At 39.5% G+C, this 131,903-nt stretch overlaps 11 protein-coding genes and 1 long non-coding RNA gene across 18 annotated transcripts; 3 read left to right on the top strand and 9 right to left on the bottom strand.

Moving 5' to 3' along the window:
* Nucleotides 1–15,572: 15,572 nt before the first annotated feature.
* Nucleotides 15,573–60,791, bottom strand: hcn4 (hyperpolarization activated cyclic nucleotide-gated potassium channel 4). Its single transcript, XM_079555477.1, has 8 exons — nucleotides 59,564–60,791; nucleotides 50,638–51,061; nucleotides 41,492–41,653; nucleotides 37,836–38,054; nucleotides 25,999–26,145; nucleotides 25,666–25,906; nucleotides 18,725–18,889; nucleotides 15,573–18,014 (listed from the first exon to the last, which is right to left on the bottom strand). Exons 1-8 carry the CDS (start codon nucleotides 60,241–60,243, stop codon nucleotides 15,793–15,795), a joined length of 4,260 nt encoding a protein of 1,419 aa, XP_079411603.1. The 5' UTR covers nucleotides 60,244–60,791; the 3' UTR covers nucleotides 15,573–15,792.
* Nucleotides 60,792–64,731: 3,940 nt separating this feature from the next.
* Nucleotides 64,732–85,775, bottom strand: nptnb (neuroplastin b). 2 transcript variants are annotated; one of them, XM_079555352.1, is made up of 10 exons: nucleotides 85,178–85,775; nucleotides 75,601–75,948; nucleotides 72,183–72,357; nucleotides 71,495–71,589; nucleotides 71,025–71,072; nucleotides 69,131–69,270; nucleotides 68,789–69,062; nucleotides 66,194–66,215; nucleotides 65,829–65,902; nucleotides 64,732–65,753 (listed from the first exon to the last, which is right to left on the bottom strand). In XM_079555352.1, exons 1-9 carry the CDS (start codon nucleotides 85,251–85,253, stop codon nucleotides 65,842–65,844), a joined length of 1,239 nt encoding a protein of 412 aa, XP_079411478.1. In that variant the 5' UTR covers nucleotides 85,254–85,775; the 3' UTR covers nucleotides 64,732–65,753; nucleotides 65,829–65,841. The 2 variants fall into 2 exon arrangements, with proteins under 2 accessions (XP_079411478.1, XP_079411479.1); XM_079555353.1 differs by lacking the exon at nucleotides 71,025–71,072 and having other exon boundaries at nucleotides 85,178–85,771.
* Nucleotides 85,776–87,190: 1,415 nt separating this feature from the next.
* On the top strand, nucleotides 87,191–88,426 carry LOC306962286 (calcium homeostasis modulator protein 6). The gene is made up of 2 exons (XM_079555395.1): nucleotides 87,191–87,973; nucleotides 88,076–88,426. Exons 1-2 carry the CDS (start codon nucleotides 87,509–87,511, stop codon nucleotides 88,229–88,231), a joined length of 621 nt encoding a protein of 206 aa, XP_079411521.1. The 5' UTR covers nucleotides 87,191–87,508; the 3' UTR covers nucleotides 88,232–88,426.
* Nucleotides 88,427–89,845: 1,419 nt separating this feature from the next.
* LOC306962357 (UDP-glucuronosyltransferase 2A1-like) lies at nucleotides 89,846–91,443 on the bottom strand (the record flags this gene model as incomplete). The annotated part of the gene is made up of 1 exon (XM_079555476.1): nucleotides 89,846–91,443. Exon 1 carries the CDS (start codon nucleotides 91,427–91,429, stop codon nucleotides 89,846–89,848), a length of 1,584 nt encoding a protein of 527 aa, XP_079411602.1. The 5' UTR covers nucleotides 91,430–91,443.
* Nucleotides 91,444–94,803: 3,360 nt separating this feature from the next.
* LOC306962248 (UDP-glucuronosyltransferase 2C1-like) lies at nucleotides 94,804–100,204 on the bottom strand. Of its 2 annotated transcripts, XM_079555341.1 has the most exons (3): nucleotides 100,191–100,204; nucleotides 96,806–96,915; nucleotides 94,804–96,432 (listed from the first exon to the last, which is right to left on the bottom strand). In XM_079555341.1, exon 3 carries the CDS (start codon nucleotides 96,430–96,432, stop codon nucleotides 94,846–94,848), a length of 1,587 nt encoding a protein of 528 aa, XP_079411467.1. In that variant the 5' UTR covers nucleotides 96,806–96,915; nucleotides 100,191–100,204; the 3' UTR covers nucleotides 94,804–94,845. The 2 variants fall into 2 exon arrangements, with proteins under 2 accessions (XP_079411467.1, XP_079411466.1); XM_079555340.1 differs by lacking the exon at nucleotides 100,191–100,204 and having other exon boundaries at nucleotides 96,806–97,042.
* On the bottom strand, nucleotides 98,070–100,212 carry LOC306962250 (UDP-glucuronosyltransferase 2C1-like). Its single transcript, XM_079555343.1, has 2 exons — nucleotides 100,070–100,212; nucleotides 98,070–99,733 (listed from the first exon to the last, which is right to left on the bottom strand). Exon 2 carries the CDS (start codon nucleotides 99,731–99,733, stop codon nucleotides 98,147–98,149), a length of 1,587 nt encoding a protein of 528 aa, XP_079411469.1. The 5' UTR covers nucleotides 100,070–100,212; the 3' UTR covers nucleotides 98,070–98,146.
* A 570-nt stretch (nucleotides 100,213–100,782) lies between these two features.
* On the top strand, nucleotides 100,783–106,796 carry chrna5 (cholinergic receptor, nicotinic, alpha 5; the record flags this gene model as incomplete). 3 transcript variants are annotated; one of them, XM_079555061.1, is made up of 8 exons in its annotated part: nucleotides 100,783–101,049; nucleotides 101,371–101,512; nucleotides 102,565–102,716; nucleotides 102,798–102,842; nucleotides 103,504–103,613; nucleotides 104,625–104,802; nucleotides 104,872–105,564; nucleotides 106,638–106,796. In XM_079555061.1, the coding sequence occupies exons 2-8, from the start codon at nucleotides 101,422–101,424 to the stop codon at nucleotides 106,794–106,796; spliced, it is 1,428 nt and encodes a 475-aa protein (XP_079411187.1). In that variant the 5' UTR covers nucleotides 100,783–101,049; nucleotides 101,371–101,421. The 3 variants fall into 3 exon arrangements, with proteins under 3 accessions (XP_079411187.1, XP_079411188.1, XP_079411189.1); XM_079555062.1 differs by lacking the exon at nucleotides 100,783–101,049 and adding an exon at nucleotides 102,466–102,518 and having other exon boundaries at nucleotides 101,385–101,512; nucleotides 102,598–102,716; XM_079555063.1 differs by lacking the exons at nucleotides 100,783–101,049; nucleotides 101,371–101,512 and having other exon boundaries at nucleotides 102,599–102,716; nucleotides 103,505–103,613.
* Nucleotides 106,797–107,292: 496 nt separating this feature from the next.
* Nucleotides 107,293–109,266, top strand: LOC306962040 (UDP-glucuronosyltransferase 2B31-like; the record flags this gene model as incomplete). Its single annotated transcript, XM_079555060.1, has 1 exon — nucleotides 107,293–109,266. One exon carries the CDS (start codon nucleotides 107,293–107,295, stop codon nucleotides 108,886–108,888), a length of 1,596 nt encoding a protein of 531 aa, XP_079411186.1. The 3' UTR covers nucleotides 108,889–109,266.
* A 27-nt stretch (nucleotides 109,267–109,293) lies between these two features.
* On the bottom strand, nucleotides 109,294–112,492 carry LOC306962039 (uncharacterized protein). 3 transcript variants are annotated; one of them, XM_079555059.1, is made up of 11 exons: nucleotides 112,454–112,492; nucleotides 112,347–112,382; nucleotides 111,954–112,180; nucleotides 111,280–111,600; nucleotides 110,643–110,726; nucleotides 110,550–110,565; nucleotides 110,384–110,466; nucleotides 110,075–110,095; nucleotides 109,945–109,975; nucleotides 109,796–109,872; nucleotides 109,294–109,595 (listed from the first exon to the last, which is right to left on the bottom strand). In XM_079555059.1, exons 3-11 carry the CDS (start codon nucleotides 112,114–112,116, stop codon nucleotides 109,528–109,530), a joined length of 864 nt encoding a protein of 287 aa, XP_079411185.1. In that variant the 5' UTR covers nucleotides 112,117–112,180; nucleotides 112,347–112,382; nucleotides 112,454–112,492; the 3' UTR covers nucleotides 109,294–109,527. The 3 variants fall into 3 exon arrangements, with proteins under 3 accessions (XP_079411185.1, XP_079411183.1, XP_079411184.1); XM_079555057.1 differs by having other exon boundaries at nucleotides 111,954–112,253; nucleotides 112,454–112,486; XM_079555058.1 differs by lacking the exons at nucleotides 109,294–109,595; nucleotides 109,796–109,872 and having other exon boundaries at nucleotides 109,956–109,975; nucleotides 110,350–110,466; nucleotides 111,954–112,253; nucleotides 112,454–112,486.
* A 2,181-nt stretch (nucleotides 112,493–114,673) lies between these two features.
* On the bottom strand, nucleotides 114,674–116,328 carry LOC306962483. The gene is made up of 4 exons (XR_013792821.1): nucleotides 116,293–116,328; nucleotides 115,906–116,205; nucleotides 115,048–115,368; nucleotides 114,674–114,744 (listed from the first exon to the last, which is right to left on the bottom strand). It is a non-coding gene; the product is annotated as an uncharacterized lncRNA (long non-coding RNA).
* Nucleotides 116,329–117,296: 968 nt separating this feature from the next.
* chrna3 (cholinergic receptor, nicotinic, alpha 3) lies at nucleotides 117,297–122,488 on the bottom strand. Its single transcript, XM_079555336.1, has 6 exons — nucleotides 122,351–122,488; nucleotides 122,024–122,163; nucleotides 120,818–120,862; nucleotides 120,052–120,161; nucleotides 118,703–119,909; nucleotides 117,297–117,500 (listed from the first exon to the last, which is right to left on the bottom strand). The coding sequence occupies exons 1-6, from the start codon at nucleotides 122,406–122,408 to the stop codon at nucleotides 117,372–117,374; spliced, it is 1,689 nt and encodes a 562-aa protein (XP_079411462.1). The 5' UTR covers nucleotides 122,409–122,488; the 3' UTR covers nucleotides 117,297–117,371.
* A 1,263-nt stretch (nucleotides 122,489–123,751) lies between these two features.
* On the bottom strand, nucleotides 123,752–127,891 carry chrnb4 (cholinergic receptor, nicotinic, beta 4 (neuronal)). Its single transcript, XM_079555344.1, has 6 exons — nucleotides 127,592–127,891; nucleotides 126,671–126,816; nucleotides 125,478–125,522; nucleotides 125,193–125,302; nucleotides 124,070–125,108; nucleotides 123,752–123,960 (listed from the first exon to the last, which is right to left on the bottom strand). Exons 1-6 carry the CDS (start codon nucleotides 127,638–127,640, stop codon nucleotides 123,796–123,798), a joined length of 1,554 nt encoding a protein of 517 aa, XP_079411470.1. The 5' UTR covers nucleotides 127,641–127,891; the 3' UTR covers nucleotides 123,752–123,795.
* Nucleotides 127,892–131,903: the final 4,012 nt, after the last annotated feature.

The following is a 131,903-nucleotide window of genomic DNA, read 5'->3' as shown; positions in this document are numbered from 1 at the left end:
AGCTTGACACTACACAGTGAGGATAAATATTAAACAGGGGTTGTCAGGGTACTATGTGTACTATGTATGCCAATGTAACTACGAGGAGCTGAGCTAGGATGACAGTGGCAAAACCAACACACTTGCCCTTGAGATACTGTAATACTTGTTTTTAAAGAGGATGGATGTGCAAGAGCGAAAGCTTCCTGCCCCGTGTGGCCAGTAGAGGACACTGTGCTGTCAGAAGACATTTTAGCCCTGAGCTCAAAGAGGATTTGACAAGGATGGGTGTAGGAAAAAGCTGGTAATACAGTGTGCAAGTGTACTTTGGTGGATACCCCTCTGAGGTCTGAAAGAAATTGAAATGTATTAATGATTTAAGATGCTGTTAAATTATCCGTAAAATTAAGAGTACTAATTATTACGTACAACGATGTTTAGACCAATACTGTTTTTAAATACTGAACATTGGTGTTGGAACTGGATGTGAAATAGAAATGTGACTTGCATCAGTTTGTTTGGCAGCCTCAGCTTGTACTTTATTTGTAGATATGAAGAACAAAAAAAATGTGATTATGTTGTTATTCTTTTCAGTAAATCATTTTAGAACTGATGTCTGCTTTATGTTATGCTACATATTGTGTCCTTATGTGTTCTCCAATGTAGTTTAGGGTATACCATACACTACAGCCAAAGCAGGACAGGCTCTTTATTCATCAATGTGACTGTGAACGAGAGCAGAAAATATGGATTATCTTTAAGCACTGCTTTCAGCAATACAAAGGAAGAGAGTGGAGCTGTAGGCAAAGTATGTAAGAGCAAAGAAATTCAGTGTCACTTCACTGACAGCTATCCTTTTGTATTTCACTTCCAAATGAATTCTGGGAGCTGTGGGCCGTTGTCATAACAACAAGGTATCAGCTGGGCAATTTGTATGCAAATGGCATTGGGCTTGGCCTGATAGCCCCGCCTATATATTGCTGAACCTGGCTGTCACGGGAATGCCAAACTCAAATAATTTATTAATTTATCAATTTAATGTTTTGAATGTTAGTTGAATGGTTTATTTGGTTCATTCTTTGTAAGAATTCATGTCATTCCTGTGGTAGTCCTGGTACAGTAGACGCAGGTGATAATGAAATAGTGGCACGTACGTGAGAAGGTGATACCTGATGGGCCAAGTGCTGCTCCATTTTGGATTGGTGTGAAGCAGAGAGGTTTGGGCTGGCTCACAGTGCTGCCAGCGAGCGGGCATGGCTCAGGTGGCAGGAGGAAAACATGACAGCTGTGTCTAAAGCAGGATGGAGACAACAAATGCTCACTTTTTGAAAAACTCCGCTTCAAGAGCTCAAGGTCATTGAGATAATACTGCTGCCCAACTGAAAGCCCACCATACACATTGATTCAACTTGTTTCATTACATACTGATTTATGGGCGTGTGCGTAGACGGTGAGGTAAAAGTTTGAGTGTGTGTAACATTTGTATACCCGGAGGGATGGGAGGGTATGCCAGGCGTATTGTTTTAAATGTTGTAATCTATAAAGCACTTTGTGATACCTTTCGGTATGAAAAGCGCTTTATAAATAAAGTTTAATTGATTAATTGATGTCTTTTTGACAAACTTGTTTTTAATCACTGCATCCGTAATCATTTTTAATACAGATATGCCGGGTACTATGTACATGTAATGTTTAGATTATTCACCTGTAGCTTCAAACAAAATGCTGAGTCATTTACAAGCGAGCCGTTCTAAAAGTTGACCATGAGTTATTAAGCTTTGCATGAGCTCATTCATTTCGGCATAGATAATTGCCTTCCATTCTTATCACGCCATAGTTTCTAGTTTCATTCTAATCTGATTAAGAGTCCATGCAACAGTTCTTATCACTGTCCATTTTCCAGCAGAACATAGCCCAGTCGACGACTGGCAAGTCATGGGACCAAAGGCAGCAACTTCAATGAAGGTGTTTGATAGGGCTGGGCAATTCATCGAAATTTAATCTAAATCGCTTTGGCAGTTTTGGAGTTTGGATGAGACAATGGAAGGTTTGTGTGTGTTACATGAAACTGGAGGATAGCATCTGTTATTATTTGAGCTGAGGTTTGTACAAAAGAATAAAAAAATAAATAAAAAATAAATAAATAAATGTTTGCCACATCATCCAGCCCTAGTGTTTGATTATTCTAAGACAATTCAGTTTTGCAGACCTAACGGCCACATTGTTGATTCAGATAAAAACGTGAGTAACATTATTTTTTGAGAATTCGAGAGTTTTGTATTTGCTCACAGGTCACTGCTGCTCATCATCACGGCCAAGGTCTGACCAATTAGTGATTTCAGAAGCCAGAATCTATTCACATCTGTTGGTCACGGTCTATATACATGCAATTTATATGTTTAATTTGTGCACCTTTATATTTTTCTCTTCATATTGTGATCTCTTTCAAGACTATATGTTAAATGCACAAACATAGCTTTGTTATTCAATACTATTATTACAGTCAAATATTCCAAAAAATTCACAAAGAGGAATAATTTCTAAGTTAAGTTAGGGGAGGTCACTCCCACACTCTACTTTTGAACTTAGGCTGTCTGCATCTCCCCTATTACATCAGCAACTTTAATGGGGAATAAAGAGGACCAGAGAGGGGCATACTAATCCCATTTTGATTGATGTGGATATGCACAAGGCTCCCACCCCTTCTTCCCTGCTCGGCTGTCGGTACAAGCCGACTCACTGTTGCTTCTTCTCTGCATTTTGTCTCCTTTGAGCTGGGCCGGGGGCGTTGCATCGGCAGTAGTTTCATAGGTGCCCCATCATTCCTTCATCTATGTCTCAAGGTCATATTGTTGAGGAAGGGTGACGGGCTCGACAAGTGCCAGGAGGTGCCAGCCATTTTGAAGGGAAGCTTGATGAATTCAAGGGAGGGTGACGAAAAGGGGAAGTGTGCGGCAAGGAGTAATAAGTCATTTTGTCAGTGTTCTGATGTATGACTTTTTTTTCAACCTTTTTCATTATAAAAAGTGACATGGAAGGAACAGGTTAGCTTGAGAGTGGCCTGGCATTGTGCTAAATGGTTTAAGAGTATTTTATTTGACTGCAGTAGGAAGAAGAAAAAGAAACCGGGGCTAAGCTTAACCAAACCTAAGATAATCTCGATTTGCGAGAGAGACGTCGGGATATGCTCTGTATAGATTCATTGCAGGCGCTTACAATCTGTCATTTCTTGCCATTTTCCCTATTGCCTCCAAAGCTTCTATGTCTGCCAAAAGGAAGATTTCACTTTTTATGTATTCCTTTGATAAAGCACTCACTGCAGAATGTTCATTATAAGATTAATAGCCCTGGTCCATGCCCCTTTAAACACGGTTTTGTAGGTCTAGACAACGCTCCTTTTAATGTCAAGAATATATCAGGATAGACTCGTACACACTGTCTGCGCACTGTCCTAGATGAAAACTGAATAGTCCAAACTAAACTCAATTACTGTCCGTGTGATTTATTGTTGTGGACTAGAAGAGTGGATTCAGCCAGAAATCAGAAATAGTCTTGTTACTGAAAGAAATATTGTTCAAATAGACAAATTATTCAACCGAACAGAAAGTGAAAACATTTTGCATATCTATTTTCAAAACAAATATGGTGCGTTTAATTTCTGACGACACCAAGAGATCCTTTCAACATGGTGAATCTACATATAACTAAAAATGTGCATACATCTTTCTTATTGGCTCATTTAAACACCTTCAGTAATAATCATATACAATCATGGGTATGATGCCCTCAGAATACAGCCCATTCTTTCCATGCATTATATTTCTTCTTGCCCCATTAAAACAGACATACTGTACGTGAGGCAGCGAGCTCCACAGTAGTGCCATGGCATATCAGCGTGAGGAGATTGTGTGAGACAATACACAGCCCGTCTCAGAGCCCCTGGTGAGGAGGTGAGAGAGCAGACATGACAGGAGCCCATGACAAGGCACACTCTATCACTAACATGATAAAGGCTATCAGGGCTGAAGAATGTACATTACAGACGAGCGAGCTTCCTGGAGATAAAGAAGTAGAAGGAGTAACCTCAGTTAGATTATATTTGAAGCTATTAGAAGTACAAAAATAGCTCTGCTGTGGAGAAAGAGCCTGGTATTTCTCATTGCATTCATTACAGTGATTGGCTCCAGAAAATTGTTACTAAAATATAGTTAGCATGCACTACTGCTACTACTACTACTACTACTACTACTACTATGACTACTTCTACTACTACTATACTACAACTACTACAACTACTACTACTACTACTGCTACAACTACTACTACTACGACTACTACGACTACTACAACCACTACTATTACTATGACTACTACTGCTGCTGCTGCTACTACTACAACTACTACTACTACTACTACTACGACTAATACTTATACTAATACTATTGCTGCTACTACAACTGCTACAACTACTACTACTGCTGCTACTACGACTACTACAATTGCTATGACTACTACTACTACTACTACTACAACTACCACTACTACTAAAAGTAGCTACAATGCTTAAATGAAACCAAAGTCATATGATTTCAAGGTCTACATTCTCTCAGAAAAGTTGACTTAATTACTCAAATTAACGTTTTAACATAAAAAGGAATCAGAACCGCTGGAAGTATGCTTGTACAGCATTAAAGGCATTTATAAATATTTCTACAGTGAACCTGTTTCTCGTGTGTATGTTCCGGCTGTGGGGTCACCTTCTCAGCCATGTATTCCAGAGGAACATCTCAGAATGATTTCACCCTTCACTGCTGGCCTTGTGTCCATGTGCCTGGGGGTCAGAACCATTAAGCAGCCATTGCACCCCCCTGGCAGAGCCCCCTTTAATTGCCTGATAGGGCTTGTGATATTTTTATCTGGGCGTCTCATGGCGGATGGCTGCCAAAAGGGGAGCCATGTGGATGTGTGTGCATTTGTGTGTGCGTACATGTTATGCCTCGGTACACCCCTGACAAGAGCGCTGCCTTCAGGAGGAAACCCGCTGCTGCTCTGTGCACCTGCATATCAAACTGTGACCCAGGTGCCCACTGTACCTCACAGAGCTTAAGCCTTGACGCCTCATCATCATTGCACTGTCGATAATAAATCTTGTCTTCAGCACTTCGGGAGCTTTGTGAAAGATTATCATGAAAAACATTTCACTGTTCCCTAACGGTGCTGATACAGAGGTCTTGTATTTGCTTTAAGGCAGCAACACACTGGGAGATAATACACTTGTAACAAGACTTGTAACAAAATGCCTGTCATGCCACTGAGGGTTTGTCAGCATATAGCAAAGCTGGATATATTACAATATTAGCTGCTATTGTAAAGGTGGACTGACATTTACTGTTGGAAATCAATTCAGAACTGACTTACAGCATTTATCAGATCAAGTAACTTCTTTAGCCAAAAAAAAAAACCTACCCACAAGTTACTCTCTTTCTTATTCTTACACTCCAGTAACACCACACTTTCCTGCTGCTGTTTCTAACTACTTTTCCACAGGCACGCTAAGAGCTCCAGCTTTAGAGTGGAGCAGCACCAAGGAGAGAAATGTCAGCAGTAGAGAAAAGACTATTATGGAACATTCTACAATCCAAGCAATGTGCCGTAATTCCATGGAAAAATATGGATTATGGCTTCTTAGGATTCCTTTGAGAACAAGTCCGTAAATGGAATCCTTATTATAAATGGCCAGATCTACTGGCCAATATTTTACTATGTACAGTATCTGAGCTATGTTGCATTCTGGGATGCACCAGGGTGTGTGTGACATCAAATAAGACTCACAAGGGCAATGTTTATTGCTAAGTGCAATATGGCCATGTTACAATTATGTGTGTAATTCACAGCTGTCAGTGTATTAGTATTGTTAACTTACAGTAAAATTATTGTAAGTAATTGTAATAATTAAGAGTCTTCCTGGATTTTCTCAGCAGACACGGTTGTGAGCAAAAGCTAATGTTACCGAGTGCTCATATATTTCAGCAAATTGATAATATCCTTTTAGTGAGCAGTAAACAACAGACATGGCTGACTTGATTTGTTATTACAGAGTGTAGTGAGAATTTACTCTCAATTTCATTGCCGTTGACACATACTAATCATGAAAAATTCAGAGTGCCTTCCATAATCCCAGTGGCAATTCCAGGATTAGAAAGGGAAGCCGAGGTGGATGTTCGCAAGCGTCACCTCACACGCCTCCTCTTTTACTTTCCAAGTTGCTTCTTCTGTCTTTACGTTATCTCGTCACTGGGCTCTTTCACCCTTGAAGCGCTCTCAGTCCACATACTACATTTTGTCAGCTCCTCCCCGTGTTGTTTTCTTGCTCGGTAAGAGTTGGCACTGTATCGACAGCCTCCAGCTTTACGGGTACATCACAATTATACATGCAATTATTAATGGTAGTACAGGAAGAAGCGTATTTCCTACGTATCACCTTAGGAAGGAACATCAAAGGAGCGCAGCTCTGAAGGATCCACTCCAGCTAATGAAAATGAGTCACCCTTTACATACAGCTCTCTATTGTGTTATATAAGGCTCTAACTACTCCATACATGGCACACTAATACGAGGATAGTCCTGTGCTTGTAGACTTCCATTATCATAAACAAATGTACTTGCCCTAACATGTTTGAATGCAATTTTTTTTATTAGATATTGTGTTAGTTGTAGATAGCAAGTTGAGGCTAGTAAAGTTGTACATCATTGTGAACTGTACATTGAACCATTTTATGATTTCATATGTGCATGTGTGCTTCAACCAAATGTACAAAGCGCACCCTCTCATTCAGATATATATTGTATTGGTCACATGTGAGGCTGCACCCCACCTCTCGTGTCAGCCCGGTGAGAGGCAGAACGACCGCATCACTCAGTGGCTGAATTGAGGTCACATTGACAAACGTGAACAAATAATTCCACTGTGCCATTTGCAGTGACATCTAAAGCAGGTCCAGACCCGATCAATAAAGAATGTCAGTCAATACGCAGGTGTATTATCATTTACAGCATGTGTCTATTTGCTCAAGGGCTGCCCTCATCACCAACACTCAAAAACGCGTTACAGAGAAGGGTATTTCAGAGGCATTTAACAGTATGAGCTATAAAAAATAAAAAGAGTAAGATGGCATCCTGATTGTATTGCCAGTTTTCCTCCCCGGGACAATCACCTGCGTTTAATTTCCCACAGCTAGAATATGCAACAACTCACTTTTACATACATTTATGGGCCATTTGACATGTGTGTGATTGCTCCGCCTCATCACCATGTGCATTCCATCTGCTACCAGTTTGATGAGGAACCTGCGCTTTGAAAATGGGGCACAGATGCAAACAGGAAGCGGCTTCAGAGATGTTAGTTGTTTGTTTTGAAACGGTGAAAAAAGTGTGGTAACTGACAAGCCTTAAGAGACCCAGGATGAGAGTGAGTGCTACCTACCAAAGTAGCTGGGACACTCATTTGCAGGTGAGGCGATGCGTGGAGGTCAGCGGGGCCAGCGTGACATTTAGTGTGTTGGATGGCTAACTCCAGAATTGCTACTCATTTCACTGCCTCTTCCAAAAGTCGTTCTAGCCGACTCTTCTGCAAAAAATATAATTAAGAGTGAGCAACAACACGAACCAGCATTTTGTCACTACTGGAAGTGGCAACAGACTTAGAAATTGGATTGCGAATTCTGCAGCACACTAAGAGTATAAATTGGGTTTGTAAATCTCGTGCATATTTGACTCAAAATCGTACGCCGAATAGACCTGTTTGATATCAAGACTTTATGAGTTTGATGAACTTTGCATTAACAAAAAAAGACACATCTAGGCCTTTACATCTATTTTTAGACACACTCAGGCCTAGGGCTGTTAAACAATACCAGTATGGTGCCAGAAAAAAATAAGTAAATTGGTACACCTGGTATCGAAAAAATAAAAATATCAAAAGCAGGTAGCGAAAAAAAAGAGTATATTTTTAGGGATCAAGTTTTGATCCCTGTTGGGTCCAGGGACATTAAAGGAAACAAGTTGCTTTTTTAGCCTAATTTTAACTGTTTTTTGTTTTGTTTTGTTTTTTTAATTATGTGTAGCCTTTGCTCTTTTAACTCTGAGGAAACCCTCTGCCTCGGGAGTGCTGATTTGCTGTGGCCGTGTGGGTGCTCTCCTGTGGGTGCCTGGATGGAGGTTGAGTGTCTCTGCTGCACTTCCTCCGGGCGCCCTGTGCCGGTGCCCTGCGCTTTATAAATAAACTTTGATTTGATTTGGTTGTTTCACCTCAAATAAATGATACAAATTTGAAAGTCTTTTATGGAATAAATTAACATTGTTGTTCTGTTTTAGAACAGTAGGTATCGAAAAAAAATATTGTTCAGGTATCGGTATTGAAAAAGTTAAGTATCATTATAGTACCAGTATAGAAACAACAACAAAAAAATATACCCATCCCTACGCAGGCTTTTGACGTTTGCTGCCTAATTTAGGAAGTATAAGCATTAAATGCTGGTCAAAGGGCTAACATTGAGAAACATATATTGAATCCAAGACTCAATCACTCAAAAATATATTTAGGAGTATCCCAGAAGAGGTACAGCCATGCATCCTAAACAGTAGCCGATTTCGATAGAAGAGCTAATCACTCACGCTGTAGCCTCCTAGTTTATGTGCGTCGTATCAATCTTTCCTTAAAGGGTTAATGTAGTTTCCATTTGATTTATCGGTATCGTATGACCTACTGTATATCTCCAGTGTGCCGCTAAGAGACAAGCGATGGGGACTGCCCATAGCCGAGTTGTACTACATGGCCCTTCAGTGTCACGTACTAAACCCTTATGATTTATGGTTAATGGCCGCACTGGACTGCTTTCTCCTTGTAGTTCAAAGGGAGAGTCTGGCTCCGAAATGCTCAAGGGCACAGGCTAATATGATAAACAGGGAGCAGAGGCTGCAGGCTGCTGGGGCGGTGCAGGGATGGTGTGGAGTGCAACATCTCCAGGGCCAGCCGACTAGCAAGACAGGAGGACGTTTCCCTTCTTTCACTTGGGTTTAATGCGGGGGGTGGGGGGGGCAGATGGTATTGCAGGGATCACCAGTCATGGAGGATTGCATTTGCTATAAATAAGAAATGGTATTTTCCTCTCTTTTTAAATGAGTTCCTCTGGGTTTCTCTAAATACTGTTATTTTTAGCAAGGCAGTGCAGCTTTATGAAATATGGAAGAGCAAATCGCTGAACTATGATGTGCTAATACATTGAGATATTTGTTGTGGAGAGAATAAAAGGCAAGCTTCTTTTTTTTCAGCAATACCAAATAACCACAAATATGGTTTATGCAAGCAGTTATTAAGGAGAGTAGGTCATGTTCAGTGCAGCTCTCATATTTGAAATGAGTCTTTGCAATCCAATTTTAAAGCCACACTGCGTAACATTTCACCCAATACATAAAATTAAATGCAAGCATTCATTTATTGTGCGAGTCTTCCTGGTGGAAATATCCTAAAAAAAGAACATTTATCTTTACAGTGAGCGGGCTGGACGCCTTTCAGGATGGAGAGTTAATTTTGCTGGGCGCAGGACATAACCGGCAATGGTTCTCCATGGAATGTTGCTGCAGGAAGCCAAAGATTAGTTTTAGATGCATTAAGTCCTCTTCCAAAATTTGATAACTCATTGCATAAACAGCTTTGTCGGTGGTTAAGTGATCCTAGGAGCATGTTCGGTATCTGTGGTATGTTTGCATTTCATTGGTTTTTAAAACAGTGTACAGTAGCTTTAAGGACAGTCATTTGATATATTGTTTTTAAACTAGAAAGGACAGATTAGCTAAAGCTAGTATTATCAATGTGTGGCCTCTTTCGACAGAGGGGAGTGTTAGAACCGTTAGAACAGACTGATGGCAGATGGCAGGGTGACAAGTTGAGCCACTGCTTTTGGTGTTGACATGTCGCAGCGGGGAATGGAGCTGAGGGCGCTGCACCACAGCATCAAAGTCTGTTTCGCCCACAATTTACATTCACCCAATGGACCTGGAGCTAACTGTGTGTGGCGTTGCCCCATCTCCAATACTGTAATAGGGCATCTGAGCTGTCTTAACCTTACGAATCAAGACTTCCATTGTTCTTCCTCAGATAACAGGGGTGATAGATCACATTCTCACAAAAGTCTTGGTTTTTCACAGTAGCCTAAACATACAGTAGATCCATCATTTTGTCAGTATTTTGCACTAAATCTAACTAGGTCACATATGGCCCATTTCTGCCATCATCTTTTTTCAGCAGGGAATGAATGGATGTGCAAGGTCCTGGGCTTTTTGGACAGGAGCTGGCAGTGCAGGAGGCGGAGAGGGGACATCAGGTTGCCAACCTGTGGCCATCTTTCTGATGTATCCATGCATATGCTTCAATGAACATGATCTCTAGGGCAGAGGCACACACTCATGTGTGGACACACACATGCACAGTGACACAGAAAGAAAACTTTCAGCCACATGAAATGCTGGGTGAATTTGGCATTTGAACAATATTTGCGCACATACTGGCAGATGTCAAAAGGCTTTGATGGCTGGGTTTTAGAGGGGAAAGAGCACTAATACGGATCTGCTGTAGTTACTGTGTGTCTTTCTGAGTGCACTATCTGCAGCGTTGCCAAAAACCATCCATGTTGTGCTTCTTCATATGGCCATGAAAAAATATGTAGTATTCTCCAAACGCAGAATAGAGGTTTTAAAGACATAACCTGAATAACGAAAATGTATTATTTTATTTATAGATTTGATTATATAATGGACGGGTGTGTCATTAACTTTTGGTATGCTAAAATGTCATCCCTGCCGCCAACTGAAATCCACCCAAATCCCCATGTTACTATTGCAACATATTAATTTATGCAAAAGTTTTGACATGCGCACATCCTCTATACTGAGCTAAACAAACCTAATCAGGAAATAAATGCATATGCACAGTAGTTTCTCCTCTGCACCCTGTGTTATGGGTAAGACTAATTAATGTTGTGTTTGATCCAAGGAGAACTGCAAGAGATTATGCCATTAGACGATGACAACCACCTCCACCATGATGATGTCATTGTGACCTCTCTCTCTGGGCCATCCAAACACACCAGAAAAGGAGAGAGGGGGCTCACGTGGCAAGTGCAGGATGTGCACCATTTATTAGCATAGATGCTTTGGGTATTCAGAAGTGGAGCGGCAGGGCGTTAAGCCTGTGCCTCTCCACCTCACAGCAGGCAGGGATCAGAGCAGAATAATGTATAATTACAATAGACAATCTAAAACAAAGCCCTTCACTTCCAATGAGTTCGTCTCCCAGAGAAGGTTAGTTCAAGGGGGAATTCTAATGAAGCAGATGGCTGGAACTCCTGTCCTCCTTTTTTTGTACACACCCAGCGTCTGAGGCGTTTTGAGGGGCCTCACCTGTCTCTTGGTCACTGTGTTCTGTGGGTATGTGTCCATTAATGGCAGATGCAGACAGACACACATGCAATGTAGAGAGATATAGCACATCTTTGGTGACCATGCAGAAAGAACCAACAAAGGAAGAACGTGAAGGCTCTACTCTGCATCCTTTAACCCTATGACGTCCACAGGGTCCATCTACAACATCGCCAACTTTTGGACATAACTTTGGAACAGAATATTATGTGTCAAGACTTTGATTGATGGGACGGTTGCCCAAGCATCGTGGCACTGTTTGATTAGTTTCACTTTGGGGATTCCATGCCCAGTTATTAATTATGGACAGCTGTTGAGGAGGAAATCCGAAGCGCTGGTTAATGCTGAGGGATAAGGACATCCCCGGGAAGGTCACATACAAAGTTTAAATGGGAAAACATCATCTATCATTAATGCTGTAATAGGGCTGGGATGCTCCGGAGCAGAACTGGGACCCTCACAATTATGGCTATCAGTGTAGTGCCTAACGTCAGGGTGATGCACATAAATTTGACAAGACCTGGTTATAAATACGAAAAGCACCACACTAGTTCAGTTAAATATTAATAAAGCAAAATATACAGTGTAAATCTGAATCACAGGTAAGACATTGATTTTGTGTCACCTAATGTTGCAATAATGTTTTTTTTGCCACTTTGTAAGCTTTGAAAACACACAGTCGACTGTTTGATTTGATACTGTTTTATTGTAACCTTATGTGCTTATTGTCAAACCCGCCTCACTTCTGTCACTGCCACATCACATCTGAGCCACACCATCAGGCTTCTCAGTGTTATTGTGCAGGTCAGCGCAGTGTCCTGTGGGGTTACACATCCAATCACAGCGCACCTGTACAGTTTCCTTATTGCTTTTTGCCCATAGTTCCCTTGATAAATTGCAGGAAAAAAAATAGATTGATATCCAAAAAAGTCAGAATACAGTTGTCCTTTGAAAATTGCGTGTGTCCATATGAGAAGGGTCAAACCAGATGCTGCCTTCCTATTGGTCTGTACCGCATGAGGAAAATGGTCCAATCCTTCGCTGCAGCGCCAGAGCACAAAAAGTATACATCGGCAAAACAAGTCACTGAAAAACATGGACAAATTATCTATACACACATGATTTGGTGGACATATTGAACAAATACAGAAATATTATAAATAGGTCCTATGGAAACACAGTATATATAAATCCATATAAGTACTGTATTATGATTCCAACATCAGATTACGTTGAAATATTGTATCTATGTCAACAAATCAAAGACAGATTACCGAAAGGGTATGTTTTTCTGACAGCTTTTGAACAGCCCTTTGGCTTCTGAACAGCCTTGAAGTTTCACATTTACAATACAAATGTGCGCAGCGCTCTTAAAAAAAAAAACACATCATAAAATAATAATAGCCAAATACAGAAAGACATTTATCTCGTATCTCCTGTTAACCCGAAAAGTCTTTCTCCCAGTGTTGTGTTTAATGCGGACTCCTATGCACCTTCATCTGCTCTTTTAAAATGGGTCACCCCCCGGCTACATGGCCATCTTATAGTTATAGTTAAAATCTTATTTGTCTTTTTTGTTAAAGGCAGCAGCTAAAGAGGTCGTTTGCATTAGATGCAACAATGCACAACCCCTTTGCCTCACACATAGCCACCATAACATCAGAAGTACATTGCCATAAGGAACACCTGATTCTGGTGGACAAAAATAACTATACTCTTTAACAGGACAGATTTGCCGCTACGAATGAGCAACTATTGAAAAATATGTGCAATAATCTCCCTGGAGAAATTTCGGATTCAATTTGGCGGCTGCTACATCTCAATCACAGCAAATGATTTCATTAGCCTGCATCAGTGATTCAGCCAGTCATAATCATAGGTTACTCGGACGGTGCTAATCTAGATGAAGGGTAGATTAGGGCCAATTGCAAAGTGAGAATAGATAATAAATAAAGCTTTATGCTGGCTTCTTTTGGCTTGAACGGTCAAGTTTAGCTTCCAAGTCATAGCAACACACTTTATAAGCAAGAAAAAAATGTGCTTTATAAGACTTAAAAAGCACTTTCAGCTACATAAACCTGACATGGATTGGATCAGCCACAAAGTGAAACAAGCAGACCAGTAGTGGGTTCATATCAAACCAGGTAAAAGAACAGATGTCCAACATATGACACTTTAAACTAAACACTGACCCAACTATATCGATGTATGAAAGTAAATGTCTCCAGTCCATGATCTGGTAACAATGTGTATTTGCTCTGCTATGTTTAAAATGTGTTAAATAATAAATATAATTATTTATTTATACTGTATATATAAATCTTCTTGCTCTGAGGCACGAGCACTAACTGCGCACCACCTTAAATACAATATTAATTTTCATTTCACGAGAGCTGCTGGTCCCTAAATTGTCCGTTGAGAAATTTCTGGCAAATGTAATTGTGACCACTGCTATACAGCGTTGCTTTTAATCCTTTAAATCGCCTTTCAGAATTAAAACACGCACTATTCTTATGACCCATTTGAGTAATAACTTAGTCCACACGAGTCAATAGAGACATGGCTAAAAGTTAGAATCTGAATGCAGTTTGGTGGAGTATGTAGCTAACATCATGAATCATGTTGAGTTAACTTGCTCGTATGGCACCCATTCCCTTTGATTTACACTGCTACACCTGCACTTTATGTTGCCTATCGCTACACTTTTTTGCAGAACCTTGGGAGAAGTATGATGAGGAGGGCGCATGCCGCACGGTCAGTGTCCACTTCTGTGTGCAAGCTCATGATAGCCTGGCGGGGTCAAGGGATTACAGACATGTCTTGTTAAATTAGGCAGCAGTAGCTGAGTGCTGTGACTGAGCTGGGGACTCAGCTGTCTGAGCAGAACCTGGGTCTGTTTCACTGATGAGCTGCAGAAAAACATGGAGAATCGTCTCACGATTCCTGCTCCTTAGGGGGTACTGTGAATCTGTTCTCTGGCATCTCTGGACACGCGAAATGCTATGCGAGTGCCAACACTACACCGTGCATAGGAATTTCCTTAATATGCATGTACTTAAAACATTAAATTCATATGGATTATATGCACAAAGGTAAGAGCAGCAAGAGTAAGGCAGTTTTAATGGATTATTTGTTACCCAGTCAGCGTTATAAAAGGTTGGTGGGTGGTAGTCCTGTGCCTTGCTAAAGGACACTTTGGCACAAAAGTATTCACTTATGACAGTATACCATGAATAACAATGAGATGACCTCTTTTGATACGGAATAATTTCATAATCTATTATGGCACAAAACTTTAAACACTTAGAATAACATACATTCTCCAGCTCAAATAAAACAGTTTTTTTTTACTGAAGAGATAGCAGCTACAATTGGATGAGATGCCAGCACTTTTTGGATATTTCAGCTTGCAGGGATAAGGGTTTGGCATATTTTGGCCATTTGATTCAATTTACATAATCCGAGGGCAATATAATGCACAGGCTATTCTTGTATGAAAAAGGCAAAGTCCCTTGAGTACTGTTCAGAACAACAACAATGCTCTTTTGTTTGACTGCTCTTTCGATTCCATACTATTCTCACATATGCACACATTAACAGCTGCACTCAGTCAGGAAGAAGTATGCTTTCACCACAACTTAGCAGAATGAGCTTGGAAGACAAAGCGAGCTTGCTGGGGCATGGTTGAGTCTCTCACTCTTATGGTCATGTCCCGATTACAAAATGGAGGATAGCTTTCTTAATAAACCCTTTTCCTCTGCATCAGAATCAGTATTAATATAATGTGGTATACAAATAACTCATACAGAAGGGCAAGACAGAGAATTATGGCCCTGCCATAAGTTATAGTATTTTTTTGGTTTGCTATAATGTCTGTTTCCTTCTCCCATTTAAGATCATACAGATAATAAATTACTACAATCTAATAAATATATTTAAGGATCATCAATGTGTGACCCTTTATTAGATGACATGAAACCTGTGGTAAAGTGTAAATAATTCTTAAATACATAAAAGACTTTACACAAGCAGGTAATATATATATACTATATATATAATGCATAGTTTCCTGCAGTAAAACAGATTTATGATATAATCCAGGATGAGGGACCAAAAACAACTAAATTTGGCATTGTTGATATAAAACAGAAATGTACAGTATAATTCACACCCTCCATATTATTGTAAATAATATAAAAGAAATATCTGCATTTAATAAATATGTTCACATCACATAATAAAGCATTTCCTAAATCACAGTTGTTAAAATAAGAAGTGACAGGTGAAAGACAGAAAAGTTCAGTTTGAAGAAGCACAGGAGGAGGGCGTGATCAACTCTCACAAATTAGAAGGGAGTTTGGAGCGCACAGTCTGAGGTTCTAGATCTGGCATAAGAGCTGCAGAGCCTCTTCGAGGAGGCACAGCTGGAGAGGCCCCAGGGGACTGAGTCTGGTGAGAGGGCCCGGGGGATGTTTGAGAAGGGGGGGTTACCCGGCCGCATGGGACCGACACAAACGCTTTGGGTACGAGGGTGGGAGATGAGAACGGAGAGGGAAAATATCCAGTGTCAATAGACGAGCGAGTGGGTGGGTGGTCACAAACTTGTGCCACCTCCTGGGGCAACGATGGGTGGGAGCTGAATAAAAACTTAAGGTCCTCTGAAAAACGGCCCAATGGAGAATCTCTTTCAGGCGTTTGCGGGTGGTTAGAAAGCTGGGAAGGGTAAGAAGACTGAGGCATGAGCAAAGAGCTGTGGGATCCCATGGCGCTGGGGGGGTCACTGTAGAGGAAAGTCCTGCCACTAACAGGGCTCTGAATGGTGGGGCTGGGTGCCACCGGGGTAAGGCAGGGAGAAGCATTTGCAGATCCATACTGTGCCAAGGAGGCCAAGGCAGACTTCTCCAGGAACGTCTGTTGAGGCAGGAGGCCAGATTGAAGGCCTGCCAGGTTGAAATGGCTGAGGGACGAAGGAGAACCATCGAGAGGTGGTTGGCTGTGCTGTCCTCTGGTATAAGATGGGGAGCCATTAGGGGGGGAGTTAAAAAGGTTCAAACCACTGGTAGTTCTGCCTAAACTTGGCAGCTGATGGAGGGGAGCCACCTGAAGGGGCTTAGGAAGAGGATGGCCGTGGGGAAGCTGCCCACTCACAGGGTTAGAGCCAGTGGAAACTGGACTCTGACAACGAGAGGGAACATGTGCAGGTATACTTCCACTGGACGTCACAGTTACCAAACAGGCTGGGGAACCTCCACTGGTTCCAGCAGTGACTTTACTTGTTTGCCCTGCTGATCCTACTCCAACTAAGTTCCCTCCTATATGGGCAGATATTGATGCTGATGGCCTTCCCAGCGATGCTACCATTGATTCTCCTGAAATAAATCCAAGTTGTCCCCCAGTAGGCCCTCCAAAAGCAGCCCCAGCCCCCCTTATAGGGAATCCTCCTGATGCCAATCTCATTGTTTCAACAGAAGCCCTTCCTAATGATCCTCCGCTATTTGAGACAAGAGGTGTTTTAGATGACACACTCAGTGGTGCCTTGGTAAATTCTCCTAATGAGCCACATAGTAAACCTCCCTGTGACCCTGATGACCCCTCAGGTCGATTGGCTGCAGACAGTGCTGACCCTTCAGGAATTCCCAATGATTCCCCTGAGGTTCCAGTTAGCCCAGTCAAAGTTCCTGCTGCCACAAAATGTCCTCCTGGAGGTGTTTCCTTTGCTATTAAATCCTCTGCAGTCCAAACAGCATCTCCAACCGTGGTCCCTTCCACTGACCCTCCCACTGCTCCCCTCGGAGACCACCCTGTTATTCCCCCACAGGCGCCAGCCGCCCCTCCACTTATTCCTGACCCTGTGCTTCCACTCATAGATCCTTGGTGAAAGAGATTGGACAGAGGCGGCGTGTTTGAGCGAAATGATTGTTGCCGCTGTGGTTGTGGGTGCAACTGGGCGGTACTTGAAGAAAGCGAACCAAAAGTAGAACACGGTCCAAAAGCAAAGGCAGACGCCCCACCTCCACTGGAGCCTGACCTACTTGGCCCTCGATGACCTCCACTACCTGAGGCTTGCTGGTTTGAGCTTGTTCCCCCTAAACTAGACAGCATATGCTGGGCTCGAAAAGCAGCCAGCAATGGCATGTCCACATCATTGCGCACTTTCGAGGGTGTATTAGGAGGAGAGTCTCCCTCTGATCCTGGTACAGTTGCAGAGGGAACAAATGTGTTGAGCCTGTTTTGCCTGTTAGTGGGGTCTTTGAGGGAGCCCAAGACAGAAATTGGGGGTCTGAATAGTGTTGGGGGGAGGTGGGGATGGCGTGTTAGGGCTATTGCTACAGAGGTGGTTGCAGCCGCGGCCTGGAGAGGGGCTTGGATGAGGGGAGCCCATATTACTGAAGTAGGTGATGGAGGAGACTGCGCCGTGGCGTTCTGGAATAGGTGGGCACAGTGAGCCATGTCCCTGTCATGCTGAACAATCTGTTGGATTATCTCATTCTCCTGGTAGTTGAGAACACCAGAGCTGAGGTCATGCTGTACTTTGTGCTGCAGGATTGAATTTTTCTTGCCTAACAGCACAGATGCAGAAAAATAAGAGAAGAAAAGGGAAAGTTTAGAGTAGAAGACAGTATATGATCTCACAAACAAAGGTAATTCACATATCTGGTGCATAAAGATAGTAAAGGAAAAACAAAGAGAATAGTGCTCCTAGAATAGTTCATTTTTGGGAAAAATTGAAAGCCTAAGGTCCAGTGATATAAAAATAAAAGTTTTAAATTACTTTAGCTAATTTAGACTGTTATGGATGGTGCAACAATTTGTTTTGGGCTTGATCAATGCACACAAATTATAATAAACAAATTAAGTACTGAAACCAATACTGCCAGCGAGTACTGAGATTCATCATAAGATAAATCAAAACAGATATTGTCAACATGGAGCCAACAGTAAGATCAAGCCCAGTGTGACAAAATAGTGACGATAGAGTAGTAGCCAATGCTTTTATCTTTGTGCAGGGGGAAATAATTATTGGATGAAGAATCAGCAAAATATATTTAACTTTCTGACCATATTCATCAAGCAGAGCTGAGTGACCATGCTCACTGAAATGTGAAACGTACACCTTGGTGGATTCTACAGAGTAAAGACTTTTTTAGAGTGAGTATAGCATGTCAGCAATGAAGGTGCTCATTTTTGTGTCGCAATCTCTTCTTTTAATTAATTTCCTGTTATTCCTGAATTCCCTGTTGTTTTTTTATGCGTTTGTTTTTACACGTACCAATGCGGTCCAGTCTGTCCAAGGCCACAGTCTCAAAAGCTCTTCTCATCATGGGGTACTCCTCCAGTACCTCATTAAAGTTGTCCACAGACAGGGAGTACAGGCGACAATACGTGTCTGCTCGTACACTGGCTGTGCGCCTGCCTCGTGTCAGCAGACAGATCTCTGCAACAAAGGAACAGGACACACTGTAATGTAGACAGAGCAGAAAAATAACATTGTAACCAAAATCTGAAGGAATAAATAAAAGCTAGTACTAATACATTGTGCAATTCAAAGCATTGTAAATGTGGGGGGAAACATCAATATATGTTTTAAGCACTGAAGTTTAAAGAATCTAACAATAAACAAATTGACACAAACCAAACACATACATGAACGTTGTTTTTAGCACATGGATTTTCACATATGCACTGTACATGAAAGGCCCTGGAGGAAAATTGTACTGAACTGTAGATGAACAGTGACAGGTGAGATTCTTGAAGTATGTGAAATAGGTGTAAATATTGTTTCACACTTGTTTGATACTGGTGTGTGAATTGTGGAATTCTCTTGTTCTCTCTACTTTTTATACAAAAAGTGATCGCTGCATAAGTGTAAGAGGGTATATACCAAGTCATCGAATTATGATATAAAGGTCATTTTGGCTTATTCTGAATTAATATTTTTTCTTGACTTGCACCGTCTTGTTTTTTGGTCATATCCCACACTCGCTCTCCCAAACACACTCTCATTCATCCTGGCCAATTGTATCTGTTTTAGTGGTAGGGGAATCTGGCTGGAGGAAACCTACGCAGACACAGGGAGAACATGCAAACTCCACACAGAAAAGCCTGGTCCTAGGTGGGAATCAAACCCGCAGTGATATTTTTGACGACTAAAATTGGACTAAAACTAAATTAAAAGTTTTTCATGAGACTAAAACTATGACTAAAATTGGAAACAGTCTTGGAAAGTGACTGGATTTCTTTCTTAAGCAGAAACATTTAGAGAAAATCTTTTCAAAATTTCAAGCGTATAGCACCAACTGATCCATTTTGTTTGTAAACCAAAACGACAGACTTATGAACCTACAGAGGATCTAATATTCCACGTTTGACAATCCAACGAGGGACATAATGCACAGTATAGTCATATCTGACAGCTCTATAGGAGTTAGCCAACTGAGGGAGGCACTGTGTGCTTGCGCTTGTCCACCATGACAGATGCTTGTAAGTGCAAGTATTTAATCTTCTCCCTGCCTTTCTACTGTCACTAAGGCTTGTGTAGTTTAATGTGTCAAGACTGGAGCTTAAAAGACAAAGTGAGAATAAAAGTTACCCGTGAATTTGACAGGATCAAGTCAATATATACATTATTTAATACATTATTTATAATTGTAATTTCTCTAATACAGTGGTAGACTACTGTCGACAAGCCAGTGATTTTCTCGATAGTTTTCAGTGTAATGCCCGAATATTTATCATATCCTTCATTTAGCTATTATTCATGTATACCACGTACAAGACTGAGTATTTTACTGGTCTCTAAGAAAGTAATGTAAATGTGTGGGTGACTACACAGAACACAAGTGCACAGTGATTTGCCACAACATCAAGAGAGAAATCTTTAGTGCAAATGAAGCAGAAAATCGTGCTGTGTGAATGTGCCATGTTGTAATAGAAAAGACTGTTCATAGATGGCAGGAGTTTGAAAGAGAGCAGCTTGAAAGTGCGAGATAACATGTTGTGTGTACAGTGGGTGTGCTCAGAGCAGGTTGCCCTGGTTATAGCTGTGTGGCTGAGGTCCATTTCCCACTACACTGTCCCGATAATCCTCTCTGAAGAGGAGCATCACCACTCTGTATTAAATCCTCTTGTCTCCTGCTTCTCTGGACCAGGCCAAGACAGCTGTTGAGATGAGGTTGGTGAGCTGAGATGAGCTCTCTGTTCTTGATGTTGTGTTTTGCTAATTGCAGATGTTGCAGTCTTTTCTTTGCAACAAGAAGAGCATATGTTTGTGGTCAATTTTGGTTGGGAAATTGTATGACAATTGTTAGAAATACTAAGAAAACACTTTGCCTTCAGACTTGACAATGATATGATTGTCTTTACTTAAAAATATTTATTTGATTAAAATTCAATTTCTTCGGCTCCAATCATTACATCATTGTGCTGCCCCTTCCTTTTCACTGCTGTGCTCTGGGACCTAGTAACCAAAGCTGTCTCAACTGTTGTTGTTTTGGGGGGTATTTTCTCTTAAAGCAGAACAAAGTAACTCGTGCCCCTAGAGGCCATAAGCGCCACTGCAGGTGTCGTAGCATGTTGCGGTTTTTTACTCATTAATTGTCCGTGAGAGTAAAAATACTACACTGACAGAAAAAATTACACAATAAGATCTTTTTTTTCACTCAAACTTGGCTGTAAATACTGTTTAAGTGACGCTAGCCCGCAGTTAGCTTTACCCGTTAGCCTGTTAGCTTCTTCTTCGTGATTCCATTAGTGAGTATTGGGGCCTCCTGCAGGTGTGGTTTTCTGGCCAGAGACACCATCCCATCGACGCTTGTATTACCCCCAGAGGGACTACGAAAGGGATTTATTAAAGTAAACAAGGTAAATTTGATTCCCTTAACAAAAAGAACTAAGATAAAGGGCCTTCAATATACACATTTACTTTGGTAAGGTTTGACATGTGTCATTCCGCTTCATTTATGGACTGGACTGAGACAACAATGCATCCATCAAAAATAAAGCGGTTATGATGAGCTGGTGCAGAACACGTGCAGTATCTGAGTCCTTAAGGCAGAAGACGCTCTCAGACGCTCTCAAACATTGATATCACTTTATAATAATAGTGTAATACTGTTGCACTAGCCCCAAACAAAAATGGTTGAGATAGTTTTTGCCGCTATCTTCATTCTGATTTCACTCTCCATGTAGGCTACAACAAAGTCCTCGGTTCTTATTTGTGTCTATTATCAGTCATTTGATTTATGTGATGGAAATGATCGTAACACACTGATCTGACAAGGCTCACCTGGACGCTCTGACCTAATGCCATCTCCCATCCCCCCTCGCCCCCCACCCTCGGCCAAGTGGACACTGTAACCTTTGAAGCATCTGCAGTGGGTGCCTGATTCCCCCCGACAAGCACAGCGCTCTCCCTCCCAGCATTAACATAACACCTTGCATTAGCCAAATGCGAGGTGGGCAGGGGGCCCACAATATTTAGTCAAGAGTAAACTTTGAAATCCTTTTACTCAAGTAGAGGTTAAAATGTAGAGACCAAAAGTAAGGGATAATGTATAGAACACTGGTCATTATCGGGAAAATAAGTACAGACAGGGCGAACCCTAACCCTAACCCTAACCCAGTAAAAACGTGCTTAGTGAAAATAATGTACTATTAACTATTAAAGCAAAAAAAAAAGTTATTCCTAAGATAAGATGCAAGATCAAATTAAAATGAATTGAACTTTTGATCATTTTCATACAACAACACGCAGCTTTTGTCACTTTACAGATTTACTCCAAACCAAATGTTAATTTTTAAATTAACGCAATTAAAAGTATTATTTCTTCAGTACTATCTCAAAGATTTCTCAAGTAGAAGTAAACAGTACTGATTTATAAAACGAATCCAAGAAGAATGGTTACTTCAAAAAGTTACTCAAGTATGATTTATACACGAGCAAATGTAAGCGAGTACAAGCAAAAGGTTAGTGATGGCTTGATAATACTACTAATACATATGCACCTGTTTAATTCAAAGCTTTTCTGGATTCTCTAAGTAAAACATAAAACTAAGCAAAATAACATCCATCTCAACTTAACAATGTGGAAAGGGCACTTCACTCAGAGTCACAATGTGAAGTAAGACTAGGGTTAAGGGCTGCAATAGGATAGGATTACCTGGTATTTGTGTAAAAGTGCCATTTTGGCAGTTCTGTAGATTAGAGCATTCTTCTGAGTTCATGGATGAAAAAGGTGATGGGAAGCCAGGATGAAAAGGGCCAAAAGAGAGTGGTATTACACCCTAACATAAGATTCAAGAGTCACTGGATTAGAAGAGGTGCATTTACTGAGAACCAAGACAGGGTAAAACCAAAATGATGACCCTGAAGATAACCCACTGTGTCGCCAACTCACTTTTAACTCCTTCCCTGTCTCTGCCGCTCTCCCACTCTTTCCCCTGTTCTCACAAAGCTGTTATGAGCCACTCAGTTCAAGGCACAGGGAGCCATCTTAGAGGTGCAATCAAAGGCTGCTTTTGATAAGCACCTCTGACTGGCATGAATGCCACAGCAAGGTCAGGGAGCTCTACTCGAACCAAGAAAAACTATACTCTTGCAACACAGCGAACGAGTGAACTGAAATAATACAATTGAGTATTAGTAGAACAGATTAGTGTAAGTAGAGTTCTACTTAATATGCACATGCATTTTGTTTTTTCATACTAAACAGAATCCTCAACATAATGAGTGTCAAAATCACACAATAACAGCTTACTTGTTTCAGACTGATGCAAAATTAAACGTCCAAATTCAAACACTAGCAAACTGATTTTTCCACTCACTGCAGAATGTTATGACCTCACGTGCATACTCACTATAGCCAAAAACAGGTCTCTGAGAATCTTATAAGATAAGCCTCAAAATAAGCAGCTATAAGGAGATCTTCAGCAATATGATGTTGAGGGTACACTTTGAGTTTCTGCCAGCACCAGGGCAGTAGGCAGAGAGTCGGCCTGGCGTAGCTCTATGTCCGTTGGCATTAAATCTGCAGTCACATTACATTTCTCCTCTCCACTAAATGCAGCATGCCCAGCTGATGTTTCCATCCAGTGTCCACTTGTCTCTGGGCTCCTTGCCTCCAGGTGACCCTTCTCAGAGGCAGACTGTGTGTTAATTTGCGTAAATTATTCAGACTGTGTATGAATGAACAATTTATACTACACAGGTGCTAGGACAACATACATATCGCCCACTCATGCTGAACGTGTGAGACTAATATGACAGGGCAGCTTTTGCTCTCACAGCATAAACAAGTCCATCTGTTAAAAACTCATTGCTTCTGACTTCCTGTTTGCTATAGCCTAACTGACAGCCTCCCTGAGATACATACTCCCAGTGATGATCCAGCACCAATTAATTTCATGAATGACTACTTCATGTTTGGTAACAAACTCCCAGTGGCTCCCGGCTTACCTCACTCATCTCTCTCCTCACACCCTCAGAGGAGTGCCACTGCCAGGAATAGTCACAGCCTAATGGAGAAGCTTTGCTTAAAAGTGGGGGAAATCCATATACTGCTTAAAAAAATATCAATTCACTATGATTTCTCAAACATGTTTCAAAACATGAATTTATGTACAACAACAAAAAAATAATGACAACTTGGTCATCATAATATTAAATAAGGCACTGTCTTTGGCCTCCCCAGCTTTGATTAAAGAAAAAAAGGTGCCTCAGGTAAAATAAAAAAAGTAGAGTATAAAGACATTAGACACTATTAGATCACTTTTAGATCAGTTTGAATAGGAATGATGTATTTTTTAAAGCAAATGTAACATCTTGGCCAACATTTGAGACAACATTGCCCTGGAGGAAGCCAAGGATGTGCTGTCTAAAGCACTGATTAGCCCTGGCATGCGTGGAGACAGATTGCCTGTCATCTTTTCATTATTTCTGTGGAACCCCATGAGAGAGGGCATGAAGATGGACTTGAGACAGCAAGCCGTAATTAAACTTCCATAGACAGGTCATGTGATGTTAAATGTTACGCCACAATTTCTCATTACCGAAGTGGTCTTAACGATACTTGTCACGGGATACATTAATCTGCATTTGGTGCGGGCAGAATGGTGGCAGTGTGTGCCACATGTGTCAAAGGTCGTGAAGCAGTGAGGAGGGCAAGTGTTATCTGACCCTGATTAACAACATAGTACATTGCGGATTAAAAATGTGTACACTCTATAACATTACTGTCTTCTGATCTGCAAAACTAGACTATATATAGACTTGACTAAATGCAAACTGCAGCATGCATTCAAGCGTTGGCATGAATTAGAGATGAGGTTCCGCAAAATTTTAAGAGACAAGAACAGCAAAACAAAAAAGAGCTCATTTGTAGCCTCTCATGGTCTGATCACATAGATATATTTAACTTTTAAACAGAGGTCGGCAGAAACAAAGTAAATGTATTAAGTACTGTACTTAAAGGCACACTGCGTAACATTTTGGAATATACTGTTGCCAGCAATACAAAACATGCTGCTAATGACCAGCTAGCCAGGAAAAGCCATTTTTGCAGTGGATAATCAAATGGATTTGGATGAGGCCCTAACCTGTACTCCCTAAATTCTTATATTTGGCCGTTTTTAGTCAATATCTCCATGGAGACAAGCTGCAGTAAAGCTACAGTCAGGTCTGAGGAGGGATGAGTTGCTCACAGCAAGCACACATTTGTTTGGTAGGAATTTTTCAGTGATAAACATAATGTAATAAAACAAATGCTTATATTTTAATCTATTTATTATTATTTTCTACTCCACTGCATTTCTTCAAAAGGTCCAAAGTCAAAAGTAAAAGTTGGCACATAGCCTCATAACAATTGCACTTTGACCGCTTTTAGTTTATGTGGTCTCTTATACTATTTGTATACATCTTCACAGGCCCAGAGTCCACGGGACCAAGAAAAAGTTAAAACTTGAAAATTTAAAACTTCAAATAAATTCAGAAATGAATTACCAGAAATAAATAGATTCAGGTATGTTTTGCTTTAGCTAATCTAAAATATTAGTAACTTATGAAATAGAATTTACCCATCCTGCTTCATCGTTGCCATGGTGTTGAGTGTGCTCAATATTATTCATATAAGATGTGTATGGCATCTTGCATGGAAATAAATATCTGTGTGATTGACCAAATCACAAGAAAATAATACATTTATCACTTTTCCTTACCTCCAAAGTAGGATCCATCTGAAAGCTTTGTCTCCTTATTTCCCTTGGTGAGCACACTGACAACACCGTGCTGTATAAAGTACATCTTCTTGCCAATGGTACCCTCCCGTATGATGTAATCTCCAGGCTGAAACACCTCAAACTTGAGTTTGGTCAGCATGGAAGTGACAAAGTTCGGATCTGCGTTGGCGAACAGAGGCATGGTTGCTACAAGTTTTCGACAGTTAAAGTTGATTATTTCCTGTATAAGAGAGAAAAAAGAAGAACAAATGATTAAGAAGCCAAATGTGTCAATACTAAAAGGAATAGCAAAAGATAGTGGGCACATCTTACCTCACGGAGTGGCTCGTTCAGCTCTCCCAGGATGCTTTCCTCATCAAACATCTTGCCCTGATAACGGTGCTCATAGTAGTCATGAATTCTCTGTCTCATATCAGCCGGCAGCTTGTGAAAGGACATGTACTGCTCCACTTGTTTATACTACAGGGACACAAACAAACAAAAAACACCTAAGGACTGGGCATATTTGAAGGCAGTGTAACATGTTGGATTATACTGTTGCAAGCAATACAAAACCTGCTCCGACTAGATCTACAAATGTTTTAGTTTTGTTTCACTTTTGCAGTGGGTAATCAAAGAATGGATTTGGATGAGGCCCTAACCTGACCAGTGCAGGACACCATGCTCTAAAACAGAGACAAACCCAGGAGTTTCAGAGGATCAGAGGAGCACTGAAGACAGTGCTCCGGTGTTCCCAACCAAGATGGTCAGGTAAGCCCACAGCTCAGGACTGACACCTGAATTTTGTTTATTAAGCACTTACTTATTTACTTAACCTATTTTAATCTCATATTTGTCTGCTTTAGTCAATATCTCCATGGACACGAGCTGGAGACGTCCTGCTCCCAGTAAAGTTACAGTCAGGCCTGAGGGGAGGTGAACCGCTCACAGCTAAGACACATTTTTGTTTGTTAATTTTTAAGGTATTATTCAACAATAAAAATCTGTATAATAACATAAATGCTTGCATTCTATTCCAAAAACATTATAGTAAAACAGTGGCAAAGGTCAAGCAAACAAATCACATCATATTATACCAATATCAATCACAAAATATTATTGAATTTTATAGATATTGCTGTTTTTCCAAAATCTTATTTGACATTGTCAAAGTATTTCTCTGCAATGACTGGAAGCTGAACAGGCTTAAAAGCTCTTCCTGTAGCGATGAATCCATGGGATCCCAGTTTTTCTTGTCAAGAAGCATATTTATTTGTTTTAGGATATTTATTCCCAAGCAAACCCTGCTTGGGGATAAATATCCACTTGCTACTTAACTGTCGGGTGTTGTATATTTGGACACTGATTTTGCTTGTCCATTTCAGGTTGATGTGTGCACTGCTGACTTTGGAAATGTTCCTCGATCAAATCAGTAATATTTGTAAAGCCATGTAAGGGGATTTCTGTTGTGGCTTTGACTATGAAAATCTTACAAAATATTATAAACAATGTATTCATTGCTGTTACCTATGATACAAACAGTAAATCATGTAAAAATATATATTTTCAATAAAAGAAAGCAGTACGTGCACAAGTAGTTCTAATTTGGAGTCTGCAGAATGAGATCAAAGCAGCACACAAGTGCCCAGAGAATAATAAAAGGCACAATCCTTGACCCTCAATAAACATAAAGAGAGAAGGAGGTGTACTTTGATCACCGTTCCAACGCTGCCAACACTCACGGCATGCACTGATATGGCTGACCTTAGATGTCTCCTTCTTTGTTCTACTACTCCACTACCACAGTCACTGCTAATCCCAGGGATGATCATCAAAAGACCGGTCTAGTGGAAATCTAGCATGATAAATAAGGACAGCTGTCTTGTGCAAGTCACTTTGTTTTTGTAAGAGCGAAAATGCTGTCAGGGCTCTTCAGAATCAGCCAGTGAAACTGGTGTTAATATCATACACATGCTCGAAGTACACTGGGGACCGTACATCACACTGGGAAAGGCAGCAACAATCAAATGCAGAGGTAGAACAAAGGGCATAGGAGGGTTTCCCCGGAACAACTATTATCTATCTTTCTTTCCTCTTATGGCTGCAAGCTTTATTGGATAGGAAAGAATATGAAAGGAGGTGAAGATTGAACAAGTGCAGCTGCCTTATCCACTAGGCTACAGCAACAAGTACGAGGCCAAAGTTTTTCAAATCAGCTTTACATCAGGGAGATCATAAAGATCAGATCACGCAAAGACAATAAATTAGGATGACACAGCATACCTTATCACACACCTGGCATGCTGGTCTGTGGAAGGCGACTGACATTAGGGGGCGCAAGCATTCTTGCTCTCACAGTCATATTGTCCTGACACTTTTGACTTTTGAAGCAGGTAAGCAAATTACAAATCTCTCACTTAAAAATATTTCAGTATTGTTTTTAATGAATGTTTTGACATCAAGGTTTCTCATCGGATGCCAGAATGAGTGTGTATGTCACAATCCACATTTCAAGTTTTTTTTTTCTATTGTCCAAATAATGAATAAAATAGCACAGTAGGACATTTGTTTCTCATCAAGGAGAAATACATGGATGGGTGGCAGCATAAAAAACAACTTTCCCATGTGTTAATTACAGGTTTGTTGGAAGGGCGTCTCCTAGTGCCAAGATTGGAAGATAGAATCACATTTGTGCTATAAAATGAATTTTTCCCTGCCCAGTCATTGTCAATGGACCAGCACCCTCACACAGCCGCTCTACTTCACTAATTTAGATCACAGTCATTATCAAAGCTGTAATTATTCCACCATGAAACCATCATGCATCTCAAATGGTTGCTCATGATCTGAAACAGAAAAGCCAACTCAAAGTGATGATTGGTGACAATTTATGTTATTGCGTTATTATTATTATTATATCAAAGTTATTACCCAAACTCCTATAGAGATTGATTTTATACTTTTAAACTTCCCTATGGACCAGTCAGGTCAGATAATGAGCTCTCTTGTTCATTGTGTTGTGGAAGGTCAGCACACTGTGTTCCTGGGTACAGTAAATTACAACAGGCAGTCTTTTATGTGGGTGACTTATCTTATTACCTCAGCAATAACATGGCACACGCAGGTGTTGTGGCTCTCTCTTGTATCTCATCCATTTTGTATTTTTTGATCATTTAGCAGATCTTTTGTCTTTGTCTTTTCACATGCTCGTCTATTTTGCACCAAAGTCATGTGTATATATTCATATAAATTTTTCATATTCTCGGGGTCACAAAGCAGCATAACATGAATAATTTATTAAAAGTGATGAAAGTCACTTGAATACATTTTCTACAGTAAATGTTTATTTTTCTCATAGGTGTGTTGTTGACTTACTGACCTTCCCAGACAAGTCACATATAACTGTATAACATTTTAGACAAATGCACATCTCCCCACACAAACACGTTCAAACATTTAACTCAAGCATTTAACCTTGCAAAATATGATTGCCACAACAAGAACATTGATTTATCATGCAAGAATAATGGTTATGTTCTCACTAAAAAAACATTTGCGTCTGAAATAAACTTGCCATTTTACGATATATTGTATAATGAAACACTGTTATACTGTACTGCATGTATAAAGCTCTGTTTTGTGGCATTATGTCATGGCTAAAAGTCTTCAATTCACAAGTTATGGCTGCAGAATGAAAATAATAAGAGTGTTTGGATCAGTGCCATCGGTCAATCCCTGACTGAAGAGAACGGATCTCACTGTAAGGCACAATCAGAATTAAGCTCCTTGACTTGTTGACAGCTGTGTCCTTGGCTCCGTCAATGAGGCAGGCAATCATTCAGGGAAACACAGGCACTTTTCACCTTCATTAACTGTCTATTTTCAGAGAGGCTGATTACATGATTTATAAACTAAAGCACCTCACTTTACCTCACCTAACTCAGAAAAACAAAACTTCTTCAAAGATGAAAAGGCGTCTCTCAATACATGAATCAAAAAGTTGAGATAAAAGAATTTAGGTGTTTTCAGTCACAAACTATCAGCTTTGTGCTGTTCTCATTAACTATCCCCACAACAGTCGGGCTTAATTATAAAGTGTTAATTAGCGATATAGGCAAGGCAAGGCAAGGCAAGTTTATTTGTAGAGCACAATTCATACACAAGGCAATTCAAAGTGCTTCACAGTTGAAAACAAATAGAATCAATAAAAACATCAACATAAAATTAATCAATTACAGTAAAAGGCGAGAGTGCAGATAAATACTTTCAGTCATATGCATTGGTAAAAAGAACTGTTTTCAGCCTGGATTTGAACATTGTCAGAGTTGAGGCCTGTCTCACATCCTCGTGAAGACTGTTCCAGATTTTAGCTGCATGAAACTGAAACGCAGCCTCACCGTGTTTATTATTGACTCTGGGAACCACCAGGAGGCCCCTCCCTGAAGTTCTCAGGGCCCGAGATGGTTCATACGGCTCTAACATGTCAGAGATGTACTTTGGTGCTAAACCATGAAAAGACTTGTACACGAGCAGAGCTGTTTTAAAGTCTATTCTCTGAGTGACAGGAAGCCAGTGCAGAGACCGGAGCACTGGACTAATATGGTCATATTTCCTGGTTCTTGTCAGGACTCGAGCAGCAGCGTTCTGGATGTACTGTAGCTGTCTGATAGCTCGTTTAGAGAGGCCAGTGAGTAGGCCGTTACAGTAGTCTAACCTGCTGGAGACAAATGCATGGATAAGTCTCTCTAAGTCTGGTTTTGACACTATTCCTCTGATCTTAGCAATGTTTTTCAGATGGTAAAAAGCTGCTGATGTTATTGCTTTGATGTGGCTGTTTAAGTTCAGGTCTGAGTCCATGATCACTCCTAGATTTCTAACCTGATTTTTTGGTTTTAGAGAGAGAGACTCAAGGTGACTGACAACACTTTGTCTTTGTGCCTGTGGGCCAAAAACAATTATCTCAGTTTTGTCTGAGTTTAGTTGGAGAAAGTTGTTTTGCATCCACAAACTGATCTGTTGGATGCAGTGACAGAGTGTATCTACAGGCCCATGTTCACCAGCCGTCAGTGACACGTAGATTTGAGTGTCATCTGCATAGTTGTGGTACATGGGAGGAGTTACAGAGTGCAATGTCATTTTCTTCTGAAGTCTACTGAGACCGACATGTCATAACTCGCGGCAGTGTCCCACGGGTGAACCTAATTTCCAACCTAAAACAAACATCAGTGTTGAATATCAAAATTAGAAGTAGTAAAATCAGTAAAACAGCTCTGCCTGTGTACAAGTCTCTTCAAGGTCTAGAGCCATATGAACCATCTCGGGCCCGGACCCTCAGGGAGGGGTCTCCTGATATTCCTGTAGTTAATAATAGACACGGTGAGGCTGTGTTTCAGTTTTACGTAGCTAAAATCTGGAACAGTCTTCATGGGGATGTGAGACAGGCCTCAACTCTGACAATGTTCTAATCCAGGCTGTAAATTGTTATTTTTGACAACTGAAAGTAGGGTTGAACGATAAATCGCATTGGCAATTTTATCGCAATATTACACAACGGAATTTCAAAATCGCAGAGGCACGCAATTTTCGCCCATAGAAATGAATGGAGCGGCGAGATACGGCGCGACATCCGCCACATGCTTTTTTTTACTTCTCAGTCTAGTTAAGGTGCACTATAGAACTTGGATGTACAGTGAAAATATCAGCGTTTATAATGCAGCCACCGCAAAGGACTATTGCTTTCTTCTCCGTTAGCATTGCATTAGCTGCAGGGCTAATCACTCCATTCCCCCGCTGCTACACGCTCTACTGCACTGATCACAGAAACTCCCTCACCTCCGGATTCACACATCTCTGCCTCCACAGAGATGAAGGTGAGCCTGTGCTGCTTGTAAAGAGTAAAGAGTCGTTTGCGGCTTAGTATAGGAGGTTTATGTTTGGGACTGTTTTGGATAAAGATAAGAACTTATCTCACAGTCACTGACAAAAACACAGGGGCAAATAGCAAGAAATAAAGATATTTAGGCTATTTACAAAATAATTATTCAGTATAAGCCATTGACAGTATAAATATACTGTCATGTCACTGTCATATGTTAATGGCCATGTGGACTATTTGGAATTATATTTCATATGTTTCTAAAGGATTTCATATAAGTAAGTCAGTTTCAAATAAGTCAGTTTCAATATCTCATTGTTTCAGTCTAGGCTATAGTTTAGGTACATGCAACAACAAGTTATTAACGGTAAATGTTTGGCAAAATTGTTCAGTCCAAACTGAAAGTATCTTATCTATACTCTTTGCTCTTACTGTAATAAATTGATTTTCATGTTGTTTCATGGATTGATTCTCTCTGTCTTATTGTAATTAGACATAACTGTGAAGCTCTTTGAATTGCCTTGTGGATGAATTCTGCTCTACAAATAAACGTACCTTGCCTAAAAATATTGGTTGGCACAAATCTTTGATTTAGCTCAAAATCCTGCCCATGACTTTATGGACCCATCTGACATTACAAAACAAAAAATAGTTTTATTATGAATCAATGTCCTGTCCCTGTAACTATGATTTACGGACAAACCCTAAAACAATGATAAACATCAATAGATGATTGCTGGGCTTTTTACTTTGCATAGCAGTTAACACACTGTGTGACTCATATTAGGCCCTATTTAAGCCTGCCTGGTAGATTCTAACAGCCAAGGCATTTAACACATGCGCCACATTCTAATAGAAATCTATTCAAATAAAGATTATACTCAGGCTTTCTGATGATAATTCCCACCATCTTTGAGACCCAAGCTTTATTTTTCCTTCCTCCTCTCTCCTCACAACAGTTCACAGATCCTTGCACAGATTGTGTTTCATCAGTGGAGCCTCCCAGAGGGGTTCCTCCAATCAAAATCTAACAAGTACCTGGAAGTCACGTTTGCATGCTGCGATATTGCCGACTGGACATATGGGCTCTAATCCTATATCCTCATGGTATGTGTATAAGCGGAACAGCATGCCTGCTTTGTGCAGCTCATTTACAGTACAGTCAAGGCTATCCTGCAATCATGAGGCAGTTAAATACAGCATCCTTATTACGCAATCTGCTTTGAAATTCTTTAAACGCAGATTACTCATCTTTATCCAGACTACATGACAATACGGCTGTATAAGGCATTACAACTTACACAATATTCCCTCTGCAGTAGGCAAACACAACGTTGTAGTAACTCCAGAGGAGAAAAGCTACATGAAACAAGTTAAATGTAATATGAGGTAATACAATAAATCTATTTAAAAACTCTGCAATGTGTTAGTTTTGAGTGCACTGTGAATGCTTGGATCATTTGATCAAGCATTTCTTAAGATGATAGCTTTTGATATAGGCCTGCGGGATTTCTAATTAGTAATTAGTGTTACAAATTATTCTTTAAGATTAACACATTGAATGCCCAAAACATAAAAACTCGCTTTGGCATTGTTTTTTAAATTACGAAACTAGACACTCAAATACACCTTATGTGCGATTTTGGTAGCTCTGTGATGAACAGAAGTGAAATAAATGATGATCAAAAACTTGTGAAGTCACGATCTGGACAGTTCATATATTTTAATGCGGACACTTCTCTCTCGCTCACTGGAGCACATTTGACAAAGCAGAGCGGCTTCCCATGAAGATCAAAACAGTTGAGATTTCAACATTTCTCTGAGTTTTTAAATAGTTACAATCAGTCCAATTACGACTGAGAAACATCCAGTTAAAATCTTCAATCTTTAAATGCACACGCGATCGATCTGCGGCAAAATGTGTCAACAATGTTGTTATTGAAAATTGACTTGAACCTGAGATATTTCGGCATTTGCCTCTTCCCATAACATTAGTGCCTGTCCAGAGAGGAGGAGAGGAGAGATTAGGAGAGAGGAGTTAATCAGTGTTTCATAAAACACGCAATATATCCATTTCTAGAAAAACTAGCCTCTGTTTAGCTAGGATTTCACAGGAACAGAGGCACGTGGAATTAAACTGTTTTCACTCACGGAGAGCTTAAGAGTCTCAAAATTCAAACGAGCCACAGCATGTGTCCATAGCTACAGTATAACATAGAACGCAGTGGTGCTACAAATATCATGAAAATGGTCTGGATTGTTGGCACTCAATGTGTTACGATTCAATTGACACATTATATTTATTTGTTTATTTGGTCCGTACAATCCATGTTAATGAACACACATGGAACTCATGTAAAACGTTTCAAACTTGTCCAGGAAAGAGCGTTACAATTTGAGAGATGACTGAAATAAGAACTAATACAAGAATCCCATGCATTGCAAAACGTGTTTGTAGGGGTCTAAACTGCAGGATTTTTGGTGTACCCCGTGAACCCACCACCCCAGTCTCTTCGTCCCCTTCTATGCCGCACCCTCTGATTAGCAGAGTGAAAGAGTGTGCACGCCGTAGCATCTGTGTCATAGACAGATTTCATGTGACGTATGCATACTAAATAAGGCGCATGCGCGTGCTGGCCCGGTGCAAAACAACTGGAGAACTGTATTGCAGTATAATATATTGCGATTAACACACTTTTGTTTTCGTATAAAAACAACACAGTGCCATCATATCGCATTGTTAATCCACAAATAGAATTACCAATAATCCAAGACATTCATTTTATAACATACCTACAGATGCGCACGAGGCTTATGGTCGGACAGATAGTCCGAAGTTGAGATCAAGAATGCACCTGTGACACGATTGGGATCTGCTGAATCCAGACGCGGCGGGGATAACATATGTTTTTTGCACTTCTGCAGTGAAACAGTCAGGTCTGACGCACAAAGAGACCGCAGTAAACTTTGTTGGGAGGGTCAAGAGGAGCAGCTGATAAAGAGAAATTATCATCAGGATCCTGATTCAGCTTGAGCAGGGAAACTCTGTCTGTCACCAACACACTATGAACATGCAAAAAAGGAGACGCATTTTCCCCAGACCTGCGTGTCTTATTTTATTTATGATAAATGGATAAATCACATGTTTTAAGCGCTGCACGGTTTGAGAAAAACATTTGAAGTGCCGTGATGCTCCAGTGTGTGTTGACATGGCACATGGATGCTTTGGCCTTTAGATTTATCTTGTAACTGTTGCAGGTCCTACATGACTCTGCACACCTCCAAAGTAACGTTAATTGCACTATTTAAGAAGTACATCTGCATAGCTAACGTTGGCCATGATTGTAGACCTAAATGTTCACCTTAAAGTGAGCTTCCTTAAATAAGCACCGCATCCTCAAGTGACAAGCTTTCTACGTACTTTGAACTATTTTCAAGCCTTAGCAGCGGTTCATTCATTGAGCCAGTTGTGTGTAGACTAAAGGTAAATACATCTGTAAATCATTTTACAGTCAAGGATAATTCATCTTTTGTAGTCTAATCTGTGTTTTGTTTCACTCGTTGCTCCTGTCAATTAAGCTCTCAATGTTGCTAAGCTTTGAAGTTGGGTTGGACTCTCAAATGAATCTGATTATTTGTAGCTATAGTGGGTTGTTGGCTAAAATGGGTAATGCCTGGAATTTCTAGATGTTTTTTTAGATTTTTTTTTCCCTCCACCTGCCTCACCGGGACCAACCATTGGATTAGGCATCGTATTAGTTTAATAAGAAAAATAGCAAAAGCTAATTGTGTCTTTGTAACAGCCATAATAAGTTTAGCACTCTGTGTAATACATCACAAATATATTATGAAAATGCCAACAAATCCAAATCCAGTAATTACAATGTGACAGACTGTTGACAGCTCAAATACTTTGTACGACTTCTTTGGTAGAGTGCAAAGGAGACCGCTGTACAATTAATTTGGTCAAACTCAATTATTGCTATGGGGCTTTTTAATCGTCAGATCTGTCAGCCAATTTGATGGCAGCCACAGCTCCTGGTTTGGAGTTCGGAGGAGTACAAGGGAAGATTTTTGTGTGTTAAATTACACTGGAGTGGAAAACATTAATCTTTTGCTTAAGCTGAGACTTATTTGAAAGGGCTACAGTAACTATGTTCATGAATCATAATACTTAAAGCTATATGTGTTTTTTTAAGATGAGAACATTAAAATGATATAAATCAATATCACAAATACTTTTCCCCAAAAAAAATTCCCAGCTCGAGTATTGTACATAGTCTGCAAATGAAATTCAAGATAAAGGAGAAAACTTTGGCTCATAAAAATGAATTGCAGTGTACAATAGTTTCCAACAGGTGAGCATCAAGGGCGCTCTGAGCAAAGAGGTGATTCTCAGGCTCCTCGGGGACGGGTCCCGGAATCAGCAGCAAATGACTTTGGGACATCCTGATGGGAGCTGAAACAGACCAGCTGTTCAAACAAGTTAGCAGCAGAGTATATCGAAAGAAGAGCAACCAGCAAGTTGTGGGTTGATTCTGCTTTTCATTAAATATTCACTCTGATTAACAGTATTAATCATGGGCTAAATTTGATATTTGCGCACACTGATTCAGCTGCTAGAATTTTGGTGGACAATCTGCCTCGCTGCAACACATCTTTGGTTTGTAAAGTGCAAACAGCTTTTTGATAATGAGCTAATCTCTGCTCAAATGTAGTTGTTTCGCACCTCAATCTGCTGTGTGTTATTCATTTTGTTAGTAACTATGAGTTTGTGGCTCCATTACCTGGGTGTCAAACTCTCCCCATCCTTTCATCCCTGCAGACGTGGCCAATATGGCAGCCTCGCAGCTCATTATCGCCCATGCTGGGGCTGGAGAGGGCATGACACCCAGGAACACTGCTCAGCCATTACAACCAGCTGTCAGAGTATTAGGCTCGTAGAACAGAGGAGCCTGAGGCTCTTTTCTCTACAATTCATTGGATACATGGAATATACTGTATATCACAAATATTTCCTGATGACAGTATGTTCTTATAGACAGATCTGAAAGCCACTCCTAGTTTGTAGGGGTGTTACAATTCACGTGGAGCAAAAATCTGACAATGCACCGTACCAAAGTGACGCTGCAAGTTTTAGTATATATTTCTTAATATTTAGGCTCCATGGTGCGTATCATACATGTATGTGCGCATCCAAACAGAGCGCATGTATGTCATCATCACTTACTGCTAAATTGAAGGCTGTAGACAATCCACACCTGCACATTTACATCCTCCAAAAACACATGAAAGCGGCGTCTTCGATTATTTGTGCCGCTGGACAATGGCTCGTCTATGTTAGTCTCTTAGTCTGGTAAAATCGTCTAAAGCTCATTGTTGAAGAAAAGTCTACAATAAACCACAAATGCATCAAGGCCGACTCAGTGTGTGATACTCTTAAATGCTGCTTTATGTAGTTACCGGCTTTATTGACGTTTTTAGTGCATAATACTTGTCATCACAGGATCGATGCGAGTTAGCTGCTACCTGCTTAGCAGCTACATAGCTCCGAGTGCTAAACAATCGGCTACGGCCAGTTGTACATGAAATGTGAGCAATAAACAACAAAATCAACAATTTCTCGTTTTCACATGATCGATCGGAACTTTAGCTTGTAGCATTAGCTTTTGGAATGCTTGTGCATCATTAAGGCCTAAACACATTCCCAGTGCAGATCCAGCCACTTTTAATCTTGGGTGTTTAGGTAAAAGAAACACTGATGTGTGTCTTTGTAAAAGTCCCAGAGCTGCTGTAGCGCCGGTTCACAACACGTTGAAGCTAATATTAATATTTAAATAAAGTGGAACCTACCACTTACCAAGCACATGGCCTACGGCGCTGCTTCTTTTTTCTTTTCAATTTAGAGCACTACAATTTTACAAATTTTACTACTGAGACTATAAATATTGTTAACGTTTAGGCTATTTTATTTCAAAACCAGTCAAAACCAATTATTTTTTATATTGTACTTGCACTGTGATGCACTGAACCGAGGGTCCTGCACCCCCCTTCTCTCCTGATTGGTCCCGACAGGGCAGGAAAGCTCACCTCATTGGTCAAAGTGACAGCCCATGGATTGTAAAAAAAATATAAAACCCAGGCGGTCCATTATACAATTACACAATCTAATACATATGTAAAACATTTTAAGCTTACAGACTATAACTTTAAGAATGTCCAGGATACAAAAACACAATTACATTTTTATTATAATAAACAAACAGAAGACAAAACACTTGGTAGCAGCACTCACCTTCTCCTGGTATTGCCGTCGAGACGAGTCCAGCGACTGGATTAGTGCAGTAGCGTGGCCCACAAACATGGCGTAGCATGTAGCACCGACGATCATGCTAAGGATGGTGAGCCACACGTCTGTCATGCCCACCGGGGGATACATGCCATACCCAATACACAACATGTGGCTCATTGCTTTGAAAAGTGCGTAGGAATACTGCTGTCCCCAAGTGTCGTTCTGTAACAGACAGGAGACAGGAACAAAATGGTGACTTGTGTGCTGGCACATTGTTTTCTTTTATTACTGAAAGTGGCCATTACAACAAGGGTGTATTTATGAAAAAAACAACACATGTACAGCACTTCCCAATGCTGAGAAAGCCAGCATTTGGGCAGTAGCCTGAAACAGAGTGTAGATAAGACATGAGACACTAGAGGCCCGCATGACACAAACTAGGTCAGCTATTTAGAAAAATGTGATTTCTCTCAGAGTTTTCGCATTTGTAGCAGATAAATTGGTCTTTTCCTTTTAGATCCCAGTGGTAGTTCATGGCAAATCAATATCAACTGTATCCTGGGGTGACATGTCCAAATTGCTTTGAAACTCATTTCCACAGTGGGAAAAAGCCTGCGAGATAGTGATTTTATTAGTCCTCTCCTGAAAAGGTAAGGAGCAATGACCCAGCAAGATAATAGGACAGCTACTTTAAAAGAAGACAGAAATCCCTGCTAATGATTCCAATCAGGGCCAAACCAAGCATGAGTGAGTCTATCAATGACAGCCGCTTCTCAGGTAATGTTAAACGAATATGAGATTATATTGATTTGAACAGAGGCTGCCCCAGAGCCCTCACAACGTGTTATTCTGTCATATTTAGGTTTATTCTTCTGAGCAGTGGAATTAATTAGGTGATGTTTCCTCTGATGAACAAAAGAACACTCTTTTGATATTAATGAGAGGCTCCATCCTTTACACGGGAGGAATCTTTCTACTCAATACATCTTCAAACAGAACAATGGAATCAATTCCACTTTGAAATCAACATTATTTGTATAATAAACTCACAAATTTAGCCAGCATTTTGGAGATTAATACAGTTAACACAAATCTTGCACAGAACACACTTTGTCACTAGAACAACAGAAATAACACAACATGGTTTTACATACAGTATGTTACTCTATGGATACATGTAGAGCTAAGGCTAGAAACCCAAATGAATAACTATATTATTGGTTAGGCTGCCATCACCCACAAAACTAAACTTGAGCTTATTTGTCATCCCCAGAAATTAGCTTTGAGAATAATAAGCTGTGTTGGTCTAAGCAACTTCCAGCCAGCTGAACACACTTCAAATTGTTCAATTTGCTTCAATTTCCATTAGTATCCATTTTTTTCTTTTACAGAAATGAACTGAAAAATTTCCAAATCCTGTTAAGATCCGCGACAAGATGACATAACTGGAATGAGAATGGGCCACACAAAAACGGACAAGGCAAATGCATTATATTTATGTGAACTAGTAGACTTAAACATGTGGAGCACATAAAGTGTAGCCGGTACTTTTGTTCCCTGCATTTTGTCGGTCCGAAAGGTCCCACATCCGATAATGACGAGCCGATACTAGCAACGCTCTCAGATGTGGAGTTATCAAGAAAGCAACAACAATGTAAACGAAAGGCCCCAGCTGACCCGTCTTGACCAAACAGCAGCCCACCCAAAGAAAGAGAGAAAAAGGCTTTTAACAGATCTAAGCCAGGGTGGAGGCTCATCATTACAAGATCCAGCGGCTCCGCTAAGTGACAACAAAATCGCACATGCGGTTTGTTTGTCTAGCTTTCTGACGTCCATTGTAGAGGCTATTGAAGACCCTTAAAGGGACTATACAAAGCTTAAAAATGTTAAAATTATGTATTTTCCTCCCCCTACATGTTCCAACAATGTCCCAATGTGTAGAATGAGCCCAGACCTATTCACCACAACTGCCTCTAAAATCCTGCACTGTCACTCAAATTCGGGTCCGAAGTGCTGTCATGTACGAGCTTAATATAGAAGCTGCAGTTACACGTATGACCTGAGGTGGCAGTAGTGGGCTTAAAATGGCTAACTTGCATCTGGCCCCTTTAATGAATTGGTAGAAATCTTTTTTTTTTTTTAAAGCATGCGTAAAGCTCATCAGGAAAATTTACTCATCAATCTACAAAACAGATTAATCAAGAGAGAACGTAAATATGACATTTGTAGAAATTCAAGGAAAGATGGCTTTCAATTGTGCTGTAAAGACTGTTTCATAGATTTATGGAACCTTTCTTATGGAGTCTTTACAGCACAATTGAAACCTCAAAATCCTTGTTTTTGTTAAAAATGTAGGCAGAAGATTAGCAGGATATTTATTGTCCAAATAAAAAGTTACAGAGTGCTCCCGTTATGTTGTAGATACTTGTAAATGCATTGTACGTTTTTTACTTCCCTCTGCTCCTTTTGATTCATGACGATTCATGTTTTTTTTCTTTTAACCAAATGGTATAAAAACAGGGGGAAAACTATATTAAGAACATTTTAATATATTTTTACTTTAACAAAAAGTTTCACAACATCAAGTAGTTAATTTATGATGCCGTTTCGAGTTTTGTGTGGATAATCAACTAAATTCTATCAGAGAGCATTCCCAAGCTCTGCTTAAAGGCTTTGAAGCTCAGCACCTGAGTGAATTTAATTTTCCATTCATCTTTCTAAGCTTGGTATATTCTTCTTTGGACAGGAGTATGAAAATATGACATTAAATTACATTTTGACATGAAACATTATGAACTGTTTACGATTAATGCACAATGAATCATATCTGTTTTTTATCTCATCATCTGGGAATCACTCAATAACTGACAAAAACACAAACACCACATTACTCTGAGTGAATTGAAACTCATCTGTTTTGAGGCCACTTCTTTAAGGTGACAAACCTGCACTGATTTATTGGCATGTGATAGAGAAGAAAGACGCATTCACTCACAGTAAATCAATGCTCATTGCTCGCAGCGCTGCGCTTTAAGAGACCCACGACCTGACAATAAATCTGATTACGCTGGGAGCGGGCTCTCTGTAACACGGGGTTAACATAAAAGCTGCAGGTGGAGCTAAAACCTCAGGTGTGACATAGTTCTCTTCCTTAGACAAATGACAACTATAGCATCATGTAACACACTCTGACACGGACATGATGATCTTTGCAAAGCTTGAAAACCACAGATTAAGAGCTAAATCTCACTGAAGCAAAACTACATGCGTTTTAAAAAAGAGAACAGAAAACAAAAAAAGGCTTGCGATAATTAAAGATTTCTGCAAGTAGGTCAATGTCAGGCTGCATGTTATCGTTATTCGTCTTAAATTCTAATAAAGAGATCTCAACAACCTCCGAAATTCAGCACAAACAGTAATTATGATTCCTCAGGATCCATGGTGTTTGTAGATGCTTACAGTAAACAACAACAATCAGAAGACTATGATTTAATAATCATTTTGATTAAAGCTGGGGTACCTGACCTTTTGTTGTTGAAAGAGTAAATGTATTTTTGCCACCTCAGAGTATGTTGTAAACACGGCAAAAAACAGACCGTGGCAAATTGTTTGATCTTGTTGTGTCACATGAATCTACATGAATTGAGAAAACCACTTACCACCATCTTATTTTTGGCCACCCAACAGTCGGCGGGGAAGTCCTGCAGCATGGGCACTAAGAACTGCAGGCAGCCATCCCAGTGACACAGCAGCAGCATCATGCCAATCAAGTTGACTATCCTCACCATGGCGCTGGCCAGGTCATAGGTCATATGGAAGATCTGACGAACAGCAAAGGAGAGAAGAACAGAGCAGAAATAGGTCAGGATCTAGTGCTCAAATCTCTTTCAGATTGGATAGTACACACAGCCACTGGGGAGATTTGTTTTCTCACTCCGCCATCTGAGCGACTTGTGCATGTACAGGATCATGTAGGGGATCGACGCAATACAGGAATTCTATAAAGAGTTAAACAGAGCTAAAAGCTATCGCTTGTTCACAGTCTGGGCCTGGTGTGTAGCTGTTGATGTGGTAAGAAGAACAGTCCACTGAGAATTGATAGAAGACGGAGACAAGTGCTTTTTAGTTCCTTGTTGCTGATTCAGTTTTCGAAATCCTGTTGCATTACTTGTGTTGCAGTGCTGAGTGGCTTTGTGAAAAAACGACACTAAGTAGTAGTAGTAGCAGTAGTAGTAGTGATAACATTAATTGCAGTTCAAGTTAAAACTGCAATTACAATTAAACAAGAAGACAATTCAACAAACACAAAGAAAGACATTTCACACCCATGAGTGGCAAATCATTTGAAAGGAAATTCAGACCGACTCCACCACAACCTCTCCAGATCCTGCCTCCTCTCACAGAACATTGAACACCCAATAGAAGCATCATGAAGGTCCCCCTCCAGACCCACCATAATGAACATCCCGGTTTTAATCAACAGAGAGTGGACTAAAGGTAAAACTATCATTCACTCTGTTAACATCAATAACCTCAGACCTATCTCCATACCACAACCACCAAATACCTACTTTTATTGTAAATGATTTGATTTGAGACAAGAAGTTCGATTGTTTGTTCTTAACTGAGGCCTGGGCTGGATACAGATGCGGACGCTGTTCTCAAGGAGTGCATTTTCAATTAGACATGGTAAGAGGGAGGTGGCATTACATCAATAACTTCTAACACTCTCGCCACCAAACCTGTTTTATTTGAGCATTTTAACACTTTCAAATATCATGTAATTGTTTTTGTCGATATTTGTATTGTAGAAGAATACAGGTATAAAATTAGCCTGGCACCGTCTCACTCATCATTACATTACAAGTAATATAACAAAAAACACTGGGTACCAGAAGAGAATAAAGCCTCCTTTCATCTGATTGTGTCCAAAAAGGCATCTTGGGCAGTTAGTGTGTTTGCTGTCTTCAGTAAAGAATTTCATTGGTGGGGGTGGACTGAGATGCTCAGCAAAGAATACAGATATCTGGCTGATGAAGCAAGGTAAAATTATCCAATAAACTTTTGTTAATTCGTAATAGGTACACAACTCAACTCGTCTACCGTACTTATTCTCCCTTTCTTTGACACAAAGTATTTAGCCCTGGGCTAAATACTCATCCACACAACTGCACCTTTCTCTCTCCACCATTCAAACCCACGCATTAGCTACACTGCTGTTTAAGCTTATGACCTAGTTCTACGCAAGTCATGTTTTCTAACACACAATGTGTTGTTAAATTGATGCTAAAGTCAGAGGCGTCAAATTCCATTCGAAAAAATAAAGTGGAAGAAAATGGATGGAAAAAACAAAAAACAAAAAAAAATGTAAAATTAATTGTACAAAGAATAAATAATATATGAGCCCTGGCTCTCCATTTCCTTTACTGAAAATGATATATTTTTCATTTGTAAAACTACATTTTGAGGAAATGGAGACAGAAAAAATGGAAGCTTCTAAAGATATTAAAATAGCCGGCGCTTTCAATTACAGCATTTTAAGAGACATCAAGGACTGGGGGACGTCTAAAATGCTCAGTGTAGACTTTGTTAAATGCTCTTCAATTTATTGCCTTCAAATTTGCATAATTGCCACAGCAGTCATGCATTTATCTTGAGGCTATTTGCAAAAGTAAGACATGCGGAAAATGGCAATACATTGTGTACATTTTCAATCATTATAAAAAAAAATTTTTTTTTTTTGCACGTGAGCAAACGCTTGGTAAATGACCCTCTTGGTGTAGTACATTATTCCTGTGTTTTTTCGAAATAATGCCTTATTTATTTCTGCTTGTTTAGAACATGGGATGTCCCCCCCACATGAGATGACTCCTGTCCCCAGATGGGAGCCACTCTTCCACCATGCCACCCAATCACTAGTCTGGCCAGTTAAAGGGACTGGATGCAAGTTTATTCATTTTTATGCTCACTACTGCCACCTCAGGTCTTATGCGTAACTGCAGGTTCTATATTAAGCCCGTGCAGGATTTTAGACGCAATTGTGGTGAATAGGTCTGGGCTCATTCTACACATAAATGCTGTATAGTCCCCTTTAATTAATGTTTTGGCAGCTTTAAAAAAAACACAAAGTCCTGGGTAGCCGTGGCTCAAGAAACAGGGTAAGAAGTTGGCACAGGCTGAGTTCTTAGGCAGATGGGAGAGTGAAAAGAGCGCGGCTCAGAGAGACCAGACACATATGTCCCAAGATGCTGATGGAACTGTCCAGACACAGCCGAGCTGCACTGCACTCAGCTACTCTCACATCACTAATGAGGATGAATGCGAAGCAGCATGGTGGCATATATCCATGTGCTGTACCATATAAAAGATAACATTTTCTTTATTGTTATTGCTCATGCTAACAAAACTGTAACTGCAAGCTCAAAATATGAGCCCTTTTTGTTTGCTTTATAAGGTTGACAGGTTAACTGCATTTAATGTGACGCATTTAAGTTAGCTTTTCTAGTTTAGACTGTTTTGATTTGGACCCGTTTTAGACTTGGTTTAGTTCCTAGTCAAATATTTCATTGTACCTGGTGAGAACAATTCCAGTCTTAAAAGATTACGATTTCACAATAGTAAGCATGGGTGAGATTTCTCCAAAACAAGAGGATCAAACTGCCACTGTCATGATGGTTGGGGTCGAAACGGGAGAATCTGAAGCAGTACTGGGACTGGACCACAGGGACAGCCTTCCATCATCTGTCTAAACAGGCCTGCAGCACTGGAGTCACAAAAAGACTCTCTCTGCTCCCTGCCATTGGGTTTGTGCAGGATTACACATTTCACTCTAATCGTTTTTAAAGAAAATCCACCGCGGGTATTCATATCACACAGGCACCTCATTCAGAGTGTTGAGGACCTGTCACAGTCACTGGAAAGCCTCATTGTATGCCTCATAATAGCCCATTAAATCTATTATTCCCGCTTTTCTTATCTTTAAAAGAGCATCCATGGCCAAGTCAATGAGTAGAGAGCTGATTAGCTGATTTAGATGATTTAAATATTTTTTGTATAGATTTACTGAGTGGGAAAAAACAGATATTCTCGCTTTCTTAACCCAAGGGGCGCCACAATGGCTGACATCTATCAAAGAACGTATTTACCATTGTATTATGCTAAATGTAGCACACAGCCAAATGGGAACAAATGGCAGCAAATTAATAATCCAACCACAACTTGCACCCATGAGAAGTTTGCTCTGTAAACCGAAACACACCCCATTCTGTTTTTTTGGTGTTTTTTTGGTACATTTGAGACAGCCTAAATCACTTTCACAAATAAGCGAGGTTTGTTGGTGGGCAAGTCAATACAGCAGCGTGAGAAATCAGTGAAGATCAGAGGAGGCCCTGAGAGCATAGTCATTAGCACACTGCCTTGAATGAGGACTAATCACAACCTAGTCTCTGGTTTGTCAACAGCGATGAGCAGAATATCCGGTCACAGTGGTATTTTTATCCTGATGGGAGAGTGACAAGAGGGAGACGGGGGGCTCCGGAGCAGCAGTCTGCTCTGTGGGTGCTTGTGTGGATCTGTGCACTCCATGTTGAATGTCATTATGTCCAACAGTGTTATCACGGTCGTGTAGTCACTGCTGCCGAAACCTCTTTGTTTGTAAACAACACATTCTGTCCAAGATGGCTGGGGGGGGAATAAAAGGCAATCAACCAACTTGTTCATGGCAACTAGAATAAAAATAAAGACTTGAAATTTCTGTTTTGTTAAATGGACAAATGTTGTTGTTTTTTATCTTGACAATGATACTATGGTTAAATGTCAGCTCTGGCATATTATTATGTCAAAGCAATAACATAACAGCCAAAAGTGTTGGCTGCCTTAGCAAGGGAGTGACACGATTTAGCGCAATAGGATAATCGGATTACTTTTTAAAGTAATGAGTAACGTACTGCATTATTTTTTACAAACTGACTCTGGTGTGCGTCAAACATTTTGAGACAAACCAAGCTAGGGCTGGGCGATATTGATGAAAATCAATATCTCGATATTTCTTGATAACGATGATGCAGCAATATTTTTGGCAAACCTTCAGCAAAGACTGTGCTGCAAATATCTTCATTTGCATCGCTTTGTCACTCAAAAAGATAATCGTCCTGAACAGACTATAAAAGGACTATAAAAACACATTTGTTCCCTATCCCCCCCCGTACCTTGATACATTGTACCTAGCTCAATTTAGTACAATGTAATGTGCTCTGAAACAATCTGTAATAACTTGTACCTATGTTGTACATACACAATGGAACAACTTGTAGTAGTACTTTGTAAGTACATAATGTAATAGGACACAAGACCCTAGAGTTAGAGTTAGAATATTATTCCATTGTGTATCTAACCCAACAACTTATTACACACTGTTACAAAGCCCATTACATTGTACTAAAATTAGTTAGGTACAATGTACCTAACTAAGTAGTTAGTATAACATGGCTAACTTGCATCTAGCCCCTTTAACATTGGAGATATATATATATTTAAAAAAAAAAAAAAAAAAAAAATCATGTATAGTTGTTGAAATGTGAAAACATGTAACTAACATGACTGAAATAAATAAATAAATAAAATAAATAAATAAAAATATTGTACATTTGCAAATCTTCCAAACTGCTATATCGATATCATCTTGTAGATGATATATCTCCCACCCCTACCAAGAACCAACAGAGTTCAGTGACTCATGGACACGCATGGACAGTGGCTGGAGTGAACCACAGTTTGTGAATGCAGGAGGAGGAAACGGGGCAGGGAGGGGAGAGAGTGCAGCTTCATCACAGCCAGCTGATGTAGTGTTTGTACACTAGGATAGAAGATAGAGGAGCCTGCTGGATGAGAGCACTCCTTTGTCTTTTCCACATTTAGAGGGAGATTTTACATGTGTACAAACTGGCTAGGCTGCTCACCTCACTCTTGTAGTTTGTCTCATCTGTTGATATTGAGACCCACCACCATTTGATCAATAAGCAAACTGATATGGCTCCGATCAGGTGGAGGAAACAGACGAGATGTGGTGTATTATGCTCAAAGCACCTAGAATAGGAGTAAGTGCCACTGGGCTGTTGTTGTTGGAAGCTAGAAGGATGATCTCTTTGGTACCGGGATGATGGTGGTTGCTTTGAGGCCCGTTGGGATCATAACAGCCTGCTGCAGAGAGGTGTCAAAAATGTGGGTGAAGAAATAAGCAAGTTCCACAGCAGAGAATCTCAGTACATGACCTGGATCCAAGTGTCTCTGCTGCCACTACTAGTGTTGAGTTTTTTATCTTGGAGTACTGTCTCTTGGCCTTTTTGATGCCGCGGTACAGGCTGGCCCAGGCTGCCCTCCAGCCCTCCTTGAAGCCAGTAGTGAAGGCTGCCTCATGGACCCTCATGAGCCTGAATGAAGATCTCACCTGTATACCACAGCTGGCCCGGACAAGTATGGTCTTTGTGCTTGTGACATCATCAATTCCTCTGCATGTATGTAAGTCCACATACCTCCTATTATTCTAAGTCTTTTGTTCGGAGCCTGAAGCTGCCCATGCTGATAAAAAATAAGGCTGCCATTCTGACCTCCAACATCTCAGTGCCCAATAGACCATGTTTTATCCCACGATGACTTCTTAAATGAACAAGCATGGAAAATATGTTTTTCATAGGAACACTGAATGTGAGATGAAAACAATCTACTGTAATATTCATGTCTGTCATGATGAAATTCAAAAATATTTCTTCCCAACCGTGTCGGAGTATGCAAAATGATTCTTTATTTTAAAATGTCTTCCTCGCTGAATCGCTCTACAAGGCATTAAACCGCCAGACACAGTTCACTAAGCTGTATTCAGCATGTCCCTCAAGAAGTGTCCTCCGCATGACTTCTCACTTCCAACACAAGATCAAAAACAACAACAAACTGAATACACTTGTGCTGTTATATTTAACTGAGTGTTCTAACTTTTACGGCCGAATTTACCATAAAACCAAATCACTTTTTGCAGAAAAAAGACAATGCCACACAAAATGTAGCTGTCAATGTAATATAAAAAGTCAAGAGAGCAATCAGGTGGTGTGATCTGAGCAAAAGCTGTTCTCTGGTGACAGATGACATTTGGGAGACGCTGGCCTTTTTCGCTCCGTATACCTCACCCACAGTGGCATATATAAATAGCAGCTGGCTCCTTTTTTTCTTGGTGTTTTAGGAATGAGGGGTATTATGCAAAATCACTTTCTACAGCCTTTTCCCCTGTAACAATGCATTACAATGTATTTTATCTTTCTGCTTTTATTGTCAGCAGTAGAGATTAAGATTTAGATTAAGATATGATCAAGATATGTTGAAAATTCTTATCGAAAACCTTTACAAATTTATAAATGCACTGAGGAGCTTCATGCATCGCCACAGGCAGAAGAAGTACATGGGATATGAATGCAGGATCACTGAAACAACTAAATGATAATGATAAGGGAGAAAACACTGCAACATGGTTACAGGCTTGTTTATTTTGCGCTTTCAATGCTTTGTGATTCAATAATCTGTCATATTTTTTGGTCAAATACATTGCTACTAATTATCTCAGTATCTGACAGCCCACTGCCTCCCTCTGTGAGAACTTTATTCAAAAAAGGTTTTGCATGCATGTTGCTTTTGCGGCCCGAAAGTACACCTGCACCACAGTGGTTTGAGTGTGGCAAAAGATTCTCCCTTGTTAATTCATTTGAACTTTTTCTCTCTTTGAAATGGCATCACAGAGGCTCTGCATGATTAATGTTTCTGTGTTACTGTGCACTGTTCTCAGATTGCTGATTGAATATCTGAAAGGCATAGGGTTTTTTAAAAGTCAGTATTGGGGGGATATTGGGGGATATTGTGGTCTGAAAAGGTAAGCCGTACGCAACCTACTGGACTAATCCATTAGGGCTTCTGTGTTTGAAATTCACAACGGTGCGTATTTTAATAACGTGATAGTGTAAACCCAAACAATACAATATCGTTATTGCAGCTAGGCAGTAGGCATATTATTGAAAAGTTTAGCATACAACATGCTTTTATATATTATTCATCGTTGCAACTACTCTTCAGGTAATGCAAGAGCACACAACTGTAGCAAAAGAAACAAGCACATTATTGGAGGTTCTTTTCAGCACATGCTTTCAACAATGACTCATCGCTGCAATCTTAAAGAATTGCTAAACTGCTGTGAAGAAGGCCTATTATAAAGCTCTCAGTTGTTACAATGAAGCAATAGTCAACCCAAAAATGTCGACTTCATTGCTCTCTTATAAGGTATCTAAGGACATGATGAGGACGTATTTAGACACCAAACATCAGTAGATGTCTGCGTGCATTTGCATACATAAATTATTCTGTGCAGTTCTCCTTTTTCAGGCACCCAACTCTAACCTTGTCTGCTGTGACCTTGGAAAAAAATACACAAAGTATTTCTTCAGATCAGCAGCAAATACAAGCAAGCAGCACAATATTAGCTCAAATAAAGATCGATAACAAATGTGTTTTTAAAATTCTTGTAATTACCTTCAGAGCCATTTGCGGCTTTGCCTCCGCATATCCGCTGTGCTAAAAGAATACGACTCATCCAGAGCATTACGATTGTCTGACGCAAAATTGCTTGAAATCCCAAGAAATCGGGATGAGAAAATTTGTGATGCTTCTTTTAGGATTTATTATTTAACATAGTGAAACTCACTTTGAATGATCAGGGCAGTGAGCTCGTTTACCATTTTTTTGAAAACCAAATTAAAAACACATTTTATTATTTGGCTTTTTCAGCTTATTATACTTGTACTTTTTTCTCTGAGCTTTTATTGCTAAAACTGTGTTTTTTATTTTTTATTTTACTGCCTTTAGACAGCACTTTGAATGAATGAATGAAAATAAGCAAAATCAAAAGTCTACATTAAATCCCAGTCTACTGGCCTATCTTCTCTTCCATTGAGGCACTACGGCTAATGCTATTTTTTTTATTTATTGTTTTATTTGGTCGGGACAGTGCATGTTAATGAACATACATGGTTCTCATGCATGTAAACAAGCCACACCGGATTATAGCCTTGGGCTAATTTCCATCCATCGTCCCCCATGCGCACTCACAAACACACTCACATTCATCCTGGCCTATTGTACATGTTTTTAGTGGTAGGGGAAACAGGAGTACCCGGAGGAAACCTACGCAGACATGGGGAGAACATGCAAACTCCACACAGAAAGGCCATGTCACGAGCGCACGAGCGCACGAGCGCTAACCGCTGTACTACCGTGCCGCCCATGCATAATGCTATAGCATAGCAAGTGCACTGATGCACTTTTAAACTATGAAATACAGGACTCATTCTGTGAATGAAATGATAGATTTGAAATTATTTACCATTGCAATTGCAATCATACTTGTTCTGCACTACAGTCAGTCTGGTCATGGTGGTTCCACCACGAGCTGGATGGGCATGCAGAGAAGAATGATAATCAGCGGCAGGCTTCATTAACCTATTGGTGGCTGGGGTACAGGAAAGAGTCTCTTCACTTTGTCAAGGGGGGATGTAATCAGAAGGAAAAAGGAGGAAAATCTATTCTTGGATTCCTGACGGAGCCTAAAGGGGAAAAGCCCTGCAGACAATGCACAGGAAATCTTCACTGAAGCTCAATTAAGGTGTTGTTGATTTATATGTAAAGTCTAATATTAAATCTCTGTGTTTGTTACAGATGAAATAATACAATTCTTTGGCCGTTTGAATCATAAAGGATTGAAATTTTTTCTTACCTCTTCCCACTGGTGAATGTATCGTATTAGTCGAGAAAGGCGAAGCAGACGCAACAAGCTGAGAATCTTTGTGAAGCGGACAATCCGTAAGGCGCGAGCAGTCTTGTAAAAATCTGAGTCTATGCGTGTCTCCACAATAAGAAAAATATAGTCCACGGGAATGGAAGAGATGAAGTCCACCGCAAACCAGCTCTTCAAGTATTTGACCTTGATCAGTTGTGGGTCCAGGATTATCTCTGTATTGTCCTCCTTGACGATACCAGTTCTGAAGTTTAGAACCAGGTCCATGAGGAAAAAAGTGTCTGAGACAACATTGAAGACAATCCAAGGAGGCGTGTTCTCGTCCTTAAAGAACGTGATGCCCACTGGGATGATGATCAAGTTGCCCACCATCAGCAGCAGCATGGTTAAATCCCAGTAAAACCTTGTCAGACAAAAAAGAACACATTAGTCAACACAGAATTTAAATAAATTGGCATAACACTTTCCATGTAGACCCTACTTTAACATTGATTGTAATATCAGCTATGGGCTATGTGAATAAATATTGAGTTATTTCGAGAGCATTGCCTTGCATTCTATACATTGGACAAATGACTTACTTTGGACCAAATAACAAAAATAAAAGGTCAGTAACTTAATAATTAATAACCAAATGTTGTTGGAATTGGGCATCCTTCTCATTCTGAGAGATTAGACAGAAATTACAATCCCATAGCCCTAATTCAGATTGGCTCTTTTGTGGTTTGGCTGAGCCTGTGAGCTACATTTATAAAACTTTAATAAAACACAGCTACTTATTAAGTCAAAGGAATACATTCAATACAGGATTTGTTTATTGAAAATGTGTTTGCATCTTTTGATCAGCTGCGTCAGAAATATCAAATTGCTAATGCAAGTTTTGTTAAATCAATGATCCCATCTCTTCCTTTTCAGCCTCCCAGCTCAGACATGAATACTATACTTCGAAAAGATCTGTTGAAAAAATGTCTAAAATCTGGAATGAACTGTGAGATATGGAATATGTGCCTTCACTTGATCACCTAAAGGAAGTTTGGCAACAGGACATTGGAATAAACATCACTGCGTCTCAATGAACTAAAGCTCAAGACAACGTTCACTCATCTTCAATCTGTGCTCGTCATGATTTGCTCCAATTCAAAGTTCCGCACAGGCTACACCTTTCCAAAGTACGGCTTTCCAAAATGTTCCACGGGGTGAACACAGCTTGTGATGTGTGATGTGTGGTGTGGTCAGGAACAGGCTTCACCATCTCACCCTTTTTGGAGCTGTCCTGACATTAAAGCTTACTGGACTAAAATGTTTAAATTGATGTCTGATGTTTGTGGAACACAGTTACACCTGACCCTGTGCTTGCACTTTTTTGGAGTACCTCCAGTAGCTGCAAATCTTATTAACAAGCAGAAAACTGTTATCAAATTTGCTTAGTCTTCAGTTGTCTTGAGCTTCCTTTTAATCTCTGTAGGCTACTCTATTTACCCGAATGTCTTCAAATTGTGTTCAAAATATTCATAAGAAAAGGAAAATGCATCTAAAATGTGCCTCATCAAGCATGTAGGCAAATGAATAAGTCTCTGGTGAGCTGGAAAGGACAAGAGAGCTACTGGTTGGAGATATCTTACTAGATACTCCATTGCGCAATGAGCGAGCTATATGTGGGAGGAGGGAGAGTGCGTGGCCATAAAAAAGAAAAAAATCTTTGTCTGTGTAAATACATCTACAGAACATGGCGTGAGAAAAAACAATGTTGCAAAAAGCCTAGGGGAGTGGGATAACTTAATTGCACTAATCTAAAGCAAATCATGCCCGCGTTCCTGTTTATTGATTCTATAGCTGATTTCTGAGGTGTTGAATGACTCCAGGGACAAACCACTGCACGACAGGGCCAATCTGAACCCCTGCTCAAACAGTGCATCTTCTGTGATACCTATTGCAAATGCTGCATTCTGAGATGGTTATTTTTGGCTTGTGATCACAAATCCAACCCGAGAAACAGACCGTGATGCAGCATATGCAGAACAAGGGTAGTGAACTGCAGTGTGTTTGCGGTTTCTCTTTGTCATTGTTGCCCCTGGTGATGACAAGTCAAATCCTCTTCTATATATACATCTAGTCACGGCTGTGTTGCTTTACATAAAACTGTTTTTGCAACAGTGCGCAGCAGCCTGACAGCCAACATCGTAGTGGTTTGTTCATAAATATACAGCAGCCACACATCTGAGCTTCACAACTGCTGCACAGGAGGAACCGTGACAGTAATTGGAATTCTTCAAAGTAAAAGGGTATCTCCTGTTTCGGCTTGTTGTCAAGTGGAGTTATATTTAGACAGAGCTCACCACCACTGGATTTTCTAATGTGAGAACAAAACTAGACTAGAAAACCTCTCAAGCAGAAAAAAAATATGATATTTAGCACACACAAGAAAAAAAAGGCTGCTTTTGATGGGCGGAATCTACTGCACATGGACGGAAATTATCCTCTGGGAGATATGGCCTAAAAAAAATTCCAATTCAATTCTTTACAGACTGATCTTCTCTTATCCACCCAAACTTTGATTTACCTGACAAACACCACTTGGTTTGTAACAAAACAAACATGGCGGCTTACATGACTATGAAGAAACAACAAATAAAAATCACACAGAGGACCAGGAAACAGCACGCACATGTTCAGAATTAACAACCAAAGCAATGAAATTCAAGGTGAGAGAAGTTCATTCATTCTAAATAAATAAATAAAGATTTGAGAGTCTTCTGTATTTGAGTAGTGCATAGCAGACCAGGTCTGAATAAGTCAACACCAAGATTGTGTAATATTTTTTCCAGCAAGGTCTACATTCCTGCTTTTGAACAGAAATGCTGGAAGTATTGCTGACTCACCAAATCATAGCTAAAATATATAATTAAAAAAACTTCTATCTATTAAATCTATCTGCAAAATAGACAAGGAAAAATGTAGTTCAGAAAGGACTGAATGCATGTTCCTGCTCAGCTTTAGCATTTTTTGCACACAACATTTTAATGGTTCATTTTATTTTATGGAGATTTACTTCTGATCTTATTTAAATATGATTTAAATGTTTTATAGTCATGAAATATATTTATCATTTAGGATTTTAGGATTCTAGAACAACTGACTATACAATTTCTGTTTCCCTGTTGTTCACACAGAGCGGTTCAGTTCTGCATGTTTTATAGACTACGCTTTTGCATACTCTATATGTGTGGCATTGTACTTGCACGCGAGGAGTACATCTTCTGGGTTTCACTTTTGGGGTTGCCTCCTGATGGAGGTCACCATGTCTAAACATAGCTCAGATCCATTTACTGTGTTCAGTTATGCAGCAGTTCTCTGACAGAACATTGCTTTATAAATATACAGTGAGTGGAGTGAATGTGGCGTCTCAGATGAATACTTCAGAAATGTGTCTCTTTCTTCTATCTCTGAGTCATACTGTAACATGAAGTTAGGAAACAAAATACTATTATGTGTGACAAGAGGGATTTCAATATTTTTTGGACATATGATTTATGAAAGCCTACCACACAACAGTGACCTAGTGCTCCATTTATATAAGAACAATGTTGAGATGGCTGTTGGGATGTCTTTATGTTGAGATGGCGATAACATAAAGAAGATTGCTAATTAGTTCCAATTTTTTTTAGGCTAATAGGTGTGTAGTGCAGTCAGTAAGGGCTGTTCTCAGCAGTGGGCGGAGTCACAGTCCTCTTGGCTCAGTGGAGAGTGACCAGGGACAGCAAGAACATGTTGTCACCCTTAGAGTGCATCTGACAACACAATAAGCCACCCTCATTCTCTTTCGCCAGCCCCACAGTGTAAAAAGCATCATATTATATACAAACATTTCAAACCTAGACATGGACATGGTGTAGACTATAAATCAAGTCTTTCTATGTAGGGATAATCTGTGAATCAGTCAATATTTATGAGTGAAACTGGATGCTTGCTAAATATGAACACTACACTATGTATGAAGGTGCCAGCTATGCGCATTTCAGGTAAAGACACAATAGTGCCTGATGCCTGATGAGCAAATGAGAAATGTGAGGTATGAGAAGGCGTTTTCATTCACAAGTTTACACACTATGTGATGCAAAGACGGCAAGTAGAATCCACTCAGCAAGACAATGTATTTCTATTTTATTTATTTTCATCCATAGGTTTTTTATCAGGATAATACATTTACATTAGGCTTGAAAAGCAAAGATATTTGGACCAGACTGTAGCTTTTTCAAGCTAATTTCTGTCTGCAGTCCTTAAAAGCCTGGGTCTAGATCCGGATCTCCAGATCCTTTCATCCAGACCCAAAAGCATTCTCATCCTCTCAAATTCTCTAAATAAACAATATGAAAAACAAATTAAATTTAATCCCATTAAATTAAAATGATTGATTCATTGATCAGCTCATGCTTAAAAAAAAACATGTTTGACACGTCTAAATGCAATGACTACAAATGTACTTAACCCGCATGGAGGAAAAGGAAAACTATTGTACGCAGAAAGATACCTGGGGACCACTAAGAGGCTGACAAATGAATAGTGGGTAAATCTTTTCCTTTTTTTTTCTAAAACTACAGAACAATCAGGGCATAGTGAGCTTGTAATTAGTGATGAAGTCATTCACACACACAGCATTTGTAAACAGATCCCTCAGCCCCTACACCTTACATCAACGCAGGTATTCTACAACTTGGATGATGAAAAGAGAACATGCTGTCAACACATGCTGACAATAAATCAGGAGTCTCCCTCGTGGAGAAAGAGAAGGACCAATCTGCCACTCACCGTGCCGCGCCTTATAATCCTACCATTTGTCTGAGTCCTCTAGACACACAGCATGGTGTAGGACCAGGCCAAACACATTGATCCAGGGAAGTAATTCCTGTGAATCATGGCAGCCACACACAGAGTGCTTTATACAACACGCTGGACTTTGGTCCTCTCTGAGCGGAAACCCCACTGGGTTTTCCTATACATTCTGACAGGGAAACTGCAGAGAGGTTCAGTAGGAAAATACCATCCTCCGGCTTCATCTGTTCTGTACAGATGGCTGCTGAGAACGTTAATATTAAAACTGGCAGAGCAAAAAGTCATAAATTGTTCAAATTTCTGGAACAAAATACCACAAAAACACATGGTATTGTCATTTCAAAGTGGTGTGTGAAAAAGGTGTAACAGCTATTTTGACAAATAGGATGTCTTTTCATACCTGACTTGACAAAGCTTAGCACAGAAAATCCGGCTAAGCCATATCACAATAGTGAGACTTAACTTGTCAAACTCAGGCTTATGGCTTACCTAATTAGCTCGTTGAAGCTTGATGGCCGAGCACAACAAAGGTACATGGCATACAAAATGAGAGAATGTGTAAATTACTGTAACCATTTAGGATAAGGCAGAATGAAAAAGTGAAAAATTGGTGTGATTTCTCTTCCATCAACAACAACTGTCATCATCTTGATGGATAAAACAACGTGTTGAGAGCTGTTGTCCACTAGAGACCAAGCAGGTATAAAGGTCAGTCTCTGAAGAGTCAGAGTGTGGAGTAAAAGACAGTGAGAATAAAAGACAAGGTTACAAGACGCATGATCATGACATTTACAATTTGGAGTGTGTCACTGAAAAGTACAAAGCATAGCTAGTTTAGCTTTTGGAATTCATGAAATGCATTAATGAAAAATAATTAAATTGTAAGATCCAAGACTTAAACAAGACTTATCTTTAATATCTATGCAGGATATTGGGTGTTTTTTTTTTTTTTAGATCTAATGTTGTGTAAGTTACTGTCAGTACAGTGTTAACATAGGAAATAGATTGTAGTTAACAGTGCATCCAACTACTATCCACAGACTAGATTATGAAATGATGTAGAAGAGGGATCAGGAGGTGTCTGATTCCACACAACACCACATTGGATCAAATACATTAACCATAGCATCTGGGGGATAAAAAGGATTCAGCAAAAAACACATCCAGCAGCCTTTCCTATTTTCCAAATGCATGACATCCAATCAATCATAATAACCTCTCCTCAAGATTACCATCAAGGTTAAACTCTAGGCTACTGCCTATAAAGCTGAATGAAATGACAACAGTCTCCTCCCAGGTTCAGATCACGTGCCCTGATTTTACACCTTCACGCTCTATGCCCAGGCAGGCTTCACAACACTGCTCTATCATTTTTCCTCCATGACAGGCAACCACCCACGTACATCCTCTGTGGGATCCCTCCATTAAATAAATTGTGCCATTATCATCTCTTGACTTCTAATATTTGTGGATGAGCACGTCAACCTATTTTGATTGTCCCACTTTCAGGTCACACTGCAACGATAGATAATGTCATTGTAGTGCCACTGAATAAAATAAATAATTAGTAAAAACATACTACTTAATACATTGTAGGATGACTCGTAATATAAGGCTTATAGTCCACAGCAATCAGGCGCTTATATAAACAAAATATCAAAAAATCCCCAAACTCCATCAATAAAAAATCCCTGTTGCAACAAGCTCCTAAACAATGCACCTCAGTGGAGGCACAAGTCCATGCAACACAGTGACCCAAGATCTGCTCTTCTAAATGTGGTTCATGGCTGATGTCTGCAAAGGGGTTTAGCTGACTGACAAGTGCCAGGACATAACCGCACGCTCACACTCCCTATCCTTTTCATCACAAAACGTTTTTTAGTTGAAAAAACTTTTCTAATGCATCCATCCTCTTTCTAGCTCTCCAGGGGAATGAGGAAGACTTTTTAACAGATGCGTCCCCTGGCTCTGAATAACATAATAATTAAATAGCAGGAGATGATCAGAGCGCCTCCATTGTGTTGAGCACCGTCATTTGTCTGAGACATCTGCACAAAGCGATTGTAACACATACATTAAAAAGACGCTGTGAAAGGTGACTTCCTGATTTTCCTCATACAAAGCCCTCCCAATACAAGTCCGTATCTGTTGGCTGTTACACCTTTAAGTGCAACTGAAAATGTTGCCTTGATTTTGCTGTTTTTATTAACTCCTGCACTACACCCCCAAGCTTTCACTTGCACTCATCACATTTTGCATCTTTTATCCAACATTAATATGTGACCACCTCAGTCACTAAATTTGCATATGTTTTAATTATTTTCTTTTTTTAACACTGCCTGAAAATGGTTATAAATATGTTGATCATTCCTCCATCTGCTAACTCCATCTTCTCAGTAGTAGTTGCTTGTTAAGAAGTGAAGGAGGATGTTCAGCTTTGGATCTGGAAATGAGGCAGTAGATTGGATTATGATGCCATTTTTAATCCGCCTTTTGCCCAAGCAAAGATATTGCTCCTCCCCCACCCCCTTAGCCCTATACAATAATTGACGAGTGAAGATTTTGCTCAGTGACGATTGTCTGCTTTCTTCTGACATTCTAATTAAAGCTCAATGTGCCTTTGATACTGTGCATAACTTTACCTTTTGTGGGTCACGTAGAAAGACATTTTGTTACAGTGCTTCTTCTACAAAGGTCTAAATCATTGTTGTATTTGAACTGGAAGAAAGTTGTTTCTAAAACTTAGAAAATAAGTATTCAGTCCCTTGCAATTAAAACTGCAAATAAAGAAAATGGCAATACTCTAAGGAGAAACAAATACATAGATGAAGTAAAGACTAAAGCTCTTAATTCTAATAGCGACCTAAAAATTAAGAACTTACGGACAGAAACTTCCACAGGGTAGTAGAAAACATGGTGTTCAAAAGTATTTGCTGGTGCCAAATTTTTGACCTTTGAGTAACAGCACTGTGTCGGTCCCCAAGCCCCAAATCAGCCTTCTTCATGACATTTACCACAGTGAGAGAGAGCGAGAGCACGCAGGGTCATAGGAAATGCAACCATCTGGGAGGAGCACCACACAAATTACATCATTTCATTACCATGTTGTATATTACTGCACAGTCAATGCGCTAAATACAAAAATTGGATGATAATAATTGCTGATTACTTGTCTGACTTAATCAGAATGTGACATTCTCTACTGACATCAGAAGAAACTGAAAAAGAATAATGGTCAGGCATCTTGTTCCTGACAAAAGAAACACATATTTGGTAAGAATTGGATGTTTTTTGCGTCATACTATGTCAGCAAAACTGCGGCCAGATCCACAGTCTGACACCTGAGACAACTGTCGATGCCAGAAAGGGCCCGTGTTAGCCAGTGACAATTTGTTGCAAAAAAATAAAATCTAAATAAATTAAGGAGCTGCAATTTTCGGTGATACAAATGAAACAAATGTAAAAGAAATGCAATGGAAGGAAAAGGAATAAATTAACATTATTAATCTGTTTTGAAGTATTGTAGAGGCATTGGTATAGAATACCGATAACATAACAAAAATCATGGCTAAAAAAATTTAACATCATGTTTGAAAATGAAATATCCTGGCAGCATGTTAGTGCTTAATGCAATACACAAGTTACCAATGATTGCGTTTAAAGTTGTGATGTTCAGTCACAACAGAAATGCCACTAATACTTAACTGTTACTGTAATATAACCATACTGTAAATTCATTTGTTAAAATGAATCGAATGCAACAGCAAGATAGTAGATGCAACACACACACAAAAAATCACCTATATTTCTAAAATTGTTGCATAAACAAAAAAAAAAGAGAGACAAATTATTTAAACCTATTGAGTTGATGATAGTGTTTACGACCTATGTTTGCACAAAAGAAATACCAGCAAATCAAATTAACATTGCTTGAAGGATTATTTTAGTTGCACTTGGAGAAGTAAAACATGTGCATGCAGAACTGTGACACTGAATGAAGGCCGTCTGAGGCCTCTGAAGAGCATAATCTATTATGCATTTACTCCCATTTTATTTTCATTGTGTGTGAATTTACCTGAAATCACTGTATGGATGTATAATCCAATATCCAGCTGATTTAACCCTTTCCTGTTCTCTTTCAACTGCTTTCTCACTTCCAAACATCCTCAGGGAAAACTTATTCACTCCGGGTTGAAGCAGTGCTCCAAACTGTCTGTGCATAAAGCCAGCCTGATATAATCTATCGTCATCTGGCAAAATTTGATCCATGGCATCTAACTTTACAAAGCCTGGTTGCTGCTCAGGAGAGTCGTTCGGGGGACCGCTATTCCCACCACCACTGGCCCCTTGCGCTCTTTGATCCGGTGGCCCATCGCCAATGGCACCAGGAGGGCTCTCCTCGCTTGGGGTCACATCTCCCTCGGTGATAAGTCGCCTCTCCTCCGCTGACTCTGGATCATGGACATGCCGACTGGTGATGGAGGAGAGGCTGCCTCGAAACCTCCGACAGTCCCCGTTTGAGCTTGTTTTCAGCGGTCTTCCAATGTCCGTCTCCATAATCACAGACTCTCCACTTTTGGTCTCAGCGATGCCTCTGCTGCTTCCCCCAGAAGTCGGCGACGGCAGAGGCTTCATCCTTATACTCTTCCTCCGCGTGTCCTTGTCTGCGTCTTCTCCTTCACCCATTGCTTTGTGTCCAATGTGGTGAGGCAAACTGTAGAGCCTTTTACGCATGGACGAATGTAACCTGTCCATTATGACATTGAGATCTCACACAACCAAGCACATGCAATAAATCCAGATTGTTTAGATCCGCAGTGACTGTTGCCACCAAGCAGTGCTCCCTCTCTGTTTGTGAGAGCCACCAGTTTGGAGCTAATCTGAATCCCTGGAAGCCTGCTGCACATGACAGGGACCGCCGTGGCTTCGCTCAAACATGACAGACATCCTCTTTTGTTCTAATTGAACTATCTGACGGTCTGCATACGTCCTTACGCGCAGCCTGGCCAGTTCCGTTGTCCAAGGTGTCCACGATACCTGCGCCGTTTGGCCATCGTGCGCAAAAGTGGAATAAACTGCTTGAAAGTCACCTTAGCGTGACATGTGAAAGACGTGCCGACGGACGCTGAAACGGAGACGAGGGAAAGGTCATTCACGAGACTGCTGTTTCGCTGGATGTCTTGCCAGCTGTCATCAGCACATCGCAACAAAATAAAATCGCACAATAGAACATCTCAATGACCGCTGACATCACTGATCTAGTCAAGCGTGCGTTTTGTTGAATTGTGAATATTCATGATGATGATCTGTTGGGTTGCCATAGGAGCGAGAAGTGAAAATAAGCTCAGCCCACCTTGTTTAAAGGGGTAGCATGTCCTCCCATTCTTAAAATGCCCCCCTGTGCTCATAAGTTGTGGCTAAGTACTGCCCTGACCTTTTGAAAACAAAGGTAAACAAGCCAATTTGGCACCCGGGCAGCCCCGTGGCCACTGCGTATTTACGCACAAAGCAGCATTGAAAATCTAGTCATTTTTCATTGAAAAAAGGAATACATTAGTCAATATGTCATCTTTAGTCGGTTGTGCATTATCGTTCACATATATGTAATAATGCCACTGATTAATTCAAAGTAATTTGATCTAGTTGTAAACTTAAGGTAACTGAAACAAGAAGGAAGTTACTTACTTGATTTGATTGATGTTCCACTTCAATGATGTCGGACACGCAAATGTTCGTAGTCGCTGTTTATCATTTTTGCATAAGGAATATTCATTAGCTTATGTGGCCAATTTTTCTTTAACAATTGTCATAGACTGCTATACACACTTAAAGCCAAGGTTTGAACATGTTTACAGCTAGCCAGTGATCTGTTAGTTCAATACATTTTAGATTTTTCTTTGCCGCAAACTAATGCAAAATGTATAACTGTGTCAACCCAACCACAGTGGGTAAGGTGTTCATTCTATGTGCTGATGGTTAAGGTTGCAATCTTTTGTGCTGTGTGTGTGTGTGTGCAGTAGTTCCCACAATGCACAACAGCACTGCGCGCCAAATCGCCAATAAAACAAAGCTCGTTAGCTAGCAGCAGCAGCAGCACATTTAAAGCGCCTTTGTAATAAAAGCACTTTTTTCTTTCACAAAGTTTAGTTTAAACTCGCACATAAACATGGCAGCTAATCGGAAATGGAAATTGAGGCGATTTGCTCGTTATACACCACAGGCTAAAGACAAAACAACGATCCCTTGGAAGGTCAGCTAAACATGAAAAGTTAAACCTTGCAATTAGCATCTTAAAAGTGAGCCGTATTGTTATTTTTGTTTAGGTCTAGTATGAGCACGTTTTTCCTACGTACTTTGATTTTATTCTCTGTTGTTTATGTGTTCCAAATGTGCTTATAGCTAGCTAACCAATCATTTTCTCAAGTCCTATGAGCAGAGCATCCCTAATCTGAATATGTTGATTTGGGCATCTTGATCTTCCATTGTCTTCTCTGCTGAAAATGACACTTTTGTCCAGGTTTATGATGGCAGTGAGAAGTCACCAGTTTATCTGACTATTTTGGACTCTGGATACATGCTTGTAATGCAGGGTCAGGAGAGTCTGGTAGGTTTTTGTTTCTTGACTATTGTATATACTGAATTGTACTCGTAATGTATACTTTTTGTGTGATAGAAGAATGAGTGTAAATTGGGATGCCTCCCAATTAAAGATAGCCTAAATAAGTGTGAAGTCAATTGCACTTAACAAAAAAGCGGGGTTTGGAAAGAGTGTAAGCTGGATATAATACCTACTCCTCTCTTGTATACATTGCCTTTTGAATTTTACATTAATTCTGTAACACTTTGTCACTAGTCAAACTCTATAGCCGGCCAGTTGGAAATTAGCTTAGATTCTCTGATGATTTTGACGAGCATTAAACGCACATCAGAGAGATCAAATGTGATCAAAATCAAATGAGTTCTTAAAAGGCTGAAAGCATAGTCAATTTCTATTGTAATTTCCAAAGGAAGACATAGAGATAATCAGCTTCATACCCGTGTTCTTCTAGAGCTTTCACATTGCAAGTTTGATGAACTTTCAGTTTGAGAGGAGCACTCTGAGTGCTTTAAATTCTTGGCACTTTAGCAGCCTTTATTTGTTTACAATTTATTTTTGCGTATTGCCCAGTATCACAACATTGCACATTGTATCATATTGGTGTCTTGAAATAAGGGGGGAATGGAATAGTAATGGATATATTGTGAAATATAAACAATACAATCTTTTTTTTATTTTTTATCTTCAACACCTGAAATAGTCCTGTTTGCAGGAATAGCTCAGGCACTCCCTGATCATCCCTACTCCCGGCTTCACTTATAGAGGTTTCTGGGTAAATAGAGACATCTGCAGGGAGTTGTGGGTATCTCATCTTGTGGAGCATTTCTCTGTTACTTTTGGACTTTGTGTGTTATGAACAAAACACACTGAGTAATGAGCCAATGGAATATTTTGCCAGTACACTTACAATTCAGTGCAATGTTAAATGTACATACTGTATTTGTGTTTATTTCTCAGGATACTGTGCATCTTCTGAGGAGCGGAGACAATATTAAAGTTAACCAGAAATCGGACAATCTCCTGTTTCGTTTTACTTTAAAGGTAAGATATTTTCTGTGGTTACAGTTCCCAGTGTCTTAAACTGTTTTTGCAGCGTGTTTAGTGAAAGTTAAAATGGCTTTTTTGAAGGGTGAAAGCCGCATGACCAGGCTGCAGTTCCACGCCAAAAACAATGAAGAGGCCTCAAAGGAGTGTGCAAGTGCTTTGAGGAAAGTGATGGAGTACTTGCCTTGCGCCTGTCTGGAGGACACCTCACAGCCACCGAGTCAAACCCATAGTGAGACACATGCTATCCAGGTGATATACCCTCAACAAAATTACAACTCAATCTACAGTATTTCCCTAAATGTATTCAGAATGGAGCTTGATGTGTTCAAGGCTTATACAGTAGACCTCAGTCATTCAATTCAATATTAAAATTTTATAACGCAAAGGCAGCTATTTTTATCTTACTTTTCATTTTTTCTCACTAGGTGGTGCTATTTACAATACGGTTTATCTCGAAGCTTTCCCTCCATAGCACAGCCCAAGTGAGAGGCATAAAACATACATGCACTGTATAGAATGCCCCACCCGAAATAGACACACACAGGCAGCAATAGGGAGCAATTATATAATTGATTTATACAACCAAAAGTGCTATGCCCCTCAGATAACAAAGATATGCCTAGTATTGCTTTTAATAGTTAAAAACAAGTGCCCTACCCCAAGGCAAACATGATCACATAATTAAAACAAAGACAGCAGTTGAGACAGTAGCACAAATTGATTCTGTATTGCTTTCTGATCGTAGCGCAGAGTTGGGCAGTTAAAAATGCTAGAATGATATCACAAACCTAAGTCGCTATACTGCCTTTTGAAATACAATCCAACTTTACACCATGGTTGCACACATTGATAAGACTTGTATTTGGGTGAGGTTGCTTACTGAATAAATTCAATAATTAGACGTAAAGGCAGTGACCTTTAGTAAACAGCCACACTCAAGGAATCTTCAGTAGAGATGAAAGGACGTTGAGGGAAAGCTACCTGTCAATTAGTGACAAAGCGTTGGATTGGTCCCATAACCCTGATTCTTTTTTTGTCCTTAACTCTGAAGCGTGGTAACAATGTGAGGCATGAGCGCCAGCCTGTGCAGGGTGTTCTACCCATGAAGAAGCTTGCACAGGTAACGTACAGTACTTAAGCACAACAGAAAATATTGCTTTTTCAATGTGACTTATTGAGCTAATAACTTCAGTTATGTGCCTATTCTGAAATCCAAACTATGGGTAACCCTAACACTTTTTTTTTTAGTATTTCTTGGGAGAAGCCGCAATAACCCTGCCTGAAGTGTACCACCATAGTGACTTGGCACACACTGAATTTGAGCCCATTCTACGTGTTTTCCTGTTGGATCCTAGCTTCCATGCTTTTGTGGAGAAGATGGAGGGAGAGCTGAAGGCATTGGTGCAACAGTGAAGAATTTAACAACTTAAAAAGTAAGGTCAAGTCAGCATGACCATTTCACATATTTGTGTAGGCAGTGCCTGTTGGTTCCAGTGAAATGCTTCTTGCTTTGTTGTTCACTGACTGCAATATATTGTGAAAGAAGAACATAATAGCTACTAATTCTTGGCTGAAAGACTGGGGGAAAACATCTATAATTTTTATGTTTTTATTCAGAAAAAAATAGTTGTTTCACTCATATAGTTAATCTTGGCTATATAATCTGGTCCCTCAATTCTCAACTGTACGCAGGTCCATTTCCACCGCAACAAACATACTTATAATGTATTTAAAAAGGAGTCATGCAGCTACAGCAGTGAATTTTGCTATGCCAGCTTCCAAGTGATCTCACAATATTAAAGCTTCACTGAGTGAAACAAACTGCTCTCCATATATCTATTCAAGAATACATATTGCATAGAATCGTAGCCATGCTATACAGTTAAAGAGAGGCAAATAAAAATCTGTTGATGAAATTGGGAAATAGAAAAACATTATTTTTTTTACAGAATCTCTATCATTTTAACACTCATACCTCAACACATACAAGACACCTAATTCACTCTGGAAAGAAAATAGAAATAATACACATCATTTCGATTAGCTGATAGTTAAAGATACAGTCGTTTTTTGTAATCACTCAATAAATACTGCTTGTCATTGAAGCCCTTGCTTCAAAGTAAAAATATCCTGGACTTCACAAATCCAAACAGAAGTGAATGTTCATGATATGCTGTACAAATTTCTAGAATATAACTAATTGCTATATATAAAAAACATAGGTCATTTCCAACAAAAAGCGACACGAGGGATAACAACAGAAAATGTCAATTCTGAGTATCCTATTGCGTAATTACCTTGCATGCATTGTACATGATATGTAATACAAAAGGGATCACCTCATTTGAGGACATGAAGAAATCAATAAAGGAGACATCAACAGCACATTTAAAAAATGTGTACACCTTTGTGGTGGATATAGTCATTATTATTCATCCTGAAATCTCCATGTAAGACTGAATAAGGCATGCTTTAGACAGCCATTTATGTTCTCTTTGATGCCAGTGTTATGCTGATATTGTTTCTCATACAGTCAAACAGATATGCTTTTTTCCATTCCTGCCAGCACTCCACCTTTGATGCCTTCATTTAGTCAAAATATGCAGCTTAGCCATCTGATCTGTGAAAATCAAGAGAGAGCATTATGGATAATCCTTAAAATAAGGTTCTCATTTAGCCGTTGGCACTTTCTTACTTGATGATATTGCTCATTTCATATTCCTCTGGCGAATGTTTTTGTCCTTGTGGTTGTTTGTGGAATTAGTTTTCCTGAGAAAGAAAAATGTTTTGCAAATTGTTACTTCTACAAAGCCCTTGCCCTTAGTGTTTAAATTATTCAGCTAGGGCTTTCACTTCATTTTAATAATTTATTTTATTCTTAAGTGACATACAAATGCTGTTATGATGACACATAATAATAAACAAAACAGTTAAATTGTGTTTTATTCTTGAATGAGAAGGAGCAGAGAGAAGGGCATTCTCTTGCATATCTACCCCTTTTACTAGTTCATTTTCAATCACATCACTTTACATCACTTTTACTATTTGCAGCTTACTTACATTGGTCCTACAGGTTCATCATCTGAAGCAGAAGAGAGAAAAGACACAAAAGAATTAGTATACATCACAACAATGAATTATACACAACATGAAATCATGTGCAATCAGCACATCATCTGATGTAATGGGTGTTCAGATCAATGTGCGGGTCGATTAAAGATCATTCTATTCTTCTATTATTATCTATTCTATTAAAGCATATTAAAGCATGTAAGTGGAACCAAACTAATCTGATTGTTACATTGTTATGCAGCCTGGCAGTGAACAGTGTTGGTAACAAGTTAGTTAAAAAAAACACAGCCTTAAGCGTGACAAAGCAGTTGGTTTAACATACAGATAGTGTAATCAGCCAGTGACTTATTATTCATGCAATTTGAAAAAGCAGCATTCCTTAACATGAATTCAGGTTTTACCATATGACATTTCATATTAAAAAAACTGCAGTTTATTTTTATTTTTTTTATGGGGCATGGAGAGAGACTATTCTGTTTCAGTACTACACTTATTAACCATTTAATTTTTTTCATTTTCAACCTCTAGCTTTTCATACATGAGTATTTTTGTTTGAGAATGCATGCTTGAGTAATCCTGCATATTCAGGCTATTTCATTGTCAAGAACTGAAAACGCCTCAGAGTGAAATCCAGACACCTTCACCTGAGTTGTCCGGATCTTTTGAGTGCTCAATTTGCTTCCGCTACAAATAATGCTTTGCTAATGGATATCAGTCTTGTAGACTTTTTAAAGTACTTGCCTCCCTCTTCTCTGTGTTAGAAAAGGGTGAGTTCATGTCTGTCACCTGTTTTACATGGATTATGTAAGGTCTTAAAGGAATAGACCACTGTTTTTCCATACAGAGATGTTCTTACCTGAGCTTAGACGAGTTGATGCGTACCTGTCTGGGATTTGTGCGTGCGCTCAGTCACGCAAAAACAAACAAAGATGTTGTTAGCATTTAGCCTCTTCCAGCATATTATATGGACCCAAACGGGGGTGAAGTTAGAAGCGACCAAGGTCTTCCACGTTTTCCCTATTTAAATGTGAGTAGTTACACGATCTAAGTGTAGTTACACAAAATTAAACATGTCAATTTTCTATGCGGATAACAGTGGTACTATATTGTACGGGGTAATAACACCTTAGGAGCACTTCGATGTCCGTGCAGTACAGTCAAAGTGCTTTTAAGGTATTACACCGTAGTACCTTTTTAGCCTAGAAAATCGTCTATGTTCAATTTTGTGTAATTACACTTGGATCTATACTTGTAACTAATCACGTAACCATATTCAAATAGGAAAAAACTGGAAGAACTTGGTAGCTTCTAACTTCACCCCCGTTTGGGTCCATAAAAATATGCTGGGAGAGGCTAAATGCTAAAAACATCTTTGGTCTCTTTGCATGATTGAGCGCACATACAAAGACCAGACAGGTACACATCAGCTTGTCTAAGCTCAGGTAAGAACATATCTCTCAAAAATGGTGCCCTGTTACTTTTAGACCTGCTAATACCTATGGTGTCCAAAAATATATAATTTATAGAGCCTGTATAATGTATAATTAATATGTAGTATCAACAAGATTGTATGTTAACCATGAAGACTTTGATTTCAGCGTCAGTCTTTTAATATCAAAGGAGAAATACTATCCTCTACCTCAACTGTGTATCTACAGATAGATACTAATACTGCAGATAAGTGGGGCTAAGACATTTTAAAACGCTTAATCTGCATGGTCCATTGTGATCTTCAGTTTTAGAGAACAGATTGAAAGCTTTTGTTTAGATTACATTAATGACATGGGATTTGTTTGTGCAGATCAAGATGCTTGCATAGTATTGTGTAAATGACAGGTTCTGCAGATTAGTAACATGTTTAATGAGCAGTGTGCTCAGTTAGCCACTTGAATTGAAGTTGAGGGTAAGTGTATAAGTAGTGATGGGGAAAGAAAAGAGGGAACACAAATTAGTAACGTTTTAGAGGAAGAGTAGAGCATTCATCCTAGAGGAGGCGCTAAGATCAAAACCTAGCCTATAGCCAGTAGTAAACTCAACATTCTTTCAGTCTGAATGCTGAAGGAAAGAAAAATAGCGCTTTGACACAAGATGTGAATAAATATGACTGTGACGTGCTGCAGATCATGGGGGTTTCTCAACCATGCACATACAGTATTTGGACATCCGAGTCAGAAATGTATAAGCCCTGCACCTATAGTCCACCCACAGGAGAAGGCTCGTTTCATCCCTAATCCAATTGCAAGATAAAATGCAATCAAAGCAATAAATGCATTATTTTGGTCATACGTATATAATGATTATCAAAGGAAGGTTAGTAGTATAGGGAGAATGTTGCTTAAGACCCATAAGGAGAGAGAGTAGGATGGACTGTAGGTTAAAAAAAAAACGACTGACATTTAAATAATTAACTGTCATGCATTGGCTTGCACTTACCAACCATTTAGATAGTGGTGCCATTTGGAAAGAATGAGCAAAGTACACAATACAATCAATACTAAGGTTGAAATATTGGTATTTTAACCCCAGTATTATTAAGTCTTAAAAAGAACAAAAATGAGAAACTAAAAGATCACATTGTCTTACCGTCCATAATGTCATCTGGTCTCTTGCGTTTTTCGTACACAACAATAATTACTACTAGAATTAGGATTTCTGCGAGTACGCCGAGGAAAGGCCAGAGCGGTGCCAGATGACTGCGCACGCGGAGAATCGTTGTCTCGGCCGTCGTCCCAATCACGTTTGTGGCGTTGCATTCGTACACTCCTGGGTCTGTTTCTATGTCCAAGTTGAGAATGTAGAGCTCTGTGTAGTTGTCTCTGTTTGTGATGAAGAAGCGCCCCGTTGAGTTGTCAATATCCTGCAAAAGAAATGTGCAATTTGAGTGTTTTTTTTAGTCATACCGACATTACGAGTGCATTTGCGTACCATGTTTGTATTTGAAGTTCCATCCACTTTGTGCCACGTCCAGACAGGATGTGGGTAGCCAACAGACTTGCAATATAGCGTTGCGTTTTCCCCCTCCTTCTTATTTTCACTTCGCTTATGGCCAATAATATCAGGTTTAGCTGATGAAGTAGAGCAATATTTAATCAGTCAACATGACTTTTTAATTGAATAGCAATCTGAGGCATGTCAGTTGTTTGTTGAACAGATGGTTCATTGATGACTTGATTCCCAGATTTACTGTCGGTTCACTTCACTATGGAATTGTGAAAGGTGAAAGTCTGCGTCATTCCACCCAACCATTGCACTATATACAAAAACAGCAACCTGTGCAAAAAGGAAGTCAAAAAAAAGCAGCTACTCAAGAAGGACTTCAGGCAAAAATAATAAATGGATTTTTAATCATCAGAACAACGGATGGCATGCACAGTTGAATCAGCTAATAAAACTGATTTGGGCTCTGTCAATACAAAAACACTGTTAATTTAAGAAGCCTTGGTACCTTTGCCACTCAGTCTTTGCTACTGGGAATATCATTCTTGAAAAGATAAAGCATTTTATTAAAATTCATAATGAGGTCATGGAAGAAAGGAATGGAAATGAAATTAAAGCCCCAGATGGTTTTATTCAAAATAATCCCACGATGACTTCCACAAAAGAGCCTTTGAACCAAAGAAAAAATCTGTAAATTAGTTCTGTTTCATGGGTAAACCTGCAAAGGACATGGATGTATTATTTGTCAAAAGGCACTGATTCAGAATCTAAGTAAATAAAACTATAATGTTATACAGTTATAACTTATCACTGACACTGCTCCACTGTTTTCACAATAATAATAATAACTCAACCAATGCAATTAAGCAGGTTATTGAAGATGCCCAGAGTGAGACTTTTCAACTGCTGCAAAAGGGGTTTGGGCACCTTGGTGACATCACTTGCTCTAATTATGCAGCAGGCACATGCTCCCGGGATAGGGGCGTGGGCCAGCTCATTTGTCTATTATCTTTGCTGCCTAATGTGACTGACAGCAGTGCTCCATGAGCATGAAGTCTCTTCTCTCAATACACTGTTGTTGTTTGCCTGTATGTGTCAGAGGCATGACACTGTCTGACTAAGATTAAGGTCCCTTTGTAAAAATAAATAAACGGAATTTTACAATGAGAGAAACCCAAGAATGAAAATTATGAATGTGTAGGAATGTAGTTTTGGTCACTATTCTGTCAATTTCAAATACTGGGGGGAAAAAAATCCAAATATGTATCCCAGCTTAGTATTGCAATGCAGACAATAAACTCCTGCCATAGAAACGGCTGGGCCTGGTTTCAGAGCCTTAATCCTACAACATCACAGAAGCCTCCATCTGTTGCCTCTGAGCTGAGTCCTGCAAAGATGAGTGTGCCAAGGACACTGTAGGCGAGGGATCTCAGTGAACTGCTGCCAGAAGCCCAATGCAAGTCGCCTAGCAGTGGGCTTGCTACCTGAGTCACAAGCAATGTCAAGCACCTGAAGATCATGTTTATACACAAACATGAAAACATGCCTTTGTCAATTGAAAAAAAGAAAAAAGATTTACTAGAAACATTGTGTCAATATTTCTAGACAACAAACAAAAGAAAAGAAAAAACAGAATGGAGGTAAAATAACCAGCACTGTAGGCTGGCTGTCCTGCGGTACACAAGTAAGAGTTCTGTCATTGCACAATTCAGTGAAAACAAAACACACACTCATGTCACCCGTATTATGCAATCAGGCACCACTTAATACAAGCCAAGGAGGAAGAGGCAGGACATGCTCAGTATGCACCAAAGCCATGCCATAGCAAATTGGCTTAAGCACTGCACACAGGCAAGCTTCTCTTGAACAGGGTTTCACTTGCCCTTTCTCAGAGAAGATTCCTTATTCAAGTTGATGGCTTCACTGTCAGCTTGAATAAAACCAACACAGTTGTTTTTGGTTAGGTTTTCTGTGTGTGGACTGCCTTACTTAAACATGAATTGCATTCTCATAGTGGTGTTTATATTGCTGATCAGAGCGCAGTCATGGACATGTGCAGCGCCTGTCCATTTTGTTTGACTGAAAGCCGGGAGTGACAACAGCCTCAGGACAGCTTCCTGTCATCACTGCTTCACGGGATCAAATCAAACCGTTTTGTCTAAAGGACTTCTTTCACGGTTCATATCTACATTTCTGTGTATCCTGCACCTCTTTTATTCTTATGGTTATCTCAGTAGATGACAGTGAAAGCCAAAGCTATATTGTAATTTGGATGCATTAGTCACAGACAGAGGTATTTTTCTCAAACATGAATTGAAAATGATGATGAAATGAAATTGAAAAAACTCTTACCTTTCACTTCAATTGTTGCATTAGCATTTGGTGCCATGTCAAATGTGTAAACGCACATATATTCACCAGAATCATCTGCCCGTGGTTTAGCAATTCTGCAAGAGAAGAAAAATAATATAATGAGGTTAAATCATAATGATTAATTATACCACAGATAATTGACCTTAATGTGATACAACTAAACTGGGCACTTTTACCTGGTAACTATTGTAATTTGTCAGTGCCTCAAGGACTCATGAGAGATAAAAGCGTGTTACCAAACAGTAGCTCTTAATTTTGTTCACCACAGGCATTTTCGCTAAAATCATCCAAATATTGTTGATGTGCTGTGACAAGAAAAAGGCCAATTGGTCTGATCTTGTACTAGTGAGAGTGTGATATGTCCACAGGGGTGACTTCTGAGCCCTTGTGCTTACACTATATGGCAGCAGAAAACAGAAGGCGAAAAGCACCTTGAAAGCAAAATCTATTGTCATAAAAGTATATACTAAAAATATTCTACTTCGATATCTAAACCTCATGTGTTTGATAGATATACTGGATTTGCCTTCTGTGAACGACAGGTAAAATCTGCAGACCACACATTTCTGCTTTATGCTTGGTCATCATTCAGCTATACTTTATTTTTTTTATTTTTTTTTATGTACAGTGTTACATCTTTCCTGTAGTGTGTCTCTGAGTGTTGTACCTGTATGTTGTTTGTCTGTTCTCTGTTCTTGTATTGGTGATCTCATTCCCATTTTTCATCCAGAAGCTTTCCTCGTGAGGGGCATGGGCAGATGTGAGGTTACACTGCAGAATGACTGGCTTGATCGAGCCATCCAGAGGCAAAATGATCTGATCAGAGGCACTGATCTTTGGTTCTGCAAAACAGAAACAGTCAATGCATATTACAGAAGCAGCATCAGAGCTCTCTAATTCTTTCTTAGCCACTAGCAGCTGTAGGCTGTGAGCTGTTTTTATATAAACTGTGTGGGAGGAAGGCTATGAAGTCAAGACAAAAGCACACACAACAAGCAATACAAACATGATGCAGAAAACCTTGTTGGATAAATAATAAATCACAGTTTAAATTAGTAAAATAAAAACACTGTGTTAGAACATGTTAAACCTAATTCATTTAGCTTCATATGTGCCGTATTTGTTCAATGTGGTCTTTTTGCATACTGTAGTTCAGGCACACTCGCGTCTTTGATCTGTTTTGGTCAGTACTGTTGTTGTGCCCAACTTGTTCTGATGTTGAATTGTGTTGTGATTTAAAAAAAACCTACTCCTCTGCCCAAAGTCCTCCTCCAAACATATTTGCGAATTTTAGTAACCTTTTAAAATTCCGAACTCTGTTTTGATGCTAAAAGAACCCTTGATAGTCTGTACCAATTTCAATACCACAGTGTAAAGATTGAGGGGTACATGAGCTAGTAATCCTCTACAGTAGTTGGTTCACAACATTTTTTGTCTGGCTGACTCCTTGGACCGTTCAGTGGTACACCTTGTACCCCCTACCTCAAGGGTGTTGCAAGTTGTTTTGACCAAATCAATTAAAACCACTCTTTATCAGTTAAAAGGTAATGCTGTGTGTTCCAAATAAAGCAACATTTTATTTTATTTAACTTTAAGTGTCATTTAAATTGCCTTCCTTTTAAAAAATAATGCTCTAGTATTCTGTTTCACCTTCACCTACTTCGAGGATCTTGCCAATATTATTACAACTTTCCTTTTAAATTGATATTGAAATTCTTTTCAGTTTCTCTTTTTTGTTTAATCTGAAGTAATAATTCCAAGTACCTCCTGCTAAGTGCTCAAGCACCCCCAGGGTTGTTTCTTATTTAGTCATACAGTCTTCTGCTAAAGACCATTCTAAAACTATTCATAAAGGTGGTCTCTAAAAGTCCTTTATTTTAAACGGACATGATGATAATTACTGAAATAGCTCAGTAACTTTAGTTTTATTAAGAAAGTACTCAAAATGAATGAACGCTCCATATTTTCAGGGCCATCTTAATTTCAGCTGTTTTTCACTTGCCTTTGTAGGAACATGGCCTGAGGTGACCTTTAATATTTTACTTTAATAAATGACTTTGAAATATTATGAATGACTAATATAGTTTGCCAATTTGCTACCCTTAGGAAATAAGCCTTATTTACTGATTAACACAGTGGCTTTTAAATATTTGCGAAGGAGCATGTCTCAAGGACGTTCAACAGAAGCAGACGATGTCATTGGAGAGAAGTGCCCTTTGCTCTGTTGTGAGTAGAGAACAGAACACTTCCTCCTTCATGCTCCTCCTCCTCCTTTTAGGCAGGCCAACCATGGCAACATCTGAGCCCCCGAGGGGAGGAGCTGAAAGCAGCATCATAATCCTACTACAGCCTGCTCCTGCAAGGCCACGATCAGGACAAACAGTAGCTGACAAAAAGGAGCAAGTCAGACGAGAGAACCGACTTCTATTAGCACCAGGACACCTTCTCCTGCCATTAAAAAGTGCTCGAGGGAGTGCTACCCCCCACCCGCCACAGTCCTCTCTCCTCCTCCAAACAGGACTGCATGTACTATTAATAGTATCATTGAGACATGCGTAGACACACAACATGAGGTACATAAATTAGCATTTAGCTAACACCGGATTGTGGTTCCCTGAGAATTTAAATTGAAGGTTATTTGTAGGACACTGTACAACTGGTTTAAATTTTAACAACACTAAATTTGAGACCAAAACAGAAATGTAGAGATTCAACACTCAGTGGAACACAATCTGCTGCTTGATCTTGCTTTGCACCAAAACAATGTGACCTTGACAATTATAATGAATCTGTTTTTTGCTTTATCTGGAAACAAAGCAGAGTATCTTTGTTATAAGTGACAAGACACGATAAATGAGATCACATCAAACCATAGGCTTAGGCTTAATTGCACTTGTAATATATAACTAAAATAATTTTGACTAAAACATTTGCACAGGCAGCTGTGTCATTAAACAGGAGCAACACATTTCTAAACACATAACTTAAGTTTTCTGGAATATCAGAATATTTTAAATTGCTTTATGAAAAAATATAAACCTTCCTGTCAAGGTTGCGTTCATGTTCTTATATTGGATGATGTCATACTCTTAGTTGGTGGACAGGTGCCAATATGCAGTATCTCTAGACATTTTTTTTAAAGAAATCGCAAAGCACAATGTACAAATGTTGAACCTGATCATTATTTGCAGAGAATGGATCCACAAACCTGCCATATTTATACTGTGTTATGATAGTCCTTTTTACTGACCTGCATCAAGCTCATGTTTTTGAATATTGTCACCTCTTCTGAGCATTTTTATGATATAATAATTTGATTTTATCTGTGGCAGTTTTTGCTTCATGTAGATAGGTCCAGCCATTACAGAGATGTTAACCATAAACTATCCGTATGCATTTTGACAGTTACCATAGTTACCTCCTCCAATCCTCAGCTGCACACCACCTAATTTTATAACTGTATAATGTTGTGATATCATAAACAGGATGTTTTTTTTCTCTAATGAACTTAAACATGAACTTAATTACAGATTGTTCTGAATAAATTATTACCTATATTAGAACAGAACAGAATTTTATTTCATAATGATACTGTTGGGCCTCATTGGAATTAGTTTTCCCGAAAGTGGGCATGCATTCAGCAGAAGGTTAAGAATAGAATGTCATTATCAATGTTCAATATTTTGCTGGAGGAATTGTATTTCTTTCACTCGCTCTTGTGACTATGCCATTGGCACTCTGCTGTAAAACCAAATCAAACGCAGCATTACTTCAAAGAGTCACAAGCCTTCCTTTGCATTTATCTGGCAGTGCTTTGAAGTAAACAAAAGCCATTCCACTAAAGACACAACCGAATGTTTGGGGATTCACAAATCAGTCAGGGAACAATACACAGAAATATGATCAGACTAATCGAATATTAAATAAGACAGATGAAGCAAAGCATCAAGTGTGAGATAGTGAGAAAAGTGCAGAAAGATGTGACTGTTTGTTAACCGGTTTCAGAAAAGCTGAGGTGAGGCCACAGCCTTGCACTTGGAGTGGACATTCACATGCAGGAGCCCAAGAGCACATTGACCACTCACTCTGTAGCACTGAAATCGTGGCCTGGGCACGGATCCACGTGATGGCGGGGTTTTGTCGCAGGTCATTCCGCCTGGGGTCGTTGCTCGCTCGACACTCGTAGGTCCCAGAATCCTCCAGCGTCAGTCGTGTGATCCCTAGCACGCTGACCCCGTTGGCCCCATATGCTGTATTAATGGACACCCGGCGCTTCCTAGCTCCATCCCATAACTGCTTGAAGGAGTCTGCACGGTTGATTTCGGCGTACCACCACTGGATCTCCGGTGTTGGATTACCGACCACACTGCAGTACAGCTCAAAGGCGTCCCCAGTAAGCTTTGTCTCGGACATTGGCGATTTCTCAAAACCAGCTGAAGAAGGAAAAGAAAGGGAAGGAAGGAGGTGTGGAAAAAAAAGGCCAGGGAATGGAGAAAGAAAAGAAGTGAAGTTAGAATATACAAGAGAAAGGTGATGATTAAAGGCAATCCCAAAGCACAAATCAGTGAAAGGGGGAAAAAGTTAATGACAGCTCAAATCTAACCCTTTTTAATGTCAAGGTTTCAGGTCATGCAAGTCGAGGCCAAGCAACTGTCAGTGGAAGTCACAGTCAACTAAAGCTCCCGTAGAAGTGTGTGTCCTTATTGTGATCTAACCTTTTTGTGTTTCAACATAACGGCTTTTTCTCTTGCACCTTTAAATGCCGGAGTATGTGTGAAATGATTCTTGCGTTTTCACTGACATTACAAAAACCTTACATCCTTGACCATCAAATCAACTCTGTCACACAGGTTGCTTAATGCTTTGTTTGTACGTGGAACAGAAGAAGAGAGAGAAGACTTAAAAACGATAAATTATATTAAATTCTTTATTACCAGTTGAAAGTTTGTTGCTGTGTACACAAGACAAGACAAAATTCATAGTACAACCATTTTATAGTAGTCGTAAAGAAAGTAGATGGCACTATAGCATGCCCGTTTGAATGTAATCTCTTTTTATCCATATCAGCGGGGGCCGTTTTGAAATTAGGTCAACCAGCTTTAATTTGGGATAAGCTGTAGTTGAAGAGCATTTGAAATACATAACTGATGGCAGTATAATCAAAAAGCAGAATACAGTTACCAGCTTCCTTACACTAGCGCTCTTACTGTATGTAGTTATCAACAAGCAGCTTCTATTGGCATGTGGCTCAAGAACACCTTCTAATCTGCCCCAGAATCAATAAGAAGAAGGAATCCATACTACTCCATATAATGTGACGTCTCAGCCTGATTCATGCCCTGTTTCACATCAGTAGTTATCCACCGCCAGCCTTAATGAACCCCATCTAATGACATATCACCTGCACCACACACGCCATTCTGTACTGCCCCTGCATTCTGTCTGCTGTAAACCACACGCCCGTCCATAAATCACAAAAACACTGCCCTGGAATGTTGGAGAGGAAATGGGAACAAAAAGCCTGTGGTCTCCTGAGTGTTCAGCTGTGGGATGAGTCTAAACACACAAGCTCCCCATCTCTCTGGCTCAAAGTAATGACACGTGAATGGATTTATGAGACCATTGGACCAAATGCATATAAACTTCAGGGAACAGCTCACATATAATCATAATGCTACTTTCAAAACATGCACACCATCAGGCACAAACAGTGTAGCGGTACTGTTCAATGCAGTGCATCATTGCCATTTATAAAATACAAACATGTTGTGTTCATTTAGCTAGCAGTTGTGGAAGTGGATGCTTTTTGTGCATAATTGCTATGTAAATTGATAGATTAAATTTGCTAAGCTACAGCAACCTTCTAAAGTCTGAAACCAGTCTGAACCACGTGACAACAAGAATACATTCCTGAAAGTGACCTTTTTCTCCTCATCCATTTTCAAAATTACTTATTTTCCCCCTTGAAACTAATTGAATTGAATGTGCAGTAATGACACAATCCCAGTCTCTATTGGTTCGTATTGGACATTAAAAGAAGCCAAAAAAAGACTGCACCCATCATGGATCAAGAATGCAACATGCTCCTTCGGTGCATAATGCAAGCTATTATGCGCCGAAGGAGCACACTACAGTCCGACTTGCCAAGCGAGTTTCACATTCTGAACAATGCAAGAATATGCAGTCAGTACCATGGTAACAAGTCTGTTCCCAAACACCAGTTTATGACTCAGAGCCATATGAAAATGAATTAGAAGTAGCAAATTAAAACTGTAAAGAGAATTTAACACTAGAAAGCTGCTACCCTGCTTGAGATGTGTCTTAGTACATTAGATGCTCCCATGCACAATGCCGGGAGGTATGGTGCGTAATTATCATTTGCTTCCTTTCTTTCCAAACATCTGGGCCTATCAAGCTCTCCACATCATCCTAAGGGGTGTACCCAAGACAGTACACAATCGACACATTATTTTAAAGATAAAGAAAAGGAGTAATTGACATGTTGGGCAGCAGGACACAATCGCCTCTGTCAATAAATGCACGCTACTGGCTTTTCATGTCTAAAGCAAAATTAAACTTTAGAAAAGGATTTGAATGAGAAAAAAACACAGCAAACAAATGACAGATGACACATGGCCAACAAAACAAACTAGAGAGCTGCTCAAACAGGATGTGTATAGTAAAAAAAATACGAACAGACTGCATTCTTTACACAAATCAAAAATCATAAACGTTGCCAATAATTGTGTAAGTCTTTTTGGAAAAAATACAAGCAACCAGACATCCAGAGCTGGACCTTTCACAATGCTCTTTTCTCACATTGGTTATCTACTCTAAATAGTTATTCATTCTTTTGAATTTTGCCCCTGGCGCCTTTCCTGAAATAATTACAAGTAAATTGTTTTAACAGCGTCTTGACTCCAGAGTAAATATTTACAGTCAGTTTTCACAGATAGTGACCTCCATGTAAGTAGTTTTCTTTATTGCTGTCCCATTACTTGACACTTACATAATATTGCTATACAACCCTATAGTTTAGTGTGACAGCTCCGTCATGCAGCTGTACAGAAGTGGCAGCTATTACAACCTACATACTCTCACTGATGTAGGCAGAAGCAAACTCCCCTGCGGTCTGACATGCCACACAATCATCACCACTACTACCGCCACCACTATACCAGACCATGCAGCCTTGCAGTGAGTCAGAATCTTGACTGCCCACAACCTGCAACGGTCCTATAGACAGAACAGCAAGTACAAAACATCTCTGAGGTCACTCATTTGCTTATATGTTATGTGTATATGTGCAGGTCTTTTTTTACATATACAAATAATAGAGATAATAGAGATTTTAATAAAATTATTAAGGTCATGCCATGCTGGTTGAGGAGATCACAACCATGTACTAATACTATCATCAATAAAATACAGTACCGTCTCAGATCCACTGCTGTTTTAAAGCCAATGGCTAAAAACTTGAGAATGCTAGGGTTTTTTGAGCTGTAGTAATGAAGCACCCAAACCCTGGCCTGTGCTAAGCCGTGAAGACTCAGGACAATCCTCAAGCCACATTGATGCTCACAGCTGCTACCTGCAACCCCAAACCACTAAACAGAAAGAAAAAAAAACAGCCACAAAATAAATTTTTGAAGGCCTAGTTTCCCCCCTTGGCTGTTTGGACTTTCCACACATCTTGAACAGAATGACAAGGAGACAACAGAGGGGATTTTGTGTGAGCTGGGAAGTTATGTCTTTTAATAGAACAATAGAACTTCAGGTTGTGCGGGGTGTTTACAGTAGCAGCGCCTGGCTGTAGAGACATTGCAATGGGATTCTCTTGACTCGAGGCTAATGTCTGTGTGGTGATGACTGGGTCTGAATACTTGGCCAACTTGCAGGTTTCCCTGGTCTAAATCACATTGAGAACATTTGTGAATTAAATGGCAACAGAATTGTACAAAAGTGGTCATCATTTCAAGTGGATGCCTTTTTGGAAGTCTTCTTCTTTACAACATTAACCCCTTCTTCTTGGAAACATTAATTGGCCACGTAAATGTCTCCAACTTCTGTTTCTTATCTTTACATATATTTTGATGCTCTCCATTAATTTAAGGTTCAGTCCTCCTGAGCAAAATTAAAACACTTCTATATCTTTCCTTGGTCTTCGGGTTTTGTCAAGGGCTTAAGCCTAGATTGTGAGTATGTCCCAAATTAGCATTAGTCATATGTTATTCTGTATGGCAGACAGTAGCTGTGAGTAATTACGGCATGTCAGCTGTCCTTCAGAATTAGCATGTAATTATATCATTATATACATCTCTCGTATTTTTGCACACAGCTGTGAACATATGATATTGCCAGTAACTCCTTACAGCTTTCTAAAACTTTAAATCGATGGAAAACAGACTCTCTCTATTGACTTTTGATAAGCATTTTAGACTTGTATATATTTATACTGTAATAAGGTATCAGTGCCACATTGGTCAAATTGCATTTTTTTATTTTTTTTATTCTGCACATACAGACTGATTAAAATGCTTTTTAATCCCTTGAGGTTAAAGGCCCACTGCGTTACATTTTGGACTATATTGTTGCCATCAGTACTAAACATGCTCCTAATGACACAGAAAATGCTATTACTGCAGCGGGTAATCAAAGAATGGATTTGATGAGAACCTAACCCAAATCTGCAATTCTGCTGACTTTAGTCAACATCTCCATGGAGACGAGCTGGAGACGTACCCTCTCCCGGTAAAGTTACAGTCACGTCTGAGGAGCCGCTCACAGCAAAAGCACATATTTGTTTGTACATTTATGAGGTATTATGAAAATATCAGTCGTAAAATAAATGCTTGTCTTTCAATTTTATTGTGTAAAATTGTACAGAGTGTGGCTTTAAATGAAAAGCGATTTGTCTAGGGCAGGGGTCACCAACCTTATTTCAGCTGAGGGCTACTTTAAGAGCATTAAGTTGTTCGAGGGCTACCATTTAAAAACAAATCCTAAAGACTTAAACGTACACTGTTCACTTATAGGATATTGACCCCATATTATATTAAAATAGCTTTATTTTAAACTTATTTTAAACGAGTCACAAGAACCAAAATAACTGTAATTTTAAGAATTAGATTCAAGAAAATGAAGTGTTTTACACTTTAGAAAAAGTCCCAAGGGCTACTGGACATGCCCCAAAGGGCCCCTGGGTGCCCGCGGGCACCACATTGGTGACCCCTGGTCTAGGGTATGTTCCAAACAGTAGGAGTGACAAGGTCAGTTCGATTTAGTTAGTGTAGTTTAGCTAGTACATTATCCTATGGTAAACAGGAGCATGTACAAGTTTTCTTGAACTGTTTGGATTAACTCTGCTCTGTCTTTGCAAATAAAACCTCTTTGCTAACCGCATTATTTAACAGTTTGTATACTTCAGATAGTGACTAATCATCTGCAAAATTACTTGTTAGGCATATTGCGGAGTAATTATTCATGATTAATTTGAAGGATTGTTTCAACTCTACATTGATATTTAAAATATACAGTAATAATAATGATGATACTAAGCACTGCACAAGCGTGAGCTGACAGGTTTTTCAAAGCGCTACACTGTTGGCAGCAATATTCATTTCATACTCGGTGGTGGTAAGCTAATTATAATCACAGCTGCCCAAGCGAGACTGCCAATCTGCGCCACTGGCTCCTCTGACCACCAATATTCATTTCATTCCCTCACACAGGCAAGGTGGCGGAAGTATCTTGCTCAAGGACACATTTGACTGTTCCTTGCCTTTCAAAGCGACCCGCTCTACTATCTGAGGCAAAGTCGCTGTGTGATGTGTACGATTCTTGAACTTACATGGCTCCAGGGCCTTTTTAGCAAACGTACAAAGGACCAGACTTGTTCTTAGGATGCTGAACCTATAAAAGTACGTACTGTACGAGCGCTCACCAGATCACTGCAGGTTACTGGAGAGCTGGCAATCATCAGAATCTGGGTGGGGCAAATAGTACACAAGTGAAAAAAGAAGGCTCCAGGCATTTATTTAATCTATACTTTCAGTTATGATTAAATCATATCATTATCTTTTATTGAATCCGCTGTTACTGTAGATAGATAGATTGATAAGGAAGAATTTAAATAAGTTTCATTAGGATCTTGTTTTGTTTTTTAATCTATTTTAATTAGGTCAAGTTCCCAGTTGTTCAAGTATTTTCCAATATACTTGTTGACAAAAATATTAGATTTAGTCATAGTCTAGTTCTTAAAGTCAGCTAACTTATCGGATTGACAATAACAATGACAACACATTAGTCAACAAAATTAACACTACACTACAAGACAATAGAATTAGAACTGTCAACATTTCATTTTATCCAGCCATGGGACACACAAGTTTCTGGCCTTCTTTCTCGAGAAATTATATAAGAAACCTCTCATTTGAATGCATGCACTACTATTCACTTCATTATTTATATCTATGTTGACCCACATGCCTATAGAGGAACTTGTGATAAGTAAATGGTGAAGAAACGTAAAATGCAGAAGCAAAATGTAAAAAAGTTAACTCTATGAGCATCAGTGTGTAACGTCAATCCTCCCAAGTTATTTCAACACAGCACTCAGTAAGAGAGGACTCAGAAAATCTCCCAACTGTGTGATAGACTGAGCCTGTGACATGCACTCTCAGCAAAAACCTGGGTGGAACACATCCTCATTAAAAGTGCTTTCCTTACAGCTGTCCTTAAGCAACAGTGTATGTGAGGTCCCTGTCCAATCAATGAGGTCCATATATCTGATTTCACAGTGTGCAACCATGACTCAGTGTAATAACTGGCTCGAGTCCTAGAGCCATTTCCAGAATCACAAATGTACAGTACCTCCAATGAGTAAACAGTAAAGTGGGATTGGACACCATTTTATATGTCACTCTGAAGTGCAAGTAACTTTACTATTTTTAAATAGTCTTTGGCAAGATCTGACAGTCAGTGGCAGGCAACAGTAAGAAAAATGTACATAGACAGTTTTTAACAAACGACAAAAGACTTCACAATACAGATTATTGCTGAAGGAATAAGATGTGTGGGGAGAAAAAACCCTTTCACCTCAGCCACTTTAGAAATCTTCCATTGGAAAAGAAGTCAATTTTTTTTGGCTTGAAATCAAAATAATGACAGTCATTGTGTGAATCCAGGGACAGTCACTGAGCACAGGAGGCCATCCATTAGGAGTTAATGCATTCACTTTCACAAAAGGACCTTAAAGCCACAGTTCTCGAGGCGCTGTCTCGTTGGTAAAAATAGAATCGAGCCACAGTGCATGGTTATGTCGCAAGTTAGGTCGCAGTTCTCTCTGCTGCCTTTTAAAGTGGAAGGTCTATAACTATAGGACAGGAGAGCATCAAGTGCTCTACTGCTTCCTATGACAGTGATTACATCTCACACACTTATAATTACTATTCCCCTCACACTCTCCCAGCTGTAATATTACAGGAAAAATGTGATTGTGTGAGCACCCATGAAGTTCTAACTTACAATGAATTATGTGTTTTGCATTAATGGTAAATGGTCTCAACTTACATAGCGTTAAATAACATATAAAGCATTATGGATAATTAACACAAACTATACTTGAGAAAACGAGAGAAGAGTTTTGGCATTTTGGCAAGCTGTTGTGTGGCAGTGTTTTATGAAAAGATGGTTTGTTTCCCACTACCTATTACTCTTGTGGTTGTGAAGTGAAAATTCATGCATCCTCACGTGTTTGTAGTGCCTGTGCTGGAGCATTTCAAAAGAATTTAAAGCTGATTGGAATTTTTCAGCGAGCATAATCTGAGACCAGATGGCGATGAGCAAAACATTGTAAGAACTTCAAAGACATAAAGAAGCGAAAGTAATGGCTGGGTAATGAATCAAAATTGAATCGAAATCACAATCTTTACATTGGTCAATCTCAATCATCGCCATGGGACTTAATGATCTTCAAGTTCACAGCCATTTCTTTGGCAGAAATAGCATCTAGTTTTGGATTTTGGACGAGACAATAGAAGATGTGTGTTAAATGATCCTGGAGGAAAGTATTTGTTTTAGTTTGAGCTGAAGTTTGTATAGAATGTATGTTTAAAGGGACTATACGGAGTTTAAAAATGTTAAAATTAAGTATTTTCCTCCCCCTACATGTTCCAGCCATGTCCTAATGTGTAGAATGAGCTCAGACTTATTCCCCACAACTGCCTCTAAAATCCTGCACTGTCACTCAAAAAGTTGTTAATTCGGTCCGAAGTGCCATCATGCACGTGCTTAATATAGAAGCTGCAGTTACGCGTAAGACCTGAGGTGGCAGTAGTGAGTATAAAATGACCAACTTGCTTCTAACCCCTTTAAGTTGATGAATCACATTACCTGTTTTAATGGGTATTATGAGAAAATGTAATCAAAAATTGAGATTGATCAATATGAGGGGGGGGATCACAATATTATTTATATTGATATTTCCCCATGGCTCTACAGTTACAAAATTACCAGAAAAGTCCAATTACCATAGGTTTACACCAGTCCTTTTCATTCGTTAACTGCAGGGCCTTTTGGAATCAATTCCCTTTTTTATTATTTGATTTTGTTGGGACACTTCATGTTCAGGGGACACATTATGCAAACACATAAGTTCACTGTCTCTCATTAGCGCTCACTCGTTCACACACCAGTGAACACTGCACTGGAGACAAGACTGGTGTGGTGTCTTGCCTAAGAACACAATGGCAACTCAAGCCCTGTAGAGATCGAACCACCAATCTTTGAATTAGTGAACAAACAAGAGCAAAAAAGAAGTATATTTTTTCCAATGACTTGACATTTGAATATTTGTTGTATTATATTATATTATTCATCTATTTTATTTATTTTTTTATTTATTGTAGAATGGGTGCAACAATGGTTCATAATGTGAATAAACATTGATTGTAAGAATTGGATCCAGCTCTGAATCATAGGCTACTTCTCTTGACAGCTAACATGCAAAATGGGGAGAGAAAGACAAAATGTGTTGAATGAGGGAACATTTGGTCAGAGAAGAATAAAATCACACCTAAAACAAGACCACGACACAGCATCGTTGTGTGTGTCGATATCTGCAGGGCTTGAGCGATGCGTGGTGTAGTAGGCTATTACGGGGAGGTAGTGTGTCAATCAAACAGGAGTCTGGGCTATACAACTGTGTGGAGGGCAGGATGAGTGGAGCATTTAGCACTGGCTGAGTGGAATGGTGTTAATACAAGGCTAGTTCATCTGCCTCAGGAGTGGAGCAGGTTGTTCTTGCCTTGCATGCTCTGTTGCCTCGCCAAAACAAACACACCACTCACACCCAAGCTGCACCCAAAACTAAACTATGAGACCGTCAAAGTAGTAGCATGAAATAATAACGTCAATGGTGCATAATGACGGTTAGGAGTGAATAGTCATACAATCACTATTTTGTAGATATTGCCCCATTAAAACATTGACACTGCAGAGTCAAATGCAAAGATACGCAACAGTATAACATTTTAAACTAAATGTTGGGAAGTCAATTCTTATCTGCAAAGAGCCTGGACTCCGCGGTCAACACAAGTCAGTCACTTTACCTGAAAGCGAAGCATGCTATGAACGAACCATATCTCTTGGTTTAAAGCTTACCATTTTGCGCCGAGACGAATGGCAGCATCAGGCTGACCACAAGGACCAGGGCCAGCATCTGTGTGTTCCAACGCATCGCCAGGACTTGCTGTGCACCAGTGTCGCTCGGACGAATAAGGGAGGCAAGATCGTGTATTGATCTAGAGAAATGGGCCCAGCATATTACTGGGTTGTTTCAAAAAAATAGGGATATGTTTATAAAATAGCCCCTATGTAAAAGTCCTCCCGGTGGGGTTCAAGGGAAGCTCACGGATGCCTATGTCCAGCCATAGGCGGAGGGCTCGTCGGATAGCGGAGGAGAAAGGTCCTCGGATGTCAGAGAGATTGTCCACAGTGCAGTTCTACAGATTCAAAGATGCGCAGAACGATGCGCATTTGAGCCTCCACCTCCGGCCACTGGTCCCTGATTAAAATGAAAGTAGCGCACACATTTGTCTCGACGGGAAGTGATGTAGCTCTAACATGAGGCTGTTATCAGCATCGGGCTATTTTTGAGAGCAAAAAAGAGGAGCAGATGCTGGTAGGATACCGACGGCAGCATCGACGAGCTGCGCCTGCCCTATGCGCTCATGACCGCGGCACACAACCCAGTACAGTCATTACGGCACTATTTGCGTTAAATAGCTACCACTCGTGTTGTCATCTTTGTTTTCTGGTTGTTTTGAATGTGACAGGTGCATCTGTTTTTGTCCTTATTTTTGGTGCCTTGTTTTACGCACACAGGCATTGGCTGAAATCAAATCATATTTGCATGCTAAGCTGCAAACTTAATATGTTATTGGCATTTAAAACTTGACAAGCTTTTACCACCCCCTTGTGCCTAAACCCATGTGAGGGTTTATGGGGAGATTATGATGATGCTCTTGAGCGCTTGTGAGGTCATTTATAAATTATGTCATCACATCAGTGGCCCGGGTGCGCTGCGTTCCGTATGTAGCCTACCACATCCACATCCCCTTGAAAGTTCAACATGGCCTCCTGTAATCCGCTCTATCTTCCGTGTGGGCGCTGAAACGTGGGCGCCCTCAAGTGACCACGTGTGAGTACAGTTTACACATTAGAAATGTTTGGAAATGATGCCTTGTTCGGCTTTTTGTTGTTGTTGTTTAGCCGGTTGTCCCCCCCACTAAAAAATATCTACAATAGGTTTCACTGTAGGGGCCAGGACTCCCCTGGAAGTTAGATTCTTAATCTCAGTGGGACTTTCCTGGCTAAATAAATTTAAAAAAAAATGTAAAGGTGTCAATAGCCTATTCTATATCTCTAATTAAAGTATGACCTCTTCATTACAATAAGTCCCAAGTTTCCTTCTTTTCCAATTCAAAACAGTAACTTCACCTTTTTACCTATTTTTTACATATGTAATGTTGTCATTCACAATTCACTGTCTTTTTATGTCTCTGTGATGGTGTTTGTGCTGTATGTTTGTGCCTGTTGTTTGTCTTATCTGTCATGACATCAACCTGCCATGGGACTACGGATGAAAATAAGCCTATATGGCTAACTCCGGCACATTTACATGTTGAAAAAACACATGTTGATTAATGTGCACAGTCCCAATTCAAAAGAAGATACAAAACAAAACAAAAACCTGCCATCTGTGTTTAGTATTGTGTAATGAGTTGTGTTGGAGAAAATGAAAGCAGAAAACTTCAAAAACATGTTGTTATTGAACCGAAGGGTCGATACTTTATGTAATTATACAGATGAGTCGATCAAACAGTAAATTATACATTATGAAAGATTTGATTTTTTCTTCGGATAAGTGGCATCATACAGAAAAATATTATTTTTCTCAATTTGTTGCAGAATTGTTGTATTGTCTGTTCAACCAATAAAATAAAAATCATCAAGCTGTTTTTTTCATATTCCTTCAAATATGTTTTATTTTTAAGATAGAGAATTAGCAGTGTTCTGATTTATTTTGCTTGCCTTCCTTTTTGTCCATAGACTCAGCCGTACTCTCTTTGAAACCAGTGTGAATCAACTGTGTGTTCCCCCAACACATTTGCATAAAAGGTCAATACAAGCTAACCTTCAGAACAAACTTCCCTCTACTCTGCAGATCTTTCTCTAGTTTGTCCACATTTCAAATATAACCCCACCTGAAACACTGTGCAGGCCAATGGGCTGCAGAAAGGTCAGACCGTACGGCACTCCCTCTTTTGTTCGAAACCAATCAGAGTGGAAGTGTGGCATTTGGCCCGAGGGGAAAACTTACCCCTGGATGAGTTATGTACGCATCACTTAGCTGTTGCCAATGTGTTCACAACGCTGGACCCTCTTTTGGGCTTTTTACAACGACTGTCCTCATTTCTCGGTCAATCTAGTATGGAAAGTAGACAACAATGGCTTACCAGGCTGAAAAATGAACTTAGTAACAGTCCGCTGGTGTCAAATGTGGCTTTTGGCTTTATCCTAATGGGACTAGAGAAGCTGGTGGAGCTAGAGTTTGAGTGTCCTTGCAACCCTACATGGAACGGAGTGTTTTCATCCGCCTTCTTCATCATCCCTGCTGTCATGGCCTTCACCCTGATGCTGATCATTCAAGGATGCAGGTGTGACACGTGGTGCCAGAAAACCGTGTCCCTTTCCAGTTTTGTTCCTGCGATCGTGTGGCTCATTCTGTTGTTTCTCGACGGCCAGTACTTTGCTTGCGCTATGACAGACTGGGAGGGCAGATTTGTAATAGTAGACAAAGCTGCTCCACAGAAATGGTGTGAGCCAATAAGTGAGGGAGAGGTAACCATACAAGAACTGATGGTCCGCTCGCAACAGCTTTTTGTTTTTTCTCAGGTGAGACAACACACTGTTTTGAAAACTTTTGTTAAGAGGCTTTTTCCTTGTGTTTAAGCTAAGGTAATGTTGCTCTGAGCTGTGTGTTTTCTTGTCTTTTAGGTCATAGGCATAGTTCTCCTTATTTTCATCTGTGTGGGTCTCGTAGTGCATGTAATACGAGAAAGCTGCCAGCAAGAAGTGGAGTTGCAGGATGCTGCAGATGTTGCAGAGGTCACTGTGTTACGGATGAGCTCTGTGCGCACCAGAACATCGTGAGAAAAATCCAGTACTGTTGTGCATTCCCCATCAAGACTTTGTAAATATAGACTTTTTAATGTCTTATGCTACCACCAAGTGCCATTGCCCCTGTCATTCACCATCTGAATATCTGGAGCCAGTGATGTCACTGAAACATTTCAATTTTTATTCCCATTTTTCTGTCCAAGATCATCTCATCATCAGTGACCTTATTTTGCACCATTGGGTTCTGTATGTTGGGCCAATCTTTGCTCTTTTTCCCCCTTTGTTTCTTTCTTGACAATCAGTCATAGTCTGATTGCAGTGTTCATTGTTCGATGTTCATTTTGCTCAGGCTCTCGATCAGTACAGTATGTGTTGAAAAGCCATGTTTAAGCCATTGAACATGAGGAAATTACGAGGAATGTTATATCATAATTAATGTAGCAGTGTACTGTTTGGTTTGGTTTCTTTTAAGTGGTGAACAATCCATGAAATAGCATCATAATTTTGTCTTTTTGTATTAATGTTACTACGTGGCCTTTGGTGAAAGTAAGGGTCAGTGTGTGGGATTGTACTACCAGTGATAAATCAGAAAGACCTCTAACAAATGCATTTTTGGGATTGGTAATTTGTGAATCCAATGTTCAAACAAACCAAAAAACAAAGATTTTCCTGGAACATCAGATTACACCAACTAGCCATTTTTCAGTGTGCATTCTTTAGATTTGTTCAATGTTACATCATGCTGTATTATTTTTGTTTTTTTGTTTTTTTTTTAACTTTGCTTCTCTCATAAGTAACAGTTAATTGTTACTTTGATGTATGGACATAAGTGTATTCTGCTCAGCAGCTCATACAGTGCCGTTAAGAAAATTGTTAACTTGTGTTGAATTTAAGACAGTCTTGAAAAGTGGTCAGAATCTTTTGAAAATACACTTTCATGACTTCATGTGTTTTAATTTCCATTTTTGGCTCATGTTATGTGAAGTCATGAACCTCTCTGTTTCATTTGATATTTTATTGATACATTTTTTCTCTTTTCATATAATCATAATTTTAGCTCTGTTAATTCTATGAGGGAATTACATAATAAGATATATCATTTGCGTATAAAGATCACACATATTTCATAATAAAATAGATAGAGGCATACTCTGTTTACGCCATCAACTTTGAACTTTGCTCGTTCTAGCACAAGTTAAACATGTTTTTGTTGTTACAACTGTTGCTTTGTACGAGACTGCACAAAGTAACAATTCTATATTGTAAATCATATCTATAATGTTTTTTGTTTGTTTTTTAATTAAAGAAATTATTTATTACTGCTAAAATTTCAATTATGTCTTCCTGTAAAGAAATTACAATTACTTTACAATTTCATGCATCTTTTTATTCACTCCCCAAACTCCTACATATTTATCCACAGTTACTGATGAAAGCGAGGATGGCAATTTGCGCCATCAGCCCCTCCAACCACCTTGAACCATTCACACACTCACCCAGGCTACTGGGTACATCTGACTCCCATCCGGGGTGGGTGGGGGGGGGTGGAACACAAGGCACAAGGCAACTCAATGCATTGTTCATTTGATGTCTCAAGTGTACATTTTATTTTATAAAACAAACAGAACAGTATTATTTCATAATAAGTTAATTTACTTTGGTTTTTAATTTGTGCACAAATTTTGCACACATTATTTTGCGTATATATTGAAAAATGGCCACTAGAACAAGCAACATAAAAAGCAAAACTCCACCTAAAAAGAGGATAACGTCTACAGAGTGGTAAGAATACCATGACATTTTGTACGATTCTGATTTAAGGTGTGCTGCTCCTTTGTTTCTTATAACAAACTCTATCCAGAAGATGGCATTGTCCAGTGGGTTTATGGGTTGGTCTCTGTGCAGCTTGGACAATCTTTGCATGTTATTTCTGTAGGATGGCTCATACAAGACTTCTTGAAGACTTGTATAAAATGTATTCCTATTAATTGTGAAAATATCTATTACCTTTCCTGCTTTCCTTTCCTCAATTCGGAAGAGATTATCTGGCTGATCAAATACCAGAGGCAAGCCCAAAATGGGGACTCCGTGATAGATAGCCTCCTGGACACCGTTTGTTCCTCCATGAGCTACAAAGACTTGAGTCTTTGGGTGACCAAGGAGATCATTCTGAGGCATCCATTCAACAAGTAAAGTGTTGTTTCCCAGCATAGATGGCCTGTCGCCTGTGTACCTCCAGATCACTTTCTGTGGTAATTTGGCAAATGCTGCAGCTATCTCCTCGGTAAGGTCATGAGGAAGAGATCCAATCAAAGTCCCAAGCGACATTATTATAACTCCATGTTCTCCGGAACTCTGTACAAAGTCCTCTAGATGTGGAGGGAGAGGCTTAGAAGGTTTACATTGGAATCCTCCCATATAGACAACATTAGGCATTGTAGGACGCGGAAACTCAAACACAAAGTCCACTCTCATGAGCCAGATGTCAGCGGCTAGAAAGATAGAATAATAATCTTCATCTGGGCCAACATATTTGGTGATTACACCCTGATACTCTGCTCCAACATAATTTGAAATTTGAAGGTATGCCATTCCATACACCAACACATTTATGACCCGTTGAAAGAAGCTCATTTTGTCCGAGAACATAGTCCCTGTCAATGGTATATAAGATAGAGGAGAAGGTGCAAATGAAAAATGTCCTTCACCAAAACTGGCCCACCTGACATTAAAGACAAGCGGTAGACCCAGATAGTGCGCCATAATAACCCCAGTTGGAATGACAGGATCCGTCAGAACAAGATCAAAATTTGTATCACGAATGATCTTCATTATGTTTTCATCTTCCATTAGGCCTTCAATCATTTGACTGCATTTTCTATGTATCTCTGTCGCTTTCTGTGATTGCTCAAGTTCCAGAGTGAAACGCATCCAGGCAGACTTTCCCTGCCGTTGGATTTCCATCAGCCTAGACACAAAATTAGATATAAGATCCTCATCAAATCCAGAGGGCCAGTCCACTGTGAGTGAAGAGTACAATGGAGAGTTTTCCTTGATGTACCAACTGTCACTGGAGCGAACAACAGTAATCTCATGGCCTCTAGAATGTAGTTGGTCAATGAGAATCTTCATGTTCACCCAGTGGCTCCCATCCATTGGAAAAACCAACACTTTTCCACCATCAGCGACACATGGGAGGAGCACGCAGAGGATCAGGATCGTCCAAAACATCTTAAGACTGTGAGCTGGAAGAAACAAACAGATATAGAAGTTATAGAAGTGGTGCGAAATAGATAGGCATTCATTATATTGTTTAATTTTAAACATTAATTGTATTGTAATTGCATGTGAATGTAAGAAATTGTGTAATGAACAAAGCAAAAATCTATTACCTGGTTGTATGTGTTAAAATTGAAAAATAAAAAAAAGCCTTGGCCTCCGAGCAAAAGGCTTATTACAGAGTGGCCTTTCAAACTGGATGTGGACTTTTCTTAGAGTTTGTGCAACTGAATAGATAACATAGGCCAAAGAGCAGGCAGGGGCCCGACCCTGTAAAACTTGGAAATAATCAACCTTTGCACTTTGCACTTGAACTTATATACATATATTTATTTTTCTGTCCTTCCCCGCTCATGTCTACGTATCTCTATTAATGGTTACAGTGACAAATCACTCAAATGATTACCTTAGACAATATTGTGCAAAGTGAAATTGCCTTGAATCTTGTCTGACACAAACCTAAGTCAAAGCAAATCCAGGACTAAGACCTTATTGCTAAACCAACAATAAATGATAAATAAGCCAAAACCACTTCTGTTTCATAACTAAATCTGGTGTAAAGAAGAAAAACCTCAACTGGGCCAAAACCATGACTATACCAGAACAAGTACCAACTTAATGCTTAGGAAGAAAGTTGTCTAGAAAAGGAATAGCCATTAATTATACCCCAAAGAAGAAAATCTTCCTTTTCTAATCTATAATGCCAATCAAGTCCATACATTGTTCAAAATACCTACAAGAACAAAAACAATTGCCATAATACTATATAACATTTTAAAATAGTATTTGAAGTGACTTAATGTCCTCATATCTTTATTTCAACTGTATTTTTTCCCCATCTGCATACAAAATAAGAACTGGTGGTACCCATCACTCATCCATCAAGAAACTGGAGCATTTGTTTGTTTGTTTTTTCTTTTCCATGTTTATCCGCTCTTGTTCATGCATAAAATGGACATAAATGTGCAGCTAATCATATTATTGTATATTACCGACCTCACAATGTACACAAATATGAAATATATCTCATTCTGGTTAGATGAAGCAAAATTGCAAACCTGTGAGAGATCCAAAAATCCTCTTAAGGTATTTACTGTATAAAGCAGACCAAAGGCTCTAGATAATTTTCTTGAGTTGGACTTATGCGCCTATGCAATTTTTATGACAGGACAAAGAGCATAAGAATCAACTCTACTCAGTGTAAATGTGATAGAGTGCACTTCAGCACTGATAAGCATACAAACAGTCTTTACTATAATCTGAGCAGGATTCAGTTAGAATGACAACAAACGCATATACAATAGCTGTTCTGTCAGAAAATCAATGATTGGGTGATTATGCAAAAACAAACATTTACCACTGCATGAAAACGCATGAAAAGAAGCAACATAAAATTAGAATTGCAATATTGTCTGAAAACAGTGTCCACAAATACAATACAATGAGAAGCCAGCACAATTGAAATAAAAAGGAATAAAAGACAAAGGTGCGGACAAAACTATTCATAAATTTATGTCACACAGACATGGCTAGAATAACTTAAAGTCCCCTGGTGCTGTCCAGATGAGTGAAACATTGGTTGGACAGTGCTCCAATTACAATTATGCTGTGTGTGACATCAAAGCGACAACCCGAAAAGTTAATTAAGCTTTCTTTATCATCTTAGGGCAATTAAAATGAGAAGACAAAACGGCAACTAAAAAGAGAAATGCATGGTAAGAATACCATGGCGTTTTGTACAATTCTGTTCTAAAGTGGGCTGCTCAAATTTGTTTCTCATGCTAAACTCTATCCAGATGATGGCAATGTCACTGTTGAGAAGCTAATTGTGTCTGAGAGCATTGTCCATTGTACTGGTTTGTAGGACAGAGAAGTTGCAAATATCCCTCACCAAAACATAAATGAAAGACAAGAGGCAGACACAGATACAGCACCATAATAACCCCAGTTGGAATGACAGGGACCATCAGAACAAGGTCAAAATGTGTCACAAATGATCTACATCATGTTTTCATCTTCCATTAGGCCTTCAATTATTTGATTGCATTTTCTATGGATCTTTAGACATTTCTTTGAATGCTCAACTTCAATATTAAAATGCATCCAGGCAGACTTTCAGACAGTTTAGCCACAACATTAGATATAAGATTAAATCCAGAGGGTCAAGTGTACCACCCAAAAACATAAGACTGAACTGGAAGAAAAAGTTTATGAGTTGTATAGCTACAGGCCTTTACTATGGGGCTATAAGGTTAAAATATGATGCCCTAAATACTCTAAATATATTTGGTTATTACTATTAGAGGTGCCTGGTTCTTTGGCTAAAATGTGTTGACGGTTTAGATTGTTTTCGATACTTCACCAGGGTCAAGGCTTGAAACTCTGTGATATAGCCTACCGTTAAATGTATATTAGGTGAAACATGCACATAAATTGTGTAACATTTTGCAGTTTATTGTGATACATTAAAGGGGAGTCCCCTTAGAGAACTGCAGGTGAAACTCAGAAAATTGGAAATCGTTAAAAAGCGCATTAATTTATGTTATTCAACTTAAACTGTGAAACTGATATATGATAGACTCATTACATGCAAAGTGGGATATGTATAGCCTTTATTTGTTATCGTTTTGATTATTATGGCTCAGCTTGTAAAAAACACAAATTAAAAATGTCATAAAATTAGAATATTTGAAAATGGACATAAGCCATAATCATCCAAATGATAACAAATAAAGGCTTGACATATGTCACTTTGCATGTAATGAGTCTATCATATATTAGTTTCACATTTTAAGTTGAATTACAGAAATACATTTTTAAACTATATTCTAATTTTCCGAGTTTCACCTGCACTGCCCTGGCCATTTCAACATCATCAACTCGAGCTAGAGTCGATGCTCATGCTCTCCCAGAAGAGGGCGCGTGCGGTCCTTCCATTAACCATAGCTTTACGCTTTCCGCGCAGCAAGGGATATTTGTAGTTGTTGTTGCTGCATCACCTGTTTAATCTGTGTATTTACGTGTGTGTTACTTTGAATGTGTGTTGACCATTTTCAATCATGTATGTGTCGGTGTGAAAAGTAAAATGAGTATAAAGGAAGGCTATATCTGAGATGGAGCGAGCCTACCCAGTTGCATGACAAGTGTTGAATAGACAACTAAAATTTCATCATTCAAAATACCACATATTTTATTCATTATAATTGCTTATGGCCTATTACTACATTCGTCAATTCACATTCACCATTCAAGCAATGTAATTTAATGCACAAAGCAAAGCAAACATAAAACATTTCTACATTCAATGTCGTTTAACAAAAGTCTTAACATGATAAAAATTTAAGCTGATGCATATGTTTTCAATATAATTAATCCTGTTTTGATTTGTTTTTGAACATTCTATAAAATAGGCATCTACTGAACAAAACAGTGGTGGTCAGAATAAGTGTTGATATCCCTGTAAAGAACAATGCTACATCTACAGAGTAATAGTAAAACCATGGCATTTTGTAGGATTCTGATTTCAAATGATCTGCGCCTTTGTGTCTCATGACAAACTCAATCCAGAAGATGGCGTTGTCCAGGGGGTGTATTGGCTGGTCTCTGTGCAGCCTGGACAGTTTCTGCATATTTTCCTGATAAGACTGGTCTGATAACACTTCCTGGACGTCTTTGAGAAAGTTATCTTCATTGACTGTGGACAGTGTAAGGATTTTTGCCCCTCCCCTTTCTTTAAGACGCAGTAAATTGTCATACTGGTCAAAGAACGCGGGTATACCCACTACAGGCACTCCATGATAAAGAGCTTCTTGAATTCCATTTGTTCCTCCGTGAGCGACAAACAGTCTGGTTTTGGGGTGTCCCAGGATGTCATTCTGGGGCATCCAATCCACAAGTAGAGTGTTGTTCCCCAAAGTAGTCGGTCTGTAGCCTTTGTGTTTCCAGATCACTTTCTGTGGTAATTTAGCAAAAGCTGCTGCAATTTGATCGGTCAAGTCATGTGGAAGTTCATTCAGAAAAGTCCCCATTGACATTAGAACGACTCCATGTTCTCCAGAGCTCTGTACAAAGTCCTCTAGGTGTGGAGGGAGAGGCTTAGCAGGTTTACACTGGAACCCTCCCATATAGACAACATTAGGCATTGTAGGCCGCGGAAACTCAAACACAAAGTCCACTCTCATGAGCCAGATGTCAGCATCAAGAACTAAACTGTTGAAGTTGCTGCTTGGCCCAAGATATTTTTCACACAGTGGCTGGTATGCTTGCATCACAACAAGGGAGTTCTGTGTTTGTGTAATGATATGTAAAATCATATTTTTGACTCTCTGAAGGAAAGTCATCTTGTCGGTAAGTCCTGTTCCTGTTATAGGAATGTAGGAGACTGGAGAAGGAGCTATAGCAAAATGTGCTTCCCCTGTAATAAGCCAGCGAACATTGTAGACCAATGGAAGATTCAAATATTTAGCTATAATTACACCACCTCCCCAGCAAGGGTCAGTTAACATGACATCAAAGTTGCTGGCCTTCATTTTACTCATTAGATCTTTATTATCAAGGATTGCTGACACATATGTGCACACATTTTTGTGAAATGCAGTAAATGTGCTGAACATCCCTACTGTTATGTAAAGAAAAGTCGTCAACGGAAGAGCCCCTCTTTCATATTCCAGGACACTGTTAATTATCTTTGTAATGGACTCTTGATTATTAGTTTCTCCTTCCACTGGAACAGTTATGCTGTTGTAATAATCTGAAGTCTCTTTGATGTACCAGCTTTGACTAGAGCGTATAATAGTTATATTGTGGCCTTTTGAGTGCAATGCCTTTAGCATGATCTCCATGTTTACCCAGTGACTTCCTTCAATTGGAAAGACCAGGATATTACCACCATCACAGTGTGTGGGTCCTGAAAGAAGAATGAGCAGCACAGCACTGCACAATACGTCCAACTTCATCTGCAAGATAAATCATCAAAGATCATGTTTGATAATGATCATGTTGTCTTATGCTGCTCAAATAAACACATATTAGGTCATTCTAGTTTACTCAATGTTTCTGACTTTGTTTGAGACAAGTTATAACCATTTTAAATAATGTTTCCAATGTGAAACTAGGCTAAATACTGAAGTGGCAGTGAACCTTTTATTGACTTTGTTTGTTATGCTCAATATACAGTAGGCTATACACGCCAAGCAACATCTAAAAGTAAACATTTTAGGGTCTGTGTCAGCTCATCTGTCAGAATTCCTCAGCACAAACTTTCTGCCCTCAGCCGACCTATAACCTGCATTAACAAGCCTCTTTCATCCAAAGTAGCAGTTTACTTACAGTTATATAACAGGGAAGTCCAGGCACGTTCAAACTAGAAAACAAAAAAGAGGCGATTCGCTGGCATTGTCTGAAAAGTGCACTTCCGCAAAGATCGTCTTCCCAAGTAGGATACTTGCACCACTGTCATTCTTTTCCGGCTACTGCGCTTTTTTTCATCAAGCAGGGTCAAAGTCGGAGCAACAGTTAAGCGATCCCAGATGCGTACCGTATATGGCATTGAGGTGTTCCTTCCTACTCGATTTGGCAGCGAATCAGTAAACAGGATCGTTTGAGATGCCTTTGCGGCTCGCCTGGATGATCGGCGAAAGTATAGCCGACGCAACGGGGGCGGAGAAAAATGTCTGGAGACCCTCCCAGCGCTCCACATGCAGAGAACAGCGAGAGTGGATATCGCGTTCATTTAAAGTTTATCCTAAATTAAAGTCATTTGCCTCCTGCTCTCTTTCCTTCACTCCAGAGACATCATTCTTCATCAGAGAAAACTTTCTTATGTGTTTGTTTGTTCAAGTTTGTGAGATCAAATACGTCCTTTTAAATCATGAGTTGTTCTGTAAGAGCATCAAACATGAGCTCTATTTTAGGGGCGATGCATAACTTTAATAATTTCAGTCATAGTTTGGTGGGTTCGTACAGATTTTCTCTGGAGGTTTTCCATGACTTTTCCATGACCCTTAACAACATTTCCAGGACCCCAATGCCATCATTTTTTTTAAGATTAGGCCTACTGTAGTCGAGACCCAGAGCCACCTTAACCAATGGGCTAGCAGGGGCTGGAGCCCAGGGGCCTACCATAGTCAAGGGCCTATCAAAATTAAGGGGAAAAAAAGAAAAGGTGATACGTTGACTTTCATGTCAATCACTTGACTTTGCGGCATGACTGACTATGCGCTACTATTTGTGTACCTGGAGTAGCCCCGCCCTACCTGGCTCAGAGGGATACATGTAGGAGTAGCAGGGTTAGGGTTTTTGTGGGACTTATGGTTAGGGTTTTTGTGGGACTTATGGTTAGGGTTTTTGTGGGACTTATGGTTAGGGTTTGCGCTGAGGGGGGGTGGGGGCCAACAATTCTGTTTAAGCCCCGGGGCCTATGGGTACATTAAGGTGGGCCTGTCGAGACCAGAATACTAGAGAAAGATCAATGATACTGAGACCATGACCAGGGCGTGCTCACGCTCCTGTGCACATTCAACATTCAAGCAATGTATTTTAATACACAAAACAAAACAGGTTATTGTGTTTGTTACTATGTTAACATAACACATTTCTACATTTAATGTCATTTAACTAAAAGTCTTAACATGATAACAATTTAAGCTGATGCATACATTTTCAATATAATTAATCCTGTTTTGATTTGTTTTTGCACATTCTATAAAATAAGCATCTAGTGAACAAAACAGTGGTGGTCAGAATAAGTGCCGATATCCCTATAAAGAACAATGCTACATCTACAGAGTAATAGTAAAACCATGGCATTTTGTAGGACTCTGATTTCAAATGAGCTGCGCCTTTGTGTCTCATGACAAATTCAATCCAGAAGATGGCGTTGTCCAGGGGGTGTATTGGCTGGTCTCTGTGCAGCCTGGACAGTTTCTGCATATTTTCCTGATAAGACTGGTCTGATAACACTTCCTGGACGTCTTTGAGAAAGTTATCTTCATTGACTGTGGACAGTGTAAGGATTTTTGCCCCTCCCCTTTCTTTAAGACGCAGCAAGTTGTCATACTGGTCAAAGAAGACAGGTATACCCACTACAGGCACTCCGTGATAAAGAGCTTCTTGAATTCCATTTGTTCCTCCGTGAGCGACAAACAGTCTGGTTTTGGGGTGTCCCAGGATGTCATTCTGGGGCATCCAGTCCACAAGTAGAGTGTTGTTCCCCAAAGTAGTTGGTCTGTAGCCTTTGTGTTTCCAGATCACTTTCTGTGGTAATTTGGCAAAAGCTGCTGCAATTTGATCTGTCAAGTCATGTGGAAGTTCATTCAGAAAAGTCCCCATTGACATTAGAACGACTCCATGTTCTCCAGAGCTCTGTACAAAGTCCTCTAGGTGTGGAGGGAGAGGCTTAGCAGGTTTACACTGGAACCCTCCCATATAGACAATATTTGGCATTGTAGGACGCGGAAACTCAAACACAAAGTCCACTCTCATGAGCCAGATGTCGGCATCAAGAACTAAACTGTTGAAGTTGCTGCTTGGCCCAAAATATTTTTTGCACAGTGGCTGGTATGCTTGCATCACAACAAGTGAGTTCTGTGTTTGTGTAAAGATATGTAAAAGCACATTTTTGACTCTCTGAAGGAAAGTCATCTTGTCGGTAAATCCTGTTCCTGTTATAGGAATGTAGGAGACTGGAGAAGGAGCAATAGCAAAATGTGCTTCCACAGAAATAAGCCAGCGAACATTGTAGACCAATGGAAGATTCAAATATTTGGCTAAAATTACACCACCTCCCCATGCAGGGTCAGTTAACATAACATCAAAGTTGCTGGCCTTCATTTTACTTATTAGATCTTTATTATCAAGGATTGCTGACACATATGTGCACACATTTCTGTGAAATGCAGTAGCTGTGCTGAACATCCCTAATGTTATGTAAAGAAAACTCGTCAATGGAAGAGCCCCTCTTTCAAATTCCAGGACACTGTTAACTATCTTTGTAATGGACTCTTCATTATTAGTTTCTCCTTCCACTGGAACAGTTATGCTGTTGTAATAATCTGAAGTCTCTTTGATGTACCAGCTTTGACTAGAGCGTATAATAGTTATATTGTGGCCTTTTGAGTGCAATGCCTTTAGCATGATGTCCATGTTTACCCAGTGACTTCCTTCAATTGGAAAGACCAAGATATTACCACCATCGCAGTGTGTGGGTCCTGAAAGAAGAATGAGCAGCACAGCACTGCACAATACGTCCAACTTCATCTGCAAGATAAATCATCAAAGATCATGTTTAATAATGATAATGTTATGCTGCTCAAATAAACACATATTAGGTCATTCTAGTTTACTCAATGTTTCTGACTTTGTTTGAGACAAGTTATAACAAATTTAAACAATGCTTCCAATGTGAAAGTGGCAATGGACCTTTAATTATGCATTATGCTCAATATATACACTCCAACCAACATCTAAAAATAAATAATTTAGGCTCCATTTCAGTTCCAATGTCAGAATTCTTTAGCACAAGCTTTTCTCTGCCCCCAGCCGACCTAACCTGCATTAACAAGCCTCTTCCATCCAAAGTAGCAGTTTACTTACGGTTATATAACAGGGATAGCAGTCAAGGCACGTTCAAACTAGAACACAGAAAAGAGACTCGCTGGCATTGTCAAAACAAAACAAAAGAAAAAACTTCAGCAAAGATCGTCTTCCCAAGTAGAATATTTGCACCACAGTCCTTCTTTTCCGGTTACTGGACTTTTTTTTAAATATATAGGCCTATATATCAAGGCGGTTCAAAGCAACAACTTATGGATCCCGGATGCGTACCTTATTTTGCATTGAGGCGTTCCTTTCTACTCGATTTGGCAGCGAATCAGTGAACGCCTGTAGCTCAGACCTGGCAGTCCTGCTGCCCGGTGATTGGTTGGTGCGCAATTGTATCTGGAAATGGGCGTGTTTAGCTCCACATCAAACATAAACCTGTCCTGTTGGCTTCCACGCTTTGGAGATTTGTAGCTCTTGTGATCTGATTGTGAGTTTTATTTACCAAGCTCAACTTAAAAGCCGGGGCGCCTATATTCCATTTTTAGTAGCAGTAGTTTCCGCAACTGGTGTGCATTTGGATAATGTTGGAAATGTTTTTACGCTTAGACCTGTTATCGCGCTCTGCAACAAGCACATTGAATTTGATGTGCAAAAAGCAACTTTGATAACGGCACCACCACATCATTCATCGTCATTTTAATTTGATGTCTTTAAATAGCTTTAGACTAAAGTCCTGTTGTAGACAATCTTTTGGTTCACTGTCATTTTTAAAGTGCACCCAGCCTGGCGCTTAGGCTGCAAAGATGCTCAGGGATACTGCTGAAGAAGGGGGTGGGGTGCGCTCAAATCAGAGGAGGAGGAGGAGGAGGAGGAGGAGTAGGTGGAGACAAGGATGGGGTTTGCCTGTTGTTCACAATTGAAGGGAGCATCATTACAAGGCAGCGGAAAGAACCTTCATGGAATCGAGGAGCATCACAGCAGCAACCCTGTCATCGTCCTGAATGTGTCCTGATGACAGAGCCTCGGGGAAGGTACGCGCGCACACGGCGTATTTGTGTTTGCTTTTGTGGGGTGCGCAGATGTCATTATCACCTTAAGCTTAGGTTAACGTAGTGAAAGAAGAAAGGGTATTTCTGAACTGATCTGTGCAATATCCTAATGCAGTGTTTACCTGAGCTTGATCAATGCTGATGTGTCTGCATTATTTCAGCATACCTCTTTTCTGTGTAGTCTATGCAGACACATAAACAGTCATGGGAGATGCTTTAGCTTTAGCCTGTGGTGAATCCAAGGGCCAGCCTTTCCCTACAGAGCAAACAGACTGGATATAATGTGCTTGTTTTATTTTGTAGGACTGTAAAGGTTGTGCTGAGTGAATCTGGTGCTGTCACTGATAGGCTATAATGCTGAGAGCCGGAGGGACAGACACCTCCTGCACATCACTGCTGCTCCTGCTGCTTCTGCTCTCCTGTAGCCACCTGTGCCATTCACTGCGTAAGTTTACACTCATCACATCACTGAAGGGGCATGAAGGAGAGATTAATGTAGAGAAGGCTAAAAATACAGTTACAAATTTAGACAAGTTTTGCTGGAAGTGTGTCAACCAATCACCCATAGTCTGAGGCATTGAATGATTTGTTTTCTAATTTGCTAAAAGAAATTAAAAAAGAGCATAAGCTTATCAGCCACAGTCAACTCCTTCTAGGAATCATAACATAAATAAATAGATATGCCTGTGTTTTACATTTTGTCCCGTATGTTTTGTCAATAGACTTCCCCTTTTAATAAAAGTAGTAGCAATATTTAAGTTTTGATTTCATGAGCTTGTTGTTAAATATTAAGGACTTTTTGCATTACATAACAATAGGTAGTAGCGATGCAAGCTTGCTGTTGTTGTGTGTTTTTCAGTTTCCATTACACTGAGACCCTCAAAAGATGTCGATGGGGGCTATAGACATGATGAATTTGCTGATTTCACTCACGGATTGATGGTGTAGCAGCCTTTGTTTTTATTGATCTATAGCTACTGGTGACAGCATGCATTTGTTAATCCCCTGTAGCTGGGCTTCAGCCACATTCTGTATCCATAAACTTCAATTTATTGTCGTCAGGGTGAACGATTTAGAGTTGGGGAAAGGACTTTATTGCAGTATTAAAAAAAAGAATCAATATTTTATTATCTCAGTCACCAAGGTGCTCTGAATGATAATAATACGTTATGTAATTATCTGCATTTAACACTGTTTATAATCTCACTTTATATTTTGTTTCATTATTTTGTAGTGTTTATGTTAAGATTCTGATATCAAGACCATTTCACAGTGTTTGTAAGCTTATCAGTGAAAGACTGCTTATTAATGAGACATGCAGGTACATTTAATAGTTTAACTTTTGTGCTGATTTTGTACTGAACTGTTCAATTGTTTTTATCGTTTTGAAAACAATAGTCAGTGCTCAATGTTCTTTTCGAGAAACTCAACACTGTGTTCAAGCCACAGAGGTCAGTCTAAATCTCAGAACGTGAATGTCCTATTGATTTATTTTAGGGATTCCAAACCTCTCTTCTTATGCAAAAGCAGAGGACAAGCTTATAAAATACCTCTTTGGAAACTACCAGAAATGGGTTCGTCCTGTAGAGTACCTGAACCAGACCATCAGCGTGAAGTTTGGGCTGGCCATTTCTCAGCTGGTTGATGTGGTAAAGATGAAAATATAATAATACAAAACCCTAAATTAAAACAGTAAAACTAAACTTTATTGTTTTGTGGTTTGGTTGTAGGATGAGAAAAATCAGCTGATGACAACCAATGTATGGATGAAACAGGTAGATATTTTTTTTAACATTTCTTATCAAATGATTAGTTCATACAGATTGGGTTTGTGGCACAGGGCCCTCAAGAGTCCAAGTTGAAAGGCACAAGTCAAGGAGATGCACAATTACGCAAAACAAAATAGAGCTATAAGAACAAATGAAACAGCAGCAGTGCAGGAACTTTGAAAACTAATAAGCAGAACATATACTATGAATAGTTTAAAATGATGCACTGTTCTCATAACAATTTTAAGGCAAACCCTACCATTGCTTTGCTTGCATTTTGGAGCCCTCACATTTCATCTGTTCTGACGGTTCTCATCTGTGTACATTTGGCCGTATGCCCACACACCTGCCACCTGCGCTTGACTCCGCTATACGTCTCCCTGTCAGCCTTATTCATGATCTTGGGTGTCCTGCGTGTCATCAATTTGATAAATTATGCCCACAGACTATGCGTCATCTTTCAGGTCAGTTACTACCTTTCACATTGATTGATTACGTTGTGTAAAATCAGGAAATAGAGGGCATAGGCCTATCTGTCACTTTTGCCATTTTCTGGATGTAAGTGATTGCATCCTCGTTGTTGAACCATTATCATTCTTTTTAAGTCCTTTATTTGTGGATTCAAGAGTCACATCAGTGTCACTGAACTGCTTTGTTTCTCTTGTAGGAATGGACAGATATGAAACTCAGATGGAACCCGGAGGACTATTTAGGAATTACAACCGTCAGAATTCCCTCTGACAGATTGTGGCTCCCAGATGTTGTCTTATATGACAAGTATGTGCTAAATGAAATACTAAAAATACCATTGGTTACACTTTATTTTACACTACCTTGATACATTGTACCTAACTAAATTTAGTCCAGTGTAATCTGTAACAACCTGTACCTATGTAGTACATACACCATGGAATAATGTGTATTAATCCTAATGTATTAAGTCATAAGACCATTAGGTTTAGGGCTTAAGGTTAGGGTTAGAGTTAAGGCTCATTCATACTTCATACGTGCTTGCGTCTTATGAAGTATGACTGAGCCTTTAGCTTCTTATCCTATTACATAATATACCTCCAAACTACAAATACATATTATTCTATTCTGTATGTAAACCATAAGTACAAGTTATTACAAACTGTCACAGATCACTTTACATTGTACTAAATTGGGCGGGTACAATGTTTCTAGGGTAGTGTGAAATATAGTGTTGCCATACATGCTTAATGATAATGATATATGCCATAGTCAGGTCAGCATTGATTATTATCAACAGTTAGAAGAGTCAGAGTGGTTCACACATCAATTCACGAACCAGACAGAGACATCCTGTGTGCAGTTTGCATTTTCTTCCCTAAAACTGGACTGGAAAGTTTACGTGTAGACCACAGTTTGTACACAAAGTAATTCAAAGTGCTTAACAGAGCAAGAAGGATGTGTTAAAAGTATTAAAAGAAAAAGAGAATCAATGAAGCGTGAATAATCTGTATACAATTGTAGTAAATTCATAACAAGCTAAAATAGCCTATTTTCTGTCCAAGTTCTTAAGTGGCATTTGCTGCTGCTTTCCTTATGTGGGGGATTCTGTTTAGTTCACACTGTTAAATGAACAGTGAAGCACTTCAAGTCATTGTTTTTTATAGCTGTGGCTGGTGGCAGTTCTCCCAAGGAAGTGTGCCAGGGCGTAAATAAGCTACTCAAAACAATTTAAGAGAACAATTTATCCACATAAATACTTGATTTATCATTAGAAACCACGTTAGGTATAAACAATGCCTGTTTGTCAACCTACAGTTCAGATGGGCGTTTTGAGGGCACAGTGACCAAAGTTGTTGTGAAGTATGATGGGACCATAACCTGGACACCTCCTGCCAATTACAAGTCTGCCTGCACCATCGACGTCACCTTCTTTCCCTTTGACCTCCAGAATTGTTCAATGAAGTTTGGCTCCTGGACTTACGATGGCTCACAGGTTTGTGTCGGAAGTGCAGTATTTACCTGAAGAAATGTACACAAAAAAACAGAAATTCTTGTCTGACAGGTTGATGTAATTCTGGAGGACTTCCACGTGGACAAGCAGGATTATTTTGACAACGGAGAATGGGAGATTGTCAAAGCCACTGGTAGTCGTGGTTTGCGTAGAGACGGGAGTGCTTACTATCCAACTATCACCTACTTCTTCATCATCCGCCGACTGCCTCTCTTCTATACCCTATTCCTCATCATCCCATGCATCGGACTGTCCTTCCTCACCATCCTGGTTTTCTACTTGCCTTCCAATGGCGGTGAGAAGATCTCGCTCTGCACCTCAGTTTTGGTTTCCCTCACAGTTTTCCTCCTGGTTATTGAAGAGATCATTCCGTCTTCATCCAAAGCCATCCCGCTCATCGGAGAGTATTTGGTCTTTACTATGATTTTCGTCACACTCTCTATCGTCATCACTGTATTTGCCATAAACATACACCATCGCTCCTCGTCAACACATCACGGCATGGCACCGTGGGTCAGGAAGATATTCCTCCATCGACTGCCTAAACTTTTGTGCATGCGCAGCCATGTGGATCGATATGCCAACAAGGGAGTGGCGGGGACTTTTGGAACTCTAGGGCTCGGACTGCGAGGTTCATCTCCTGAGCTCTCTCCACTTCTCAGCAAAAAGCACAGCCTACAAGCGGCGCTGGATTCCATTCGTTACATAACCATGCATGTGGTTAAGGAAAATGAAGTCAGAGAGGTAAGTGTTAATATGTAGGGCATCCTTTATATTTGTTCTACACAAACGATAAAAAAAATCCCAGTTGTTCAAGTTGGACTAGCTTGTACATGCGTTTCCAATGACATCACGCACACTTTGGCGGCCATTTTGAATACAGAGTGTAGAATTATGCAGTACTACAACATGTAACAGTATCTCTACTCAGGATGAAAATGAAACACAACCGATTGACAGTGGCATTTTTATATACTCGTAATCATTGCTCAAGAAAATAAAAACACAGTTAAAACACTCCCAAGAGAGCGCACGTTTATGTGATCTAACCAGCAAATGTGGCACAGACGTAGCAGCTCTGTCCGTCGAGCTACAGCAGAATTTACTAAAGATCTGCTTAACACATCAAAAATGAAACAGAACCTTTCTCTGTGATTTTTACAGTTTGTCATATCAACAGAGTCTCTGTCTGAGTCTGAGTCTGTGTTGAAGCTGCACAAGACATTAGCATGCTACTGGCTAGAAACTGTCAACCATTGAAAGTTGATTGAATCAACTGCCAATGGCTTCAACACGATAAACACATGTGTGGCTCACATCTATGAGCTCTGACCTCTGTCACATGTTGTATCCAAGGCTAGATGTTTGGAGTGTGGTTCAAGGCTTTCTCTTGGAGAGGTCAGAGCTGAGCTGTTGAAGCTAAATGCTAACCGGTAGCATGCTATCATCTTGAGCAACTTAAACACTGACTCACCGGTTTCTTCACAAAAGCGGGGGGCCGTGTTATCTAGTTGAGCAATGATTATGAGTACATAAAAATGTCTTTCTTTTATATCCTAAGTAGAAATATTGTTACATGTTGTAGTACTGCATAATTCAATAATTCCGCCATAACAACAAAAGTCACATGACTGAAAGGCATGTATAGCTTTTTATAAACTACTGGGGGCTCACGAAAAAGCACACAAAACAAAATCCCACACTTGACAAGTTGGTTGACTTTTTTACAAAAAGATGCACTTGGTTTACTCAGAAATAATAAAATACTGCCTTGATGATAGTTTTTATAATAATATTGTATTTTGATTTTGTTGCAGGTGGTACAGAACTGGAAGTATGTTGCCCAAGTTTTGGATCGAATGTTTCTCTGGGCCTTCCTCTTAGTATCAATATTCGGCTCTGCCCTGCTCTTCATTCCGGTTATCTACAAATGGGCCAGCATTGTTGTCCCTGAATTTAGTGGAAGTACTCTCTAAGAATACAACCATGTGGACTGCCTATACAAAAAGCACACACCTCATTACGGATGTTCTGTGGGAGATCAGACTTACGAGCTTGATGTTTGTGGAAGCGGCGCAATGAATGAACAGAGAAAACATATATACATCATATATATTCCACAATTGTAATAAACATGTGAAATCAGTATCATTTTGGCTCAGATTAATTTTAACATCGTTAAATTCCAACAAACTAGCGCATAGTACTTACAAGTCCAAGGGAAAATAGGGCGGTGGCCTTATTAACAAAGGGTTTTTGTTTGCAGTTATTTAAGAAAGGCACCCCTAAGAACCTAATCTTCTTACATAAGCCCTGGAATGATAAGCAGCTGTGTGATCTGCTGCTTCTCACTTTTCACAAGTGAATACATGCCTCTACACTGCATGGTCATAGGATAGTGTTCCACAGTAAGTTCTGTGAATGTGGCTAACAGAATTTTTAATATTTATATGCGACTGTTCCAGGTAAAATATGTCGCGTGTGCTGTGGAATTCCAAAGAAAAGGTATTTTTTATCTTTCTCATGACTTTTTTTTGGAATACTTATGACTGCGGCAAGATTCTTGTTGTTCCTCTGGAGGGAAGCCATTGGATTAACATGGACATAATGATCAAGGCTCTGCACTCTCATGGGCACAGCATTACCGTTGTACGAACCACAAAAAGCTGGTACATCCAGGGCAACTCTGCGTATTACAATTCGGTGACGGTTAATGTTGAAGAAGCTTTCGATCACAAGTTTATGAAGCCGATACTGGAAAAAATCTTTGCTTTGGAGAGAAGGGGAGGCTCTTTCACAACATTTGCAAGTTTACAGCTGGAGATGTTTTCAGCAATGTATGACATTCACGGCATCATCTGCAAAATGGCAAGAAGTATGTTCACAGATAAGGATTTGATGAAGCGTCTGAATGAGACTAAATACGACTTGGTACTGACTGACCCAGCGTGGGGGGCTGGGATAATGCTTGCTCACTTTCTTAAAATACCACTGGTTTATAATGTACGTTGGATAACAAGTGGAGAAGGGCATCTGGCTATTGCCCCCTCGCCATTGTCATACATCCCCATGACGGGCTCAGGACTGTCTGACAAAATGAGTTTTTTGCAAAGGCTAAAAAATGTCATGTTCTTTTTCATTTGGGAACTGCAGGATAGATTCTTAATAGACCCACAGTATCAAGCAGTATGCACAGAGTTCTTTGGAGCTGAGATTAGATATCGGCACTTGTTACAAGGAGCAGATATTTGGCTCATGAGAGTGGACTTTGTGTTTGAGTTTCCGCGTCCTACAATGCCAAATGTTGTCTATATGGGAGGGTTCCAGTGTAAACCTGCTAAGCCTCTCCCTCCACACTTAGAGGACTTTGTACAGAGCTCTGGAGAACATGGAGTTATCCTTATGTCTTTGGGGACTTTTGTGGATGACGTTCCTCATGACTTGACCGATCAAATTGCAGCAGCTTTTGCCAAATTACCACAGAAAGTGATCTGGAAACATAAAGGCTACAGACCAACTACTTTGGGGAACAACACTCTACTTGTGGACTGGATGCCCCAGAATGACATCCTGGGACACCCCAAAACCAGACTGTTTGTAGCTCATGGAGGAACAAATGGAATTCAAGAAGCTATTTATCACGGAGTCCCTGTAGTGGGTATACCTGTGTTCTTTGACCAGTATGACAACTTACTGCGTCTTAAAGAAAGAGGAGGGGCAAAAATCCTTACACTGTCCACAGTCGATGAAGATAACTTTCTCAATAGTGTCAAGGAAGTCCTATCTGACCAGTCTTACAGGGAAAATATGCAGAAACTGTCCAGGCTTCACAGAGACAAGCCCTTACACCCCCTGGACAACGCCATCTTCTGGATTGAGTTCGTCATGAGACACAAAGGCGCAGCTCATTTGAGGCCAGAGTCCTACAAAATGCCATTGTGTACTCACAACTCTCTAGATGTGATTCTTTTTGTTTTGGCTGTATTTTTTGTCATTTTATATCTTCCCTTGAGATGCTGTAGACGTGCATGTGCCGAGAAAAAGAAGAAGAAGGAAAAGTCTCACTAAAATAGTTGTTTAGGTATTGAATCCTGCAATTTATTCTATTTCCGATGGAATAACACAAGTGGGAAGGTCTCTTTGATTACACTAGACGCTGTATTAATAGTTCCCTCTAGTGGTAGTCTTCAAGTTAGACTCGAACAAGGATCTGTACACTCTTAAAAACAAACACATGAAGCAATATCTCCTCTCTCAGTTACTTCTATTTCCTGGGGGTGGACTGATTAATGCAGAAATTAATGCAAAAAGACATTCACTCCTACTGACACGTTAGACACAAGCGTTTAATATTAATATTCATTTCAGCCAGAACCAGATTATCTTAAGAGCATTTTAGTGGTTTAGAAAAATAAGCAATGTAAAATTATCATGATCAAAATAAAGTCTATTTCTCGGTTCACAATAAAGACTGCAATCTTAGGATGAAATTATAAGTAGATACAGATAGTCATAGAAGTTATATTATTATAATTCAGTGCTATATTGAATTTAATTACAGAAAAGGAAGTAAATAACATTTGTATGATGTGAAGATGGAGAACATTGTATGAATACTTTGACAAAAAACACAAATGAATATAAATGAATCAAAGCTAAGTTCATAATAAAACTTAACCAAACCAGAATTTGTGTAATTTCTCTTCTTTACACCAAGTCATTGTCCTTGCTGCACGTGGCATATAGAGGTTCAGTGGGGTTTTCATCTGATGAACCTGCGGTCGTGAAGAACAGTATTTTGATCTTCAGTTATTGTATTCTCAGAGTCGACCCCTGACTACAAGCTTAGAATAGATGTGGATTTCCTGTTACTAACCATTTACAAACAATGAGAAGCTCATCACCAGATTTACATCTACAGACAATTTCATAACCAATATCGTGAGAGATTGAAATGTTAAAAAAATACAATTACCTAGAGAGGGTAACTCATCATAAACAGGAACCGAGTTATTGTAAGTTTGGACAACACCAATTTCGACATTTTGATACCTGAAAAAGTCACCTTGTTAGATTGTTTTACTGAATGAGAGAGAGCATACTTTTAATGCTTAATACTTTTACCCATAATCCTCTGGTTCATCAAAGGATTCACCTACAGAGCGCAAACGCAGGGATATTGACAATATTTTTGTACACACATTTTACCAAACCATTTTATATTATATATTTGTTTATCATTCATATTTCAAACCTTGTTCATCAAAGGATTCGCCTACAGAGAGCAAACACAGGGATATTGTCAAGAATGTTGTACACACATTTTATCAAACCATTTTATATGACAGGTGAAACTCGGAAAATAAGAATATAGCGTTAAAAAGCGCATTTATTTCTGTTACTCAACTTAAACTGTGTAACTAATATTTGCATGCAATGAGTCATGATATGGAAGTTTTACATTTTAAGTTGAATTACAGAAATAAATTGAAACTTTTGAACGATATTCTAATTTCATTCTAGTTTCACCTGTATTTATTTGTTTATCCTTCATATTTCAAACCTTGTTCATCAGAAAGCTGCCTCTCGCTTTCTGTGTGTCTCTGGAGCTCTACTGCATTTTCATCGGTTTGGGGACGCTTTGCACTGTCAGAAATAATACAGTAAATTCCTGTTGGTGAACTAATGCAAACATTTTCCCATTTTCCCACAAGAAAATAATGCCTCACCATGAAATGACCTCATCTGTTCAGGACAAACAAGCTCATATTAATATAAATGTCTATGAAAATGTAAATGAACAAGGATTAAGCATTCGGTACCTCTTCTATAAAGCCAAAGGCCAATCCCCAGAAGTAACATCACTGCCACTATTGAGTACAGAGTTAATCCAAGAGGGAATGCTTCTAAAGAGGAAATAAAAAAAGATTTAAAAAAATTAGCACTTTATTCTTGATTCCATTGCTTTTCAAAATTAGCGCTTCATTTTAGATTATGTGGCAAATAAGTCCTTGATATGGGCTGTACTTGTGCTGTTAGCACTTTAACCCTCACATCTCCACTTTGGCTTTACCCAAATCTAAAAGCTTCTTTAAAAACGTGTTAAAAAGGCAACAAAAGAGCAACAGGAAAGTGACCAAAAATCGACGGAAAAAGAGAAAAAAAAAGTGATGAAAATGTGATTATTATTATTAAAATTAGTTTAAAAAATATGACAATGTGGCATCAATGTGAGGAAAAAGATCCTAGCTTTCAAATGAGGCATTACTTTGGCCAGTTGGCTGTAACATTTTTAGATCTGGGTAAAGCTGAACTGGAGAGTTATGGTGTAGGTTAAGAAGTAAATATCCCTGTCTGAGCTATGGCTCTGATCAATTTGTATAGACAATTGAAAGTATTGTTAAAAAGTAGAAGTGCATAGATTTTTCTTTCTGTTTTTTATTTGCCTTGTCAACTCACCATTGACCTGAAGAACTACCTCATTATTCCCTGTAAGCCTTTCCTCATCCTCCCCAAAGCACTGAGAAGGCCGAACCACGCAGCTGTATTGTCCCGAATCTCTCGGCACAGCATCTTTCACCACAAATCTGGCCTCCCTCCGCTCGACATCAAACCCCTGCACTTGGCAAACGACTCCATCCCGCATGAGGTAGGACTGAACACTGCCACAGCCTCCGAGAGTTTGCAGAATATATGGAAGTGAACATAAAAGTTCAATTTCTGCTCCATGGCTAACAGTAGATGCACCAGAGAGTAAAAGATGGGCTGGGGCAAAGTTTTCTGCAAGAGAGATCGAAATGAAATCAAATGAAATTGTTTTTGTATAGCCCATTATCACAACATCAGATTAAAGAAGAAGAATCTTTTCTACTGGTATAAAATTCTACACTGATTACCCTATAATTGCACATAGAAATGTAAAAGGTTTCAGTTAAAACATAAGGGTACATTTTTTCTATAATTGTGCCTTGAAGTGAACATAAATAAACTTGTAGCTCTGATAAACACACTCTTTGCACTCTCAGTAAACTTTTTCAGTATCAGACTTTAACATGACGTAGATTTAAAAAGAGGGAAATGAATACTCCCTGAACTCACCGTTTGAATAAGTTAGGGTAAATATAGTTACCAACCTATTACACGAATCTCTATGATTTTGTTTCCTCTTGCTTTGACTGCAGAAGGTTCATACTCCTTTGCCGAGTACACACAGCTGTAATTTCCACTGTCTTTTGGAGTAACTCTGTATATTATAAATGGAGTGTCGCTGTCATCCACTTTTTGTATTTGTTTCATCACTCCTATTCCATTATGACATAAATACACAGTGACATCTGAGTGTTTCTTGGATCCAAATGTGCTGCAAGTCACATAAAGATCACTCTTCTCACTCAGTGTTTTCTGTGAGGCCAGAATCTTCGCACGAACGATATCTGAACAAAAATGCAATGAAGGTGAATATAGAGAGAGAGGTCTATGCTCAGAAAACAATAACATAACATAAAATAAAGGGAAGAAAGGCTTACCGCTAGACTGGCTTTTCACCACATTGACCAAAATGCCTTCAATTTAAACAATGAGACAATTAAAACTCATATAAATATCACAGAAAGGCAAATGAAAAAATACTTACATATGAGAAATGTGAATATATTCATTGTGCTAATTTGAGACACTGCGACCACCACAGCAGCACACTGTTCAAGTCTCAAGCAAAGTGAAAGTGAGTGGGAACCAGAAATAATCCCTCACAGGGCCTGATGACGTTAAACACGGAACAGGTATTTGCAGAGGACAGAAATAAAAGGCTTCTGTACTTAACATGTCATTATTTTTATAATGTTTAACTAAGTTCCATTTCTTCATATATAGTAGGTTTTTACTGTCATTTTATTTAATTCACTATCTACATTAAGATGTCTATGCATGTTTACTGTCAACTGAAGGGATTTCATTTGCACTCTGTGCTTTAAATCAAATTTTATGTACTGCCAATAAACTGTTCTGCATTGGAAGTAGGCTGTTTCCAGTAGTATCTGTGATCATATTCATATCCGTTAATATGGTGAGAAATAGCAGAAGTTAGCATATGAAAGCCACAAACGTATTTATGAAAATCTGTGAGATAAGAAAGAGGACGAAGCCAATAATCTCCCATTCTGCAAGCTTCAGTGCTGATTTTGATTAGGATGGAGGCAAAGGGAGCTGAGTTAGCTCCACTGGGAAGGAGGGATTCATTTTCTGAAATTGCTCATGAAATATGACCAAATAATTCAATATAATTTGTTCAAACGATTTGATTTATTTTCAAGTAAAATGCTAGTTTTTATTTACAGAATATATTTGCAAAATAAAAGCAAACCAAATGCACATACACGTTGAATTAGTGACATGTAAAAACAGACAACACGGCAAGAAAAACATCTCAGATGCACTGGTCCACCACAAGATGGGCTCACAGGAACAAATGGATTTCAAGAAGCTCTTTATCACGGAGTCCCTGTAGTAGGTATACCTGTGTTGACCAGAATGACAACTTACTGCATCTTAAAGAAAGGGGAGGAGCAAAAATCCTTACACTGTCCACATTTGATGAAGATAAATTTCTCAATAGTGTCAAGGAAGTCCTATCTGACCAGTCTTGCATGCATGTGCGGAGAAAAAGAAGAAGACGGAAAAGTCTCATTAAATAGTTAGTCCGTCTTGAATCCTGCAATTTATTCTATTTGTGATGGAATAATACAAGTGGGAAGGCCTATTTGATTACACTAAATGCTGTATTAATAGTTCCCTCTAGTGGCAGTGTTTTAAAAGCACCATGACAAGGATCTGTACACTCTCCATAAACAATTACATTGTAGGGTGAAGTGTCTTCCCAAAGGACACAACAACAGTGTGCATTTTCACGGGAGCTAGAAATCGAACTCTCAACCATCCGATAACAAGACGACCCACTCTACCAACTGCACCACTGTCGCCACCAAGTCATTGCTCTTGTTGCACGTGGCATATAGTGGGTCATGATTTGACATGGGGCCCCTCATTAAACTTGTGCTGATCAGGCTCAAAATTGATGATTGTGCTCTTATAGGGCATGGTCCTGTGCTCAAATTATATTTAACTTCTTTATTCACATCTTGAAGGGAAGCTTCCTTTAAGACGACATTAACTAAGCACATTTCCCAACATGAACAATTCAAAAAAATAACTTAAGGCAATGTAGATTTAGCTAGGCTAGGCTAAATAAAGAGAATCTCATTATTTTGTTTATTGTACTGCAGTTTTCACTACATTGTTGTTTTTTCATTTCTTGGGGGACCCCGCTTGCCTTGGGGCCCTAAGCAGTTGCTTAGTCTGCTTATAGGCTGGGCCGGCCCTGTTCACTGGTGTTTTCATCTGACGAACCTGTGGTTGTGAAGAACAGTATTTTGATCTTAAGTTATGGTATTCTCAGAATCGACTACAAACTTAGAATAGATGTTGTTCGTAAAAGAATTAGTAACAGGATTTCCTGTTACAAGCAATGAGAAGCACATCAGCAGATCTACATCTACAGACAATTTTATGACCAACATCGTGAGAGGTTCAAATGTTACAAAATTACAAATACCTTGAGAGGGTAACTCATAAACAAGGATCAAGTCAGCTCTACTGCGTTGCCATTGGTTTGGGGGCGCTTTGCACTGTCAGAAATAAAACAGTAAATTCCTTTTGGTGAATTAATGCATTGTTCCAGAAAATAATGCCTCACCATGAAATGGCCATAATTGTTCAGGACAAACAAGCTCAGATTAAAATCAATGAAAAACAAACAAACAAAGATTTAGCATTCGGTACCTCTTCTATAGATTTTCCAAAGGCCAATCCCCAGAAGCAACATCGCTGCCGCTATTGAGTACAGAGTTAGTCTCAGAGGGAACACTTCTAAAGAGGAAATGAAAAAAATAAACACACAATTATTGATTCCATTACTTTTTAAAATGAGCTCTTCATTTTACTTGATGTGGCAAACAAGTCCTTGATATGGGTTGCTCCTACGATGTTTGAATTCGTTAGCCCTTTAATATTATCCTTGCCAGAGATCTTCTTTTTTTTCTTAGGGCTTGTTCGCAAAGAGTTTGGCTCTGATTTGGCTAAGTGTTTTGCTCAATTTGTCGGGATAATTGTAAAAATAGAAGTGCATGGATTTTTCTTTTGTTAAATTTGATATTTGCCTTGTCAACTCACCATTGACCTGAAGAACTATCTCATTATTCCCTGTAAGCCTTTCCTCATCCTCCCCAAAGCACTGAGAAGGCCGAACCACGCAGCTGTATTGTCCCGAATCTCTTGGCACAGCATTTTGCACCACAAATCTGGCCTCCCTCCGCTTGACATCAAACCCCTGCACTTGGCAAACGACTCCATCTCGTATCAGGTAGGACTGAACACTACCACAGCCTCCGAGAGTTTGCAGAACGTACGAAAGTGAACATAAAAGTTCAATTTCTGCTCCATGGATGACAGTAGATGCACCAGAGAGTAAAAGATGGGCTGGGGCAAAGTTTTCTGCAAGAGAGATTGAAGTTAATCAAATGAAATGTTTTTTGTATAGCCCATTATTACAACATCAGTTACCTCACAGGGCATAAATATAGCTGATTTTAAAACGGTGAAAAGGACAAACACATGTCATGTCCGGATGAACAGACAGAAAGAAATTAAGCAGAAGATAATTTGAAAGCTTTGATGTAAAAAATAAAATAGTGAATTTACAGTGGATTTAAAAAGTACATTTTCTTTCATAGAAGAATCTTTTCTACTGGTAAAAATTCTACACTGACTACCCTATAACTAAACATGGAAATATAAAAAGTTTTGGGAAAAACATAGATGGAAAAATCCATGTTTCACAATTCAAACCCCATAATTGTGCCTTGAAAATTCATAAAATTGTAGCTCTGATAAACACACCCTTTGCACTCTCAGTAAACCTTTTCAGTATCAGATTTCAACATCACATAGCTATAGAAAGAGGGAAATGAATACTTCCTGAATTCACCATATGAATAAGTTGTACAACTTACGGCAAATATAGTTACCAACCTATTACATAAATCTCTATGATTTTGTTTCCTCTTGCTTTGACTGCAGAAGGTTCATACTCCTTTGCCGAGTACACACAGCTGTAATTTCCACTGTCTTTTGGAGTAACTCTGTTTATTTTAAATATAGTCTCAATGTCATCCACTTTTTGTATTCTTTTCATCACTCCTATTCCATTAATACATAAATACACAATGACATCAGAGTGTTTCTTGGATCCAAATGTGCTGCAAGTCACAAAAAGATCACTGCTCTCAGTCAGTGTTTTCTGTGGGGCCAGAATCTTCCCACGAACAATATCTGAACAAAAATGCAATGAAGGTGAATATAGAGAGAGAGGTCTATGCTCAGAAAAAGTCATTCAACACAAAATAAAAGGAGGCTTACCGCTAGACTGGCTTTTCACCACATTGACCAAAATGCCTTCAATATAGACAATGAGAAAATTAACTACTAAAACTCATATATTTTGCTGATTTGAACATTTCACAGAAAGGCAAATGAAAAAATACTTACATAAGAGAAATGTGAATATATTCATTGTGCTAATATGAGACAATGTGACCACCACAGCAGCACACTGTTCAAGTCTCAAGCAAAGTGAAAGTGAGTGGGAACCAGAAATAATCCCTCACAGGGCCTGATGACGTTAAACACGGAACAGGTATTTGCAGAGGACTGAAATAAAAAGCTTCTGTACTTAACATGTCATTATTTTTATAATGTTTATCTCAGTTCCAGCATTGGAAGTAGGCAACACATACTGAACAAACTCAAACACAGTTGCTCTACAAAGGTGTGTTTCCAGTAGTATCTGTGATCATATTCATATCCGTTAATATGGTGAGAAATAGCAGAAGTTAGCATATGAAAACCACAAACGTATTCTTGAAAATCTGTGAGATAAGAAAGAGGACGAAGCCAATAATCTCCCATTCTGCAAGCTTCAGTACTGATTTTTATTAGGATGGAGGCAAAGGGAGCTGAGTTAGCCCGACTGGGAAGGAGGGATTCATTTTCTGAAATTGCTCATAAAATATTGCCAAATAATTCAATATAATTTTTTCAAACGATTTGATTTATTTTCAAATAAAATGCTATTTTTTATTTACAGAATATATTTGCGTAATAAAAGCAAACCAAATGCACATAAACGTTGAATTAGTAAAATGTAAAAACAGGAAACACGGCAAGAAAAACATCGCACTGGTCCACCACAAGATGGCGCCCTTGAATCATGGTCTAACTGACTTTAACATAAAACAAATGTTTTCTTTTTTTATCCACTACTGTGCTACACCTGCTTCCATAGTGCTTACTCTGAGTAATTAAAAATAAAAATATTTTTTTTTTGTGAACAAGCACAATAGAGGTGAGTATTTACTGATGGAGTGCATTAGCTTGCCTTGGGAGAAATTCACAAGTGTACAGTGTAACGGTCTGAGTTTTAGTTTAGTAAAAGTTATTTAAATATCCTCTCCCAGCAGCAGCGGCTGTAGGAAGAGGCCGGCAGTTCCCAGGATACACACAAGGACGAAAACCCAAAGGAAGATCCTGTCGATAACCATGGCAACATACTTCCAGTCGTCTTGAACCTGGAAATATATAAAAAAATAATGTCAAAAATATAGCACAAATGCTTTAAAAAAAAAAAAAGCAATTACAGGCAAAACTATAGTATGCACTGACTGGTGCCATGTCCTCTCATCACAATGACGTACAGTAGGGCCAGTGATATGCTTGTTTAGGGATATATGCTCTTCTCATAAGCCATCCTTACATCTCACAAAAGCCAGACCAGTATAACCTTTGTCAGGGTTCATAATGAAAGTAACATGTTATTGTAAAAAAAAAAAATGTCTTGAAATATGAATAAAAATATAGTAAAAAGAGAAATGATAGGATCACCCTTGATATCAAGAGTGAACGTAAAGTGCACACCTTAACTCTTAAAGCTAAACTCGATGTTTTGTTGTTGTAGAGTACATGTATTTTTGCTACATTGTAAACACAGCAACAAAAAGAAACAGACCTTGTTGCCTGGTCTTCACCAAACATTTTATGAATCTAAATGAGTGCCATTTATTTTGGGGTGTTCCCCCCTGCTTCACTTTGCTACCGCTCAAAGCCGTACACAGGCGCGAAACGTGCATATCATTTATTCCCCTCAACACTTGATGAGCAGAAGGGATTGTGAGAGCTAGAAATGAGGTTTGGGACAAAAATTCATTGTTTGAAGGTACCCCAGATTTAACTCAAAACCCTTTAATACAACTATGTTTTTTGTTGTTGTTTTCATTAGGGGTGGGCCATATCGTATCGCATATCGTTATCACAACATAATGTCGTAATTTTTTATATCGATATCATTTACGTTACGCTCAGCTCCATCAGAGCAGCATAAACACAAACTATAGAACACGGGGACAGGTGCTTGAAAAGTAAAATGAAATGAAGGATGTAAACTGATTGAGACGATCATATTTACAAGGAAATTAGTATGCCGTTAGAAAAATATAAAGAAATAATCACTGAATTAAACTTCCCAATAGGCGCAAGGCTGTAATTTGTCCATTGTCAATTATATTTTCAGATGTATCGTTATCGTGATATTTCTTTTTTATATCGTGATATAGTTTTTAGGCCATATCACCCTAACCTATTTTTTTATTGCAAATTTAGGGTTTCTTCTTTTTAATAACATTTGCTCCACAAGCCTGTAAAGGTTTTTTCTTTTTCTTTTTCCTTTTCCTTTTTCTGCAACATTAACTCACCTTGCTCCACCCTCCACACTCACCTCCTTTGCTTCATTCTGTAGCCTCATATTCTCCGCTATGTATTGGACGCTCTCAATGGCCTCTCTGACTTCTGGCGAGATTGGCAGCAGAGACATCAGACCACCGTCCAGCGATTCCGAGCTGGAGCACTGACTGCCCGCTGTCGTCCCGGCAGCACCGCCGCCTCCGGTCAGCACCCCCTGACCGGCCAATCCCAAACCCGCGCTCCCGCCTCCAGAGTCCTCGGGCAGTTTGCTTGTCCTCTGGTGCCAACAAGGGTTAAACCTGTCCTCACGGCCCAACGTCCCGGCCCCGGTGTTTTTGCCCGGCGGTCCATTGAGGTTGTTCAGACTGGACAACTCTGTGTTGTTGAGGATCCGTTGCCTGTGAGCGAGGCTGGACACAACACTGCAAACAAGAGCTTGAGGTTTATGCTTCTTTTGCAGTGTCGCCCCCGAATGTATTGCACATGATTTTAAATGCTGATTATTGTCGCCGGACACTGTCACTGTATCTGGGTCTCTTTCTGGTCTGGTCATGAACATTATCTTGGGAAGGAGACTCAAAAAGACAGTCCGGACCCAGCGCGGGATTGTATGGGTTTTGGGCGTGCGATAGTGAACGTTAAGGACAAAGACGGTGATTACAATGGAGAGCGTGACGAAGATCATAGTAAAAAGGAGGTATTCACCAATCAGAGGAATGACTAAAGAAGTTGAAGGGATTGTTTCAGTTATAACCAATAGGAAGACAGTTAAGGAGAGAAGGACAGAAATGCACAAAGTGACTTTTTCTCCGCAGTCAGAGGGTAAGTAGAAAACTAAGACAGTAAGGAAAGAGATTAGGAGACAAGGGATGATCATGTTGATGGTATAGAAAAGCGGAAGTCGCCGGATGTACAAGGAATACGTTATATCTGGGTAAATCTCCTCACAGCAGTTGTATTTGATGTCATGTTTGTAGCCAGGGGCATCAATGATGATCCACTCCCCGGTCTCCCAGAAGTCTTTCAGGTTGATCGTGGATCCGATCAGAACCAGGTCGATCTTAGCCTTGTCGTAGGTCCACGAGCCGAACTTCATGGTGCAGTTTTGGTAGTCAAAGGGAAAGTAAGTGACGTCGATCTTACAGGAGCTTTTGAAAATGGCGGGCGGGATCCAGGTCACGTCACCGTTGTAGCGAAGAAGCGCTTTGGTTTTGTCGTCAACCTGAAAATCCCCAACCGCACTGCCAAGAGAAAGGTGGATTAATCAATCAAGATCTGAATCATTTTGTCATCACCAATCATGTTCTCCTTAATTAGCAAGTAAAACACCTAAAGATCAATGATGTGCTTGAGCCAGCTTTCAAGTATACGTAGAAAGCTTACTTGTTGTAAAGAACAATGTCTGGTTTCCAAATTCGGCTGGATGGAACTCTGATGAACTCCACACCTCCGAACTCTTTAGGATTCCATCGAAGTTTGTAATCATTCCATATCTTAAAAAAAGATGCAACGTGAAAACTGGATTTGGATTTGACTGATAATGCATTCTTTGTACTTTACAACAGACATTCTCTGGTAATGGTGAGCTATGATAAACGGTTAAGTGTTGTAACCAAAATATGATTTGCAATGTGTTTCATGGACCTTTAAGCTGCTGGTGTGTGAGGTTCTTTTTAAAACAAATGATCCCCATGAGACTCATAAACCAACCTCAGAGCAGTAACATACTTAATTATAGGAAAACAATAAAATGCTAGATTAAAATAGCTTGTGGGGAAAAGGTATCTTCTGTCTCTCTTTTTTGATGTGAAGCCATAGCAACTATGAGTTATGAGCCACTGAAAACAGGAACTTAATTTCCACAAAGCAGTACTTTTAATGAAAGCTGAAATACAGTGTAGTCTTCGAGCTTGGTGTTGTACTCAAAGCTTTAGATTGTGCCAAAAGACTTATAAATTGTAAGAAAAATAGTCTATGTTTAGCTTTGTGTGTGTGTTTTATTAAGAACTCAGGAATCAATAAATGTTTAAAAAGCTTGATTCATGAATAATTCAAGATATCTGTCTGGCCGAGAACAATCATCTATGACAGACACTTGGATCCATACCTAACCTTGGTCAAGGTCCATTTGTACACACACTAAACTTACATGCCTCAGCCAAAGATTGGTCTCCATGATTTGATTCACCGCATCCTGAAATAAAGAGAAGAAAAGGTTTTGATTCAGTTTTTTAATCTAAGAACTGAGATTTATGAGTCACACAGTTGAAAGAGGCCCACATGAGTCCAAAACAGCATGAGCGTAATACAAATGAGAGCGAGAACCAGGCAGAATGCAATTGATTTCCGCCTATTTAGTCTATTCAAATATGGAAATTGTACTTTTCAATCAAAATATTGTATTTTATCTATTTATTTGCTTATTTGGCTGAGGCAGTGCATGTTAATGAACATACATGAGACTCGCGCATGCAAACATGTGTTCATCAAACTAATGCACAAATACAGGTTATGTATCTATAGCCTGAAATTCAAGAAAATACCTTATTTTTCCATAAGCTACCAGGAAATCCCATTTCAGATGAGACAAGTTTCTGAATTGGTTACAAACCCTGATGTTTTCATAACTGCCACCGACCTATTGCAATGTTTTGTACTGGTCTGATTGTGCAGTGATGGGTAATGGTGCTTGCGTAGATGAGCTTTTTTTATAGCCTTGATGAGCCGATGTAGCCCTGCTGTATTGATAGGAGTTGGTTAGGGGCATCAGGTGTGGTATGGCGACAATGGCCATCCATCAGTGCTGCAAAGAGCCATTAACTGTGCAAGCGACAGAATACTGTTTTTGCGTTTGTCACCATCTTGTCAAGGACAGATATTCAATACAAGACAAGACAAATTTAGCCTTGATAAATAAATAGTCAAATTTTTAGAAGATCATAACGCTAGTACCTACATAGCGAAATACACTTTCAGTCTCATTATTGGGTCCTTTTCATTTGTTTTTTGAAAAGTTCATATTATACAGCCTGTCAAACACAATCCATTGGGCAGGTCCCACGCCTGAATATACGCTGCAGCGCAGGAGGATAGTGTATAATGTTCTGCCAAATCATAAAGCAAAAAAAGCACAGATCTATTACTGTATTATAACCTTTTGTCATTATAAAGCTATAGAGCAATTTGCCTGCCAAGCTTGTCTGATACAAACTCCATGAGAGTGTGATGGATAGAGGCAGGGTAACAGTTTACATTTTCCACCTTGGTAATAGACACACTCGTGCAGATTGTACACTAAAGGCTATCTCAGGTTGATTCAAACTAACCCCCAACAAAGTGAAAGGGCATTGCTTACCACTTTGACCAGCTGTGACATGGATACCTCAAACTGCACAATAACAGGGTCAGACACATTCTCCACGGGCCGTATGAACTGATTATATTTGGAGAATATCACAGAGAACAGCTTGTGTTCAGCCTCTGAACCAAACGCACCTGTGGGTCAAATTTGTGTCAGAGAAACAAGCAGTTATAACACTGTGATTAATATCAGTGACAGAAAAACTAACAAGTAGGCATACACACTACAATTTTAGTGAAAGTCTAAGCAAGCGTTTTGTTTTTTCGAAACAAAGCAACAAGTTATTAATTTAATAAAGTAGGCTACAACGGCATTACTCACCTGTCATTAGAGAGGCTAAAACCAACGATAGGGAGCAAAGGAAAGTGTGAGGCTTCATCCTGAGCAGGGGACACGGCTACATGAGCCCGGACCGCGTGGGCACAGCGCTCTGTTAGGCAGGCAGGAGGCGAAAGTGAGTACATAAAGCTCACGGACCGCAGCTGTAGAGATCTGTGAGGGTTGAGCGCGCAGAGAGAGAGAGGCACAGCCAGGCGCTGCGTGCGCACGGCACTGCGGAGCGCGTGGGACGTTCGGCGACTAATCACATAATACCAGCTGACCTATAGGGCCTGTAGTAGGCCTATGGTCAACGTAGTGACATAGTACTTCTACATTCGTCACCCCAATTCATTCTGAGGAAACTGGGGAAAATGTGTAACTTCTAAGTTCTCAGCTATAAGTTCTCAGAGTCTAATAGAAAACGTTTCTCACGGTTTTGTTGGTGTCAAAAACCTAACTTGTTTACAGATTTGAAGTGTTACGTTGACATGGTCCTTAGCAATAGGTTATTTATTTTAGGTAAAAGTGCAACACGCGCACATTATTAATTGTGGATCCATGAAAGGTTGATGCTATTAAGATTAATTTTGCCATTCATGCCCATCGCCCAATCGACTTGTATGTGCTGAACTAAAGCACATACAGAACTAAATATTTAATAAACAGTAATGATATTGTTTTTTTGCACTATGGAATAACTTTCAAAAAATAACCTACTGATTTTTTGTGTGTGTACATTTTAAAGATTGCATTCATAGAAGCATAGGCCTATATGTCTGCAGCAAAAATGATTAGAACTATAATATAAATTAACAGGGGGCAGACCTTGATAATAGTCTAGAATAGAGCTAAAGCAGATCTGACCATTGATAGTGATTGGTTTCACTTGATCCAGATGAAGGTTTAACAAAAGAAAGTGGTCTGCAGAATCTTCAACGAGCACACTCAGCAGTGGAAGATGCCTGTGCGTGTGTGGTGCAAAGGTGTAAATGTCATTTATATTTTTCCCCTCAGCCAAGAAAAGGCATTTTACTTAATGGACATTCTTCAGAGCACAAACTCAATAGCAGTTCTCTTTTGGAGAGTAGTTTTAGTTGGATTTGAATATATATATATATATAATCCCTATTACACATCAATGGTACCAAAAAAGGTTTCTAAGGAACACACACCATTCACCTTTGATACATTTATTTCTCCACTTCCATATGATGATGATTTCCAACCATTATAACTGTGTACATTGTGAGTAGATGTGATGACCTCTACTGATTCACAACATTGTTTTGAGCATTCTATAATAGTTTGCACAAATATCTAATTGTATATTTGTTTCATTTAATAAAAAATGTTGACAGAAAGAGTGTTTTTTTAGCTTTACAAATAGCTAAACAAGATGCCCATAGCAGCTAGTCAAGTCTACATTTTTCTTGTATTTTGACTCATCAAATACGTGGTGTCTCTGAGCTGGGCTGTTGATTGGGAATGATCTGACTCTGAAAAACAGGTTGAAGAAACAGGCCAAGAGTACCCACCACACACACAATAATAAATATCCACAAAAACAAGCGGTCGACCACCATGGCCACGTATTTCCAGTCTTCAATTACCTGTACGCACAGAAAAAAGCATCTTGGTAAGTGTCGCCTGGCCATTGTTCACTGTTTGCTGTCAATGTCTTAAAATTGGACTGCTGAAAAAAAGCAACTGTAAACTTACACTTTGATCATCATCGTCTCCCATCATGTGCTCTGCCACAAAACGCACACCGTTCACTGCCTCTCGGACGTCTGCAGCCCAGTCAGAGGTGTTTCTCTGATTGAGGTCTTGTGTTGATGTGAAATCACTGGTAGGATAGTCTCCTTTCCGATTATAGCTTAAACCAAACGGTGCTGCCAAGTTTTTATGCCCTGGAGTCGAAAAGGCAGAGGAGTCAGAAGGCAGCAAGACTGAAGAAGACATAGTAAATCCTGCTTTAGGTTCGACTGGATATCCCAGGCCCAAAATGGCTCTCCTCGCCCGCAGGCAGCGCTGCTGACGAAGCCTCTGTCGTGCAGAGTTATTGTTTGGCCGTCTCATGAACAGTAAAGCAGGCAGTTTGACTATGAACACAAGTTTAACCCAAGCTGGCATTGTGTGAGTGCTTGGGGAACGATGGTGTACGTTGAGAACACAAACACTTGTAATGATAGAGAATGTCACCAAGACCATAGTAAACATTAAGTATTTGCCAATCAGTGGCACCTCAAGTGAGGTCGGAGGAACTATTTTGGATATCAACAACAGAAAAACAGTGAGAGCCAAGAGGACTGAGATGCAGAGGGTCATCTTCTCGCCACAGTCAGAGGGAAGGTAAAAGACGAGGATAGCTAAGGAGGTGATCAGCACACAGGGGATGATCAGGTTAATGGTATAGAACAAAGGTTTCCTCTTAATGATAAAATCATATGTGAGGTCCACATAGGTGGGGTCTAGGGGATTTACTGTCCGCCTGCCTGGCAGGGCCAAGATATCCCACTCCCCACTTGGAGTAAAGTCATCCATACTAGCCACCTCAGTCTTAAGAGTGAGGTCTAGTTCTGTGTGGTCGTATGTCCACGACCGAAACTTGAGAGTGCAGTTTTGTTGATCAAAAGGAAAATGCTTCACTTCGATCCTACAGGCGCTTTTGTAGATGGCGGGAGGGAGCCAATTTATAGTACCATTGTAAAGGACAATTACGTTTGTAAACACAGTTACTTCATATGTTCCATCTGCACTATAAGAAGAAAACAAGGGAAAAATCAATAACATAAGCCATCATCTTTTTTTTCCAATGATCAATAATGTAGTTTCTTCTTACTTGTTATACAGAACAATATCTGGGAGCCAGACATGCCTTGAAGGAATACGCAGCTTGTCAATTCCTTCATACTTTGAAGGGTCCCATGCTAACCGGTAGTCCACCCAGTCCTATGGACAGAGAGCAGTTCATTAAGACTCAATGTTATGGTTCACTGGCTCGCAATCATTTTCTGTGACATAATTACAGATCTACTTTGTTCCGCATTTGAAATAGAAACTGATACGGTTTAATTCAAGGGCATTTATCAGTCTATGCAGCATTTTGTGTAACAATTAGCCTTACCTGAGTGAGCCATAGATTTGTGGTCATAATCTGTTCCCTTTCATTCTGGAAAGGAAAACCGGGAGACAGTCAAAAAGACGGTGCATATTGGCATTAAACCTTTACTATAATAATAAATGTTTAACCATCAGCCATGCCAGCCCCCTTCATATCGGTATCGGACCCAAAAAATCCATATCGGTCCGGCCCTAATATCCACTGACATTACCAATCTGGAATTTGTCATGTCAGAAAGAAACAGTATTCCTTATGTGGGCTCAACCAACTATTGTGATGATAATGACGAGGCAAAATTATTGATTTATACATGGAGTACATGAAGCAATTAAGAGACTTAAAAGTTCTTGCACAGTTATGGAATATGTGTTTCATTTTGACGGCGGAGTTTTTGTTCACGGTTAATTTACATTATCCATCAAGGTTCACTGAAAGTCATACCTAAATGAATCAATTAGATAACCTTATATGTGCATTTAAAGTAAGATTTTGGATAATACCGTTGCCCGCGTTGCAAACATGCTCCTAATGATGACCTAGACACAGAAAATACAATTTTTGTAGTGGGTAATCAAAAGATGGGTTTGGATGAGGACCTAACCTCTTTAAATCTCTATTAGGCTGCCTTTCGTCATCATCTCCATGCTAGAGATCTGAGTGAAGTTAGAGTCAGGTCTGTGGAGAAGTGAGCCGCACAGCAAACACATACGTTTGTTCGTTCATGTTTTTGATGTTTTTTCAACAGCAAAAAATATATGTGATGAAATAAATTTGAATTGTTGAAATTTTACATGGAGTGGCTATAAAATGGACATTGTAATTTCATTGCTATGGCATCATGTTGCCCTGATAAAAACAGAGTCACCGCATACTAAATTACTGCCTTTATGAGTTTGTGTGACCCAAACTCATAAAGGCAGACTTAAATGAGCCCCGTGGTGCAGATGGGGGGAGTCCGCACTGTAAATCAGTGGGGCCTACACCGCTTCTATCACTGACAGGAGCAGCTTTATTGTGCCTTTTAATCCAAATGTGCTGAAGTTTCAATGACAGAGGCAGAGATCACACAGCTTCCCCGACCCTATCTGTCTTTAATTTCAGCCACCCCCTGTCAGCATACATTAAATGAATGGCTGTCACCCTCAACCTCTGTCATAATATTGAATATATTGGTCTAAAATAGGTAGTGCGTTTACCACACTGATGAGCTGCGCCAGGGACACGAGCAGCTTGACTGTGACTCTCTCTGTCCTGTTAACAGCTGGTCTGATGAGTGGGTTGTAGCGATCCTTTCCCAACAACCAGTTCATAAGGCGCTCCTCAGAGTCAGCTCCACTGCCACCTGCAAGTGCAAATTTTGAGTTCCAGCATAAAAGACAGTAAAAACCCAATCGAACATGGTTACATTTTACTGACAGACACAAAAATGATTGAGTAACCCCGCCTTACAGACTTCCCAGGACATCTCACTCCTCTACAAATGAGAAGACAAGGCATCGAGGTCCACGGATTAGACAGAACACAGACTGTTCACCTATACAAATGGGCGACAATTATATGGAGAAAACATACACTCAAAATTAACCTTGACATTATGCTGAGTGAGAGGGAGGTCAGGCGTGTTAATTCAAACTGGGGACAGCCATCCGAGTTGAAAAGGTCACTGTGTGCAGCACCAAATTCATTACTTTGTTGTGCATGGGCAAAAACACCACTTGATTATGTCGACCTATGTTGTTGAGAGTGAGTACACAGACTTGTCACTTTATAATATTGGCTATGTTGAGCACCCAAAAACCTAAAAAAAAAAAAAAAAAAAGAGAGAAAAAAAAGAGAAGAGAAGCCTGCACTAAACGCTTTGTTGATGTTGATTCAATTATTATTTTTGCACTACACAGGTTGCTATAATAGAATAATACACCAGCAATAAAATAAAGTAACTACTGGTGACAACACTCAGCAAAGAAAACACAAAGACGAGTTCAAATACACTTCGACATTTCCAACGTTTTCCTTGATATTGTGGACTTATTTAGGTTTGTTACCTATAAAAGCCCAACTAATAGCCTAACTAGTATTTATTTTAGTACAACCACAAAAAAACAACAATAACTTACAGCAAATCAAGGAGAAAAGGTAGACGAGGATAGAGATGGTCCCAGTCATTTTTCCCGTACAGTCAGGCCAAGGGAAGTTGTGCGAGGGTCGCCACCAGAGCTGTGCGCGTTCCGCTCAGACATGCCGGGCTGTCTGTGCTCCTCGCTGTGAGTGCAGTGGTCTCCCCTCTTCGTGCTGCACTGGTTCTACCCGCCTGAACCGCGTTTCCTCCAATGTGCAACGTGCTGCCCCGCGGACGAATGAACTCTCTAGCGTGCTCCCTGAAGTGTCCCCGTCTGGGCGCGCCGCTCAATATGCCCTGTGCTCATCTTCTTGCTGCTGCTGCTGGTGCTGCTGCTGCTGGTGCTGCGTGATACCATCAGGTCAGAGAGAGAACACATGCTTTGTGTGTTGTTAACGAGCGCCACACGAGAGCCAGTTACACGTGTTGAGGTTCATAAATCTTATTCTAACTGTATTTATACACCTGGCCTGATTATTTTTATTTTTATCATTTTATTTTGGCATGCCACCAGCAGTACCGAACATGTACAACTGGTGGCACGTGGGCTTGTGGTAGGGTCATCTGCAAATGTTCTTAATTTGATTTAAAGACAATTTTATTTGTGCTTTTGTTACGCAACATAGACGTATTTTAGTCCAATTTAGGGCTAATTTAAATCATTTCCGATACGGCTTAGCCTTGGTTTTCACCATGCAATAATGTTACTTTTGCAGAATTTGTCCTAGTTTATTGCCACTCAAAGTGTTGATATGGCTTATGACTGCTGTGAACAGGTTGGCAGGTGTTCTTATTGTGAGGCAGGAAAATGAATTCTTCATCTGAAGTGAGTTACAGAGTTAAGATTCAGTCAGACCAAGAGCAAAGCATCCTGACTAGAGCAGATTTACAATGGCCATGCTGCTTAAAGCCTCATTATAATGGCCAATAAAGGAAGTGTATCAGGCATGCAGAGCAGGCCCCTCGCCTGTGTAATAAATTTAAAATCCAAAGAGTTTTATTCTGGGCCATTGAGAGAGGATCAATAAGGTCTTATTAGGTCCTGACCCTTCCTTGTTTTAAGGGCTTAGACAATAGACAGCATGCTTTATCCATGTGTTTACAGGACTATTGACATAGTTTATGATGTACATGTAAAGGGGCTGTTTTTCCATTTCCCATTTTAATCATATTCTATAAACAACAGCAGCTGTGATTTACTCAAGTACAGTTTTATATGACAGCCAGAACTCTTGCCGTGCTCTTAGTGGAGTTGCACTGCTTTTTTCTTGAATAGCATACTTGATATGCTCACAGGACGCAGTAAGATTAGACTACGATTATGATTATTAGATTGTTCTATTTGAGTTTGGAAATGCAATTGTATAAAACACAGGATGAGAAAAAAAACAGAATTATTCAAACCACTCTTTTTCTGTTTTGTTTTTTGTTTCAATCATTGATTGGCAAAATGAAAAGTTTTATAACTTGGTACCACAAAGTAATGTTTTGGGCTTGTTAGCCCTTCATCAAACATGAAACCAGTGGCTGCACCTGTATATGTGCTGTTATTGTCAAGAGACAAAAGACCCCCAAATAAATGAAAAAAAAAAAAAAAACATGGCATAAACAAATATTTACATATATAAAATCTATGTACAGAATATATACAATGAGGGTGTGTGCAAAATAAAAAAGCTACTATATTGAACCATTGTACCACAGGACAACACAAGCACTGGAGTAAAAGTAACGTTACTTCGTGGTGCCAAGTAATTAAACAGTTTTGGGAGCTTTCAAGCTGTTCAGAGTTACGATCAGTTTTTGTATTTTTTTAATTTTATTTTTGAATTCAAAGTGAACTGATCAATCAACAAGTTTACATTGTGTAAAATTTATTTTTGATTGTGAATTTAAATCAATATTACAACATTACAATTGTTCACAGTAGCCTTTTTGGCTTATATCTGAGGATGCATGGATAGTTGATTTATTTTCATAGACTTTTATTTTTTTTCCAGGAATGTAAAACTAAGATTGAGAATCTTTTTTCAGGGGTGTCCTGGCCCCAGAAATTGTACTCGTTTAAAGTATGGTGAACCAGAGCACTCGGCAAATGAGACGGTAACAAACTGCTTATATCAGCTGAGTTCAGCATTTGAAAAGATCAGATTTTGTGGTGAATATTCTCACTATAAAGGTTTTATGGTTTTATCCCTTTGGAATCCAAAAGTCTCTAAAACAAATATTGCGAGATTAGCTCCATTATAACTCTGCTTTACCTCAGCCAGCCTACTGATTGGACAGAATGAGTCTAAATGTTCACTGGATTTGAATTCATAGCTATTTTGACTACCCAATCTAGATTTATATTGCCTTTTGAAATTCGTGGATGGCCATTTTGGATTCCTAATCGAGATTGGCATCATGACGCAGTGGGGCACATTTCCTGCAGCAGAGATTGTAATAGTCTTAACATTTACCCAAATGTATTTACTTAATTGTAAATATTCTTTCAAATATTTGTGTGGTGGCTACTTTTAATCACTTTTTTTTTTTCTTATGGGAATGAATCCATCAGGATGTTATCTCTGTTTTAAAATCATGATTTACTTTAAGAAGTCTGGTGTATACAAGGAAGTGCAAACATACATTTCAGGATGATTGAGGTGAAATTTGGATTGGACAGAACCACAGTGATCAGAGGAGTTACCCCCTGGTGTGTGCATGTGTGTGATGGGTTTGGTTGGCCAGGAAAGCGTGATGGAAGAGAAATTGCTAATCAAAGAATTGCTGCTGTTGCAGTGCCATGTTGCACCACTGCAATCCCACCCTGTGAGGGATATATATCAAGAAGGCAGTTCATTACCCGAAGTGCTTGGCTCCTTTGCCACAGAGTTTCAGCCTCATGTGAAGATATTGATTCATCAGCAGCCATTGGCCATCATACTTGTTCATATTTGAGGTGGACCTTATCTGACAAGACTGTGCTCTTCTTTCTTCTTTCTTTGTGATTATAACCATGAGGATTAACTGTACAAGTAATTATTAACATCTTATTAAAAACTTGGTTACACTTTATTTTACACAAAAAACTAAAAATGTAGTACAACGTAATCTGCTGTGTAACAAGCTGCGACAACTAGTACCTTTGTAGTAAATATGCAGTGGTATAATAATAATAATATTATTATTATTATATTATTATTATTATTGTTATTATTATTATTATTATTATTATTATTATTATTATTATTATTATTATTATGCTTTGGTTTTATATAGCGCTTTTCTGGACACTCAAGGACGCTTTACATTGCATTATTTATTCACTCCATACTTGGTGGGGATAACCTACTATTGTAGCCACAGCTGCCCCTGAGTAGACTGTAGACACACACACACACGCACACGCACACACGCACGCACGCACGCACGCACACACACATGCACACGCACACGCACACACACACACACTCACACACTTTTCCTGATGTTCCAAAACGGTCTCCCATCCAAGTACCAACCAGGCCCTACCCTGCTTAGCTTCCAAGATCCGACAGGATCGGGCAGATCTTGCTGTAACCATTGATGCATAGCATTCTCTTTACATTACATCCTTTCCCTTTACAATGTATCAAGGGTAGTGTTAATAAAGTGTTATCATAAACTTTTGTTGTAAAAAGCTGTATCCTTAAACGTTCGGCTAACACCACTAGCACAATCCCGCTGTCCTATGATGTATAGAGATGAGGTCTTAGTTTCAAATAGCAAAAGTGAGAACAGTATATGCAAAGTGAAGCCTTATGGCAGACACCTGCAGATAGAGCAGGACCTGATGTGACATCCTCAATGCTCCCCGCAGTGTCATTTTTATAGCACAAGAGTGTGCATTAAACCACACCTGTCTCCCTCACAGCTCTGCAAATCTTAAAGATCGATTGGTCTGTGCCTTCCTGATCTCAAGAAGCCTGATTTAGTGTTGGCCGTCCAACTTCCCTGGTATTTTGGAACTGAATGCTTTCAGCATTGATGTTTGTTGGAATGGTACCCTTTGGCAGAAAATGGGTTTTTAATTGTTTACAATAGAATATAATTGGAACAAAATGAATGTACATGCATAAATGCTATGTCCAAGGCCTTATCATAAAGTGCTTCAAACTGTCCCAAAGTCATGTGTTCGCACACACCACAGTGAAATTGATCCCATTTGTCTTTGTGATGTCTTTTGGTTTGACGTGCAGTTTCACAATCACAGCTGACTGGAATCAATTCTCTGCCTGAGATGAGATCTTAATGTGCTTAGAAAGGTGTGTCTAAGAGCTTTGAGA

This window comes from Gobius niger, assembly GCF_951799975.1.
Source record: "Gobius niger genome assembly, chromosome: 4".
NCBI lineage: Eukaryota > Metazoa > Chordata > Actinopteri > Gobiiformes > Gobiidae > Gobius > Gobius niger.
Note: the sequence above shows the minus strand (reverse complement) of the source record. Positions and strands in the feature narration are given on the sequence as shown.

Coding starts and splice junctions, on each gene's coding strand:
- hcn4 (XM_079555477.1), bottom strand. CDS start 60,243: ATGGACAGGTTACATTCGTCCATGCGTAAAAGGCTCTACAGTTTGCCT. Junction 38,055..41,491: donor TGGCCAAAAATAAGATGGTG/GTAAGTGGTTTT, acceptor TGTCTGTTACAG/AACGACACTTGGGGACAGCA. Junction 18,890..25,665: donor AGATGGATCCTACTTTGGAG/GTAAGGAAAAGT, acceptor CCTTTGTTGCAG/AGATCTGTCTGCTGACACGA.
- nptnb (XM_079555352.1), bottom strand. CDS start 85,253: ATGCGTTGGAACACACAGATGCTGGCCCTGGTCCTTGTGGTCAGCCTG. Junction 72,358..75,600: donor CACGATTTCAGTGCTACAGA/GTGAGTGGTCAA, acceptor TCTGTTTTGCAG/AACCAAAGATCAGTGCCTCT. Junction 65,903..66,193: donor GATGAACCTGTAGGACCAAT/GTAAGTAAGCTG, acceptor TTTCTTTCTCAG/GAAAACTAATTCCACAAACA.
- LOC306962286 (XM_079555395.1), top strand. CDS start 87,509: ATGGAAAGTAGACAACAATGGCTTACCAGGCTGAAAAATGAACTTAGT. Junction 87,974..88,075: donor AGCTTTTTGTTTTTTCTCAG/GTGAGACAACAC, acceptor CTTGTCTTTTAG/GTCATAGGCATAGTTCTCCT.
- LOC306962248 (XM_079555341.1), bottom strand. CDS start 96,432: ATGAAGTTGGACGTATTGTGCAGTGCTGTGCTGCTCATTCTTCTTTCA.
- LOC306962250 (XM_079555343.1), bottom strand. CDS start 99,733: ATGAAGTTGGACGTATTGTGCAGTGCTGTGCTGCTCATTCTTCTTTCA.
- LOC306962039 (XM_079555057.1), bottom strand. CDS start 112,478: ATGAATATATTCACATTTCTCATAT. Junction 112,254..112,346: donor GGTGAAAAGCCAGTCTAGCG/GTAAGCCTTTCT, acceptor ATTTTTGTTCAG/ATATCGTTCGTGCGAAGATT. Junction 109,873..109,944: donor GATGAACCAGAGGATTATGG/GTAAAAGTATTA, acceptor TGACTTTTTCAG/GTATCAAAATGTCGAAATTG.
- chrna3 (XM_079555336.1), bottom strand. CDS start 122,408: ATGAAGCCTCACACTTTCCTTTGCTCCCTATCGTTGGTTTTAGCCTCT. Junction 122,164..122,350: donor TTTAGCCTCTCTAATGACAG/GTGAGTAATGCC, acceptor TTTGACCCACAG/GTGCGTTTGGTTCAGAGGCT. Junction 119,910..120,051: donor GACATTGTTCTTTACAACAA/GTAAGCTTTCTA, acceptor TTCTCTTGGCAG/TGCGGTTGGGGATTTTCAGG.
- chrnb4 (XM_079555344.1), bottom strand. CDS start 127,640: ATGACTGGGACCATCTCTATCCTCGTCTACCTTTTCTCCTTGATTTGC. Junction 125,523..126,670: donor TGGCGCAGCTCATCAGTGTG/GTAAACGCACTA, acceptor TTTCCTTTCCAG/AATGAAAGGGAACAGATTAT. Junction 125,109..125,192: donor GATATTGTTCTGTATAACAA/GTAAGAAGAAAC, acceptor TTCTTCTTATAG/TGCAGATGGAACATATGAAG.